Source organism: Ochotona curzoniae, unplaced genomic scaffold, assembly GCF_017591425.1.
Source record: "Ochotona curzoniae isolate NIBS_2020 unplaced genomic scaffold, NIBS_Ocur_1.0 contig_2699, whole genome shotgun sequence".
NCBI classification, from domain to species: Eukaryota; Metazoa; Chordata; class Mammalia; order Lagomorpha; family Ochotonidae; genus Ochotona; species Ochotona curzoniae.
In genome coordinates this window covers 537,628-661,113 of record NW_024465561.1, presented here as the reverse complement: position 1 = coordinate 661,113, position 123,486 = coordinate 537,628, and the positions used below count along the sequence as shown (strand labels likewise).

Below are 123,486 nucleotides of genomic sequence, written 5' to 3'. Positions count from 1 at the left end.
TGCTCTGGGCTCCCCACTTGTGCTGAACCCCAGCCCTGTGCCCTGATGCAGTTAGTGGTTGAGGCACCTGGACTGGCACACCGGTCCTCCCAGCCTGCCCTGGACTCCCGTGGGTGAAGCCTGACGGGATGCTGTGGCATGCTCCATTGTCTCCGTGGGGCTCAGCGCCTTCCCAGAGTGTGCTTCCACAGGAAGCTGCATGGGAAGTGGAGCAGCTGGGATTTGAACAGGTGCACTGCTCACAGGAAGTGTGTGGGCATCTCAGGCAACAGTGCCCGCTTCTGTCACACACACAGCAGATCTGCCCACTGGAGGTCATCTCCATTGTGAACCACCAGGGCTGCAGAGTGCCTGGGTGCAGCCAGCCATGGCAGCAGGCTTCGATGCGCACAGCCCAGGACGTCTGGCTTGTCCTGTCGGTCACTCAGTTGACAACTGTGAAGGAAGCCTGACATGGACAGAGGCCTGGAAGGAGCCGTGGGGAGCAGGAACCCCTGTGTGTGGCTCCCCGGTCACAAGCCCAGCTCTAGCTTAAGTGCTGGAATGGTCTGCTTTGGGACATTGACCTTCATGTGCCCGTCACCTTACAGGCCACCTCCCTTCTCTGACTGTCCCCTCCAAGTTCCCCTGTGCTAACCACGGCTCTCCCTGCCACCAGGCCCCTGCCAGTGCTGTTCCTCCATGCCTCGAACACTTGCCCAGATGGCTGTGGCTGCTCCGTTGCTGGCCTTCAGCTCCTGCATGATGAGGGCTTTTGTGGAACAGTGTCCAGCGCTGTGACCCTGTGTGGAATGTGCACAATAATCCCGTGAGGTGCGCTATTTACGCCCAGCCCGGAGATGAGAAATCCAAGACCTAAACAACTTAGATAACTTGTCAGAATCACAGAGCAACCGGGAAGTACATGGAAGTACTGGCCGGTGTGAGACGCATAAGGAACACAGTTACTGCTGTCTCTAACCTCTTCATAGCCCGTTTCACATAAGGCCTGTTGCCTGACGTCTCGCGGCTGGCACAGGGGGGACCTAGGCGTTGGACGTGGGTAGTGCGATTCCAGGCCCTCTTGGGGTGTTTTTGTAGTTGGAGTTCAAGGGCAGCCTGTCCCCTCTGTGATTTTTACCTTGTAAGTGGTTGTAAACAATCTAAAGAAGATACAACAAACATCTCAATATCCAGCAAGATTGTATTTTAAAGTTTGTATTGATTCAGGAGGCAGGGAGAAGAGAAACAGATGGTCTTGCTGCTGGTTTGCTGCTTAAGTGCCTGCCACAGCCAGGCCTGGGCCATGCTGCCACCAAGAGCCTGAAACCCAGCCTGGTCTCCCCCACATTGAGCCCGCCAGGCACTCCAGCATGCGGTCGGGGTGTCCTAGCCGCTGTGCCAAACGTCTGTCCTCTAAGAAGGGTTCCAGTGGCGTAAAGCCACACTACAGGGCATTCCTGCCTGGCTTTTTTCTTGTACCACAAGTCCTGGAAGCTGACCTTCGCCATTTGAGCCACAGCACATCAAGTCTGTTCCCCCTCCCCACCCCTGCTCCATGCCCACAGGCAGGGCTGGGACCCACAGGCACCAGGCGGGAGGCTGGGGACCGCTGAGCCACACGCAGGGGGTTCAGGAAGTGGACGTGGGGATCATTCAGCTTTTCTGTACATCTAAATGTCGCCCTAGGGGGCGGGGGAGGTGGTGCTGGACACTTACTCCGTGCTCAGCCCTCACTCACACCCACCCACCCACACACACACACCATGTCCCTTCCCAGAGGGGTCACTGGGCTGGGGTCTCAGAGCACCAGGCTCTTTACCAATACCCTGAAGGGGCTGGGAGGAGGACCAGCACACGTCATCCCTTCAGCTCAACCTGCACTGGTCATCCTCAGCCATCCAGGCACTGGGGCAACAGCTGGGGCGGTGGGGGGACAGGTGCACGGAGACCTGGGGGTTTTCCTAGAAACCACTGTCCAAGCTGGCTTGACGCCCTGGCCCCGCTCTGCAGCCCTCTGCCGCCCTAACGGCCTGAGAAGCAGCAGGCCCACCAAGTGGGGGTCGGCCTGTTTCTAGGGTGAGAGTGTCCCCCCTCCAGGAGAGACCAGGGGCAGCGAGGCCGCCTCGGCACCCCCACTCCAGCGCAGCGCCCAGCCTCCCCTTCCCGGCCGGCCCCGCCCCCGCGGTCACGTGACGTGTGGGGGTTTTCCCGTTCCCCTGCCGTGATGTCACGACGGGGCGCGAGCCAATGGGCGCGCGGGCCGGCGGCGCCGGGGAATTCCGCCGCCCCGCCCCCGCCCGCCGCCCGCCCGGCCCGGCGCCCCCCGCAGCCCCGGGCGCCGCGCGTCCTGCCCCGCCTGCGGCCTCGGCCCTGCGCCGCTCGTCCGCCTCGCGCTCTCCGCCGCGCGCGGGGAGCTCACGGCCCGGGCCATGCCGAGCCGCCGCGTCGCCAGAACGACCGCCGCGTCGGAGCTGGGGGGCCTGGGTAAGCGGAGCCGAGGGCCGGGGGCGAGCAGGCGGGGTGGGCGCTGGGGGAGACTGTGTGTGTGTGTGTGTGCAGGGGGCTGTGCGAGGGCTCCCGGGTGGTCTGCGGGATTCGGGGGGCTCTGCGGGACGTGGGGCGGCTCGGGCGGCCCGGGATGGTGAGGGGTCCGGCCGAAGGCTCAGGCGAGGCGTCCCACGGAGGAGTGAGAAGGGGGCGGGGCCTGAGCCTGAGGCGAAGAGGGGGGCGGGGCCTGGCCGCAGCGGGCGGAGTCTGAGCGAGGGAAGGGGGCGGGGCCCTGCGCCCAGAAGGAAGCCGTACCCGAGCCTGGGCCAGAGGGGGCGGGGCCAGGGACCCAAGGGGGCGGGGCCCGCCCCAGGAGGAAGCCGGGTCTGAGGGGTCGGGGAGCTGAGGGGCGGAGTCTTGACCCGAGGGGGCGGGGTGAGGCGTGGCCCAACTCTGAGGAGGAAGCCTGGCGTGAGGGGCTGAGGGGCGGGGCCTGGACCCGAGGGGCGGGGCGCGGCGTGGCCAGAAGCCCAAGGGGCGTGGCGTGGCAGGAGCCGGGTCTGAGGATGCTGAGGGGCGGAGCCTGTTGTAAAAGCAGAAGGTCGGGGTCTGACGTAGAGAACCCAGGGTGAGTGACCTTTGCCTCCAGAGGGAGAAGTTGGGGACAACTTGTCCCTGACAGTAATCCTGTGAGAAAGAAGGGCGCGGGGACTTGGGTCACTGAGCTTGGCAAGGGTCTTCAAGGCCCGATCTAAAGGGGAGATGGAGTAGGCTGGAGGCTGAGGCCAAGGATGCAAGCCCAGGAAGAAGAAGATGGCCCGGGCGTTTTGGTGGCGAGGGGGAGGGCTCTGGGTCCAGGGGGCGGGCGAGCAGAGGGATGCCCCGGTCCCCCGGCTGCCCTCCTTCCGGTGCTGACACAGGCCCCGCTCTCCGCAGGGTCCACTGACCTCTCCTCGCTGTCTCTCGCCGTTCACAGGAGCTCAGGTGAGCAGCGCTCCATGGCCCTGGTTCATCTTACCTCTGGCGCTTGCAGGTGGGGCTGCTCGGGGCCAGGCATGTGGCAGTTCCCGGGGCTCTCTGCTGATGGACACCCACTCTCCAGTGTCCCTTCCCTCTGCGACAGCAGGGGCGTTGATGGGAGTGCCAGTGGCCTATTGGTGCTGAAAAAGGAGCTCTGTCTGTGGTTGACACCCTGACTCTGAAGTTGGGGGTTACATGCTGGTGCCGCCTTCATCTCGACCAGGTGACTCTCCTCTCCCACCCAGGCCTCAGTTTGCCTCATCTGTAAGATGGGCACGCTGCTGGTGCCTCTTCTAGGGGGATGGAGAGGACTCAATGAGTCTTTCACAGCTGTGTCGAACACACAGGAAGGCTTAGTGAGCCTTCAGGATCATTGGCGTAGAAGTAACCATGTAACAATGAGCACCAGTCTATACCAGTTCCAAAGTTTAAAGAAACTGTTTTTGTGCCTGGTGCAATAGCCTAGTGACTAAAGTTCTTGCCTTGCATGCACCAGGATCCATACGGGCCTAGTTCATATTCTGGCAGCCCCACTTCCCATCCAGCTCCCTGCTTGTGCCCTGGGAAAGCAATAAGTGGTGGCCCAAAGCCTTAGGACCCTGCACCCATGTGGGAGACCCGGAAGAAGCTCCTGGCTTCAGATCAGCTCAGCTCTAGCCGTTATGACCGCTTGGGGCGTGAATCAATGCAAGAAAGATCTTCCTCTCTCTCTCCCTCTCTACATCTGACTTTCCAGTAAAGATAAATAAATCTTAAAAAATAAGTAAAAGATTTATTTATTCTTATTTGAAAGGAAGATTAGATTTACAGAGAAGGAGAGTCAGAGGGGAAGATCTTCTATCCAATGGTTCACTCCCCAAATGGCCACAGTGGTCGTAGCTGAGCCGATCCAAAGCCAGGAGCCAGGGGCTTCTTTTGAGTCTCCCACGCGGGTGCAGGTCCAAGGCTTTGGATTGTTGTTGACTGGTTTCTCAGGCCACATCAGGGAGCTGGGTGGGAAACAGTGCAGCTGGGACATGAGCTGGTGTCCATATGGGCTGCTGCTGCTTGCAGGCAGAGGATTGACCAGTTGAACATCTCCCCGGCCCCTTTTAGCATTTCTCTGAGACGCTGAGAACTGCTAGTGTGTCAGCTCCCTCAACTGCCGTCCAGTGGGGCCCAAGGAAATGGACGATCTTGGCCAAATGACCACATTGTCTCCCACGTCCCTTTGCTGGGACCTGGAAGGTGCAGGAATCCTGTCGCCCTAGGTACCGGTACCCAGAGACCACGCTTGGCTGGGTGGGGCCTCTCTTAGAGGCGGAGTCGGGCTGGACCCAAGAAGTGCTGCCTGGGTGTGACAAGGTCCCTGTGTGTGCCTGCTGACAGGCAGAGCCCCAGGGCTGACTCAGAGGGTCCTAGGCAGAGCTCTTGCTTTCAAATGATAGCATTGATAGCATCATGTATTGTTATCTTTTTTGAAGGTTTTTTTTTATTTATTCATTTTTATCAGAAAGGCAGATTTACAGAGGAAAGACAGATCTGTCCATGGTTCACTCCCCAAGTGGCACAATTGTCGGAGTTGAGCTAATCTGAAGTCAGGAGCTTCTTCTGGGTCTCTCACATGGGTGCAGGGTCCCAAGGCTCCGGGCTGTTCTCTATTGCTTTCCCAGGCTACAGTCAGGGAGCTTGAAGGGAAGTGGAGCAGCCGGGACATGAACCAGCGTCTGTATGGGATCCTGACTGATGCAGGGCAAGCATGTAACCACTGAGCCATTGTGCCGGGACCAAGATTGCTTAATCTATTTTTTTTTTTGAAAGGCAGAACCATGAAGAGAGAGGGAGAGAGTTCCTGTCTGTTGGGTCCAAATGACTCCAGCAGGCAGAGCTTAGCCAGGCCAAGGCCAGGAACCAGGAACTTCATCCGGGTCTCCCCTGTGGCTGGCAGGGGCCCAAGCTTGGGGCCATCTTCTGCTGCCTTCCCAGGTGCATGAGCAGGAGGCTGGTGCAGAAGCAGAGCAGCTGGGACGCCAACCAGTACTATTATGGGATGCAGTATTGCAGGTGGTAACCCGATGGGCCACAACAGCAGTACCCATCCAGTGAGAGTGATTTGTGATATTACCCATTCAATAAATATTTACTGAGTGCCTATTCTGGACCTGTTCCTGTGCTGGGCACTGCTAAGGGCCCGGCCATGAGCGAGGCAGTCCCATCCCTACCTGCTAGGGGAGGCAAACATATGGGATCTTAAAATGTGATAGGAACCACGTAGAAACTCTGGGGTTCCTGATATTTAATAGCAGTGTGGGGACAGGAGACCCAGGGAGGAAGCTGGAGGGATAATGACAGCTCCCTTCCTTCCTGTGGGCTGGGCCCTGCAGAGCCTGGGGACAGGACAAGGAGGAGGGGACAGATGTGTTCTCCAGCTCCTGCGTGTTAGTGATAAATGGGCAAAGATGCCACTGTGTGTGCCATGGAAAGCATGAACTGAAGGGGCCTCGTTTCCAAGCCCCTAGAGCGGGGTGCCTGGGGTCTGCCTTGGATGCAGTGGCCCCAGGGTGACCTGTCCGGGAGCAGAGCTCTGAAGGGAAAGACATAGGAGGTGGAGACGTAGGAGGCATAGGAGGTGTGTGCTAAGGTCCTGAGGTAGCCGCTGCATGGCTGCCTGCCTGCTCACACAGCTCTTCCCACGGATGCAGCTTGCTGGTGGCAAGGCTGCCTGGGAGATGGTGTGTGTGCATGTGTGTTGGGCATTGCTATTTGATCAGAGCTTTGAATAAGGAAAGGAAGTTCCCGGTATGCCCTATGTGGAAAAGGACATTTTTGAAGGGTCAAGAGTGGGGAGACCCGGTCTTTGTGTTAACTTGGAAACTCAGAACGCCTTGTTCTTAGATATATTGAGTTACTTGTCTGGAAGAGTGAAAGAGAGAGAGGGCCTGGCACAATAGCCTGGTGGCTAAATCCTCACCTTGTATGCACCAGGATCCCATAGGGGTGCCGTGGAGTTCCTGGCTCCTGGCTCCAGCCTGGCTCAGCCCTAACTGTTGTGGCCATTTGGGGCATGAAGCAGCAGATGGAAGCTCGCTTTCTCAATGCTGGCATCGTGGCACATCGCGTTAAACTGCTGCTTGCAATGCTGGCATCCCATAAATAAGTGTGCTGGCTCATGTCATGGCTGCTCCACTTCTGATCCAGCTAGGAGACTCACATGAATGAAGCTCTTGGCTTCCCTCTGGCCCCGCTCGGCCACTGCGGCCGTTGAGAAGTGAACCGGAGGACGGAAGGCTTCTCTATTTCTTTCTCTTGCTCTGTGATTCTGCTTTTCAAATACATAGATAAATTTAAAAAAAATACATTTTAAAGATTTATTTTTTATTGGAAAGGCGGATATACAGAGAGGAGAGACAGAGAGGAAGATCTTCCATCCGATGATTCACTCCCCAAGTGAGCGCAACGGGCCAATGCTATGCCGATGAAACCAGGAGCCTCTTCCGGGTCTCCCACGCGGGTGCAGGGTCCCAAAGCTTTGGGCCGTCCTCGACTGCCTTCCCAGGCCACAGGCAGGGAGCTGGAAGGGAAGTGGGGCCGCCGGAATAGAACCGGCGCCCATATGAGATCCCGGGCGTGCAAGGCGAGGACCTTAACCACTTGCGCCACCGCACTGGGCCCCAATGTTCCCATTTTACAGACAGGCAAACCAAGACCCAGGGAGGGGAAGGGATTTACCCAAAGCCCTAATCCTTGCCCAGGAGCAGCTGTCATTAAGCTGGCAGCTACTTTGTCTCAGGTCTGTTTGAGCTATTTCAGCCCAATGAGATGAGCAGTATTAGTGTGCCCATTTTAGAGATAAACCGAGGCACCAAAGAGGTTCAGAAGGGGGCCTCTGGCCACACAACAGGATTTGAATGGAGGCCGTCAGGCCAGAGTTTCAGGCATTGCACCCAGAACTCCGTCTCCCTCTGCCTGTGTAGCCTAGAACTTTCTCGAAGGCCCAGACTCAACTGAGCTGGTCTGGGGGCTTCTGTGTTCACGCAGGTTATTTGCAGGAAGGAGTTTGCAGGTTGAAGCAAGCCAAACTTGGCCGTGCTCGTGACCTTGAGCCGAGTCCCCATCCTGTCTCAGCCTCAGTCTCCCCGTTTGCCACATGGGGACTTGGCACCCTTCTAGCCACTCCGATCACCCGAGATAAGGATGTGGTGAAGCTGTTTTCCCAGAGCAAAGGTCTGGCTCACAAGCCACTCCCCGCGGGCGCAGGGAAGCGGGCAGGCCTGCTGCCCGGTGGCCAGCACAGGCTGCCCGGGGACGGACCTGTGGCCCGCTTGGCCGGCTGCCCCTGCTGTGTGTCTGTCGCCAGGCCGCCCGGCCTCTCTGGGCTTTCCCGTGCTGCCTGGGACATGACAGGAGGTTGGTTTTGGTTTCTCCGCTGCCCGGGCAGGGCTGAGTCTTCCCAGGAAGGTGACCGGGGGCTTTCCTGAAGACCCGGAGTTCCTGTCACTCCTCCCTCGAAAAGCAGAGCCCGAGCCAGGATTGTGGGCGGCCGCTTCCGGGGCCTGGCCCAGCATGTGCAGCAGCCTACCGCCGCAGTCTCATCGGCCTATGGGGATCCTCAGACACCAGCCAGTGACTTTGTGGGTCTAGGGTTGCACCTGGGAGAGGGGTCACCCTGAGAGGTTGCTGCTGGTCTTGGAGGGAAGCAGCTTGCTTTGTTTGCTTGGGAATAGGAGCTTGGATTTTTCCAAAGGTGTTTCCTAGACCCCTGGCCCGAGCATTTGTTAGAACACCAGGCACTGGCACCCTCACCCCAGTGGCTGATGGGAGGCCAGGGAGGGGGCCTAGCCTGACGCTGCTCTGGGTCCGAGGCAAGGGTTCCCTAAGTCGGAGCTTGGGGAAGGGCTTCCGGGGGACAGGGCTGGGGACCAAGCCTTGATCACTTCCTGGAGCTCACGTGTCTCTTTCTCTTCCCTCCACAGATGAACTGGGTGAGTACTACCAGGCAGGTGCGCCACTGGGAGGCCAAGGGGTTCCCGGATGGGGTCTTGTCTGATGACAAGGGGAGGGGTCCTCACGGTGTGTGGCTTCCAGGACTGTGGTGGGATGGGGGTGGCAGGTGGGCGCCAGCCCCTGTCAGTCCCGGGCACTGTGCTAGGCCACAGGGGCTCATCCATGCTTTGCTGGAGTCCATGCTGTCACCAGGGAAAGCAGCAGCTGGGGAAGCTAGGGCCGTGGTGGGCTGAGCACACGGGGTGGGGCGAGAAAGAAAGCTGAGGGCTGGTGTCTGAGCGAGGAAGCCGGTGCTGGCCAGGTGGGACAGCAGGGAACAGGCAGAGGGAGGGCCCGGGACAAGACAGGGACAAGGGCCCGGGGTCAGGCAGGGTGGGGGCAAGGAACAGGAGAGGCTAGGGCAGAAGGAGCGGTTGGGACAGCTGCTTAGCCTAGGGATCCATGGCCCAGGGAAGGGGTGAGGTTTTGTTCCCTTATTTATTTAAAAGTCAGGATTACAGCGAGAAGGAGCAACAGAGAGAGAGACCATCCATTCACTGGTTTGTTCCCCAAGTGGTTACAACAAGCAAGGACCAGGAAGTTCACTTGGTCTTCCAGGAGCCCAAGCCAGGGACTTGGGCCGTCCTCCGCTGCTTTCCTAGGCACATTAGCAGCGAGCTGGACTGTGTGCCGAGTGCCCATACAGGATGCAGCATTACAGACAGAGGCTTAACCCACTGCACCGCAACCCTGTCTCCCCTCATCGTTCTGGCCAGCAGAGCCAGTAAGGTGGACACCGCGAGGGTCTGGGGATGAAGCACCAAGGGGAGACCAGTCATGGTGGAAGGTCGAAGTCTCTCTCGGCCTCCCTTTATTAGGCCTTATATGCTCTTCCCCCAAGCCCTTTAACAGAACAATAGGATGCTAATGAGTCTGAATGGACCAGGAGCTACTAACCCCAAGCCCATTTCCTGTAGAGGCTCAGCTTAAGGAGTGCTAATCAACTCCTTAGCCCACAACACCTTGTCCTGTCTTTTCTGAGACCAGAGAAGTTCAGGGAAGGATTTATGTGGGGATGACATTGGTTTTGATGGCTGGGGGTGGGGTGGGGTGTTCACAGGAGGGTGTTAGGTGGAGAGTGGGGGCAGACTGCAGCGGGTTGGAGAGAGGCAGGAAGGTGGGACTGCATAGTGGAGGCTGAGCTGGACATGTCAGGCAGGTGGAGGTGGTCCTTTCTGTTTCTGCACCAGGGGGGTGGCATCCCAGGTGGGCACACGTGGGCCAGAGTGGCTGTGATTGCCAGTATACAGGGTGAGACAGGCAGGGCACCTGGGGGTCGTGTCCTGGCCTTTGTCCAGCTGGAGGTGGCCAACCGGGCGGATGCGGGAGTGTTAGCTGGGCTAGGGGCCGGGGAGGCTGGAGGAGGCAGGAATCCAGCCAGCCGCACACGGGTGGCTCTGCTGGGCCTGGCTCGGGTCAGACACCATGGCTCGGGCGTCACCAGGCTGCGTTTGCTTTTCCTGCAGAAATCATTGACGAGTACATCAAGGAGAACGGCTTCGGCCTGGAGGGGGCGTCGCACGGCCTGGTCGAGGGGTCGATCCGCATGGTGTCCCGGGGGTCCACCACGCTTAGCACCGTCACCCTGGGTGCCCCGGTCCCTCCAGCCACCCCGCCGCCCCCACCACCGCCCTGGGGCTGCCAGCTCGGCCGGCTGCTGCCCCCCACGCCGGGCCCGGGCCCGCGGCCACACCTGGTCATCACCGAGCAGCCGAAGCAGCGCGGCATGCGCTTCCGCTACGAGTGCGAGGGTCGCTCGGCCGGCAGTATCCTGGGGGAGAGCAGCACGGAGGCCAGCAAGACCCTGCCGGCCATCGAGGTGGGCCGGGGCGCCTGTGCACTGGGTTGAGTTGGGGATGGCGGTTAGCGTTTAGGGGTGGCCGGCTCACCTGGCCCCAGGGATGAAAAGACGGAGGGGCCTTGAAGGCGCTTGGCCAGGGCTGCGGAAGCTGGACACGCATTGTTGGAGCTCTCTGGGTTTTAATAGGATGCTGAGTGCAGGGGAGAGGGTGCTCCTCCCACTGAGGCCTGGCCTGGCTACTCCTAGACAATTTTTTAAAAAAACGTTTATTTATTTTTACTTTAAATACAGAGTTACAGAGACAGAGAGAGAGAAATAGAGACTTTTCATCTGCTGGTTCAACCCCTGAACACTTAAGTAGCTGCAATGGCCAGGCCACAGTCAGGTTCCTCATCTGGGCCTCCCACATGCGTACTGGGACCCAAGCACTTGGGCCATCCTCTACTGCTTTGCCATGCACATTAGCAGGCAACTGGATGGGAAGTGGAGCAGCCGGGACAGGAACTGGCACCCATAAGGGAATTGGGAATTGTAGACAGTAGCACCGTCCGCCACCACCCTGCCGCTTCTAGTTTGTCTTGGAGCAGTGCTGCGTTTGGGTGGGAGCAGGGAGGCATCGCCTTCCCCTCGCAGCCTTGGTGAGTTAATCTAGCACTGGCATGGTCAGTGTGGCTCGGTAGGGAGGGAACTGGCTGGGTAAGCAGGCAGATGTGACAGGTGCATCCGGGCGGGGAGGTGTGCGAGCACAGCCGCCCACGCATGCGTACAGAGCAGTTGCAAAGTGAAAGCGTTCTCAGGGCGTTGCTGAGGCGGTTTCCACAGAGTTATACCAGTAACCCCAAAAAACACCCGCGGAGGTACACCAGTAACCCCAAAAAAACACCCGCGGAGGTACACCAGTAACCGGGAAACACCCGCGGAGGTGCACCAGCGGCCCAGGAAACACCCACTGAGGCGTAGAACTGCGTACGCGCTGTACTAACGCTCCTGGGGAGGGGGGCGTGTGCCGTGTGCTGCTCGCTAACGCTGCCTGGGAAACCAGATCCCAAACGGGAGAGCTGCTGAAGCTCTGATTCTAATCCAGCTCCCTGCTAAGGCAGCTCAGAGAGAGCAGAGGATGGCCCAAGTGCTGGGCCCAAACACCCCCGGGAGACGCAGATGGATTCCTGGCTCTTGCCTGCACCGGCCTGACAGCTGCTCCTACTTGGGAAGTGAACCGGCAGATGATCCTGCTGGCTCTCTCTGCCTCTCCCCATTGCTCTGGCTTTCAGATAAATGAAAATAAACATAATTTTAGATATTTTTGAAGATGTATTTCTTTTTATTAGAAAGTCAGATTTACAAAGAGAATGAGAAGCAGGGAGAAAGATCTTTCCATGAGCTGATTCATTCCCCAAATGGCTGCAATGGCCGGAGCTGAGCCGATAAGAAGCCAGGAACCAGGAACTCTTCCAGGTCTCCCTCGCGGGTACAGGGTCCCAAGGCTTTGGGGCCGTCCTCGACTGCTTTCCCAGGCCACAGGCAGGGAGCTGGATGTTGAGTGGAGCTGCCGGGATTAGAACTGGCACCTTTATGGGTTCCTGGCATGTGCAAAGCGAGTGCATTAGCTGCTAGGCCACCACGCCAGGCCCTCCCTAAGCTATTTTTAATTACAGTTATTTCTAGGCAATTACGTGTGAAACATTATTTGTTTCAAAGGCAGAGTTACACAGAGAGAGACAATAAGATCTTCGTCAACTGGTTCATTCCACAAATGGGTGCAGTGACCGAGGCTGGGCCAGGCCAAAGCCAGGAGCCTCGGATGCCACCCTGGTGTCCCACATGGGTGCAAGAGCCTAAGCGCTGGGGTGTCTTCTGCTGCTCTGCCAGATTCCTTAGTGGATTGGAGGTGGATTAGCCGGGACTGGGAGCCAGTGCTCATAAGAGATGCCAGCGTCTCAGCTGGTGGATTAACCTGCTGCACCACAGCACCTGCCCAGCATCGCACTGCATCATGTGAGCGGGTGGCCCTCTCCTGGGCAACTCTTCAGTTGGTGGACGCAAGGACGCTGGCTTCCCGTCTCTCGCTCTCACAAGCAGGGCTGCGGAGAACAGCACGGTTTAACCACCGCTTCTTTCTCCTGTGTCCCCTGAGTAACTTCTAGAAGGGGAATCATTGGGGAAAGGGAACTTGATGGCTTTTCCTCACCCCACACCTTGGAGGGGGATTACCCAGCAGGTTTTTCTCCAGTCCTGAGGGGGTCTCCCATGTGGGCGGAACTCTGGGTGTTACTGAGCTGAAGCTGTGTGTCCGTTGCGCCCAGCCCAGGGAAACTCGAGTTGCAGCCCCTCAGCCCCCAGGCCTCTTCCCTGGGCTCCAGCTTCCTACGCCTGCTCATTGGGGGTGGCCAGTGGTATCTTGACCCATCACATGTCTGCTGCCCTCTCCTTGCCTCCCTTCTCCCCGGCCCCTTCGCCTGCCAGCGTTGGGTTCCTTCCCTGCAGCCACTTCCCACGCAGCTGCCTTCAGCCACTGAGCTTCTGCCTGTGCTGTCGCTTCCTTGGCAGGGCACCTGCTGCTTACCTGAGGCCTCAGCTTTCCCTGCTTGTGCCTGCACCCTGGTCCCTCTACTTGAGCTCTCTTCCCATCCCCACTTTTGCTCGCTTGCTCACTCATTGAACGCATACCCCCCTTTTTTTTGTTAGTTTTTTGAGAGTCAGCTGGTTTGCCCTCCAAATGTTCACAATGGCAGCTGAGCCAGCCCCAGCTGGTAACTCCATCCTTGTCTTCCATATGCGAGATGGGAACCCCAGGTCACTCCCTCCTCCATGATGTGCTCCTCCAGCCGGAAGCTAGGGCTGGGGGCGGGAGTGCTCACTGCTGGGCTGACTGACCGCTCCCCTGCTGGAGCTGGGTGTTGTTCATGGATGCTCACATCTAGGTGTGTGTCTGAGGCCAAGGGCAGTTCTCCAAGGTGTAACAGGATGGCAGAGACAAGGCTGCGACCTCACCCACATGTTATCTGATAGGAGGTGGTGTTTTAAATGACTGATTTGAAAGAGAGAAACAGAGAGGGAGAGAGAGGGACCATTTACTGGTTCACCTCCCAAATGCCTGCAGGCACCAGGGCTTGGCCAGGCTGAAGGGAGGAGCCTGGAACCGCACCCAGGGGCCCAAGCCCCAGGGCTGTCTTCCACTGCCTTCCCTTGCGTTGACAGGGAGGTGTAGCAGATGGGGAGCAGCCAAGACTTGAACTGGCACCCAGAGAGGATACCCGTGGTAGCTTTAGCTGCACCGTAGCACTGGCCCCAAGTTGTTTTCTGATTGGCACATTTGGCCCCAGAATGTTCCCCGGTAGCTGCTGATTCTGTTCTCAGCTTGTTTCCTGGCCACCCTAGGCTCCGGTGCTGTGTGCAATGTCAGGTGCCTTCCGTCGGCCTTGCCGTTCATGACCCAGACTTGGCTGAAAAGAAGACAGAATTCTGGGCCAATGGTGACCCCAGCAGGGACACTGTGGCCTTCTTGTTCTCTTGCCATCAAGGGACGAGGTGTGGGGTGGCACGTCTGTGAGGGATGGTCAGGCTGTGTGTACTGCTGATCATCAACAGGTGCCTGGAGGCTGCTCTGTGCTTGGGCCTGTCTCCTGAACATTGTGTTCCTGAGTCTTTGCAGGCGCTTGCTCTGGCTGTGACTGCAGGGTTGGGGTACGATGTGCCTGTCTCCAAGTCTGTCCCCAGGAGGACACTGAGGCTAGGAGAGGGCGAGGCACCTGCCCGGGGCACATAGCAAATGCTGCATGTCTCTGTGGGCCTGGCACTTGCCTGGTTACTTATTTTTTAAAGATGGACTTACTGACTTGTTTGAAAGGTGGCATGACAAAGAAAGAGGATGAGAAAGATCTTCCATCTGCTGGTCACTCCCCAAATGGCAGCTGCAGCAGTCATGCCTGGGCTGGGCTGAAGCCAAGAGCTTGGAACTGCCTCCAGATCTCCCACATGGCTGGCAGGGGCCCAGGCGCTTGGGCCCCGGATGCTTTCCCAGGCGCGTTAGCAGCAAGCTGGATCGGAAGCAGAGCAGCTGGCACTTGAACCCATCCAATGACATGAGATGGCAGCATCACAAGGGGTGGCTAAGCCCACTGCCGCCCCACACTGGTTCCTGTGTGTCTGCTGATAGCCAGTGACCAGCACAGGAAGATGACACAAACCACAGTGCCTGGGTTTGGTGCCAAGTCGGGCTGACTCCATGCAAAAGGCCCACGATTCCGTGTGACCTCTCAGAGATAAAAAGTTGTCGGCTCTGAGTCCTCATGAGCCCTGACAGGCAGGTTGTGTGGCCCTGTCCCTGGAACTCCCAGCTGGCTCACATCTCTGGTCGTGTCAAAGTCACTGTACTTCCTTATATGGTCGCTAGAGGGCAGTACTACCTAAATACCTTGCTTATGGTGTTCTGTATAAGCCCGAGTTTATTTTAAATTTATTTATTTATTTATTTTTTAATGGTTTGTTTATTTCTGACCAGTATTGTGGCCTATCTGGCTAAGATACCAGCCTCCCATACAGCCGCTGGCTGGAGTCCTGCCTGCTCCATTCCCATCCAGCTCCCTGCTGATGTGCCTGGGAAAGCAGTGGAGTATTTGGGACCTGCACCCTGTTGGGAGACCCAGATAAGGTTCCTGAGCTCAGCCTGGCCTGGTCCCAGCCATTGCAGCCACTTAGGGAGTGAACCGGCAGATGGACCTTCCTCCATCTCGCTCCGTAGGTTTGCCTTTCAAATAAATAAAAAATAGTGGCCTTTAGTTCTTTCTCATCTTTTTTTTTTTTAAATAAAGATTTATGTATTTTTTATTGAAAAGTCAAATTTACAGAGAGGAGAGATAGACAGAAAGATCTTCTGTTTGCTGATTCACCCCACAAATGGCTACACCAACCAGAGCTGAGCTGATCCAAAGCCAGGAGCCAGGAGCCTTTTCTTAGTCTCCCACCTGGGTGCAGGGGTTCAGGCTTGGGCCACCTTCGACTGCTTTCCCAAGCCACAAGCAGGGAGCTGGATGGGAAGTGGGGCAACTGGGACACAAATCAACACCCATTTGGGATCCTGGTGTTTGCAAGATGAGGATTAGTCACTGAGCCATTGCACCCCAGACAACAAGAACCTCAGGAACAAAAGCCTGAGCAGGGGAGGTTCGGCGGCAGCAGGAAGCCTGTCCTCAGGAGGAACTGGAAGGACCCCAGCCTGCCCCGCGGCCCGGCTGACCTGTCCGAGAGGAAGCACTGGGCTCCCGTGTCCAGGACTAAAGAGCAGGAGCGGGCCCTTGCTGCGGTCACAGACCGGTTGATGGTGACGAGCAGGGTGTCCTCAGGGTGGTTAAGCTCCGCAGGATGCCTGGATACTGTCTCCTTGAGAGCTGTGCAAGCCCTTGGGTCGGCCTGTGAGGAACCTGCGGGCCATCCTGGCAGTCCTCGCCGGGCTCCCAACGGTGAAGGGATGCAGCTCCTGTGGCAGCCGAGCCAGTCTGTTCCTGTGGCTGCACCTGTTAGCTCCGTCACACTCCTCTACACAAACCCCACCAAGAATCTGGCATCACCACCTCTGCTAAAATTGGCATCAGCGGTGAGAAAATTCCCGAGCACCCTCTGCTTATTTCTAGAAGCTGCAGCTGCAGCAGCTCCAGACTCACGCAGGGCAGATCTTTAACACAAAGCAGAGATCAGAGGTGACAGAGCAGCGCGAGGTTGACCAGAAGCCTATGGATTCACAGATGCTGTCAAAACTCGAGTTCTTCAGCCAGCTGTGATCTGCTGTTGCTCTAACATAGGGAACTCACTTTGCAAGTTCTGAATTTTGTAGGAAGAATTGCATTAAATGACTAATAGCAAAAAGAAAAAGAAAGAAATAAAAGTTAATCTTTTTTTAGGAGAGAAGACTTGAAAGGTAGGGTTACAGAGAGGAGCAGACCTTGCATCTGCTGGGTCATTCCCCAAGTGCCCATGGCAGCCAGAGCAGGAAGAGAGAAAGCAATCGAGGATGGCCCAAAGCCTTGGGACCCTGCACCTGAATGGGAAACCTGGAAGAAGCTCCTGGCTCCTGGCTTCGGACAGGTACAGCTCTGAGCATTGCAGCTACTTGGGGAGTGAATCAGTAGATGGAAGATCTTCCTCTTTGTCTCTCCTCCTCTCTGTATATCAAAACAAATGAAAAACTTGTGATGTCACCTGCCATAAAATGCAGTGGCTGTCTTGTATTGCTGTCACTGCCTGGTAGTTTGACCTCTGACCCTGTGCCAGGGCTTCTCTGCCACTGCCCCGTGGTCTGAGGCAGGCCCTGCCCAGGTGGGCCGTCCCAGAGGCTGTGATGCCTGCTTCCCAGCACACAGAGCATCCCCAAGCTGGGAGTCTGAAATGTTCCCAAACCGAGACATCTGAACACCCCCATGATGGCACAAGTGGAAAGTTCCACACTGCAGGCTGTCTCTAAAGTGTCTGAAACACACGAGAATCCCTTCCCCAAGAGAGCTCATTATGCATATGCAGATGTTCCCAAATTTGGAAAAATCTAAAACCTAAAATACTTACAGTGCCAAGCTGGCTTGAGTCCATTTGCCCCAGCATGGGAACAAATAGGTGCGGCGCCCACCCAGCACTGGGGACAGGTGTGACCCCAGCATGGGGACAGGTGTGACTCCCCCCAGCACTGGGGACAGGTGTGACCCCAAGCACTGGGGACAGGTGTGGCCCCAGCATGGGGACAGGTGTGACTCCCCCCAGCACTGGGGACAGGTGTGACCCCAGCATGGGGACAGGTGTGACTCCCCCAGCATGGGGACCGGGAGTTTGGTTGCCTGTCTGGTGGTGTCCACTAGGCCTGTCCCCAGAAAGATGTCTGTAGAGCTGGTCAGCTGTCCACAGCTGTGCATGAACACCCCACGTGCATTCTGCTGGAATGGTGGGACTTTAACCCTGAGGTTAAGACACCAGCTGAGGCAGCTGCCTTCGCGGTAATGCAGAGTGCCCGGCTCTGCTCCTCTCTGCAGCTCCCTGCCAGCGCTCACTCTCGAAGGAGCAGATGACGGCTCCTGTCACTGGCTTCCTGCTGCCCGCATGGGACACCTGGGTTGAGTTCCTGACTCCCGGCTCGGCAGGGCCTGGGTGCACTCTGTGGGAATTTGGGGAGTGAACCAGGGAATGGGATTGCTCTGTACTTCTCTATGCCTCTGAAATTAGAAAATTAAAAAATGAGTAACTGCAGGTAGGAGGCATCCCGAGGCCAACGATTGTAAGTGATCGTAAGTGAGAAGCGTCTGAAGGGTCCCTGTCTGTACTGCTGGTGCAGCCACAGGGAGCGACTGAGGGGTACCCGGGTGGGGGTGTCGGCGAGGGAGCCCCCCTGAGCCCCTGTGTTCCCACAGCTCCGTGACTGTGCAGGGCTGCGCGAGGTGGAGGTGACGGCGTGCCTGGTGTGGAAGGACTGGCCGCACCGGGTGCACCCCCACAGCCTGGTGGGCAAGGACTGCACAGATGGTGTCTGCAGGGTGCGCCTCCGGCCTCACGTCAGCCCCCGGCACAGGTACCTGGTCCGGGGGACCCCGGGTGCGGCCTGGCCGCAGCCCCTCAGCGGGGAAGTGCGGGCCTTGACTGCGCATGCCTCCCAGTTACCCTCACTTCCAGAGGGTTTGGGCGCACATGACTGACGTCAGCTGCCTCGCCCAGTCTCCCCGTCACTGTGCAGTTGGTGCGCTTTAGTTCATGGAGCTCTTAGGTGGGGGAGGGTTGTCCTCCCTCCTGTCCTTGCCTCCTCCCACGTGGACTCCTTCCTGGGATGCATTGTGGGTGTGCAGGCACGTGCTCCGTGTGTCTGCGCTCCCTGGGCAGGCCCTTGTGTAACTGTGAGGCCGCGTGTCATCCTTCCTCAAGATATTTGAAGCTGCCGGTGCTTTTTCTTGGCTGCATTGTGTTCCGTGCGCCAAGCCCCAGTCTGGCACTGCAGAGTTCCCAGCTAGCTCCCGCTGCTCTGTGGCTAACTGCCACTGGGCATTGCCTCCCGCCTGGCATGCCTCGCCCAGGATGCCCTCCTAGACAGCAAGTTGCAGGCCAGGCACTTGGACATTTCAGTGTTTATAATGTAGCAGAAATGATAAACTATAAGAGCAGGAGTTTCTCCCCCGCCCCTTTGGTTTTCTGCTGTGTACCCCAGAACCTAGCACAGCTGTAGCTGCTTGAGAATAGTGGAGGAAAGAATGAATGTGACTGGCACACAGTTTGTGAGTTCCAAGCTCTCTGCCAGTTTGTCAGCGCTGGGTATTTGGAGCTCTGCTATTTTGATGAGTTCAGACTGGGGGTGGCACTAACCTCATTAGTGCTTAATCTACCATTTTCTTCCTTGTAAGCGCAGTTGGGGCAGGGGTTGGGTGGCTGGTGCCTTCAAGGCCTGTTCCTGGGGACCCCCCATGGGAGGCTAGAGCCCCAGACCCTGGAGGCAGCTCCTCCGCTGAAACTGCAGGAGCCCCTCAGGAGCCTTGCTGCCCCTCCTCCTGCAGCTTTAACAACCTGGGCATCCAGTGTGTGAGGAAGAAGGAGATCGAGGCCGCCATCGAACGCAAGATTCAGCTGGGCATCGATCCCTACAATGGTGAGACCTGCTCCACGCCTGGCTCCGCCTCGTCCTGGCCCCCCATCACGCCCGCCCCTTTCCTACAGGCTCCGCCCTAGCTCCTGGCCTGGTCCTGTCCCCAGTCCCGCCCAGGTCCGACCCCGTCCCTGCTCCTGCTCCAGGCTGTATCCTTCCCTTCTTGCAGCTGGGTCCCTGAAGAACCACCAGGAGGTGGACATGAACGTGGTGAGGATCTGCTTCCAGGCCTCGTATCGGGACCAGCAGGGGCAGTTACGCCACATGGAACCAGTGCTGTCAGAGCCCGTGTATGACAAGAGTGAGTGCAGCTGCTGACCCCGTAGTCGGCAGCAAGTCTGTGGGACTGGAGCCCCGTGGGGAGTGGCGAGGCGCGCAGGCGGTGGCTTCGTGTTTAACCATCTTTATGCCTTTAAAAAGCAGAATGACAGAGAGAGAGAAACAGTGTACTCTTTGCCTAAATGGCTTCAAGGGCCAAAGGGCTCCATCTGGTCTCCCACGCGGGTGCAGGGCCCAAGAGCTTACATCATCCTTTACCGCCTCCCCAGGTGCTTTAGCAGGGAACTGGATCTGAAGTAGAGCAGCTGGGAGTCAAACCTGCCCTCCGACCCGGGGGTGGACATCCCAAGCAGTAGGTGGCTTAGTCCTCGGTGCTACCACACCTGCACCCAGCCTTTTCCTTTATGGAGCAGGAAGCTGCCAGGATGTCCCTAGTGGACATCTGTTTTGTCCCATGGTCGCTCCTAGCTGCAAGGGAATCTGGGAAGAAGATGACTTGGGTCTTCCTCCTCCAGGGAGGGGTCGGGCTTGGGAGAGGGTTAGGGTGGAGCTTTGTGTTTTAGCCAACCTGCAGTGACTGGCACCTGCTCCAAGGTGGGGTCAAGGGGATGGTGCACAGTTGGTGCCTGGGACAGAGCCCAGCTCACATGGGCTTAAGGGAAAGGAAGAATTTGTCCCACCAACTAGAAACACTGAGAGGTGGCACCCTGACTCAGGGCTAGGTGCTGTCAGCTGGCCCTCTCTGTCCCTCAGTCGTGCTCCTCACGGCGGTCCTGGTAGGCAGGGCCCTCCACAGTTGTGCCAGCTGTGGGCTCACATCCTGCCCCATGGGCAGCTGTTCTGCTCTCTCCTGTCCAGTGTTTGGGCTCAGAATCTCAGGGCTGTCTCTCATTGGTCTGCTTTTTTTTTTTTTTTTTTTTTTTAAAGATTTATTTTTATTATTTTTTCATTGGAAAGGCGGATATACAGAGAGGAGAGACAGAGAGGAAGATCTTCCGTCCGATGATTCACTCCCCAAGTGAGCGCAACGGGCCGATACTATGCCGATCCGAAGCCAGGAGCCTCTTCCGGGTCTCCCGCGCGGGTGCAGGGTCCCAAAGCTTTGGGCCGTCCTCGACTGCTTTCCCAGGCCACAGGCAGGGAGCTGGAAGGGAAGCGGGGCTGCCGGGATTAGAACCGGCGCCCATATGGGATCCCGGGCGTGCTAGGCGAGGACTTAGCCACTTGCGCCACCGCGCCGGGCCCCATTGGTCTGCTTTTTAAAAAGATTTCTTTTGATTGGAAAGGCAGAATTACAGAGAGAAGGGGAGACAGAAAGATCTTCTGTCCACTGGTTCACTCCCCCAGATGGAGCCGAGCCAACCTGAAGCCAGGTGGTTTTTCTGGGTCTCCCACACAGACACAGGGCCCCAAGGCCTTGACTGCTTTCTCAGGCCACAAGCAGGGAGCTGGATGGGAAGTGGAGCAGCTGGGACACAAACCAGTACCCATTTGGGATGCTGGTGCTTCTAGGTAAAGGATTAGCCAATTGAGCCATCACACCGGCCCCTCATTGGCCTACTTTTGGTGGTTTGTTCCACTCTGACCAATCCATGATAAGTAAAGACACGTGGTGCTTTTACTGGCGCACGTGGGGCACATGAGCACCGCTGAGCTAGGGTGTGACCCAGCCCTACCCCATCCCTGTGGTTGAGGCGAGAAGGATCCCTGGAAGGAGACCCCAGACTTCTGAATGGGACAAGACTCAGACATCCCTGAGAAGGTTCCACCCCTGGGCTGGTGTTGTGGTATAACGCGCTAAGCCTCTGCTCGCAATGCTGATGTCTCGTGTGAGTGCTGATTCACTCCCTACATGGCCAGAGCAGCCAAAGCCAGGAGCCCAGAAATCCATCCATGTCTCCCATGAGAGTGCAGGAACCTAGGTACTTGGACCAACACCCGCTGCCTTCCCAGATGTGTTAGCAGAAATCTGGATGCAAAGCAGAGCAGCCAGGACTTGAGCTGGTTCATGTGGGGCACCGACACTGTAGGCAGTGGATCAGGGTGCTATGCCACCGTGTTGATCCTGCAGGTCTCTCTTTGAGACCGTCCTCAAGAAGGGGTGTGATGGTTCAGGTTTGTCTTTGAGACCCTCCCTGGGCACTTCCCCGGATGCTTGACAAGGGTGTGATGGCACAGGTGTCCATCTGTCACTTTTTGCTAGAGTCCACCAACACATCAGAGCTGCGCATCTGCCGGATCAACAAGGAGAGCGGGCCTTGCACGGGCGGCGAGGAGCTGTACCTGCTGTGCGACAAGGTGCAGAAAGGTGAGGGTGTGCATGCGCAGATGGGAGGTGAGGTGGCCAGGAGGGGTGAGGGTAGGGCAGGACGGAGGAGCCCCCAGTGACTTGCAGTGTGGTCTTGCCGGATCCTGTGTGTGTGTGTGTGTGTGTCCTGTGGGCAGAGCTGGGGCTAGGGTGGCTGAGTTAGCGCTGGAGGGTTGCAGGCACACTTCAGGATGAGGCTTCACCCTGGAGAGTCCAGAGGGCACAGGGGTGGCCGCGCTCCCCTTACACCTGCTCCAGTCCCTTCCTTCCTCCCTGGGTTGAAGTCTCCTCCACCCGGGACTTTGCAGCTCGCTGGGTAGGCAGAGGGCGTTGGGAGCCCGCCGTTCCGCTATCCTGTCTGCTTGTTGTCTTGAGTCTGCAGATTCGACCCACTGAGCATTGAAATGTTGGAAAAGCGAAGGCCTCTGGACTGAGCATGCGCACACCTTGTCCCGTGGTTCACTGCAGCCTCACGTGTCAGGCGGCATCCCCCAGTGTGTGTGAATGAGGGTTGCTGTGTGAACCATGTGCCATTTTATGTGAAGAACTTGAACATGAGGATTCTGTTCTGGGAAGATTCACCTGTTGGTTTGAAAGGCAGAATGGCAGATCAGGGCAAAGGGAGCAGAAAGAAAATTTTTATTTTTAAAAAAGATTTATTTTTATTACAAAATCAGATATATAGAGGGGAGGAGAGATAGAGAGGAATATCTTCTGCCCAATAGTTCACTCCCCAAACAGCCGGTGCTATGCCGATCTGGAGCCAGGAGCCAGGAACTTCCTTCAGGTCTCTGACGCAGGTGCAGGGTCCCAAGGCTTTGGGCCGTCCTTGACTGCTTTCCCAGGCCACAAGCAGGGAGCTGGGTGGGAAGTGGAGCTGCTGGGATTAGAACCGGCACCCTGGGATCCTGGCGCATTCAAGGTGAGGATTTTAGCTGCTAGACCACGCTGCCGGGCCCAAAAGATAATTTTTAAAAGATTTCTTTTTATTGGAAAGACAGATTTACAGAGAAAGGGAGAAAGATCTTCCATTTGATGGTTCACTCCCCAAGTGGCCGCAATGGCTGGAGCTGAGCTGATCCAAAGCCAGGAGCCAGGAGCTTCTTCTGAGGCTCCTACATGTGTGCAGGGTTCCAAGGCTTTGGGCCGTCCTCGACTGCTTTCCCAGGCCACAAGCAGGGAGCTAGAAGGGAAGTGGAGCAGCTGGGACACAAATTGGTGCCCATATGGGATCCTGTTCATGCAAGGTGAGGATTTTAGCCACTAGGCTACTGTGCCAGACTGGAAAAGCGATATTTTTCATCTGTTGGTTCACTCCCCAAATAATTACTATAGCCACAACTGGACCATGCTAAAAGCCAGGAGCCATGGGGCTGGCATGATGGCTCTACTGAAAAATTTTCTAAGCGTGGGGATCCTGTAGGTGCAGTGGTTCGTGTCCTGGCAGCCCTGCTTCCCATCCAGCTCCCTGCCTGTGGCCTGGGGGAGCAGTGAGGGATGGCCCAAAGCCTTGGGGCCCCGCACTGTCATTGGGGAGTGACCAGCAGATGGAAGATCTCTCAGTGCTCTTCATAAGTCTGCCTTTCTAACAAAAATAAATCTTTAAAAAAAAATTTTGGAACTCAAGTTTCAAAGAGGGTTGCAGGGACCCAAGTACTTGATCTGCCTCCCAGGATACTTGTAAACAGGAAGCTGGATTTGGAAGGGGAGCCAGGGCTTGAACCCAGCACTCTGAGAAGGGATGACACAGGATACAGGCGCTTGGGTTGGCATCTTGGCCACTCTGTCAAGGCTGGGTCCTGGTGAGGTGCTAGCCAGGAGCTGGAGCGTGGGCTGGGTCCTAGGAGTTCCCTTTGTGCAGCCCTGCATCCCAGGGTGGTGTTGGGGACCCCTGATGTAGTGAGGTTACCAATTCTACCTACCTCTTAGTTATAGAGTTTAAATGAGATGCTACAGAAAGCTTTCATAAAACATTCAGTGGGGGTGGTGTTGTAATGTTGCAGGCTAAGCTACTGCTTGCAATGCATGCATCTCACATGTGGGTACCACTTTAAGTCCTGACTCCTGCACTGCTGCCACATGGGAAGCCCAAATAGAGTCACAGGGTCCTGGCTCTGGACTGGTCCAGCTGGCTATCATGGCCCTTTGGGGAATAAACAGCCAGGTAGATCTCTCCTGCCTTTGATTTGCAAATAAATAAGCCTTTTCTTAGTCCTGTAATGAGCAGCACATAATAGGTGCCCACCAAGAGCTAGCATATGGTAGGTACTCAGTGCCAGCAGTCATTGTGCAGTGTTGTGTTCTTGTGTGCTGATCCTGGGGCTGGCGGGCCTGGCTCAGCTGCCACCCCCATGTCCCTGCCAGAGGACATCTCGGTGGTGTTCAGCACAGCCTCCTGGGAAGGCCGCGCCGACTTCTCTCAGGCCGACGTGCACCGCCAGATCGCCATCGTGTTCAAAACCCCACCCTACGAGGACCTGGAGATCGCCGAGCCTGTGACCGTGAATGTCTTCCTGCAGCGGCTCACTGACGGCGTGTGCAGTGAGCCGCTGCCCTTCACCTACCTGCCCCGTGACCATGGTAACCACGGCCCCCCATGGCACCCCTCCCCAGGAACCAGGCATCTGGGCGACCTTAGCCATAGCACCTGTCTCCTGGCATTGGGTGGGGGAGTTGGAGGCAGTATGTAGTCCTCTTGGTGCACCTGCTTGCGCCTTGTCCCATGCTGGTAGTGCTGGGGACATAGCAGTGACCAAGACAGCCCCTGGCTCTGCCTTTAGGAGGTGCATGGGCCTGTGCAAGAGGTTGGGCAATCCAGCCTGTGTCCTCACAAGGTGACCAGTGTGGGTGGGACTGGAGCTGGGGCACCCAGGTATGAGGGTAGCTGACAGAAGGGTGGCTTCATGTAGTCTGAGGGCCGGGAAAGACTTCCTCGAGGAGGGATGGCTGGGCTGGTGTCAAAATGGCGGAGCAGTTGTCCACAGAAGTGGAGGAAATCTGTCCTCCACAGCTGGATTGGCCAGCGCCAAGGCCTGGAGGCAGGATGGCGCCTGGGGCTGTCCCAGGAGCACAGAGAGGGCAGGGTCCAACAGGTAACAGCTCCCCGTGCGGTAATTCTTCTTACTGACTTCCCCACCTTCTGAACAGACAGCTACGGCGTGGACAAGAAGCGGAAGCGGGGCATGCCGGATGTCCTCGGCGAGCTCAGCAGCTCTGGTGTGTCCCCTCTGCCGTGAGCGCACCCGGGCCCTGGTCTCCTGCCCCCGCCCTAGGCTAGGGAGTGGGGGAGATACAGCCAGATCAAAGTCCCTCATCTCTGCCCTCCCCTAGACCCCCATGGCATTGAGAGCAAACGGAGGAAGAAGAAGCCAGCCTTCCTGGACCAGTTCCTGACTGGCCATGGCTCAGGTGGGTCTGACTGCTGCAAACCCCCCATCTTACAGGTGGAGAGAGCAAGGGCCCCAAAAGCCACCTCTCGGCCAGGGTCACACTGTCTCGGGGAGTTGAGCAGGTGGGGTGCTCATCTCCGTAGTGATGACATGTGTACATGTGTGCACTCGCAGGGCAGTGGGGGCCGGTCGTTTACCCGTGGGGTGCGGCTGGGAGCTAGCCAACCCAGAACTCTGAGCTGCTCTAAGTCTCCATGCCAACCACCCATTCTGAGAACACTGTCCCCTCCTCCCACTGCATACCAGCTAGCCCAGGGCAGCCAGCTCCCCACTGGCTGCCAGCCACCCATACTGCTGAGTCTGCCCCACTTCCTCAGGCCCTCCATGGAGGCTGGAAGTCCCACTGGGGTCCCTACTTCCCAGTAACTGGAAACCAGCGGCCCAGCTGCTCCGCTTGCGCCAACCGCCAGTCTTAGGTGTGACCATTGTGTGACATCCAGGCCCCTGCCATTCATGTGCCATTGTATGCCCCCAGCTCTCCAACGTGTAACCCCCCTGCCCTTTCTCAGGGCTCCAGAGTACCGATCACAGGCAGGGGTTTTAAGATCAGATTTGACCTCTGAGCTCACAGCTTCGCAGCTTTGCAACACTCAGGAGCCTCAGTTTAACATTCAGCGGTTGGATGAGCAGCCCACCTCCCAGGGATGAGGGAGACCCCACCAAGGCAGGTGGAGCAGGGCCCAGGACGCCATGGGTAGACACCTGCTGGGAAGCAGTGGTGCCACTTGTCAACTGCCTGGATATCATTTGCGCTGGACTGACTGGGCTGCCAGACCCCGATCACAGGGGTTTCATCCGAGCTCCAAGCACTTTCGGTCCAGTTTCCATCTCGTGGTCCAAGGTGACCGTTGCAGCTCCAGTCATCATGCCAATATTCCAGTTCACACTTAGTCGACTGACACCAGCAGTAGCTCAGGGCCCCCGAGTTTCGTCAAGGGCTTGAGGAAGTGGGAGAGGCTTGCTCATAGTGAGATTTCTGGCTTGGAGACTTCCCAGCCTGGGTGTTCTCCACTCAGGAAGGGGACTGCCAAGCTGCCTCACCTTCCTCATTCGTGGGGAAGGCCCCACTGCCTGGTGCAGGAAGGGTCTGCCTGGCCAGGGCAAGTGGGCCGATGCACTGAGCTCCAACCACCAGCCAGCGTCTCCCTCCTTCTCTCCACAGGCACATTCCTTTCGCCCTCGGCCCTGTGTCTACCGGACACAGACTTCTTCCCTGGCACTGTGTCCCTACCCGGCATGGAGCCCCCCGGGGGGCCTGACCTCCTGGATGACGGCTTTGCCTACGACCCCGGGGCCCCCTCGCTTTTTACCATGTTGGACCTGCTGCCCCCACAGCCGCCCCTGGCCAGTGTGGTGGCTGGTGGCGGCAGCAGTGGTGGTGGGGGTCCAGGGGCTGCGATGGGGGAGACCCCAGGCCCTGAGCCGCTCACACTGGACTCGTACTCTGCCCCAGGCCCAGGAGATGGAGGCACAGCCAGCCTGGTGGGCAGCAACATGTTCCCCAACCAGTACCGTGAGGCGGCCTTTGGGGGTGGCCTTCTGTCCCCAGGGCCTGAAGCCACGTAGCCCCTTGCGGTGCCAGAATTGAGGTGCTGGGTGGGGAGGGAGGTGGTGGGGGTGGGGGTAGGGGAGCGTGCAGACCCCAACCAGGGTCCCAGCACCCTCATCCCCTGGGGCCACCCGTGGTCAAGTCTTCCGACCTCCTGCCCCTTCTGAATCGGAGGTCTTCCAAGCTAGTGAGGGGCTTCCAAGCCCGGGTTTCCCTCGGAACCCGTTTTATAAAGAAGGAAACGGGTTCGCAGGGAAAGGGGGCCTGCCACCTGCCCCTCCACGCTGTATTCTGACAAGATTGTACATATGGTGGGGGCAGCTCTCCCCCACCCCGCCGCGAAGGTGAGGGGGGAGGAGGGGTGCCGGTTGTTTCTTCAGTCTTCCCAATAAAGATAGTTTTGGAACCCTGGGGGTCTCATTTCTCAGCTTGGGGAGTCCCCAAGGGTTTCCTCTCGGCTCCGCCCACCAAAGGCCCCGCCCCGTCCTACAGCAAGCACCGCCCCCTCCGGGTTCCACCCCGCGCATGCGGAAACGCGCCCCACCCCCTCCCACTTCGCGCGGCCATTTCCGCTTCCGGTGCGGCCGCGCGCGGGCGCAGCGGTGGGAGGCGGCGAGCAGCCGGTGAGTGCAAACGCGGCGGGCTGAGCTGGAGCCTGCTGGATTTTGTGGTGTTTTTCGGGTGCGGGTGGGAGCAGGCGGGCAGCAGTTGAGCTTCGCCACCCACTTGGGGCCATTCCCGGGCTGTTGTGGGGGGCCTCCATCGGGCCTCGGCCCGACGATCGCCCAGAGGCCAGACAGGCCTCGGGCCGCGCCCCTGGCCCTGCCGCGGGCTGCACCCCCTCTGTCCCCGCGGCTCCTGCTGTCCCTTTGGCCCCCTCGGTCCCCGCGGTCCTCTCGGCCCCTGCTGTCCCCTCAGCCCCAGCTGCCCACACTGTCCCCGCTGTCCCCTCGGTCCCCCTGGCCCCTGCTGTCCTCCCGGCCCCTGTGGTCCCCTCAGCCCCCGTGGTCCTCTCGGGCCCCTGCTGCCCCCGCGGCCCCTGCAGAAGCACAGCCGCCCCCGGGCTGGCACTCACTTTCTTTGCCTGGCGACCCCCAACCCGGGCTCTGATCCCTCCTCAGCACCTCATCCCGCCTCTGCGATACAAAGTGTCTCCTTGCCCTGCTGCCTCTGAGGAGCAGGCATCCCTTATTCCTCCTGCACCGTGATGGCCCTGCTGGCACCTGCAGCTCTGGCCCCTGAGGTCCACCAGCCAGCTTTAACTTTACACACCAGTGTGTCCCTTTCCAACCCGTTTACCCCTGATGCTGCCCCCGCCGCCCCAGGACCCAAACGGTGGGGGTGCTCACCCCAGAATTATCTGAGTGTTTTTCAGCGTGCTCCACGCAGTTCCTGACTCACAGCTGTGCAGGGGTACGCTTGAGCCTGTGGCACACGAGTCCCTGGCTTCATCCACCCTCCCTCTCTCTGTACTCCGAATCTGGGAGATGATGGCACTGAACATTGGCAGCTGACTTGAATTCTGCCCCACCCTCTCCTTTTTGCAGACCGTCTGGTCCCCTGGTCTGCCCACCCAGGTTGGGGGCCCCAGGCCTGCCTCACCACCATGTGGCACGAGGCGCGCAAACATGAGCGGAAGCTGCGAGGCATGATGGTCGACTACAAGAAGAGGGCCGAGCGGCGGCGGGAGTACTACGAGAAGATCGTGAGTAGCCTGCCGTGGGGTCAGGGGCTCCTTGGAGCAAGAAGAGTGCCAGTTCATGAACCTCCCCCCTTTTTTTTTTTCCTTGGGTGTTGAGCGTAGTTGTCTACCAGAACCCCAAGGGACTCTCTGCCCCTGCAGTGGGACTTGGCAAGGCCTCAGAGTGCTGCAGGTGCCAGCAGGGAGGAGGGAGTGGGCTGGGGTCTGCCGCCATGCAGGCCTGGCCGTGGCGTGGACGTGTCTGCCGGGCTTCCTGCTGTACGTCCAGTGCCCGAGAGCTACTCCTGGGGCTTGGCACGGCTCCCCGGAGTGGGGGCATCGACATCAGTTCAGGGACCCCTTTCCCTCTTGGATCCTTTGATTAATTTGGGTGGGACAGAAGGCAGACAAGAAGTCCTGAGCTGCAAGGCCCCGGGGACCTTTTCCTGCTTCGGCCCCCGTGCATTTTTGATCTCCAATGGATACATCCCCATTGTCCATCTTTTTAAAGCTTTTTAAAATTCTCTTCTTTGGAAAGGTAGATTTTCACAGCAAGGAGTGACAGAAAAACCTTACTTCAGCTGGTTCACTCTCCAAGTGGCCACAACAGCCAGTGCTGAGGCCAGCTGGAGCCAGGAGCTTCTTCCAGGTCTCCTGCACGTGTGCAGGGTCCCAAGGCTTTGGGCCGTCTTGCACTGCTTTCCCAGGCCACAAGCAGGGAGCTGGATGGGAAGTGGAGCAGCTAGAACGTAAACCGGTACCCATATGGGATCCCGGCGCATGAAAGGCGAGGACGTTGGCCACTAGGCTACCACGCCAGGCGTGAAGGGAACAATTCTTATCACTTGCTGGGCCTCAGCAGAATGAGCTTCAGCAAGTCCGGCTCCTGCTGCAGCCCCAGGGCAGAGCTAGCAAAATGCCATGATGGTGGGTGCCTAGAAGCTTGGAGCTAGGGTGCTCTGGGGTCTGCTGCTAGCTGCTGCCCAACAGGCTGCACGCTGTGTTACCCAGTCTGCTTCCTGCAGTAGAGTGTAAAGCAGCAGACCAGGACCTGTCAGCTTTGTCTGTGTGGAGGCCTCAAAGGTCAGTGCCTGGATCAGGGTAGGAGTTTACGCTGCGTTTACAGGAAGCAGAGGGACCCAGTTCTGCTCCGGGACCTGCTGCTGGCTTCCCTGCCCCAGTCGCCTCAGTGTGCAAGAGGGCCCCTTGTGACTGTTCCATTCTGCAGGGAGGGGTAGGATATTCTTGCCAGTGACACTTCAGTCACATCCTATTGGCCAAACAGCAGTTCTGTGGCCACACTCAGGGATAAGGTTGCGACAAAGGCTGAGAGGTGCGGGCTGCGTGCTGGGTATCCCTGAGCACGTTACGTCAGGAGGTTCCCTTCCGAGTCGGCTGCCCCGGGGTGTGCAGGGCCGCCAGACCAGGTCTGGGCGGGTGGTGGCGCCCACGCCCCTCCGAGCATACACCTGCCCTGGACAACTATTGCTCTGTAAATATTGGCGCTTGGGGTTGTTGACGTTGCTGTTTAATTGGGTAGAGCTGGAGTTTGGATCCAGGTGGGTGGCTGGCATTGAGGACGAAAGGCTGGGGTGCCAGGGAGGTCCCTGAGTCCTGGCTTCCCTCAGGACCATGGTGCTGGCCAGCCAGCCCCTCTGCCTGGCTGCTGGGAAGAGCTTAAAGTATGAGTGCCTGCGGTGCTGGCCCGTACAAGTGGCCATTGTCGCCGTGTAGGAACATGACCAGCATTCTGATCACAGCTGCCAGGCCAGGCGGTGGCCAGTGCTGCTGGGAGGTGGGGAGGGGCTGCTGCACTCCCACACAGACTGTCACCTAGCTGCGGGTCCCAGAAGGGAGGCAGAGCCGAGGAGACAGCGGAAGCTGGCGGGGCTTCTGGGCGCCTGTTGCATGGTGCCTCCTTTCTCTCCGTCTTGGGTCCTTGTCTGACAGTCCTGCCAGTTTTCTTTATTGAGCAGCCTGGGAAAAGCAGCAGAATTCCCTGTTGATCTGAAATTGGGAACCGGGTGAGTGTCTCCTGCCCTGGGAAGCCCCGGGCTGAACCCAAGCCTGCTCAGACGTACCACTGGGCTCCCCCATTGGGAGCACTGCCTCCTCTGGGAGTGGTTCCTGCGGGGGGTACATCTGTCTGCACAGCTGCCACTGCACTGTGAGGACATGAATTCCTGAGCTCTCTGTCCTAGAACCAAGCCAGGCTAGTGGTCAGGAGGGCACTTGTATACCCTGGCTTGTTGTAGCATCGTTCATAGTTAAGGGGTAGGAGCCATTGACAGAGGGTAAGTGGATAAAAGAACTGGAGTAAATGCATATGGTGCAGTATTACTTCATCCTAAAAAAGAGAGAGAATAATTCAGAATATTCCCATCACACTCTGGTGTTGGTGGGCCTTGAAGAAAGAAGTGAAATCAGCTGTCAGGCAAAGCAAGAAGGCTGTTCTGGAAGGTTCTGTTTATGTGAGGTCTGGGGTGGGGAAGGGCAGTCAGACCTTTAGTAGCCAGGGACTTGGAGGCAGAGGGGAGAGGCTGTGCTGCTCAGCCGGGCCGAGCTTCCACCTTGCCAGAGGAACAGATCGGAGAGATTGGTCACGCTCCAGGGCTCCAGGTGCGTGGGGTAACCCTGCTCCTGAGCCCTCAGATACACTGAAAATGCCAAATTTTGTTTTTTGTTTTTACCACAGTAAGATAATCACTCTTGCATTTCAAAAATAAATCATAATGAACCAGAAATTGGAGTTTTGCAGTCAGGCCCGTCTGGATTCAAGTCTTAGTTTTGCTGGGGCCAGCGTGTGGCACAGCTGGTTCAGCTGCTGCATGTGAGCCCACGCCCCTGTGTGCCCTGGGGAGTGCTGACCGTTCCCCTGGTGGCTTCCTGCTGACATGGCTCAGCCTGCTCCTTCCTCTCATGTGTGTAGGGAGTGAGCCAATGGATGGGAGGTCTCTGTTGCTCTGCCTTTCAAATAAGTAAGTAAATTGTTTTGAAGAAGAATCCCAGTTTGGTTCATGAGGTGATGTGGGTGAGTGGACATTGGCCCTTTGAGAGTCTGGACCAGGCGGAGAAGAGTGGTGCCTGGAGGTTCGGAAGTCGGAGGAAAGGTGCCCATCATGCCTAGCCCCATGCACCTAGCTTCCGGCGTGGTTCACGGACTTTTCCAGAGTTTTGGGACACTGCTAGGCTGTGGACTGCAGGCTTCACTCATAGCCCAGTTCTTCTGCCCGCTTGTCCATGGCCTGGCCAAATCGCGCACGGCAGACTCCCAGGAGTTCTGACTGCAGGCACTGGGCGTGTGGCCTTGAGGTCACCTTGGCAATGTGATGGCCTCCTGAGACCTTCATGATGCTGAGGGAGTGGGGTAAGTTATATGGCTGGAGACAGGGAATTGGGGGGGAGGGTAAAGGTCAGGGTGGGGAGGTGGGTCCCCACAGCACTGCCTGCCCCTCCTGGTGCCACGGTCCCTTGCCAGGCCCCATGCACTTAGTTGGGCCATAGGTCAGTTCCGGCCATTAGGGGAGGATGGTACCAGCTGGGCCCCTGCGAGGGCAGGTGCAGAGTTGTGAAGAGCCAGATAATAACCATACTTACTGGCAAGCGTCCTCACCTCTTTACCCACTGGTGAGCCACTGGTGGGCGCACCTGTGCGTCAGCTGACTAAGGCTCGGGAGGGCTGCTGGGGACGCAGAGGAGTGCAAAATCTTGGAAACTTGGAAGTTTTTTTTTTTTTTTTCCCCACCCCTGAAAGGGCCCAGGCTGTTGTGTTGGTGGGGAGTTGTACTCTGTTCTTCAGTGTTCTGAGCACCTGCTCTGTTCTGGACCCTGGGGATCCCTGCACTTCCGGAAGGAGGCAGGTGTGGGAGACACGTGGTGAGGGAGTGCTCACAGGGTGTGCTAATCCAATGCTGGCGGTGCTCTGAGGAGAGCAGTCAGGCTTAGGGCCATGGAGTAAGAGGATCCAGCAGGAGGGCTGCTATGGGGTCTGGACTATGTGAGGGAGGAGGGCTGCCCTGGAATGTACTAGACTGCGCTCCCGAGTTGGCGTCTGGGGCTGACCTGTCTGTTCTGGGAGTGGTTATGGAGGTCAGTGTGCCTGGAGCACAGTGGAAAAGAGAGAGGTAAGAGGGCTGCCCAGACCCAGGATGGACTTGGCCCCTGGCTGCTGTGGGGAGTGGCTGAACGGGTCCTGGTGGCATGGCAGCACAGCCCAGGAAGGAGCCCGCCATGTATGCCAGGCTGGAAGAGAAGCTGCTGGGTTAGGAGCCACCACATGGTGCACTGAGACCCCACAGGGGGTTTCTGTGCTGTGCTTCGCAGCTGGAGTTTAGTTGGTTACTTTTATTTATTTATTTGTCTGGAAGGCAGAGTACAGACAGAGAGAAGGACAAAGTTCGATCTTTGATTTCCTCTTAGTTCACGCCCCAAATGGCTGTATTAGCTGGAACTGGTCCAGTCCAAAGCCCGGAGCCTCCTGGGCCTCGCATGTGGGTGCTGAGGCCGAGGAACTTAGACCATCTTCCATTGCTTTCTCAGGCACATTAGCAGGGAGCCAGCTCGGAGTGGAGCAGGTGGGACTTGAACCGGCCCCCATGTGGTGTGCTGCATCACAGTGCCTGCCCCTTCCAGGTGTTCTTGTGATTCCCCAGCTGTGAGTCCTGCAGGAGGGCTCCAGTGTGAGCGCTGTGGGCCTGGGACATTTCTCTGGCGTCTTGGTGCCTTGGTTTTGTTTTATCGTATTGGAGTGTGTGTACATGGTAGTGAGAGATGTCCTACCTATTGGTTCACTCCCCAGATGCCCACACCAGTTGGTGCTGGACCAAGCCCAGAGCTGGGAGGCAAGTACTCAGGCCACATCTCCCCTGCGGGTGGCAGGGACCCAACACGTGAGCTGCCACCTGCTGCTCCATGGAGTGTACTTTAGTGGGAAGCTGGAATGGGAAACAGAGGTAGGACCCAAGCTGTCTCTTAAATGGCAGCTGCTGTCCTTCCTAGCTTTTACTTTTTTATTTGTTTACTTGAGATTTATAGAGTGATAGAGAGTGAGACGGAGGAAGAGATCTTGATCTGCCCTCTGCTGCTATACCCTCCAGATGGCTGCAGTAGTCAGGGCTAGGCCAGGCCGTGGGCAGGAGCCAGGAGCTCAGCCTGCTCTCCCTCGTGGGCGACCCAGCTATTGGCATTGTCATCTGCTGGCTTTCCAGACACGCTGGCAGGGTGCTGGGTCAGAAGGGTGACCTGGACATGAACTGGCACTCCAATATGAGATGCCAGTGTCGGCAGCTGGCAGCTTAACTGACTGTACCATAATGCCAGCACGTGGTAATATTTTTTAAGGTTTATTTATTTTGCTTGGAAAGTCAGAGTTGCAGAGATGGAAAGATAGAGAGATTGATCTTCCATCTACTGGTTCACTCTTTAAATGGTTGCAACTTCCAGAGCTGGGCCAACCCAAAACTGGGAGGCAGAGCCTCTTCCTGTTCTCCCACGTGGGTGCAAGGGCCCAAGGTCTTGGGTGTCCTGGGTTGCTTTACCAGGCCATAAAAAGGGAGCTGGATGGGAAGTAGAGTTTGAAGGACACGAACTGGCACCCGAATGGGATGCTGGCGTTTGCAGGGGTGGACTGGCTTGTTTCATCACCTTGCTGGCCCCCAGTGGTCTTTTTTTTCTTTTTTTAAGATTTATTTTTATTGGAAAGTCAGATATACAGAGAGAAGGAGGAGAGACAGAGAGGAAGTATCTTCCGTTTGATGATTCACTCCCCAAGTGACTGCAATGGCCGGTGCTGTACCAATCTGAAGAAAGGAGCCAGAAATTTCTTCCGGGTCTCCCATGTGGGTTCAGGATCCCAAGGCTTTGGGCTGTCCTCAACTGCTTTCCTTGGCCACAAGCAGGGAGCTGGATGGGAAGCTGGGCCGCTGGGATTAGAACCGGCACCCATATGGGATCCCGGTGCATTCAAGACAAGGACTTTAGTCTGCTTTCCCAGGCCACAAGCAGGGAGCTGGATGGGAAGTGGAGCAGCGGAGTCTGTGCCGTATCGGATCCCGGCGCATGTAAGGCGAGGATTTATTCACTGAGTTGTTATGCTGGGCCCGGGTGTTTGTACTTTGTGCCTGTTGTGGGTGGTGCTGTTGTCAGCAAGTGTCTCCTTAAGTGCTTGTTTCTTGTTCAGTTTTGGGGGCCTAGAGGCCAGCATTGTTATATCGGGGAGAGCCTGTGACACTGGCATCTCACATGGTGTCTCTTTGAGTCCTAGCTGCTCCACTTCCAGTCCAGCTTCCTGCTAATGTGCATAGGAAAACAGTGAAAGATGACCTGAGTCCTTGGGCCCTTGCTTCTTCTGAGACCTAGGTGAAGCTCCTGGCTTTGGCCTCACCTTGGCCTGGTCATTGCAGCCATTTGGGGAGTGACCCAGCAGGTGGACGGATCTCGCTCCTTTTCTCCTTTGTAATTCTATGTTTCAAAGAAAAAATAGAGAACTTTAAAAAGTAATGCAGATTAGCAAAGAAAGAGAATGAAAGATCTTCCATCTGCTGATAACTCTCCAGATGGCTGTGATGGCTCGAGCTGATCCCATCTGAAGCCAGGAGTTTCTTCCAGGTCTCCCATGTGGGTCCAGGGGCCCAAAGACTTGGAACCATCCTCTGTTGCATTCCCAGGCCTTAAATAGGGAGCTGGATTGGAAGTGAAGCAGCTGGAACTAGAGCTGGCGCCCATATGGGATGCCAGCTCTACTGGTAGAGAATTAGCCTATTGAGCAGCCATGCTGGGACTCGGGGGCTGTTTCCTTATAGTGGAATTCGTTCATCATGTGATAGCTCTTTAACTAACTTCCTTCCTTCTTTCCTTTTCTTTTTTTTTTTTTTCTTTGAGGCAAAGAAATGGACAGAGGGACAGAGACAGGTGTCTAGTGGTCTCCCATCTGGTGGTTCACTGTTTCGGTGCCACAACAGCTGGGGCTGAACCAGGGCATGTTGGGGAGACAGGCACTGAGGGCTGGCCTCTCCCATTGGTGGTGGGAAGTTGGCTGTTGGAGCCCTCTGCTGCAGGCCTGGGCAGCAGCAGGCTGAACATGTGGCCGTTTGATTAACCTCTCACATTCTTTTCCGTATGGGTGATTATCTGGCCTTTCAATGTTTGCCATTTCAATTCGTGTGCCATGGGATTGCTGGTGTTTGCGTGTACTCATGCCATCTTGACGTCCGAGAGGCTGGTCCAGCCCGACCACTTGCCTGGCCCCAAATGAGTGACTTGGGGCTGGGAGCAAAGCATGGGGGATGGTGGGCTGGAGGCAGAGCCTCCAGAGAATTTGCAGAGAAAGCCATTGTTGTGTCCCCTCTGGCCTGTGGGTTAGCACCTGCTGGACCCCAGTGAGCTCCTGCAAAGCTGGGCTGCTGGGGGAGCAGTTTAGAACCCAGTGGGGCATGACCCCCAGCCTGTCCACTTTTCCCCTCCACAGAAGAAGGACCCGGCCCAGTTCCTGCAAGTACACGGCCGAGCCTGCAAGGTACACCTGGATTCTGCAGTTGCCCTGGCTGCCGAGAGCCCTGTTAACATGTAAGACTCATGATGGGCAGGCAGCATAAGGTGCTGGGGGCAACGCAGTGTCCAGAACAGGAGCCCTGGGGTTGAGACGGACCTCTGGGGACTCAGGTGAGGGAGGTTTGGCTTGCACGTGAGGGTGACTGTCATGGAGGTTCTGTGGAATTCACGGGCAGGAGCTGGTTTAGGGGACTTAACGGGACTGGGTGGGGCTGAGGCCGGGCCCTGGAAGAGGCCGAGGGGGTATCTCAGGAGGAATGGGACTCCTGGCCCACCTCCTGGGGTGGGAACCTGGTCTCCCTAGGGGCCGTCAGATGGGTGACTGGGTTACCTGCCACAGGTCCCAGAGGCTGCCTAGGGCTGGATGGGAGATGTGCAACACAGGGGCTGAGAGCTGGGGGGGCCCTGGTGAGGGAGCAAGGGGGCCCCTCGGCTCAGGCTTCCCTGCACGGCTGCAGGATGCCCTGGCAGGGGGATACCAACAACATGATTGACCGCTTCGATGTCCGTGCCCACCTGGACTACATCCCTGACTACACGCCCCCGCTGCTCACCACCATGTAAGCCGAGCCGCCCTGCCGCCCCGCTGCCCTGGGAAGGAGGTTGGGGGGAGCCCTCTCCCATTTGGGAAGTGACAGCTTGAGCCACACCCTGCCCTGTCCCCCACCCTGAGCCTTTACCAAACGCCTCTCCCCTTTTCCTGCTGGTGTGGGTGGGACCCCATCCCCTCTCCCCATCTCAAGAGCTTGGCGTCCCCTAAAGCTCCCCAGAGCAGGAATCAGACGAGCGGAAATGCAACTACGAGCGCTACCGAGGCCTGGTGCAGAATGACTTTGCCGGCAGTGAGTGCCTGGGCACTGTGGGTGGCGGGTGGCTGCGGGTCCGGCTGCAGACTAGAAGGCCCAGAGCAGTCTGGAAAGATGCTCTGAGTGCTTTCTGCTGAGGGGTCCTGAGTCTGGCCCCCATTCTGTCCTGGGCCCACTGCATCCTGTGCCAGCTCCCAGTTCCCTTCAGGGCCTCTGTCTCTGTAGTGGCCACAGGGGTGTCTGCCTGTTAGGTCATCTCCACACCCTGTGCCCCCAACTTCTGTGCTGTTTTTCCCTTTTTAACAGTCGGTGTTTCTTTCTGTATGTTTTCCCTTGCTCACATGTGCCACCTTGTCAGCCTTCAAGGCTGACATTTCCCACTATTTTAAGCAGTGATCTAGACAGTGTTGGCTCACTCACTAGGCGCTCGTGAGCGTCTCAGTGCTGGCCTCATTACCACTGCCAGCTCACCAGTGAGAGAAGTAGGGGGCCCAAGGAGGCCTCCGCCTGCCCAGCCTTGCCCTGGCACGTTCAGGCCGTGGTGGAGCTGGGCCGGCCCGTCCGTGTTATCTCATGCTTCTGCACAATCACCCAGCAGGGTGGGGCCAAGGCTCGCCTGACAGGCCAGGCCTGGGAGACAAAACAGGGGTCCTCCTGTGGGTCCTCACCTGCTGTTGGCCTCCCACAGGGCTCCTGGCTCAGAAGCAGGGCTGGAGAGTGGCTCTTGGGGTACCCAGGGGGAGGTTGGCTATGACTGGCCAGGTCGTTTTTGTCATCACTCAAGGCCATGCCACATCTCGGTGGTGGAGCTAGATTTCTGTGTGTTCCTTCATTCCTTCCCACAAATCCCTGCTGTGCTCCCGTGACAGCGTGGCAGGCCTAGCTCTGGGGCCAGAGTCCTGTGGGAAGAAGGCGGTTTTGGCACATTGGTGGTGTTGTTCCCAGTCCAAGGTGATGTTGGAGTGGGGACACGTTGTTCCGTGAGAACAGTAGGTCCAGGGCTGCCCAAGGCTGGGGTCAGTGAAGGCTGGTTAGGCACCGGCTGCTCTGAGAGGGTGGGACAGAATTCCAGGCATGCTGGGAGGGCAGAGGGCAGGAGGAGCCAGGAGCTGTGTGAGGCAGGTCAGCGGGGCCCTCTCCTGGGCCCGGTGGGCTCCGGACAGGAAGGGAGGGAGGCCTGTAACATTGGGTGAGCCAGCGCCCCCACCTCCTGTCATACACGTGCTGAGATGCTCACAGGAGCTACAGGCACTCCCCAGGGACCCACAGACAGGCGGCAGGCACACAGGCTCAGAGAGGAGGCCCTCTTATGGCACTGAGCTCACCAAGCTGAGCTCCCTGTGGCATACAGGTGGCCCTTGGGACGCGGTTCAGGATTCTGTGAAAGGTCCGGCCCAGGGTCTCAACAGTGATGGTGATGGGATAGCCGTGTCCAAGTCCTCAGTACTTGCTTTGCCCCAGATCCTGCTTTGTGGAAATGCCAAGTGAGGCATGGGGTTGAGGTCCCTTGACCAAGGCTGTGCACTTGCGGTCTGTGCTGGCCAGGACAGCCCTGCCACCAGCCACGTCCCGCCCCAGTGCCCCCTGATCCCCATCCTCTCACTTACCGCAGTCTCCGAGGAGCAGTGCTTGTACCAGATCTACATTGACGAGTTATACGGAGGCCTCCAGAGACCCAGCGAGGATGAGAAGAAGAAGTGAGTCGGGACTGGGACGCCACAGGGTTGCCTGCCGTGATTCCAGTGCCAGGATGAGGCAGATACAAGACGAGTCACTGCAATTAATTCTACTGCAAGCACCTGGCCCTACTCGGCTCCGGGCACACCTGGGGCACATTGTGGCAGACAGGCTTGTCCCCCAGTAGTGACAGCAGAGTCAGGCCTGGGGGTGCTCAGGATAGTGTATAACCCAGCCTCGTGGGAGGAGACTCGGAGTACTTCCTGGGAAACTGGGTATGGGATGGAAAAAGAGACAAGAGCAGCTTTGGGGGCTGGTGGGAGGTTCTAGGCAGAGGGAGGACGAGGGTGCCAGGGGGCTGGTGAGGCCAGCATGCAAGGCCCTGCCCTTGGCTCATGGGCGCCCCTGTCCCAGGCTGGCCGAGAAGAAGGCCTCCATTGGCTACACCTACGAGGACAGCACGGTGGCTGAGGTAGAGAAGGTGGCGGAGAAGCCTGAGGAAGAGGAGTCACCGGCTGAGGAGGAAAGCAACTCGGATGAAGATGAGGTCATCCCCGACATCGGTGGGGTCCCCTCTCTGTCCTCCCCACCTCCAGTCCCTGGGCAACAGCTTTGTGTCTGACCCCCCTCACCCGTGGGGCAGCCCACGCTTAGGAGCCCCACCGTGTCACCTCCTGTCCCTCCCTTTTGCTCTCAGCCCGCCTCAGCTCCCTGCCTGGTTGTGGGCTCTGTTCTCTTGCCCTCAGGTTTCTCTTTCTGTCCTTCGGCGTTCATCCTCGTTCTGAGCATTCCCATCCCCCAAGCAGCTGCTGCTGCAACCCCCTGCCTCCTCCACTTGCCTCCCACCTGGGTACCATCTCTACGCGCCGGCCTGGGGCCGTCCACTTCTGTGTCCATTCCGCCCCTGTACGTCACATGTCCGGCTCTGAAACACCTGCACCCACATGCAGCCTGTTCCTTCCCATCTGTCCAGCTCCCATCATGCTCTCCACGTGTCTCGCTCATCATTGGTCCTCCCACCCTCACCCCGTTCATTCCTGTAGCCCCCACCGTGCACTGTGCTGTGCCGGCTCTTCGGGGGCAGGGTGAATCTGGCCAGCCTGTAGGATGTTGAGCTGAGCCAGCTCTGATTTGGTCCCTCTCTGAAGGCTCCTCCAGTCGGGAGGCCCCGCCTGGTCTCTGCGTCTCCGGGGCACTGCCCCGCTGTTTCCTTGCCTGCCTGGGGCTCCTGACAGCCTTTCTCTTGGTGCAGATGTGGAAGTGGATGTGGACGAACTGAACCAAGAGCAGGTGGCAGATCTCAACAAACAGGCCACAACCTATGGCATGGCCGATGGTGACTTTGTCAGGTGAGGCCTGCGCCGTGGAGCCCGTCCTAGCTTGGCACTGCTGTGCTGTTACCCTCCCTAGCCCCGACCCGACTTCACAGAAACTGCCCTCAGTGTGGCATGGGACAGCCCCATGGCAGTTGATGGACCTGGGGTCAGGCTTTGCTTGCTGGTAGCCTCTTCCTGAGCCGTATCCCATGGCGAGTGTTTTGTTGCCATGATTGGGTAGGGTGGTTGCAGCGACAGTGAATTAGCAGCTGAGTGACTTATGCTCTGGTCTGGGCCCCTGCCTCCGTCGGGTACAGCCAGGCCGCTGCTCGCCACTTGGACTTGACCCTTCCCCGACTGGGTGTCCTCCCACATCCTTGCCCCTCCGAGGCCTAGGACATGCTCATACTCGGCCCTCTCAGGGTGGCTTCCTCAGCCTCCGTTTTGAAGACGCAGCTGTCTCTGCATCCTCAACATCTCCTTTCCCTTGTCCCTTGAGGGTCTTGGGGACTGTCCCTTGTCCATGACTGTGTTCCCCTGGAAGTGAGCTCGGAGCTGTGAGGTCTTTTCCGGTGCCGAGTTCTTAACATGTGCAGGAGTGGAGCCGTCACCCTGGTACCCTGGCTTCCCGGGTGATGATTCCGTACCCTGCCTCTGCAGGATGCTTCGGAAGGACAAGGAGGAGGCGGAAGCCATCAAACACGCCAAAGCCCTAGAGGAGGAGAAGGCCATGTACTCGGTGAGGCCCCCCCCTCACCAGCCTGGTGGTCCCTTGAGGCCAGCCCCTCACCAGCCGGGTGGCCCCCTGAGGCCCGCCCCTCACCAGCCCGGTATCCCCCTGAGGCCCGCCCCTCACCAGCCCGGTGGCCCCCTGAGGCCCGCCCCTCACCACCCTGGCCCCCACCCCAGGGTCGTCGCTCCCGGCGTCAGCGGAGAGAGTTTCGAGAGAAGCGATTGAGGGGACGCAAGATCAGCCCTCCCAGGTGAGGCTTCTCCTTGAGCACCCGGCTGCTGTGGGGCAGCAAGCAGCCAGAGCGAAGGTTGCGGGCAGGGCTGGCACCCAGGGGCGAGTGGCCACTCTCTGGCTCTCTTGCATTTGGAGACTTTGCCTGTTTTTCCTCCGGGGGAAGGGAGCCCAGTGGAGGGCAACCTGCGGATGCTGCCAGGCACAGTCAGGAGAATCGAGGGCAGAGCGAGCAAGGCCCCCTGCCAGGCCTGGCCCTGGACCCTGCGGCCCGCTCGCTGAGTCCTCTCAGACCTGGGCTCAGTGTCTTCTCTTCTCCAGGCACCAGTTTCCTGCTTGGAAAGTGAGATGGTATTACTTAGCAGTCGCTCATGGAGGGCATGGGATGAGCGTAGCAGGGGAATCGGGTATGGCACGAAGGGTTCTGCTCGGGCCAGGAGGCAGGCAGCTGTGGGCTCCAGGGGCAGGTGTGGCAGGGATGCACCACCAGGCAGCACGGGCCTCCCCGCCATCAGCAGCGTCAGGAATTGTGGGAGACCCTGGGCTGGGTTCCTGGCTCAATGGTCATAAGCTGTGTGACCCTGGACTCCCACTTCCTCAGCTGCAAAGTGTGTATAATCCGGGGTGCCCTGTTGAGGGGCTGGGGAGAGCTGCTGCGCTCAAGGGCGGGAAGCCTTTGAAGGGCTGGCACCTAAGGTAGTTGGGCGTGTTAGACATACAGTTTTTTTTTCTTTCTTTTATTTATTGTTGGGGGGGCGCTTAGGGTTTTTATTTTTTCAGATTTATTTGTTTTTATTGGAAAGTCAGATATATAGAGAGGAGAAGAGACAGAGAGGAAGATCTTCTTCTTCTGTCCATTGATTTACTCCTCAAATGGCTGCAATGGTTGGAGCTATGCCGATCTGAAGCCAGGAGCCAGGAGCCTCCTCCAGGTCTCCCACACGGGTGCAGGGTCCCAAAGCTTTGGGCCATCCTCGACTGCTTTCTCGGGCTACAAGCAGGGAGCTGGATGGGAAGCAGGGCTGTCGGGATGAGAACCGGTGCCCATATGGGATCCCTGTGTGTGCAAGGTGAGGGCTTAACTACTACTAGGTTACCACACCAGGCCCTTTCTTTTATTTAAATTTTGTTTTGCTTAAAAGATATGCAGAGAGAAATCAGTATATTGGTTCACTCCCAAATGGCCACAGTGGCTAAGCTTCGTTAATCTGAAGCTGGGAGCCAGGAGCTTCTTCTAGGTCTCCCATGTGGGTGCAAGGGTCCAAGGACTTGAACAACTACCCTTTACTGGTTTCCTGGGTACATTAGCAGGGGTGAAGAGGAGCAGCCAGGACTGGAACTGGTGCTCATATGCGATGCCAGCCCCAGGCTCTCAGTGTCACTGTCATTATTACCCGGGCATCCTCAGTGAGGATGTGGCAGACTTTTTTGTAGCATACTGTGTGCAGGCCAGGTGGGGCCAGGGCTGTGGGCCTTGAATCCCTCGGTCAGGACAGGCCAGCACTTTATGGGTGGGACTTTGCAGGTCACGTTTTGGATGGTTCTGAGGTGGGAGTAGGTGAAGGAATTCAGCAAGGCCTGCCACCTTCTGGCAGCCTCCCTACACCCCCAAATGTAGTTATTACTGTCTTCAGGTCCCCCCTGCCCCCAGTCCCAAAGACAGGACCCATGCAATGCCAAGTCCACCCAGATTCCAAGGCCCCACTTCCTCCCCCCTTCTTGTCTTTGTAGCTACGCCCGCCGAGACAGCCCCACGTATGACCCTTACAAGCGGTAAGTGCAGGGTTTGGTGAGGGGGGCAGCCCTGCTTACATAATGCCTGGTGAAACCGATTGAGGCAGAAAGATGTGATTTTGAAATTGAAAGTCTCTAGCAATAAGCCAAGCAGCCGCTGGCTGAATGCGGGGTTCATCTCCAGGATGAGGAGGGGCCTCATGGAGACAGGCCTGCGAGTGACCTTAACTCAGAAGCCCCTGAAGGCCCATTCCCTTCAGAATGGGGTGGAGGGTGGGTTCTGCCCTCTGGGGTCCTGGCAGGCCAGGGAGGTGAGGCCCATCCAACTGTTAGCGGAATGAGAGATGGAGCCAATCTCTCCCAGCCTCAATGATTCGCAAAGGCTTTGTGGGTCAAGTACTGGCGAGCTGGGTCTCCCGCTGCCCTGCTGCCCCAGCTGTGGCACGCCACCTGGTAGCGCTCGCCAGCCCAGGTTTTGCTGTCTGGTTCTGCAGGTGCTTTGTTCAGAGGAGAAGGGAAAAGGCCTGAAGCGGCCCAGTCTTGAGCTGCCTGCTTTCTGCCCCATCGCAGGTCGCCCTCGGAATCCAGCTCCGAGTCTCGCTCCCGCTCCCGCTCCCCGACTCCTGGCCGGGAGGAGAAGATCACATTCATCACCAGTTTTGGGGGCAGCGACGAGGAGGCAGCTGCAGCTGCAGCTGCTGCAGCCGCGTCAGGGGCCGCCACAGGGAAGCCCCCCGCAGCCCCCCAGCCTGGCGGCCCCGCACCGGGACGCAATACCAGCGCCCGGTCGGTAACGCTCAGGCTGCCCGTCCTACACCCCGGCCACCACGGGAGGGAGCTGGGGCCGAGGGGGGTTGCCGCACTGGCCTGCACTGACTTGGCCCCCGTGCCCCACCTGCAGCCGCCGCTCCTCCTCCTCCTCTTCTTCTGCTTCGAGGACCTCCAGCTCCCGCTCCAGCTCCAGCTCCCGCTCTCGCCGTGGCGGCGGGGGCCACTACCGCTCTGGTCGCCATGCCCGCTCCCGTTCCCGCTCCTGGTCCCGCTCTCGCTCCCGTTCCCGGCGCTACTCCCGGTCCCGCAGCCGGGGCCGGCGGCACTCAGGTGGTGGCTCTCGTGATGGACACCGCTACTCCCGTTCGCCCACCCGGCGTCCTGGCTACGGGCCACGACGCAGAAGCAGGTGCGTGGAGGGGACATGTGTGGCCAGGGGATCAGTGAGGGTTCCACCAGCCAAGACCTGGTCTGAGAGGAGAGGCCCTCAGGAACGCTTCTTGCTTCAGAGGGGGAGACAGCGATGTCTAGGAGGAGAGAAGGGCGGAGTACCTCTTCTCAGTGCCACTGGCCTTGCCAGGACAGAAGGGTAGAAGTGGCTACATCAGGGCTTGCAGCGGGGGCCCTGGGCCCGTGTGGCTGGGAAAACCCGCCGGAGGCTCCCTGGGTGTCTCTGGGAATTGCTGGGCAGGGTGAAGTAGTTACGCTGGGTGGTGGAGGAAGTGGCCACCTGGGGCTAGGGTGCACTTCCCCTTGCAGTGCCTTGCCCAGTGGGGGCTGTCCTGCCCTGGGGGACACGGGGTGGGATGGTGAGAATGCGGACTGTGGGGCAGCTGCCTGGGTTCCTCCTGTGAACCTGCACCTGCAGAGTAAGGGAACCCGCTAACGTCCATGTCACTGGGTCTTTGTCTCCATGTCACAGGCAAATTGACATACAGCTTTTAAAGGCAGGCCCAGCCCTGGGTCAGAGGCTGCATGACTGCGGTGTGGGTCCCAGTGCCAGCTCTCTTGTGGGTATAGTGGGTCAAGTGGAGTGACCGAGTGGGCTCTAGAAAGCTGGCAGGCCCATGACCCTGTTCCGTGGAAAGCTTGGCACTGTCCAGTCCTGTGGTTTCTCAAGAGAAGTCACCAGTCCTAGCTTTGGAAGGACAGCTCTTGTTTTCTTAATGTCAACAACACACTTTGATATTGTAAAAACCCAGGAGTGCCTGAGCAGTCGGCGTGTGGCCTGTGGAACCAGCTGCTGGCTCACTCCTCACAGCCCAGCCCTGGGCGATGACAGGGGAGAGGAAGGTGGGGCTGGTCACCTCCCTGGTGGCAGCCCAAGCGTGAGCCCTCACTGGGGGACCACCAGGGTCCTGAGAAGGGGAGGAAGGGACTGCGCTGGAGGTTGGTGGGGGCCCTGAGGAGGGGTGGACGGAGGTGGATGAGGGGGAAGGAGAGCTCACCTTCAAGAGCACAGAGCTCATAGCCAAGCCCTGCCTTCCCTGTGGCCACTGCCCGGAAACTGGCAGGTGCTTGAACCTGGAAGGAGAGAAGTGGGTAGGCGTAGCTAGCCGTCAGTGCTGGGAGCTGTCTTAAGCAGGCCTGTCTGGAGGACCTAGGACTGATTGTATGAGAAGGTGACATGCGACCTTGCAGGAAGCCATGGATTGGGAGCTTAGGGTAGCAGTATGGAGGGGGTCCCTGCAAGCCTGTGACCTGGCCCTGCCCCGCACACCCCCAGGAGCCGTTCCCGCTCAGGAGACCGCTACCGGCGGGGCGGCCGGGGCCCCAGGCACCACAGCAGCAGTCGCAGCAGCTGGTCCCTCAGCCCGTCGCGCAGCCGCAGCCTGACACGCAGCCGCAGCCCCAGCCCAAGCCCCAGCCCCAGCCGCAGCCGCAGCCGCAGCCGCACGCAGAGCCATTCGCCATCACCTCCGAGGGAGAAGCTGACAAGGCCGGCGGCATCTCCCGCTGTGGGCGAGAAGCTGAAAAAGTGAGTAGAGCCGGACCTGGGGGGCCGTGAGCCATCAGACTCAGGTGGGGTTCTCCCCTGGAGGGCCTACCTGTAAGGCTGTGCCTGGGGTGCGGGGTCCAAGGGAGATGGGGCTGTGCGGGGGTGGGAGCTGAGACTGCTGCAGGGTGAGGCGACAGGCTCCCTTCCACCCTGCCAACTGCCCTCTTGCCTCGCTCTCACCCAGGACTGAACCTGCTGCTGGTAAAGAGACAGGAGCTGCCAAAGTCAGTAAGAATTTGGAACTCGCCTGCCTAATTCCCGCCAGCAGCAGTGCCCGAGAGCTGGGCCCGGTGGGCCTGCAGGGGGCCCGGGTGGGCTGGGAGGTCCAGACCCGGGCGGGACAGGAGAGGGGCAGGAGAGGAGCTTGCCCCCAGGACAACCACGTTCCTTCCCCTGCCTCTCTGCGCCCTTGGGGGATTCCCGCAGCCTGCCCTTCCTCCCCACAAGTCTCCCGCAAGTTGCAGGTTCTTGGCTGAGGTGGGTTGTGGGAGCTCCGGGATACCCACCCCCTCCCGTCTCTTCTCCCCCTCCCCCAGCCCAAGCTGACACCGCAGGAGAAGCTAAAGCTGAGGATGCAAAAGGCGCTGAACAGGCAATGTATGTGAGCTGTTCCCTGAGTGCTCCCCTTGACAGCCACATGAGGGCACGGGCTGGGGCGGCCAGGGGCTGGGGGTGTTCCTCTGCTTAACCTCCCCGCTCCCCCACAGTCAAGGCGGATAAGAAGGCAGCTCAGGAGAAGATGATCCAGCAGGAGCACGAGCGGCAGGTGAGGGGCCTGAGGGGGCCAGGTTGCCGAGCTGGGACGGGAAGCCTGGCTTCATCCTCATGGCTGCCTTTTCACAGGAGCGGGAGGACGAGCTCCGAGCCATGGCACGCAAGATCCGAATGAAGTAAGACCGCCCCCCTCCCAGTGCTGCCTCCTGCCTGCCCGCCGCTGGGCTGCTGCTGGGGCCCCACCCAAGCTGGCCGTGGGTGGATGAAAGAGCCAGCCTTGGGCCCTCGGGCCATGCCCGGCCACCTCTGGCTCTTCTCCCGCCATCTCCTCCCTCGCTGCCTGGCTTAGCATGCTTGCCGGTGCTGTTCTCATGGGCCAACAGGTCCCCCCTCCTTCTCCCACCAGGTCCCCGCCCTCACTTCCCTCAGGAAGCTCTCACCCACTGTGTTGCCCGGATAGTGCCCCCAAGCCCTCTGCCTCCCCAGCCTGCTATGGGTGGCATGGCCCTCATCTGTCCCTGCAATGAGCTGTGTGTTTTGTTTACTCCCTGCCCTGTCCTCCATGCCTAGACTTCTAACAGTGCTCAGCTGGCTCAGTCCCCTTGCCTGGCCTGCTTGCTTTTCATTTGCTCTTTTGGTACTGAGAAATGGCCAGGCTCAGAGCCTGGTCAGCCAAGCCTGGGTTCAGCTTCACTGACTTGCCACATCATGTGGCCTGGGTCCGGCACATGTCCCCTTGGGGCCTCCCATGACACTGTGAGCCAGGGGCAGTCTGGAACCATGGGCTGAGGTGGAACTGGAGGCCCCGGTGCCTGGTGTCCTCGGGCAGGGCTGTGTTCTAGCTCATGGTGGCACTAAGTGCTTGGACTAGCACCTTAACCTGTCTGGGCATGGGCAGCCATCCATGAGGACCCTGCTGTGAGGCTGTGTGGGAAAGGCCTGAGCTGCTGGCAAGGTTGTTGGGGATTTGGTTATGGTGGGCCACACTGGGCTCCTGCTCCTGGCTCTGCACCGTAACCCTGCAAGGCTGTACCAGCCTACAGACAGGGTCACTGCCCGCCTTGACTCCCTTGCTAGGATTTGGCCAGATGCAGGTCAGGCTCAGGGAAGGCACCTGCTGATCCTGGACCCCAAAGCAACAGCAAGTGAGGGCAATGCTGGACTGTCCAGCTGTGAACCCCACTGTCAAGTGTCTGCTCCCTGGCTGCTGCCACCCCCTGCCCCACCATCTCCAGGTTCACTCTTGGACCCGAACACCTGGATAGCTTTGGGGTCAGGTAGGTGCTCATCAGCCCTCCTTCCCCAGGGAGCGGGAGCGCAGAGAGAAGGAGCGAGAAGAGTGGGAGCGCCAGTACAGCCGGCAGAGCCGCTCGCCCTCGCCCCGTTACAGTGAGTGTTCCTGTGGCGCATGCCCAGCTCCCCTTTTGTAGGCTTCAGTCCCAAGGGGCCCAACCTCGAGGATTCCACCCCTGCCCCCGTGCCCACACTGGCTGTCCTCACTCACCCATCTCTTCTCCACAGGCCGGGAATACAGTTCTTCTAGAAGGTAAGGAAACCAGCCCAGCCCCCATTCCCCCTCTCCCCCCGGCTGTGCCACCCTCACAGCTCCTCTCCCTTCTCTCAGCAGGCGCTCGAGGTCCCGCTCCCGGAGCCCCCACTACCGACACTAGGTGGAAGAGGCTGGAATTGGGACACTGCTGTTTCTCTCCAATGAAATAAAGTCAGACACTATTTAATTCCCTTCCCTGGGCCTGTGTGTCATTTGTGCAGAGCTCTTAGTGCCTAGCAGCCCGTTGGGAGGAGCTGGCCGGTGGACAGGCCAGGTGCCAAGGGCACCCTAGTGGTTAGTCCTGCCCACGGCAGGGCGTCTGCACGGCAGCTCTTTGTTGGGCAGAGCTGCCGTGGCGTGGTGAGGCCTGCTGAGAAGGCAGGGGGCCCAGACCTGCCCACAGGTGCAGACAAGGTTCCGGCCTAGGGAGGATGGGCTGGGGCTGCTGGCGACAGGTCCAGGCCTTTCCCCACCCTCACCTCGGCCCTGGCCCTGGCCTCACCCACACTAGGAACCGGGAGCACGGCTTTCTGTGCCAGTCCTGCCCTGCCCCAGGCACTGGGGGCCGGCCGTTCCCTTCACCCCCTCACTGCAAACCGGTCTGTCCAGCCGTCCACCAAGGAGGGGGAGCTCCCACCCCACCTCAGACACCCCAAGAAAGCCAGGATCCAGGTCCAAGGGGAGACGGGACCATTTATTCACGGGAAGGGGAGGGAAAAAGACAAAGTCAACACAGCATGGGCAGGGGTACAGGGCTGGCCGGAGGACACTCCATGCTCAGGCCTTGCTGGCTGCCTCGGGGTGCTTCTGCCGCAGGTGTTTGTCCAGGGTGGCACGCAGGCCGAAGGGCACACAGCAGAAGGGGCACTCAAAGCGGGTGCTGCCAGGCCCTAGCCCGTGCATGCGGCGGTGGCGATTAAGCTTGCTGCTCTGGGCGCAGGCATAGGGACACTGGTCGCAGGCGTACGGCCGCTCTCCGGTGTGCGAGCGCCGGTGCACGGTCAGGTTGCTACTGTTGGCGAAGTGCTTTCCGCAGAACTCGCAGCTGCCCCCAGGCCCACGGCTCTTTCCCACCAACGACTTGGACATCTTGCCGGGGGATGTCTTGGGACTCTTGACATGCTCAGTTCTCTCTTCCTCGGGGACAGGTGCCCAGATTTCTCCCCCAGGGCCTGCCTGAGCCCCGTTGCCTGGAGCCCCTGGTTCCTGGATGCCTGCAGTGGCAGCAGCCCCGGCCCCCTCACCCCTGCTGCACGGGAGGGTGCTGGTGGCTGGGGCAGCGGCGTGGGCAGCTGGCTCCGGTGGGGCAGCGGAGGCCTGGGCCTCGCAGGGGCTTGAGGACAGCGGCTGCCGGTGGGTTTTCTTATGGCGGTTGAGCTTGCTGCTCTGAGCGCAGGCGTAGGGACACTGGTCGCAGGCGTACGGCCGCTCACCGGTGTGTGAGCGCATGTGCACCTTGAGGTTGCTGAAAGAGCTGAGGGTCTTCTTGCACACGGAGCAGGTGGGGCTCCCCCGGGAGCCCTTGACCTCCGCTGATGGCCCTGCTACAGCTGACACAGCCACGGCCACCTCAGCCAGGCCCAGCAGCGGGGCTTCAGGCGCCTCTGACTCCGTCTGGTAGATGGACAGTCCGTGGTCCCACTGGGCATGGCGTAGCAGCTTCCAGGCACCTGTGAACTGCCGGCCGCAGCGCAGGCAGTTCAGGATCTTGAAGTCCTTGGTTTCTGCAGAGAGAAGGGAAAGGACAGGGGTCAAGACCATGCACTGGACAGGAAGCCAGGTGAGAAGCTGGAAAGACGCTGGTGTCAGGGGGAGTGACTCAGTTAAATAAAGTGTCAGATGAGGGCTAGGCAGATGGGAGGGCCTTTCTGTCTCCAGCCTCAGTCCCCTTACATTTTCTAGAAGGGAAGGGGTGGGCCGGGATTTCAATCTAGAGACTGGGAGGTGGCTGAGTGGAGGTCCCCCCCACCTCAACATGGGTTTAAAAAGATTGCTCAGGCCTGTTAACTGGGTGCCAGGCCCCCATGCAAGGTGCGTGACCTTGGTAGCCCCGCCTGGAAGAGGACCAAGGTCGAACTGGGCCAAAAGGCTTGGCTGCTGCTCAGCACATGTCTGCCCGCCCATGGGTGCCATCCGTTGGCCACCTCCTAAGGCAGCCTCAGGTGGGATGGCCACCCACCCTGGCTCCTCGGGGTAGGGGGGTTGCTATGACAGCAAATAGGGCGCGGCAGAGTTTGGGTGGAATAACGTCACTACAGAAGCCACCCAAGTGTCCACAGTAGTCCCAGGCCAGGCCTGGGGGAATATTCTGCGTTGCTTAAGTCCATCCCAGCCCCTCCCCCGCCAGGCCACCTTCCCTGCTGAGGCTCCCAAGTTCAGCCAATCAGCCCCTCCCTTCACCCACCACGCCCTGGCCCCTCCCTGATTGAATCCCCTCCCTAATTGAATCAAGTCCCAGAAATGGGGGGCTGGAAGCAATGCATTAACCTCCTGGCCAGCGCTGATCAGCCCCTGGGGCTGAGGGTCAGGCACCTGGGGTTCTGGGCCTTAATTCCCTCCAGGTGTCCTGCACCCAGGACCCTGGCTCTGAGCAGGGGCTTTCCAGCACCCAAGGGCTGGGAGATTCCGCAAGGCCAGAGCCAGAATCCTCTTTGCCCCGACTCCCCATCACCTGTCCCCAGCAGTCGTCGCAGCCACGCGGGAAGGAGATGGCGGTCCCCCTCTCAGCTGGCCTCCCCCTCTTCCCCAGGGCCACTGCTGTCCCTAGAGGTCTCCCCTACAGCCACTCTGGTCCAGCCACCTGGCCAGTTATTTCTGGCCAAGGGGAAGGAGAAGTGAAACCAGATTGGGGGTGTGTATGTGTGGCAAATCCCCAGGCCAATTTTCTGGGGTTGGCCACACCCTGTGGGCGGCCCTCTGGGCCTGCCCAGCCCTCGTCTGCCCCCCACCCCACTGCAACTCCCCAGCTCTAGGACTTCGGGCAGGCCCTGGCCACGCCTAGGCTGAACCCGGTGGGGAGCCCGAAAGGGGAAGTGAGGCTCCTTGCCCTGCCTGTCCAGCTCAGCCCCCGCCTCACGGGGAGCCCAGCCCTTGAACTTGAGGTGTGTGTGTGTGGGGGGGGAAAGACTACAGCCAACATTTTCTTACCTGAACTCAGGTAGGGGTCGGGGCTGCTAAGGGGCGAACAACCCAGTTTCTTGTGGTCCACGAAGGTAGTGATGGCTTCCAGCGGAAATTTCTGCAGGCAGCGGCCGCAGGTCAATAGATCTGGGTGTTTCTGGGGCCAGGGCTGGCGGTCTGCAAGGGAGGAAGCGGGTGGTGGTGAGCGCAGGGTGGGGCCAGGATGGGGGCTGGGGGTTCCGAGGGAGGGGAAACCCGAAGGTCAGAAGGGTGGGGGGAGCTCAGGAGGGACAGTATGGAGAGGAGGGGGTCCCGTTTGGGCAGTGGGAGGGAGGCGCCCCGAGGTGGGGGGCGGTGGAGTACTCACCCGGAAGGCTTACGGTCAGCGGCGACCACATTGCCCAAGGGTCCTGGGCTCTGAGGTCTTGCAGGGCCGCCGTGGCGTCCACGGGGCCCCGGGGCGAGTGGCGAGGTTCGGCTCCCAAGTGCTCCGGCGTGGACATTTCCTTCAGGAGGAAGCGCTCCAGCGCTTCGGGCTGGAGCGGCCGCGTTTCGGGTTCGGTCTTCACATCGATGACCAGCTCCGACATCTCCAGCTCCGACGTCTCCATCTCGTCGTCTGAGCTGGCGGCGGGCGCGGGGTCCACCCGGCGGGGCGTGCTGCCCGCCTTGCGGCGGGACATGAGGCACGGGGCCGGACGGGCAGGCGTGCCTGGCGGGCGGAGGACGTGCGCGAGCGGAGGCGGCAGAGGCGCTGGGCAGGCAGCGAGCGTCCTGACCGTGGCGCTCAGGTGAGTGACTGCGGCGACCCGCCGCGGACTCCTCTTACACGTGCTGGCCAGGCCCGAGGCTCCGCCTCCGAGGGCGGGACCTGGGCGAGGGACGGGGCGGCCCCGCTGGGCCCCCGGACCGCCCTGTGCAATCTCGGCGCTGCTGGCAAGCGACCGACCTAATCGTCTAATCACTCTCAGTTCACGGCGCAGGGGGCGGTGCCTGATCCCATCGGAAGGCTGAGGCTAGTGAGCTTAACGTGGTCCCGCGGCGTCCCTTCCCCTGGAGGGGACAGAAGCTGCAGAGACAGGATCAAGGGGAACACCAGCATCGCTCTCCAAGTGTCTTGGGTTGATTCATTGATTGATATTCACTTTTCCTGAGAGAGACACAGCCCTCCCATCCACTGCTCCAGTCCACAAATGCCCCTACCCCCCCGACCCCTGCAGGTCCAGGCTGAAGCCAGGGGCCAGGGCAGGAGCTCCATTCCGACCTCTGCACCGCGAGAAATTGAGTCCTCTCACCTGCTGCCTCCCAAGGCTGACAGCAGCAGGAAGCTGGCATTACAAGCAGAGCTGGGGCCAGAACTCAGACAGGTCTTTGGTTTAGCTGACACTGGGGCCTGGTGGGGAGGGGGCATTGAGCAGGGGGGTTGTTGTGAGCCACACATCTCATAGGAAATGGGATTTAAAAGTAAGCTTGTTTTGGTGCAAAATAAAAAATCCATCATGTTTACAATCTTTGCAATCCATGCATAATCACAGACACCCTCCTCTGTTTCTGCACCTGGAATTGCTTTAAAATCCCAAAGATATTGGGGGGCCGGGTGGGGCAGGGAGCGCCATCAGGTAAAGCATTGGGAACCTGGCTGCTCCACGTCCCTTAATCGGCCTGGGAGGGCAGCCGAAGATGGGCCCAGTTCTTGGGCCCAGCACCTGGCTCCCGCCCGGCCCAGCCGCCGCCCTTTGGGCCATTTGGGGAGTGACCCAGAAGATGCGAGATCTTTATCTCCTATCCCTGATTAGGAAATACACTGACCTGTGCAGGCTTCCTTGAGCTTGCCTCTGAGCAGTCCTCAGATCCCCATCGACCCCCACCCTGTGCTTTTCTTATTTCCCAGTTGGTTGACTGTCCCCTTCCTGTCTGCCAGGCAACCCCCCTGTGGTCAGGGCCAGTGTCCCACCGCAGTCCTCAGCCCAGCTCAGAGCGGAATTCCAAATTCCCCGAGTCCTTCACATTGTTATTCAGCCCTGGCTCAATTGTCCTCCTCAGGGGCCAGAGCCCAGGGCCTCCCTGGCCTCCTATCTCAAGTGGCCCCACCCTGACCAAAGCCTTGCAAATTACACTCACTGACCTCCAAGTGTCCCCCCACGGCTGCCACCTGCCTCAGGGGTTCTGAAATTACAACTTTGAGGAGTCAGTCCCCTGCTTCCTCTCAGCTCCCCAAGGAGAGACAAAGAGCTTCCATCCTCCGGTTCATTCCCCCAATGGTCACAACAGCCAGAGCTGAGCTGATCTCTAACCAGGAGCCAGAAGTTTCCCCCTGATCTTCCACTTGAGTATGGGTGCAGGATCCCAAAGCCTTGGGATGTCCTCTACTGCTTTCCTGGGCCACAGGCGGGGAACTGGATGGGAAGTGGAGCAGACAGGATATGCACCTGCACCCATATGCAAGCCAGCACGTGCTTGCAAGGGGAAGGTTTAGGCATTGAGCCATCCCTCCCGGCCCTAAGCTTTTTTTTAAAAAAAAGATTTATTTATTTTTTTATTGCAAAGTCAGATATACAGAGAGGAGCAGAGACAGAGAGGAAGATCCTCCGTCCGATGATTCACTCCCCAAGTGAGTGCAACGGCCGGTACTGCGCCGATCCAAAGCCGGGAACCAGGAACCTCTTCCAGGTCTCCCATGCGGTTGCAGGGTCCCAAAGCATTGGACTGTCCTTGACTGTTTTCCCAGGCCACAAGCAGGGAGCTGGATGGAAAGTGGAGCTGCCGGGATTAGAACCGGCGACCATATGGGATTCTGGGCGCATTCAAGGAGAGGACTTTAGCCACTATGCCACGCCGCCGGTTTTTTTTTTTTTTTCTTCTTCTTCTTAATATCACTTCTGTGAAACTCCACGAATCCTCATCATTTTTCCTTCAGGGTCTTGGAGTCTGTCCACTGGGGCAGGCAGGGTTAAACGATCAAGTAGTTTATTGAATTCCTATTATGTGTCTCACTGGCCCTGGGCGCCTGGCGCTTGGGGAGCTGTTGGGGAACACTGCCCGAGCACAGGTGCCCAGTCCCATGCGGGGTGTGACCCTCTTGTCAGGGGCCCAGAGGACCCACCATGGCCAACCCCTCATGCATCCCAGCGCCCAGCTTTCCTCCTGCCCTGTGGCCACGGCGAGTTTCCCTCACCGGCTCGTGCGTGGGGAGCCAGAGCGCCGAGCCGGGACCAGGTGCCCCCTCGCTGCGCCACGCTTTTCCTCCGGCGTAGAATACGGGCACCTCAGAGGCCTCCAGCTTGCAGGGGGCTGGCTGGCGAGGGAGGGCAAAGCCGCAGGCGGAGCAAGGACCTGGGTACACCGGGCTCCCAGGAAGCCGGCCCGCGACCACGTGGGGACGGCGGCGCGGGCGGAACTCAGGCTCCGCAGCTCGCCGCTCGCCCGGACCTTTGCCATGGGGGCGCCGGAAGTGGGGGCGCCGGCAGCTGCGGACGGCGGTGAGTAGCGCGGGAGGTACTGGGGCGTCCGGAGGAGCAGGTGCCCCGAGCCGCGGTGTCCCCAGCCGGGGTGTCCGGGGCCGCGGTGTCCCCAGCCGTGATGTCCGGAGCCCCGATAGGCCGGAGGCGGCAGGAAGGGGCCGGCGGATGCTGCGCTGCAGGGAGCAGACGCGAACCACGGCGGCGGTTCCCGCCTTTCCTCCGAGCTGAGGGGAGCCCCGGGAGGCGGAGGAAAGAGGACACCCTGGGGGGTGGTGGTGGCCTGGAGGACACTCTCAGAAAAGTCGGGAATTGCCTCAGGGCCGAGGGCTTCCCTCCACAGCCCTGCCCTAGCCGTTGACCCAGGTGATGGTCTTGGGACTCCGGGGCGATTTGAGGTTTCCAGGTAAGGGTGTGGATGTGTTTTTGTTTTTTTCCTTTCTTTCTCCTGAAATCTTCAAGGCAGACCACCGCCTACTTGGAAGCTGAGAAGAGAAAGGGTGTGGGGGTGGAGAACATATGATCTTTCCCCTGACACACCCTAGTGACCGTTCTCAGGCCTGACCTGATGAGATCGCTCCAGGGCAGGCACCTCCAGATGCTTCCCAGGATGGGCTTGGGCACCGGGCAGTGGGGTCTGCTTCCCCCTGGCCAGATCTCCCTGCCAGCGCGGGACCTCCCTTTTGATTTTTCCCAGCTCTCCCCACCTCCATCCCCCTAAGACCCTGGGTACTAGGGTGTAGCCAAGGCCAGAGGACGAAGGCCCTGGGGACTGGTGACCCTTGAGTAGCCTGGAATGATATGGTCAGATAAACTTTGAAATGTAGATGTGCTGTATTCCCTGAAAGCCTCATCTCCTCTATCAGAGGATGAAACCTTGCAGTCCCCTTGGCTCATTTTTCCTCTCCAAGCTAGCTAGCCCTTGTGGTAAAGGCTGACTTTTTTTTTTTTAAAGATTTTATTTTTTTATTGGAAAGGCGGATATACAGAGAGGAGAGACACAGAGGAAGATCTTCCGTCCGATGATTCACTCCCCAAGTGAGCGCAACGGGCCGATACCATGCCAATCCGAAGCCAGGAGCCTCTTCCGGGTCTCCCACGCGGGTGCAGGGTCCCAAAGCTTTGGGCCGTCCTCGACTGCTTTCCCAGGCCACAGGCAGGGAGCTGGAAGGGAAGCGGGGCTGCCGGGATTAGAACCGGCGCCCATATGGGATCCCGGGCGTGCAAGGCGAGGACCTTTAACCACTTGCGCCACCGCGCCGGGCCCAGTGGTCGGAACCTTGAGTCCAGTGGTCCTGATGGGGAGTTCATGAAGAAACCTCATCTGGGATGACCCCAGACTTGAGTTGCTTGTGCCAACAATACAGAGTTCGGTTGAGTCTGTCACCCACATCAATCTACACACATACTGGTGAATGTAATTGCCTGGTCAGGTCCTTCCTCAGCTCATGTGCTATACAGACCTGCAGGTACTATGGCCCAGCCCAACCCAGCCTGTCACAGTCCTGGCCTTTGTACATACCAGTGGGAACTACACCCTAGTTGGGGGCAACCTCCAGTAACTCCACCAGGCCTACCCCCAGCCCTGGTTCCTACACATGTCAGTTTGCACAGCAGAATAGTCTGGTCCTTGCCACCTCCCAGTTGGACTTCCGTATACATCTGTGGGTGTTGCAGCTTAGCTCAGCTCATCCACCACATGAATGTCCACATGTATTGTACCATGTCTGCCAAGCCTGGCCAGTCAGCACTTACCCTGGTTCATGCATGCACCAGTGAATGCAGTGGCCTGGGTTAGCCTGGCCCTCCTCCAAACCCAGCTCGCTGCAGGCCAACAGTTGTCACAGCCCTGCCCATCCTGATGATGTGCCCTGAGTCTCAGCTCTTACCAGTGGGAGCAGTGACCCACTGCCGCCTCCCAACCAGGTTCACTCCTGGGAGGCCTTGTTGTGCTAGGGGCAGCCTGGGCAGCCCCTAGTCCCCGCCCTAATGTGAAATGTTGGATGTTGCGTCCCAATCTGGCCTGCCTGCACCTGGTCCTGACTCTCACACCTGTCAGTGGATGTTGCAGACCGGTTCAGTCCAACTGACCCACATGCCAATAGGCATGTAACCCAGCCTGGTCCTGACTTCTCCCAGCCTGGGCTGTATCTTAAGGCGAGTTATGGTGTGGGTTTAACCCACTATGGCACAGTGCCTGTTGCCCGGTTGGTGTCTTAGCCTCTGCCAAGTGTACAAACTTTTTTTTTTAAGATTCATTTTTAGATTTTATTTTTTTTAAGATTTATTTTTTTAAGATTTATTTTAAGATGTATTTTTATTGGAAAATCAGATTTACAGAGAGGAGGAGAGACAAAGATCTTCCTTATGTTCGTTCACTTTTCCAAAAGCCACAATGACCAGAGCTGAGCCAGTCTGAAGCCAGGAGCCAGGAGCTTCTCCCAGGTCTCTCATGCAAGTGCAGGGTCGTTAGCAGGAATTGGATGCGTTAGCAGGAATTGGAAGGAGAGCAGCCAGGACTGGAACTGGGGTCTTATGGAATGGTAGCAGTGCACACAGAGGCTTGGCTTACTGCACCACCGGGCTAGGCCTGAAACAGTCTTTCTGACTGAAGTCCCATGGCCAGGCCAGCCTCGGGGCTTCGCCCGGTCCTTACAGCCGGAACAGCATGCTCTGTTCCACGGGGTGTTCCAGGCGCTGGAGAGAGAGCAGCGGGAAAGCAAGGTGGCCATCTTGGGCCTCGGAAAGGCAGGGCTGGGGAGCGGCCCACGAAGGGACCACCAGGGAGAAAGCTGCCCTGGGCCTGGCACTGTGAGGGCTCCATCGGCATTGCAGGTCTGTGGTGTGTGAGGACTTGGGCCTCGGCCCTGTGTGGAGGGGGGCTAAGCTGGACGTTTGGTGTGCCCCTGTTCCAGCCTTCCTCTCAGGCTGTGGCGTCTGTGCCCTTGCCGGCTCAGCTTTGTTCCTGCAGAAAGCCCCTCAGGCTGTGCTTTCCATGGCCATCCCTTTTCCCCTCGGGACACACATGCCTGGACAGTGCTCAGTCATGGGATTAGGGACTGTCCAGCAGGTGTCTGCCTGGAGAGTGGGCACCAGCGCCCCCTTTGGGAGGGTCAGGGCTTTAACCAGCCCCATCACACTTCTACCCACAGATTCCTGCCTGCCTGGGGCCTGGGCTAGCTCTGGCATTCCGGTCACTCGAGTTCCTTGGCATTCAATGGTAAGGAGGCCTCTTTTCTCCTCCATTCATGTATTCCTTCGTGTATAATTGGTGGGCTCTGGGCTTCTATTTTTCCTTTCTTTCTTTTTTTTTTTTGGAAAGACGAAAGAGTTAGAGACAGAAGGAGAGCGATCTTCCACTTGCTGGTTCACTCTCCAATGGCTGCAACAGACCAAAGCTAGGAGCCAGGAACTCCTTCCAAGGTCTCCCACATGGAGGCAGGGCCCTAAGCAGTTGGACCATCCTTCACTGCTTTCCCAGCTGCATTAGCTGGGGACTGGATTGGAAGCTAAGCAGCCAAGATTCTGACATGGGATGTTGGCATGCCAGGCCACAGCACTGCCCCTGAGCCCTGTCTAATCCAGGGAGTTGAATATCAGCTCGTCATTATGTCCAGGTTGACATTCCACACGGGCACGGTGGCTCCCCTGCAAGCAGGTGGCTCAGACTGGGTAGAAGGCAAGGTCTCCTGGTGGCTCACCCAGGCTGCGTGTGAGAGGAGGCTGGGGCCGTTCGTCCCAGAACTGTTGCCCAGAGCTGGGGGATAAAGCCCTCGTGGGGGCAGGCATTCGTCACCGTGATCAGGGGCTAGGGCCGGCACTGTAGGGCTGCGGGTTCCCATTTGAGCAGCAGCCCAACCGTGGCCGTCTGGGGAGTGAACCAGCAGGTGAGAGCTCTGTCTGTCTTTTAGATGAGTCAAACACACACGCACACAAAGATGCTGTGTTGGACACTGCCACCCACATGGGAAGGAATTCCACTTTCCAGTCCCAGCCCTCACAGGCTTCTGGGGGAGTGACCCAGCAAATGGTGCTCCCTCGCTTGCTCCATCTCAGGCGCTCTCTGTCTCTGCCTTTCAAATAAATTAATTGGAAAAAAAAATGAGCAGACAAAAGCCTGGCGCTCACACTCTTGTGGGTGACACTTGTTTTCCAGCCAAAGTCACTGGGGAGAATGGGAGGATGACAAGAAGCGGGTTGTGGGAAGTCCAGACGGTGCCTGGCAGCCCCCTCCCCAGCCCCCGCAGCCCCCTCCTCAGCCCCCCGCAGCCTCCCTCTCCCTCCCCAAGTAATGGTTTCCCTGCTCTTCCCCCAACAGCCAGGAGCATGCACAGCTCAGCCCCCTTGCCAGTGCCGGTGCCCGTCCTGCGCCTGCCCCGAGGGCCTGACGGCTTCAGCCGTGGCTTCGCCCCCGGTGGCCGGGGGGCTCCCCTGAAGCCAGGCGGGACCACCTCCTCCTCCTCCTCCCTGGCCCAGGAGTCTCTGGAATCCCAGGAACAGCGGGCCCGAGCCGCCTTGCGGGAGCGCTACCTCCGCAGCCTGCTGGCCATGGCGGGTCGCCGGGTGAGCTTCACGCTGCACGAGGGCGTGCGCGTGGCCGCCCACTTCGGAGCCAGCGACCTGGACGTGGCCAACTTCTACGTGTCGCAGCTGCAGACGCCCATCGGGGTGCAGGCGGACGCGCTGCTGCGCTGCAGCGACATCATCGCCTACTCCTTCAAGTGCTGAGGACTTCGCGTGGAGCGGTGTGGGGCGCCTGGAGATTCTGGATTCTGAATCCAGGGTTGGGGCAGTGACACCCTGTAGACCCCGCTGAAAGCAGCGACCTCCGTCACAGAACTCCGGACTGGACAGCGGCAGGCAGCTGGACACCGCCGCCTGGACGGGCACGGGCTGGGCGCACTGCGGGGGCCCGGCCCTCCCCACCTGGGCAAGGGAGTGGGATTCCGTGGGTGGTTGTGATGGGGTTCCTGTCCAGGGGAGCTGAATAAAGGCGTGGAATTGCCCACAGGGTCTGCGTGATCCAGAAGATGAGAATTTGATTTATTTTGGGGGTGGGTGGGTAGCAGGTGGGGCCGGCGGTTGGGAGGGCAGTGGCCACTACCTCTGGGCGCAGGGCACCCCAGCACCAGAACAGGCCGAGAACTCCTGGGTAGGGTGAAGCCTCACCCCGCTTTTTCCACTTTCACCCCAGTAGGTGGCCTTACCACCCGAGTCCCCGTAGCCTCCTTTCACGGACCTTTTTAAATAAATATCTGTGTATCTGACAGGCAGGTTGGCAGGCAGATCCCCCATCCACTGGGTCCCTCAAAATGCCACAGCAGCCAGGACTGGCCCAGGAGCCTGGACCACCACCGTCCGCCTCTCCCACGGGGGGTGGGGGTGGCAAATAGCTTCGGCCCCCTTTGCAGCTTGTTCCTTGAGTGCGTCTGCACAGAAGGTGGCGCCGCGGAAGCCGGGCGGCAGGTGGTAGATGAATGGAGCCAGTCCTTCCATTCACAAGCCCATCGCTGGCCAGTCCCGGGGCCTCCTTCTCCAATTGCCTTGGCAACGACGTGACTCGTCCCTCCCTCCCCCGAGGTCCCTGTCCCCCCCGTTGGCGGACGGCGGCCCGGTGCGCTGAGCGAGGATCGAGCCAGGTGACGGTGCGTGTGTGCATGGCTTGGGGCACGAGCCACCGGGGACGTCGGCCATCGGGAGACCGGCCAGGGACGACGACGACCCCGCTGCGCGCCTGCGCGCTGCTCCGGGAGACGGCGTCCACTGCCCGCCCCGCCCGCGCTGCAGTTCCGGCTCTGCAGATTCGCCGCTCCCACGTCTCCCTTCCCCCGTGCCTCCTTCTGGCCCTTTGTCCTCCGTCTCTACCCGGGCTTTTCACGTCGTCCACGAGTCCATCTTCCTCTTGCAGTCGCGCTTCGAGTCCGCGTTTCCGGACTTTTCTGACGCGGCGGCGGGCTGTGAGCGAAAGTGCGAGTGCGAACGCGCCGACGCGCCTGGGGGTTGGGGAGGGAGGTGGAGGCGGCCTCCCGACGACAACGACGACAACGACGACGACGACGACCACGAGAGCGGACGGAGGCGGCGCCTGAGGCGGCGCTGGAGCCCATGCCCCGGGACGGCGCGATGTCCCCGGGGCCCCCGTGAGGCGGCGGCCATGGAGCTCCCGCCGCAGGAGGCGCCGCCAGGCCCGGGCGGGGACGGCGACGCCGGGGAGGCCGCTGCCCACCAGCCTGGGGGCTCTGGCAGTCCCGCATCGCCCCCCGCCGACGGGCGCCTCAAGGCTGCGGCCAAGCGCGTCACCTTCCCGTCCGACGAGGATATCGTGTCCGGCGCGGTGGAGCCCAAGGACCCCTGGAGACACGGTAGTGGTGGGGGGCGCGGGGAGAGAGGGGGGTGCTGGGAGAGGGGATCCCCGACATTGTACTCAAGGGTGCCGGTTTGCACGGAAGCCAGAGATGGGGGAGCTCTGTGTCCCCCCTCTTCCCGTGACACACACGCCACTTCTCCCTGCGCAGGGACTGTGGGCTGAGGGCGCGGGCAGGGGGTCGGTCTGTAGGGCTGGTATGGAATTGGGAGGGCGGCTGCCTTGGAGTTCCTTGTATTCCCCCTTCAGGAGAAGGCTCAGTGGGATAGAGTGAGGTGCAGCTGCGGCCTGGGCTGGTGGGTGCCTTGGCTGCAAGGAGGAGGCTGTAAGGGGCGAGATGCCAAGTCCCTGGTTCAGGCCAAGGTGGTCCGAGACCACGGAAAGACGGTCCCTGGAACCCCCAGGCCTGGCTCCGCCACGGGAGTCGGGGCACGCAATGGAGGCAGGCGTTGGAGTTGCTGGTCAACACGAGAGGAAGGCAGCAGGTGCAGGTGTGGGGCAGGGGGCAGGTCCCCTGGCGACCGCCCCTGTTGGAACAGCAATGAAAGGGCAGCTGAAGTGGGTGTGTTGGAGCTGAGTCCTGCCAGGGTGGAACCGGCAGAGACGGGGGGTGGGGGGGGTCTACCCGCAGTGGTTCTGCAGAAGTTGGTTTGCTGCTCCACTCTCCCGAAAGGGACAGGCACCTCTTGGGTCACTGTGGGCATGGAGGCCCCGGTGTGGTGTTGTTGGACAGGTTGATCACTGGGTGCTGGACACGCAGGGAGCCCCTCCATAAGCCCCTGAGTCACAGAGACGGTGACTAATGTCGGACTTGGGCTTGAGTTCTGGCTCCAGGAGCTGGAGGCCAGTTCTGGGGGCGCTGGGGCTGAGGCAGATCAGGGAGCTGGGGGTAAGACAGGGGTACAGCCTGGGGAGGCAGGGAAGGGCCATGGTCTGGGAGTGGCTACTCCAGGTCAAACCCTGGGCCGCTTAGTGAATGCAAGCTGCCTGCCTGACCCCACTGGGCCTTGCGGTCCCATCTACAAAGTGAGGGTCCAGTCCCCACGGCATCTGCTGGGCCAGAGGGGTCAGGGAACGTGTTGGGGAGGAGCCAGGTGGGCCCCCACCGAGGCAAGGCTTTGGTGTAAGGACGCTGTTTGTCTTTTTAGGGGCTGATCCCGAGAAGTGTGCTCCTGGGGTGTGGTAGGGTCTGGCTGTGGCTGCTGGGGCTGAGTTGGTGGTCCGTGCGTGGGCTGGGCGGAAGGCGTCTGCTCTGCCTGTCAGAAGGTCTGAGGAGGAGGTGCAGTTTCCCCTTGGAGCCTCCTGCTTGTTCCCCCTGCAAACAGGGGCGTTGATGCCATCCGGGGGGCTGGTTGTGAGGGCCGGGCGAGTTTGTCCTTGTGGGTTCCTGACGCATCAACAGCAGCTGTTCCCCGAGCAGATCTGTGCTTGTGTTTTGCTTCTTCGTGGGCCGCTTTGGAGAGGCAGTGAGGCTGAGCGGTGGGAGGGAGCGCCACAGAAGGAGGGGGCCGCCGACTGGCCTGCGCTTGGGTGAGGGGTACGGGTGGTGCTGCCAAAGGTGTGGAGGGGTTTCGTAGGCCTAGGCAGAGGTGCTGGTGGACTGGCCCATGAGCTCGGGCCCTGGCCGAGGAGAGGCTGCAGGAGTTGGGCCTGAAGCCAGTCTCTTTGAACGCTGGGATTTGGGGGAGCAGAAACAATAAAGGGCCTGGGACCGTCCAGAAGCATGTGCTGGCCTCTATGCCCAGGGAAGCCTGGGGCTGCGCGAGGCGAAGGGCTGGCCAGCGTGTAGAAGAGTGGGGGGTCATGACAGACACAGCTGCCAAAGGCCCTAGCCACCAGGAGGCCTGAGTCTTGGGAGGGCACTGCCTGGAGGAGGGGTTGGTGGGCTTGGAACAGGGGTGGGAAGTGTGTTGGAGCTGGCCTCTCAGCCGGGGGAGGGCAGTGGAGGGGTCCAGCAGAGGCCAGTAGGTGACAGGAGCCCGTGAGCCCAAAGTAGAAGGGATTCCACTGTGTGGAGGTTGCCTGGTCCATGGGGACCCCATCGCGAGGTGCAGGACGAATGTGGGGTCTGGAGCCCTCAGCTGTGAGGGGGAGGGGGCCTGGCAGGGGTACCCTAGGGGTGGAGTGATGGCCCCTCCCTACGCCCTGTGTGTTCCCACCCAGCAAGGATCCCTGCCTCGTGCTCTCCACCCCACCCCCCACCTGAGGGTTTGGGGAGCCAGGTGTGGGAAGTGAAGCATGGGGAGGAGGCAGAGTGGAAACCCCGTGTGGAAGCAGGGGCCGTGGCAGACCCCAGGGTCCCAGCCAGCTCTGCTCGGGGCCTAGGCTGCACTTGCCCAGGGTGCCCTTTCAGACCAAGCTGTGTGAGCCAGCGAGAGCTGGGCTAGACCCCGAAGGCACGGTGGGCACTGAACTCTGTGTGAGAGGAACTTGTGACCCAGGCACATGACAGCCGGCCCAGTCTGTGGAGAGGCCTGCTCTGCCCTCCTAGCCTGCCACCGGCCCAGTCCCTGCTCCCAGACTGCGGGAGGTCGTGGGGTGTCTACAGGGAAAGGGGCCCCAACAGGCCACCCTCTGAGGGCCCCTTGGGTTTCTGGGCTGGGGGATGGTGAGAGCTGTGACCCAGTGCTCCGAGCCAGGGATGCCCCGGGCTGGAAATGCACACTGTTCTTGGTGACACTGGTGGCACTGAGCTCACACTTTGTCCTTGGAACTGGTCTGACAGGTAGAGCTCTCGGGAGAGCAGGAGGAGGTTGGCTCTTCTCTGTGACAGTGAGGGTGTGGGAGGAGGGGAGAGGGCCGGGGGAACCGCCAGGACACAGCTGTCCAAGTGTCCGTCCAGACCCAGTTCACCTGCTGCCGCTGGGGTTGGCAGCTGGACTTGGCCCCTGAGTGGCCATGTGACTTCATGCTCCGGGTCTGACTGTCGGTCACAAGCTGGGTGACAGGGACAACTTGCCTAACTTTGGGCAACCTCTCTTAGCTGGGGCCACTAGCAGGAGAGGCAAGGTGCAGCTGCCCCCTCTCGTGCCTCCGTCTCCCATGGCATGTATTCCGCACCTCTGTGTCGCTGCGCGTGAGCGTCAGGTCCCTGGTGCGGGGTGGGGGGGAAGGGGGCAAGTGCCTGCTCTCTGCCAGCTCTCCACCAGGCCGTGCCCTGCACTCTAGCCACACTCCTGGTCCCTGCATACCCTGCTTGTTCAGCTCTTAACTTGTGGTTGCCACTGCACAGGCAGAGTGTGAGCCCCCTCTGTGGCCCCAGTCTGGCAGGTAGGAGGGCTTGGAGCTTCGGGTGATGCAAGGAGACATCAGGGCTTCCTCTGATGCCCCAGAGTGGCATTCATGGGAGAACGTGTGGGGCGGTGGACTGGTCTGCGCTCCTCCATGGTCAACAATGATGGACTTTAGCACCCATCCAGGCCCCCAGGAAGGGCAGGTGCAGCTGGCAGGCGGGCGGCAGTCATAGAGCCGGACAGGGGTGTGTGTGTCTGTCCGGGGAGCTGGCCTGGCTCTCGCGAGCCTCACAGGCTCTGACTCTGAGAGGTTTCAGGTCCATGGCGCCCCGAGCCCCAGCTGGGTGCTGGGAGCAAAACCAGGAGTCGTATTTTCCCCTAAGTCCTCCAGACCTGGCTGTCCCGTGCCAGGGCCCAGTTCTCAGCACCGCTGGTTGACCGTTGCCTAGTCTCAGCGTCTGCCTTTGAGGCCTCTGACCTTGCGGATGAGCTGTGCTGCGGCTGTGGAGCGTGGCCGTGCCTGGGGACACAGGCTGGGTGAGCTCCCTGCCCTCTGGGCCTCACCTCCCACATGCCTGTGCTCTGGGTGCCCTGCAGGCAGGTGGGTGCTGGTCACCTCAATTTATACATCATGAGAAAGTGGAGGTACAGGGAGGGAAAATAGCTGGCTTGAGGCCGCATGGCTGCTAAGTGGCCAACCTGGGATTCAAAGCCAGGCCTTCTGGCTGGGGCAGGTTGCCTCATTGGGCCAGTGAGTGCACGCCCCATGATGGTGCCAGCTAGCCTTACGGGTTTGGGGGAGTGAGAAGCGGGCACCATGAAGGGCCAGCCCTGGAGGGGCTGCTGGTGTCGAGCAGCTCCCAGGGGCTGTGGGACCACTGTGCCTGCAGCTGAAGCCTCGGGCACGTGTTCCTTCTCCTGGGCCGTAGTGACCCCATAACTGGGTGTTAGGCCAGTTCCTGCCTGGCGAAGGTCCGGGGGCAGTGAGGGAGCTGCAGTCGGCTGATCTCAGACCAAGTGGCCACAGGTTCTGATTGGGAGGGCTCACGGTGTGTCTGGACAGGGCAGAGGGGGCGTCTCCGATAAATCCCGGGGGCTGGCCAAGTGAAGGCAGAGGGAGGGGGCACTGGAGGTTGCTGCCCTGGAGAGCACGCCTGGCACGGCCAAGGAATGGGGGCATAGCGGGCGTGCAGGAGGTGCAGGAGGTGGTGCTGGGGGCGTGTCAGTAGGCACCTTCAGAAGGTTTGGCGGGGTGGGGGGTTGTAACAGCTCTGGGGGTGAAGCTGTAGCTGATGGCTGATGGCTGATGGCTGATGGCTGATGCTGGCTTCTGTCGTTTGCTCGGCACATTTCTTTGATACATACACCACCCCATTCCTCCCCCGCCCCCCGACTCAGGATCTGGTAGCACCTGTTTCTGTAAGGCCACTGAGGCGGCAGCTTTCCTCTGTCCACTTTTTCCCTGGGCCTGTGAGCCCCGCCCCCTTCCGCTCCCAGGGCCTTAGCCTCCCGAGGTCCCCCGTGTCTTGGGGTGGGGTGTCAGAGGAAGCTGTGGGCTGTCCCAGCTCTTGGGATCCCCCCAAATGTGACCACTTGAAATGACCTCACCTCCACAGACACCAGAAAGCCTAGAGGCAGTCTCACCTTCAACAGGGCACCTCATGCAAATATCGAGAGATGCTAGAAGAACCCAGAAAGTCCCAGATTCTAGACCCCATTAGGCCCAAGGGTTCCCTCTTGGACTCCCTCCCCTGTCTGTGCTGATGGTGTGAGGCCAGCTCAGGGGGCGCTGGGCCAGCCACTTGGTGTCCCCGTTTGCTTGGGTTGGTCACGTTGACCCATGCTTGTGAGCCGCTGGAACCGAGCAGCTTGCATTGGTGGTGACACTGATCGTGGCGGCAAGCCTGGCTTCACCCTCAGAAGGTGGTGTGACACTCCCGCCTTCTAGGGTGGCATGGGAACAGGCAAGCTGGCTGCAGCCCCTGGTGGTCAGGAACATCTGCCCAGCTGTGATTTCTCTGCCTCCACACTTCTGCCCCCATGCCAGGCTCTGCTGATCCCAGAGCTGGTGAGGATACCCTTTGGAAGTTTTTGGCTTCTCAAGGAGGAGCAGGGAACCAGGTCTCGGCCCCGGCAGCCAGGAGCAGAGCCCGAATCCAGCACTAGGCTCGGGGCTGCTCCCAGGAGCCACTGTGGCACCCTCAGAGGTGGGGGTGGGAGGCAGCCATGGTCCGTGCTGGGGTGGGCTTGGGAGAGCCCCTCTATGGCTGGGGCTGGTGTTCAGCTCAGTGTAGGGGGAACATAGGGCGTTCCCTGATCCTAGTATGGGGCTTGGAGGCCCCCGCTGGGGCAGTTAGACCCCTGGTGTGTAGCTCTTGCTCCCAGGCCAGGGCCTGTGCAGCTGGCGGCCCCCCGCAGTCTCTCCCCGTTGCTGAGTTGGTGGTGGATGGATGTATGCAGCAGGCACTCAGAGGCTTACTCCGTTCCCCTTCCTCCAAGAGCTGGCCTGGAGCCATTGACTGAGGGTGGAGGTGGGGCCTGGCAGTGTCCACCGCGCTCAGGTGACCTGCCTGTGCCCGCCCTTCTCCCAGCTCTGGCCAGCTGGCATTGAGCTGGGAATGTCCCCCCTGCTGGGTGGGCGGCCGCTCCTGCCAGCAGCGCTTGCTGCCTGCTGGGGTGTGGCTCGTGCAGCACCCTCACGCCACTCCTCCTCGCCACCGCCTCAGAGGCTCCGCGGCAGCTGCTTCCGTATCGGTGTCGCTGTTTTGCATTTGCAAGGGTCACGCCCCCTGGTAGCAGGTAGCCCTGTCCCTGGACACAGCAGTTCCCCGGCTACAGCCGCTCAGCAAGTCCCTGGAGCTCCTCCCTTCCCCCAGCCTTGCTCCCTCCTGGGCTGCACCTACTGTGTGAGGGTCCTGTTATTGCCTGTGGTGTGTCCTCCCCGCCCCCCCGCCCCTGGCTCTGCTGGATGCCCTGTGTGCCCCGTGCCAGGCCTTTGTGCTCCTCTGACCTGCCATGCGCCCACTGCGGGTCTTGTATGCGCCCAGCTGCCTGCAGCCTCGCCTGCCACAGAGGCGCAGGGGAACGTGGGACCCAAGGAGTGCTTTCCAACACCAACCCTAACTCCTCTACGCCTCAGCTTGAATGTTCCTTTCTTAGGGGTCTTTTTTTTTTCTCTCCTTCAATATATATTTATTTCCTGGAAAGGCAGATTTGCAGGAGAGACAGAAAGATCTTCCATCCATTGGTTCACAGTGGCTGGAGCTAGCTGGTCTGCAACCAGGAGCCAGGAGCTTCTGGGTCTCCGTGTGGGTGCAGGTCTCGTAGGAGTCTCTTTAAGTTAACCCCCAAAATCCCAAATCTCAATTTCTCACTTTGTTTCCCCCTTGAGACATGTCTTTTCCTTATGGTTTGTGATCTTGTATGATTTGTCTTCCTGGCAGTTGGTCCTTAAAGGGCAGGAATCAACTGGCTGGGTTTATTCATTGTTGAATAAGGCTAGGATATTTGACAAAGTAAGCATGAGCAGGGGTAGGTATGTAGCCCAGTGGGTTAAGCTGCTGCCTGCGACACTGCATCCCATCTAGGCACTGAGTCCTGTCCCAGCTCCACTTGGACTTCTGATCTGGCTCCCTGGGCTGCTGTTGGCACAGTGGGTAAAGCTGTCTCCTGCAGTGCCAGCATCCGATATGAGAGCTGGTTCAGGTCCCAGCGGCTCCACTTCCAATCCAGCTCCCTACTGATGGCCTGGGAAAGCAGCAGGAGACGCCTCAGGTGCTCGGGGCCCTGCCGCCTGCATGGGAGACCCAGAGGAAGCTCTGGGGTGTGGCTTGACCCAGGTCTCTTTTTCTCCTTTCTCGCTGTAACTGCCTTTCAAATAAAGAAATCTTTTTTTTTGTTTTCAGTGTTAATATTTTGTAAGAGCTACAGAAACAATGGGAGAAACAGCTCGTTCTCTGGGGTGCTGGTGTCACGGGCGGCAGCTTTCCGTGCAGTGTCGCTGGCCCCAGTAAATCAATCTTAAACAGAGGAGTAGCAGGGGCCCGCGCTGTGGTGTGGTGGGCTAAGCTGCTGCTACAATGCCAGCATTCCGAGTCTGTGCTGATTGAATCCTGGCTGCTCCGCTTTTTATCTCGTTTCCTGCTAACATGTCTAGAAAAGCAGACAATTACGGCCCAAGTCCTTGGGTGTCTGACACCCACGTGGGAGACCTGGGTGGAGCTCTGGCTCCCGACTCCAGCCTGGCCCGGCCGTTTGAGGAGTACCTGGAGGATGAAAAGTCTCTAGCTCTCTCACTGTCTTTCAGGTAAATCAATCCATGTTTAGAAAACAGCAAGTATGTGCTTTGCTTCCGGGACGGACCTCGGGAGGGTTGGCGAAGTTGCCCGAGTGAGCGTCCACCCTGCGGGGCCCTGTTTCCACTGTGGGGCCTTCGCTGGACTGGTAGACGGCTCCTAGCCACTTGGTGCTGCCGTGTCTCCAGAAGCCTTGGGAGTCCAGCTGGCAGCCATCTGGTGTCCCTGACCGGAAGCCTGAGGCGAGTGGCCCAGCCTGGCCCGCTTGGTTCTAGCATGACTGGGTGCTGGCTCTCCCAGTGACATCTCCCCGCTTGCTGAGGCCTGGTCCTGTGACTGCCCGCTCTGCCCGCTCTGCCCGCGGCCTCGGGGAGCCGCAGTGTGTCGGGCATCTGGCCATAGCTCTGCTCTGCGCCCCTTCCCCCTTCCCCTACCTCTCTGGCCTTTTTGTTTAACCTTGATAGTGACCTTCCGTTTCCGATGACAGCCTCCACCAGCTTTCCTCTAATCCTTTGGTCCTGATGGTCCCCCTCTGCTGTAGTAACTCTTCTCTCTTCTGCTTTTTATAAAGAACTTTATAAAAATTATCTTATTATTTGTTTCAAAGACAGAACCAGTTTCTGTCCGCTGTTTGGGCAGCAGCGCCCCAGCCGCTTGGGTCACCCCTGCTGTCTCCAGGATGTGTGTTAGCAGGAAGCTGGAAGCGGGCGCTGCACCAGGGGTGTCGGCCTCGCAGGCAGGGTCCCCCTGCACTTTGGGGTACTAACACTGCTTTTCTAATACATGAACTGTAGATGTAGCGGACAGCTCCGCTGAAGGTGGTCACGTAAGGATGACCCGTGGCCTCCCTGCCCCTCCTCCCTGAAGGTTCTCGCTTGCGCCTGGGGTGGGTGGCGGTGGGCTAGAACCCTGGTGTTGACAGTCATGACTGACCCCAGTTTGGGGTCCAGCACTCAGTATTGCGGACGGGCGTAGCTGGGCACCTGGGAGACGCCTCACTTCCATGCGAGCCGCAGTGTCCTGGGCTCTCCATCTGGATGCAGACTTGCTGTGGTGGTTGGGGCGTGTTCAGCTTTACGAGGACTGCCAGGCCTGCCGCCGTATTCCCTCCCTCCTCCCTCTAACTGCTTGCTAACCCCTAGGGTCTCGCTCCCGCTCGTCTTTCCTTCAGGAGCTGTTCACGGAGCACCTAGGTTCCAGGGCAGGGGGTGGTGGAGGTCACTGCCTTCTAGAAGCAACTGGTGAGAGAAGATGCCTCCTCCAGGAAGCCCTCCCTGGCTTCCTTGCCCCAGCCCTACCTGCTGCACTGGAGCCCCTGGAGAGAGAAGATTCCATGTAGCCAGTGTTTGCTGTCATTTGCTCTGGGCTCCTGGGCCACGGAAACCCAAAGCCAGCGCTGTCCAGTTGCTTTAGACATGCAGGGTGTCTTGCCCCATGCAGGGCTCTGTGCTGGGCATGGTGACAGGGTCCCTGCCGTGCACCCTTCTCACATGGTACGCAGGACATTGGGCACTTCACAGGAAGGAGAGGCAGGCCAGCCCCTGGGGGCCCCACTGTTGACCTGAGCATCCTTTCGGGGTATGGGCTGGAGTTGCTGAGACACAGGTGGGGCTGTGCCGGCTCCTTGGCAGCTCCTAGCAACAGGAGCCCTGGTGGTGCCCTCCACTGCACTGACTGCTTGCTCCCGGTCATGTCTTCTGGAGTGGCAGGAATTGGTGCCAGCTGACAGGCGAAGGAGGGCCGGGAGACACCGAGGACTCAGGCCTGGTCCTTGGCTCATCTCGAATTCAAACCTGGGGAGTTGGACTCTGCAGCCTGGCCCTGTCCCACACAGTGGCTGGCGGGCACCAGCACAGTGTGTGTCACCTGTTGGCCACTTGCTCCCTCGCTGCACAGCCACCTGGCCCCCAGTGCCATGTCCCCTGGGGCTGTGGAGGGTGGCTTGTGTCCCCACACCCCGACTGCAAGCTCCTTCTCTAGGTCTGTGTGCCTGCTGCATTCCGCTTGGCGCTGGTCTGCGCCGCTGCACCCCACGTGTTCAGGCCAGCAAGAGCGAGTGTGACCAGGGCTGCCCAGTGGGCGAGGCGGGCTGGTAGAGGCAGCTGGTTTGGGACAGGTGCTTGGTGGGCCTGGCTGGAGCTGGTTGTGTTTGCTCTCACTCGCCTTGGCCTGAAGTGAAGGCGGCTCCTGTTGACCAAGTCCCAGTTTTGTATTTGTGCCTGCCAGGAGGGGTCTCTGGCGGCTTCTAGAAGCCTGTCGTTCTCAGTCCCACTGTTTAAAAAAGTGCCCTGGCCTTGTCAGACCTGTGCAGAGGCACTGTGGCAGGCCAGAGAAAAACCCCACACGTCCTGCCCCCTCCCTTCCTTGAAGAGTCTGGGAGGCTCTGGGCTGTCCTGACGGAACGTGTGTGTAACTAGATCTTCAGCCAGTGGAACATTCTGGAAGGTCGGGGTGAGGGGTGGGGTGGGCCCCCACAGGCTCCAGGCTGGTCACGTGAGGCCACTCTGCCTGAGTGAGGTGTCCTGCCGCCTCCTGCAGCACGTGGCAGCAGCGCCTGCACTGAGTCACTATGCCTGGCTCTCAGGAGGGGGCAGGGAATGGCTTCCCAGGCAGGTAACGGTGTCTGAGGGCCCGGGAGAGGCCATGCAACCTCCGTGGGTGCACCTGATGTGACACCCCAAGACCCAGGAACCTGGCGCAGGCAGCAGTACGCTGGGTGTTAGTACGTGGGTGTTGGGGAAAGGCAGGCCGTGCCTGGCTCGGCCCAGCGTCCTCAGCCTCCCCAGTGAGGGAGCCAGGATGCAGAGGTTGAAAGATTAGGGGGCTGAAAAGTCAGCGGGAGAGGCTGGCGCTTGCAAGGGCACCAGGCCGTGTAGACGGAGCCAGGCAGGTGTGGGAAGCGGCTGTCACTTTAGGAAGGAAGTGACACTGGAGCCGAGACCTGAATGACAAGCCAGCCGTGGTGAAGAGCTGGGGGAGACAGAAGGTGGGAGTGAGAGGCAGGGGTGGCTGGAAGGTATGTGACAGAGGTGAGGTGGCAGGACAGTCCTGCGGTGCGGAAGGGGGCACACGGTGGCCACGCCTGCTGGCTGTGACGTGCTGGCTCTCTGAGCTGACCGTGCCTCAGCCACAGTCTGAATGGAACTGGAATCCCGAGGGAGCTGGGCTTTCCTGGGGTGGGAAGGGCAACTGGGAGCCCCCCATCTCCTACCATGGTTCTTTTTGTTTGCCTGCCTTGGGGTGCATTTCTTTCATGCACAGTCAGACACGCGTGCACAGTATTTGTTTATTTGAAAAGGAGGGTTATACAGAGGAGGAGTCTTCCATCTGTCGCTTTCTGCTCCCCGAGTGGCGGCAGCGGCTGCGGCTGGGCCGGACCCCGGCTGGAAGCCAGGTGACGGGAACTCCATCCGGGCCTTGTGTGTTTGGCAGGGGCCCAAGCGCTTGGACCGTCCTCCACTGCTTCCCCAGGTAGATGAACAGGGAGCTGGGAGCAGAGCAGTGCAACTCCACCAGTGCCCACAGGGGATGTTGGTGTGACAGGCGGTAGTTTAACCCACCCATTCCTGGACTGTGGTTCTGAAACACTGACCGTAGGTGGAAAATCCAGGCTGGTGACTGCTGCCGCCCTCCCGGTCCCAGGCAGGGACAGCCCTGGAGCACCACTGACAGCCTGGGTTGCTAGGGTGAGGCCATGGGGTTAGTCCTGGAACAGCTTGGAGCAGGCTTGTCACTGTCATCGGGGACCTTACGTCTGATCAGCTATTGGTTGATAGCCAGACCTTACTGAGGATGCGGGGTCTCGCAGCTCCGGTTGGCCCTCCGAGATCAGGGCTGGTGGGCATGGTGGATCCTGGGCCATTGCTTGTTGGGAGAGGACCATGAAGGCAGAGGTTTTTCAGAATTGGTTGAATGGCTACAAATCCATCTAGGGGAAGCTGGCATGGTGGCTCCACACGCGAATCCTCCCCCTGCAAGCTCCGGGATCCCAAATGGACAGCGGTTTGTGTCCCAGCTGATTCATTTCCCATCCAGCTCCTTGCTTGCGGCCTGGGAAAGCAGTCGAGGACGGCCCAAAGCCTTGGGACCCTGCACCCGCGTGGGAGACCCAGAAGAAGCTCCTGGCTCCTGAGTTTAGATCAGCTCAGCTCTGGCTGTTACAACCATTTGGGGAGTGAACCAGCAGATGGAAGATGTTTTTCCCTGTCTGTCCTTCTCTTTAGATCTGTCTTCAAAAAATAAATAAATAAATAAATAAATAGGGCCCAGCGCGGTGGCGCAGTGGTTAAGGTCCTCGCCTTGCATGCCCGGGATCCCATATGGGCGCCGGTTCTAATCCCGGCAGCCCCACTTCCCTTCCAGCTCCCTGCCTGTGGCCTGGGAGAGCAGTCGAGGACGGCCCAAAGCTTTGGGACCCTGCACCCGCGTGGGAGACCCGGAAGAGGCTCCTGACTTCAGATCGGCATAGTATCGGCCGTTGCGCTCACTTGGGGAGTGAATCATCGGATGGAAGATCTTCCTCTCTGTCTTCTCCTCTCTGTATATCCGTCTTTCCAATGAAAAAAAAAAACAAATAAATAAATACATTTTGTTTTTGTTTTTGTTTTTGTTTAAATAGTCCCTGTAGGGAGAGACCACTGTTCTCTTGATCCAGGCTGTGTCACTGTCCCCATCCTGGGCCCAAGACTCCCAGCACCCAGGCTCCTGGGAGAACTCCCAGGACAGAGTGGGTGGGGGACAGGGGTGAGCCACAGTGACCAAGGCTGCCTTCTCCTGGCCATGGTGCAGCCACGGTGGCCAAGGCTACTTTCTCCTGACCGGGGCGCAGCCATGAAGTCAACGTTGGTTTCTCAGCTGGGAGTTGAAGCCTGAAGGTCCAACCAGCCTGTAGTGACAGGAAGGTCTCCACCATGTGTGCCGCGCGCAGCTCAAGGATGTCCCCTCTCTGTCTTGAATTGGAAATCTGGGGCGCATTCCTTTCCTGGGTGTGCTGTGGTGTTTGGTGAGCCTGTAGGGCTGCCCGAGCCCTCAGTTCTCCTTGGACAAGCCTCCGTCCTGACCCTTGGCGTGGCCCCAGGGGTTCCTAGGGAGCCCACGCTGCCCTGGCACCTTATAGCCCCGCTCTGCTTTTTTCTCCCTGCTTAACTTTGCTGTGGCCATTTTCAGTCCTGGGTGAAAGCAAGAGCGCAAAGGATTTGATGCACCTGCATGCCAGCTCCATCATGCCCTGTGCCAGGTCCTGTCCCCTGTGCCGCAATCATGGTATATATTCCCTCTATATTTTTCCAAGTTGCTCCTGAAACAGTGAGAACAGTCAGCTGCCGGCTGTCTTCTCCTGTTGCCTGCTGCAGTCCGGGGCATGCCACGGGGCAGGCGGCCAGGCCAGCGCTGCCGTCTGAGGCAGTGCCTCTCCATCGTCTACCCACTCGTGCAGGGGCTGTGCCTTTGCACCCTGGTGCCCGAGTGGCCCCACCTGCTCCAGTGCTGTGTGCATCTGCTTCTCACAGTGAACCCCCATTTTCATTCCCACTTTGCCTTCACACCAGGCAGCATTCCCAAGCACCCTGCCCCTGCTGGGTTCAGGTGAGGAGCCTCGGGTGGCACCCCCATGGCTGTGTGGGCGAACCGTGGTGGCTGCTCTGGTCTCCTAGTGGTGGCTGTTGGGGTTGGTTCCAGTTCTGCATTTGTGAGCAGGTGATGTGGCACGTGACCTTGTGGGCACGGACGGCACCATCAGGGAGTCACCTCGATGGGTCAAAGGGCATGTGCCTTTCTACTTTCTTTTTTCTCTCTTTCAGTATTTATTTACTTGGAAAAGGCAGGGAGAGACAGAGATCCTGCATCCAGTGGTCCACTCCCCAGATGGCCACAGTGAGGCGCTTTCTTTTTTTTTTTTTTAAAGATTTATTTTATTTGTATTGGAAAGGCAGATATACAGAGAGGAGAGACAGAGAGGAAGATCTTCCGTCCTATGATTCACTCCCTAAGTGAGCGCAACGGCCAATACTATGCTGGTCCGAAGCCAGGAGCCTCTTCCAGGTCTCCCACACGGGTGCAGGGTCCCAAAGCTTTGGGCCATCCTCGACTGCTTTCCCAGGCCACAAGCAGGGAGCTGGAAGGGAAGTGGGGCTGCGGGGATTAGAACCAGCGCCCATATGGGATCCCGGGTATGCAAGGCGAGGACCTTAGCCACTGTGCCACCGCGCCACCGCACCGGGCCCAGTGAGGCGCTTTCTGCGGGCATCGCTCCGTGGCTGTCCCCGAGGACTGGACACAGAGACTAGGATGGAGTGCACCTGGCTACCCAGCATCCTTGGGGAACTCCGTTCAGTTCCCCAGCACCAGCCCCAGTCTCCACTGCTTGCCCAGTTGCGTTAGCAAGGAACTGGATCTGAAGTGGAGTGGCCACAGCTCAAATCAGTGCCTGTGTGAAGGCCAGTGTTGGGCAAGTGACAGCTTTCCCCTCTGTGCCACACGCCTGGCCTACTGTTGCACTTTCGGACTAGTGTTAGCCTGTGCTGTTGAGTGTGGTTTTATATGCATGTGTATTTGTGTGTTTCCTAAGATTTATTTATTTTACTTCAAAGTCACCATTACAGGGAGAGAGAAGAAGAGAGAGATCTTAAATCCACTGACTCAATTTTTCCCAGGCCATTAATAGGGAGCTAGATCAGAAGTAGAAGCAACAGGCCTGGTGCGGTGGCCTAGTGGCTAAAGTCCTCGCCTTGAACTCACCTGGGATCCCATGTGGGCACCAGTTCTAATCCTGGCAGCCCCACTTCCCATCCAGCTCCCTGCTTGTGGCCTGGGAAAGCAGTCGAGGACGGCCCAAAGCCTTGGGACCCTGCACCCGCGTGACAGTCCTGGAAGAAGATCCGGACTCCTGGCTTCAGATCAGCGCAGTGCCGGTTTTTGTGGCCACTGGGGGCATGGATTACAGGATTTATTTATTTATTTATTGGAAAGTCAGACATACAGAGAAGGAGGAGTGACAGAGAGGAAGATCCTCTGTCCGATGATTCCCTCCCCAAGTGAGCGCAATGGCTGGTGCTATGCTGATCTGAAGCCAGGATCCAGGAACCTCTTCCGGGTATCCCACATGGGTGCAGGGTCCCAAAGCCTTGGGCCGTCCTCAACTGCTTTCCCAGGTCACAAGCACTTAAGTGGAGCCGCCGGGATTAGAACTGGTGCCCATATGGGATCCCAGCACGTCCAAGGCGAGGACTTTTTCCGCTAGGCCATGCCGCTGGGCCCAAAAATAAATAAATCTTAAAAAGAGGAAAAGAAAGTGGAAGCAGCCAGAACTCAAACTGGTGCCCATATGAGTGCCTGCTCCACAGGCAGAGGATTAGCTTACTGTGCCATTGTGCCAGCCCCAGATGGGGGTTGTTTTGTGCCTACCTGCTACAGGTGAGTGGACCAGCTTCCCAATCTGGTCAGCCACCTCAGTGCTGGCCTTTGTGGCAGGTGAAAACTGGTGCCTGGGTGTGGTTCTTGTGGTTCTCTGACATGAGTGTCGCTAAGCGTACTGGGATGTGAGGTTCAGGTGCTTACAGTGGAGAATGGACTTAGAGCGACCCTCATAGAGAGCCAGGTGAGCATGCCTGAGGTACTGAGCCAGGCTGGCTGGCGGAGTCCAGTGCTGCTGCTGTCTGCACCTGGCAGCACCTGGCAACGTGCCTCTGGCAGCTCCAGGGCCGCCCAAGCCTCACCCGGAAGGCAGGCTGTTGATGGCTGGGTTTGTGAAGTGCTCTCTGCCCTCAGGGCACACCCCCACAGCTTTTGGGCGGGCTGCCCTCTTCCTGCCCTCTGCTAGGGGCCATCACGGAGGCCTCCAGCCAGGATGGGCGGAGTGATGGACTCCAGAGCCTAGACCTGCTCTGGCTTTGGCTAAGGAACTTCTCCAGCCCCCGTTTGCCCTCCCATGTAGGCATGTGTTACCTACAGGACCCATAGCATGGGAAGGGTCTGGCAGGCCATCCAGTGTGAGGCCGGGCCAGGAAGGCCAGGGCCACTGGAGCTGAGGTGGGAAGCCCCCTGAGTACAGGCCGGGGACACCTCCTCGAGCCTGGGTGTTCAGCGCTGGCTGGGCTCCTTGGGAGCAGCCTCACGGGCTCACCGTCAGAGGGCAGCTCCGTGGACATCTCGCTCCGTGGCTGCCCCGAGGACTGGACACAGAGACTAGGTGAGGGTGTACCTGGCTGCCCCACTTCCCTGGGGCACTTCCTGGGTAATGGCATGGGTGGGGTAGCCAGCTGGATTGAGCCTGAGACCATGGGGGGTGAGAGGGAGGGTGCTGTGGAGGGGCCCCCACACAAACACTTTTGGGGTGCTGCTTCCTCCCTGTCATGTCCAGCTCCTGCTCCCCCACTCAGGCTGAGGGATAGCCCAGTGTGGCATCCATGGAGGAGGACCTGGCTTCAGGACCCATAGCAGGTTCTGAGCCGAGCACTTGTGAGCACTCACTTCCAGGCCGTGTCACGCACACCCTCCTGCCCAAGTGCAAGGTATCGAGAGTCTTGTCCTGGTCGCTTCCATGTTCACCCAGCTGGCCCAGGCCATTCTGGGCACCCTTCCCTGACCCAAGGAACACACTTGATTCTGCCTCGGGCACAGCCATTCTCGTCTCCCAGCACCAGCAAGTTCAAGGGCACCTGGTTTCCTGTGTTCACTGAACAAGTCCCAAGATGGCACGGAGTTGGGGGTTGGTGTTGACTTCTCGAGGGCCTGATACCTGGGAGGAGATTGCAGGCCCACCTGCCCCCAGCATCGTGTCCTTGGATCTCCAGCCGCACCCTGAGGCTCCTGCCCCAACAGTTCCTGCAGAGATCTGGCTGTGGCTGGTTCTCACAGGGTCACCTTACTCTCCCCAACCAGTCAGACAGCAGAGTGAGGAGGCAGTGCACGGTGTTGCCCAGGCTCCTGGGGTGGGGAGCTGGCTGACAAGGCGTATGTGTGTGGGTAGACAGCAGGAAGAGTGGGTCATCAACACTGGCCTTGGGCCACTGCAAGGTGCTGTCTAAGGGACACGGTGTGCCTGGCTGAACCCCCTACCCGTGGAGGTGCTGCAGGCGCACAGGCTTCGGGTTGGCACCTTGTATCTCCGGCCACGGGACAGAGCTGCTGGGGCTCCTGAGTGCTGGGGTCCCATGAGGTCGGGGAGAGAAGGGGCCGTGAGCTCGGGCTGTGGAGTGGAGAGCACACACCGAACTCTCTGTGACAGGAAGTCTCATCCCTGTGCCCTTGTTCATCTCCTTGCCCCCCAGCTCTGTCTTGCCCAGTGCCCCTGACCACCTGCCCTCATGGGTCTTGAGCCCTGGAGATTTAAACTGCTCACTCGTGCACAGGGAGGGCCGTCTGTCTGGGAGCTGGCCAAGGTTGGGCAGGTGGGAGAGGCTGCCCAGGTTTTGGGGTCCCGGCTGACCTTAGTAGAGTTTTCTGAGTAGTGGTCCCCATGTGTACCTCTGTGGTCACGATCTCCACTCTCATTGCTCCCCTGGGCCCCTTCAGCTTCCCAGGCTCCCAACACAGTCACCCAGTTTCTTGGCCGTGCTTTCCCAAGACCATCTGTGGCAGCTGGCAGCACAGCCCAAATGGGCCTCAGCCACAACCTGTGCCCGCCAGCAGGGGTCGCTGCAGCAGCCAGTGGGGGAGGAGGGGATGGCGAGTTCCCTACTTCCTGGCCTGCTGGCTTTACCTTGCCCAGTTGGTCACTTTCAGAGCTGAGTGCCTTGTCGCTTCACTCAGGTGTGCAAGTCCTGGCCGCCCTCCCGTCAGCACCGTGAGCTCCCTCCCCCGAGTTCTGCGGGCGACCTCTGTTCCCACACAGGGACTGTCTGCCTTGGGTAAGGGAGAGGCGTCCTCACGAGTGTGGTCTGCCTGCTCTTCTCTTGGCGTCCCTGGCATCCGAGTCGCCTGTTGACCAGGACTTGGCACCCACAGCGAGTCCTTATCTGTCTGCTACATAAAGCCACAGACCCGAGCCCAAATGCTTGGGCCTCGGGTAACAGGCCCTGCTGCTCCCCCACCGCCCCGGGCCGGCCCAGCCCGGCTCCTTCCTGCACACTTGCGTGCTGGCTGGCTTGCCCTGGACGTCCCTCCCAGGGTGGACTTAGGTTGGTTGCCAGGAGGGAGCGGGCCTAAGCTTGCTGCCCAGGTTTTGTCTGGACTCTATCCCCATTTGGCCTCTGAGAGTCCTTGCCGTCTCCCCAGCACCACTTTCGTTGTCTCTGTGCGCCTCACCATTCCAGGCTGACCAGGGTGGTCTGAGTCACTGCCCAGCCTCTTGGTGTCTTGTGGACACCCCTGGGCCTGGGAGCAAAGTTGGTCAGATCTGCCTGTCACCTGATGCCTGGCACTGCTTTCTCTGCCCCTCTGGGAGGGCACGTTGGGTGGGAGAGGGCGGCTCTCAGCCCTTGAGCCCACCTCCCCGAGGCTGTGTGAGCCCTCCAGGGCCTCTCCCTAGCACGGGCCTTCCCTGTGCAAGCGTGTGCCCTTAGGGGCTGGTCCTGGGACTTGGTGAGTACTGGGGGCAGCACGCTGGATCTAGGCCCTTTTGTAAGAAGTATTTATTTTATTTTATGTGTTTGAAAGGCATAGTTGCAGAGGGGGTAGGGTGGAGAGACAGAGATCTTCACTGTTCTGGTTCACTCCCCTGATGACCACAACGGCCAGGCCTCAGTGAGACTGGAGCCAGGAGCCAGGAGCCAGGAGCCAGGAGCTGCTTCTGGGTGTCCTGTGTGGGTGCAAGGGCTCAAGCACTTGGGTTGCTTCTGCTGTTTTCCCAGGTGCATCAGCAGGAGCTGGATGGGAAGCAGAGCTTCAGGGACTTGAACTTGCATCCTCTGGGATGCCAGCGTCACAGGTGGTGGCTTTACCCACTGTACCAGAAGCCTAGCCTGTCATCATGTGTCACCACGGTGCCCCTGGCCTTCAGTAGCACATGTCCCCCTCTTGGGGCTGGGACACACAGATACACAGAGATCAAAGAGTGTGAATGGGAGCCAAGACTGCTCTAGGCCGTGTGGCCCAGACGCCAGTCCCTAACTGCTTTGCAAGGCCCTGGCTGTCACTGTCCCCAGCACACAGAGCGGGTCCCAGTCCTTGTAACTTGGGCCACAGCTGTTCCTTGCGCTGCAGTGTTGCCCTTGGGTCCCTGGCTCCAAGATGCCAGCCAGACCTCCGAAGTTTGCGCTTCTTCTCACCCCTCCATGGCACTCCCGCCACACTGCCTCAGAGAGACTTCTGGAACCAGCTGTGCCAGGTCCCGATCTCCCCTGGCCCACTGTGGGAATCAGGAGTGCTTGTGGGCACAGTCCTGCCTGGGAGGTGGTGGGCAAGGGGATCCTTAGGAGACTCCTCACTGCCTGGAGATCAGGCTAGCGGAGAGGCCCTTCCCCTGCCCCTAGAACAGCTGCCAGGTGTCACGTGACCTGCCGCATGGCACCATCTGGGAACAGCCTTGCAGTCCCATGGCCCGCCACTCCAGCGTGCCTCCGCACCGTTGCTGCTCCCTGCCTCGTGGTTCCCTTTAGTCTAGGCTCAGTCCTGCAGGCCGTCTTTCCCTGCCCACTTGCCCTAACTCACTCAGGCAGGTGAGTGGGCAGCCCAGTGTGTCCCAGTGGAGTCAAGGCTGGCAGCTGGGCCCTGGGCTGTCGGGGGCTGAGGTGTCCATGACTCGCTTTCTGTGCCAGGAAGGTTTGTAGCCTGTGGGCCTCGTGGTGGGGCGCTCTACATACGTCGAGCCCCCTGCTCTGCTGGCTGCTCACCAGAGGACCTTGTGATGTCACTCCCCCCCACCCCTGAAGGTGCAAGTGCTGCCTAGAGGCCTGAGCATCCTGTCCGAGTGAACGCCGCCCCCCCGCCCCCCCGAGCAGCCTGAAGGCTGGGCAGTGCCACCTGCTATGCTGCTGACTCCTTGCTGTCTCCTGACACCTATTTTTTTTTTCTTGAATGTATTGTCATTTCTAAGCAATGGTATTTGTAAAATAGTTTTACTGTGCTAATTCTTTAATGCATGAGTAAGATAATTGCATAACCTCAGGCTCTTAAAGGCGTGGTCAGAGGGCAGTTCTGGGGAGAACGGGATTCCCAAGATTTCTAAGAAACCCTGGGCTGTGCTGGGGATCGCGCAGTGCATGCCCTGCATGCCCACACTGGGTCCCTGGTCCTTCTGGCCACAGCTGAGCCCACTCTGGGTAGATCTGACCTCAGGAGTACACTGACGTGCGCTGCAGTGAACATGAGCCAGGCCCACGGCCACGGGAGGGCTCCGGGTGAGGTGTTTTCATGAGCGGTTCCATGTGGTCTCTGCACCGCTCTATCAAGCAGGTGGTGCTTCTGTAGCGTGGGCAGCCAGGGGCCAGTATTGGCTGCAGCTGGTGGGTTGCGGCTTGGGGCAGCTGAGTGGTTGCCCAGCAGGGTCAGTTGACACCTGTGACACGTGCATTCCGTAAAGCAATGAGTATTTCAGCCCCGCTACTCCACCTCCGGGGCAGCTTCTTGCTCACACAGACCTGGGAAGGCAGTGGAAGGTAGACCACACATGTGGGACCCTGTCACCCTTAAGGGAGACCACGCCCGTGGGACCCTGCCCATGTGGAGGCCACGCCCATGGGACCCTGCGGCCCGAGGAAGAGACCCAAGTGGGGTTCTTGGTTTCTGTCCTCTGGTCAGCCCAGGTCTCGTTGGGAGTAAACCAGTGGATGGAAGATCAATTGATCTCTTTGCCTTTCTAATTAATTGATTGTGTGTGTTTTTTTAAGATTTATTTTTATTATTTTTTTATTGGAAAGGCGGATATACAGAAAGGAGAGACAGAGAGGAAGATCTTCCGTCTGATGATTCACTCCCCAAGTGAGCACAACGGCCGATGCTATGCCGATCCGAAGCCAGGAGCCTCTTCCGGGTCTCCCACGCGGGTGCAGGGTCCCAAAGCTTTGGGCCGTCCTCGACTGCCTTCCCGGGCCACAGGCAGGGAGCTGGAATGGAAGAGGGGCTGCCGGGATAGAACCGGCGCCCATATGGGATCCCGGGCGTGCAAGGCAAGGACCTTAACCACTTGCGCCACCACGCCGGGCCCGATTGTGTTTTTTTAAAAAGCTGCTTGGGATGCCTGCTTTCCGGATTGTGGTGTCTGGTTGCATCCTGACTCTGTGGCTGATGCGAGCTTCAAGACAGTGCCCACGCGTGGAGGCAGCACCTGCCCCCGCCACGGGAGAGCCACGCTGAGCTCTGTGAGCAGGATTCACACATGACGGTAAAGCCTGGTCTGGTCAGACTGTCTGGCTGCTCTCTCCTGCTTGTGTCCCTCTGTGGTGCCCTCCACACTCAGATGCTCCCTTGTGGGTCACGGTCATTTGGTTATTCAGCGTTGTGCTCTTACATGACTGTATGTTTTTAAATAGTGTGTTACGATCTGTTTATTTGGACCTGAACTCTCAGCACGGCTTGTCTCTGCTGTTGGACTTGCTTGGCTCTGCTCTGTGCCCACACCACTTCCACTATATAGGGAGGGATTTTGCTTGATTGCACTTTCTAAATACCCGATGAGGTAAGAGCTTGCTCCCCGCTGCAGTCGCCTCTTGTTTAAAACCAACCTTAACTGCTCTAACAGCTTCCGGAGGAACTCGAACCAACCGTGAGGTGAGGTTGGGCCTATTGACCTGGTCTTTCACCACCACCCACACCCTGGGACACAGGGATTTGGATTGGGAAAGCAGAACTTGCCAGATCCAGCTTTTGGGTGTCCTTGGCTGCCCCAGGCCGTAACGCACCTGTGCCCGTGACGTTCATTAATCAGAAACTGCAGCCCATCACTGTTTCCATTCGCAGGTGGTGACGGAAGGTCCAGGGAGAAGACAGGGTGAGGGGGTGGGTGCGTCCAGGGGTCACACTTCCCCTCTTTTTTTTTTTTTAAGATTTATTTTTCTTTGAAAAGCAGAGCTAGGGTCTGGCAGTGTGGCCTAGCGGCTAAAGTTCTCGCCTTGAATGTGCCGGATCCCATATGGTCACTGGTTGTAATCCTGGTGGCTTCGCTTCCCATCCAGCTCCCTGCTTGTGGCCTGGGAAAGCAGTCAAGGACGGCCCAAAGCTTTGGGACCCTGCAACCGCGTGGAATACCCAGAAGAAGTTCCTGGATCCTGGCTTCGGATCAGCACAGCATCGGCCGTTGTGCTCACTTGGGGAGTGAATCATCGGACGGAGGATCTTTTCTCTGTCTCTCCTCCTCTCTGTATATCTGACTTTGCAATAAAAATAAATAAATAAATCTTTAAAAAAAAAAAAAAAACCAGTTGAAAAGCAGAGCTATACAGGAGTAGAGATAGACAGAGTCTTCCATCCACTAGTTCACACCCAAATGGATGCAACAGCCAAGACAGGGCCAGGCTAAAGTCCAGGTCTTTCTTGTGGGTGCAGGAGCTGGGACTCCTCCTCTTTAGAGGAGAGCCCCCTCCTCTTTATTATCTTTCATTTTGCCCAGTTGTGGAATGAACAGTCTTGGCACCTCCTGGGTGTGTCCCTGGGCTGGGCCCTGCCACCCATGTGACAGTGACCTAGGCAGCCTGAGCCTCCTTTCCTGAGCTCGGTCCGGTGGGGACTGCCCAGCGTCCCCCGCCACTGATGGGCCGGGAGGCCTGGCTGTGTGTGCCAGCCTGGGGGCTCAGGGAAGGATCCTAGCCATTGGTGAGATCACCTGAGTCTTCTGGCTGTTGTCCACTACAACATGGGGTCACTGCTGGGCTGCTGCCCACGTGTGCCCAGGCCCTCTTCCTGCCGACTCACCGCTTAGGCCTGTCTGTCCTGCCTGCCTGGATCCATGCACTATGGACCCCTTCTCAGAAGAACCTTTTCTTATTGTTATTTTCTAATTTTTAAAAAAGATTTATTTATCTTTATTAGAAAGGCAGATTTACAGAGAGAAGGAGAGACAGAAAGATCTTCTGTTCGCTGGTTCACTCCCCAAGTAGCAGCAATGGCTGGAGCTGAGCCGATCTGAAGCCAGGAGCCTGGAGCTTCCTCAGGTCTCCCACGCGGGTGCAGGGTCCCAAGGCTTTGGGCCGTCCTCGACTACCTTCCCAGGCCACAAGCAGGGAGCTGGGTGGGAAGTGGAGCTGCTGGGATTAGAACCGGCGACCACATGGGATCCCGGCGCGTTCAAGATGAGGACCTCAAGCACTACACTACCGCGCCAGAAGAATGATTTTTAAAAACTAAACACGATTACAAAGGATGCTGGTTACAGTCCATTTAGCTGAATCCCTTTTTAAAAAGCATACTCTGGTGGAGCAGATGCCATGGCTCAACAGGCTAATCCATCACCTGCAAGTGCCAACAGACTGTATAGATCCTGGTTGAGAATAACCCAAGTTCTCAGGACCCTGCACCCACATGGGAGACCCAGAAGAAGCTCCAGGCTCCTGCCTTCAGATCGGCTCAGCTCCAGCCATTGCTGCTGTTTGGGGAATGAAGCAGCCAACAGAAGATCTGTCTCTCCTCTTTGTAAATTTGCGTTTCTAAATAAAACTGTTTCAAGAAGAATCAACACCCTGGTAGCTGGAGCCTTTCTCTGTGACCCGGAGGATGTTGAGACCCCGTCCCTGCCGTCATGAGCTCCCTGCTTAGGAGGGTGGCCTGGGATGACGGGACGCCGTACTTGTCATTGTTTATGACAGTTGCACGAGTTGCTTAACCGCTTGCTGTCTCTGGCCTCTAACAGAAAAGAAATGCTAAATTTCAGTTGAGTTCACAAGAATAGAGAGGTGACTTCCCTCAGATGCGTGGGTCTGGGTAGCTCAGGACCAGGGCCGGCGAGGGCTTGGCTGTGTTTCTCAGCTGGAAGCTGCCCCCATTGTGGGACCAGTGCCTGTCCCCACCCACTGGAGTTCTCGGTGCCACCAAGCGCCTAGGGCTCTGTCAGAGAGCTGCTTCTCCCAGGCTGCAGGAAGGGTCGCTGAGCCTGGCCAGGTCCAGCCGCTGGGGAGGCTGGCCGGGGAAGCAGTCGAGGACAGCCCAAAGCCTTGGGACCCTGAACCTGCGTGGGAAACCCGGAAGAGGCTTCTGGCTTCGGATCAGCTCAGCTCTGACCATTGCGATCACTTGGGGAGTGAACCAACAGAAGGAAGATCTTTCTGTCTCTCCTTCTCTCTGTAAATCTGACTTTCCAGTTAAAAAAAAAATGTTAAAAAAAAAAGATTTTAAAAAATATTATTATTTGAAGGAGCCGAAGAGAGATCTTCTATCTTCCAGGTTATTCCCCAGATGGCTGTAGTGAGCAGGTCTGGTGCAAGCCAAAGCCACGAGCCCAGACCTCCATCCAGGTCTCCCTGGTGGGAGGCAAGAGTCTGAGCATCCAGACCCTCCTAAGCAGGGAGCTGGATCAGAAAGCCGACGGCCAGGACTCTGACACACCAGCGTGGAGTGCAGCCTTGTGCCCCGGCAGTAACCCTGGCCCGAGAGCCAGCAGCTGAGGCGTTGAGCTCTCTGCCCTGTTTGCGACCTCTCTTTGTCACCCCAGATAAAACCCAGGCTGCCAACACTGAAAATGGCACGAGCCATTTGCTTATCCATTCAACTGGTGCATGGATAAACAAAATGTGGTAGGCTCTGTGACTGCCACTCAGCAGTGTACAGCGTGAAAAGTCAGCTGCAGGAGGCCACACGGGGTCTGATTCTGGTTTTTGAGTTGGTCAGAAAAGGCAAGTATATGCAGACAGAAACCTCGTGGTGGGCCAAGGGCTTCCCAAGGACAGGCTACGTGCAGCTGTGGGGCACAGCTGTACCTGTCAGCCCGCCTGGTCCTGCGCTGCTGGAGCAGCTGTGGGTGTTGGGTGTGGGCATGGAGACAGGCACAGGTCACTGCTGTCCAGAGCCGAGGGCCGGTCCTGGCTCTGTCCTGTGCCCTTGAACCAAATTCTGCCTCAGAGTGAGGGTTCGGTCTCAGCACCAGGGCAGCGGCCACCTTCACTGGCCCTGGTGACAGGGTGGGCGGAAACAGGCCAGGAGTGGCGCTTGCTGCCAGTCCCTGGGGACCCATGTCTGGGTGGACCTCGGTGCTGCCCATGGTGCTGTTGGGGACATGGTCGTGACCCAGACAGCCCCAGACCAGCAGGAATGCAGCTGCTGAGGCGGGGACTGTTGTGACATTTGCATACCCACGTCCAGGGAACCAGGGTGTGCTGCCTGGAAAGCCGGCTCTGGGATTGGTGCCTGGGACAGCAGTAGGCAGGGAGAAGGCAGAGTGTGGTCAGTGTTGGGGCGAGTGCCCCGAGTGGGCCTGGCTGTGGGGTCCCACACTGTTCCTTGTGTCTGCAGCCCAGAACGTGACCGTGGAGGAGGTGATCGGTGCCTACAAGCAAGCCTGTCAGAAGCTGAGCTGCAGACAGATCCCCAAGCTCCTGCGGCAGCTGCAGGTACAGGTGGGCGGGCTGGCAGGCGGCCCGGGCAGCCCCCGGAGGGGTCCCCGCCCGAGGCTCCCGCGGTAGCTGCAGGTACGGGTGGGCGGGCTGGCAGGCGGCCCGGGCAGCCCCCAGAGGGGTCCCTGCCTGAGGCTCCCGTGTGGGGCGAGCGCTTCTTGCTAGGCTAGATGAGAGACATCGCCTGTGTTTTCCAACCGAGTTCACAGATAGGGAGTCTCCTGAAGCCCTGCCCTAGCACACACGGGGACGATGACAGTGGACGGTGACACGCGGGACGCAGGGCTCGCTAGCTGCAGTTGTGCCCTTCCTGCCATCTGTTGCAGGCACCTTCCCCACAGCAGGTGGTGCACACTGCCTGGTGCCTTCCCACCTGGAGCCAAGCTTTCTGTAGCTGCTCTGTGCACCTGGGTCAGAGGGGCTCCAGTGGGGCCTTGCCAGGTGCTGGCAGCTCAGGCTGGCAGCTGTGGGGACGTGTCCAGGGCCCCTGCCTGGCTTCACATGGACCAGTCCCCTCATCTCCAGAGGCCGGAGAACAGACCTGGGGCTCTGGGTGCTGTGTGAGTGCTTGGCTAGGCAGAGGGGCTGGGAGAGCTCTGAGCTCGTTGTCCCCCTTGCTCCTTTAGGAGCTCCTGCTAGGCCCAGCCTGGGGACCCCCTTCCTCGCAGGCCTTGGCCAGCTCGGTCCCAGCTGCAGCTCCACCTAGGTGGGGGCTCTCTTGCCTCTGCACAACTGCTACGGGCGCCCGCAGCCCCTCCTCTCCAGGTGGCTGGACCTGTCAGGCCTCAGGGTGGTCCGTGTTCAGACCTGTGAGCATAGAGCTCTCTGGCGGCCTCTCGGTCCTGAGCCCCAGCCTGCCCCCTGCACTGCCTTAGTGGAGGAGTGTGCAGCAACAGGGCCCCCGCCTTGGGAGCCGTCCGGCTTGGGCAGGTGCCGGCCGGACACCCTCCTGTCTGTTCCCCAGGAGTTCACGGACCTCGGGCATCGCATCGACTGCCTGGACCTGAAAGGTGTGTGCCCTGGGGCTGAGGTGGCATGCGGGGCTGGGCCTGCTGGGTCAGTGGCCCCTAGTGCCTGCTGCCCTGAGGGAGCAGTGGAGCCAGAGCTTCTGGGCCAGCCACACAGTGCTCACAGACGCCGTGTTCCCCAGGCGAGAAGCTGGACTACAAGGCCTGTGAAGCCCTGGAGGAGGTCTTCAAGAGGCTGCAGTTCAAGGTTGTGGACCTGGAACAGACGAACCTGGATGAAGATGTGAGCAGCCCTTCCCCGGCCCGCTGCGGTGTGGGTGGAGAGGCCCTGGGCAGAGTGAGGACAGGAGGGACACAGAAGGGGGTGTGCTTGGGCCTGGGGCCTGCCCTGGAGGTGTCACCTCCACAGGGCGACCAGGAGACATCTGAAAGCAGCCTGTCCACCCTTGGGGGTTTGGAGGGAGGTCCAGGGTGAGGTCCTGGAGACCCCGGGACTGAGTCTGTCCAGTCTTTGCTGCACAGCTGGCACCAGGACCTGGGGTGCTACCATTCAGCTGCTCCCTCCAGGCTGGACGCCCTGATTGTACTGGGCCTCTCCCCTGAGGCTGTCCCTACCCAGAACCTCTTCACGTCTCTGGGAGGCTGGGCCTCCTCAGCCTGAGGTGGAGCCTTGTCTCTGCCCGCAGGGCGCCTCTGCCCTCTTCGACATGATTGAGTACTACGAGTCGGCCACGCACCTCAACATCTCCTTCAACAAGCACATCGGCACCCGCGGCTGGCAGGCTGCTGCCCACATGATGCGCAAGGTGGGCACCTCCGCTCCCTGGCACATCGCACTGGCCAGGGTGCCTGGTGCCAGACCCTGAGATCTGGATCCCAGTGGGGGAGCAGTGCCAGGAGATGCCCTCTCCCGAGTCTTCCCCGGGTCCCTCTCCCTTGGCTCCTTGTTGAAATCCCTGGAGGTGGTTGTAGCAGCTACCCTGGTTTCATCCACATGTGGGAAGGCTGGGCCCAAAGAGAGGAGGGGCTGGCCTGAAGTCCCCACGCCCCACGTTGGGGAGCTCACACAGCAGCCCCACGCCAGAGCTCTCCTCACCAACCCTGGCTTCAAAACCAGCTGTGGCTTTGCCATCCCCATGAAATGTGGGGAGGCAGGTCCTTCGGCCTGGGGGAGGCCAGGGAGGAGCCTGACTGGGTGCCCTGTCCTGGCCCCCAGACCAGCTGCCTGCAGTACCTGGATGCCCGCAACACACCCCTGCTGGACCACTCGGCACCCTTCGTGGCACGGGCCCTGCGCATCCGCAGCAGCCTGGCTGTGCTGCACTTGGAGAACGCCAGCCTGTCAGGGCGACCCCTCATGCTGCTTGGTGAGCTGTGGGCACCCAAGGCTGTGGGCCTGCCGCTTTCTGCGGCTGGGGAGGGACGTGGGGCTGGCCAGTGACTGCCCGCCTCATCCCCAGCCACTGCCCTCAAGATGAACGTGAGCCTCCGGGAGCTACACCTGGCCGACAACAAGCTCAACGGGCTGCAGGACTCGGCGCAGCTGGGCACCCTGCTCAAGTTCAACTGCTCCCTGCAGATCCTTGACCTCCGTAACAACCACGTGCTGGACTCAGGTGTGTGTGCTGCTGGGCCTGGGGGCATACCCCATGATGCCCTCCCGGGGGCTCACAGCTCCCCTAGAGAGCCATGACCCAGCTTGGGCAGGGGTGGTCGGATACACATCGGAAGTCAGGGGACCAAGGAGGCGGTGAGGCAGGACAGGAAGTTAAAATGACCACAGCCTGCAAAGATGGTGGAGTAAGATGATGCTGGGTGGAGGAGCGCTATGTGCTGTGGTGCCGGGCAGTAGGCTGGGCATCCGACAGAGCCAGTCTTTGGGAAAGCGCTGAGACAGAATCCAGGGGAGGGACTAGTAAGTGTGAAGGCCCTGCTGTGGGAAAGACTGGCACAGCTGTTTGCCATTCTACAGGGGGCAGGGTACGCAGTGGGAGAACTCAGGCCTATGCCCATTCCCATCCCTGCTACCCTGTGAGGTCAGAGTGGGACCCGAAGTCCAGCGCCCCCTGCAGGGCAATACTCCTCCACCTGCCATGCTCCCGTCTCGTGCCACTGCCCTGCTGGAGACGGCTTGGCCCTGGGCACATGTGCACTAGGTGATGGAGACAGGCAAGTCTGGGCTTGCTGCTGAGAGGGTGTCCTGCAGCAGAGACCATCGGGTGGGTATCCCCGGGATGACCAGGGGCCTGGGAGCAGAGCCAACCGGGCTGCCTGCCACGCCCTGACCGCAACCTCCTCCAGGGCTTGCCTACATCTGCGAGGGCCTCAAGGAGCAGAGGAAGGGGCTGGTGACCCTAGTGCTGTGGAACAACCAGCTCACACACACGGGCATGGCCTTCCTGGGCATGACGCTGGTGAGTCGGGCTCCGCCACCCTTGCCTTGCAGGCAGGCACGCTACCCTGCGGGGTCTCCTCCAACTTCTCCAAGAATAGGAGCCCCTTCTTCGCTGCCTCTTTTTTTGCCTCCTGGTGCAGTTAGCACAGAGAGGCCGCGCCTGGGTTGGGGCCGTTGCAGGCAGCCCCACTCCTGCCTCAACTGACGCATATAGGGGTAGGGGTAGGGTTCCGGTTTTCCTCACCCGGGGTGCTCAGGGGAGATCCGTCCCTATTTGGCCTTCTCTGGTTTTCCCCTGACCCTTCCGCACTTCTCCTCCGCCCCCGGGTTTCTGCTTACCCCCACCCTGGCCCAGCCCCACACACAGAGCCTGGAGACCCTGAACCTGGGCCATAACCCCATTGGCAACGAGGGCGTGCGCAACCTCAAGAATGGGCTCATCAGCAACCGCAGCGTGCTGCGCCTCGGTCTGGCCTCCACCAAGCTCACATGCGAGGGTAGGCGCCGCTCCGGGGTGAGGGGGCGCAGGGCCAGCTGGCCATCTAGGCATGGGGCCTGTGGCCAGCCCCTCCGTCCCCCTCCCAGGCGCGGTGGCAGTGGCGGAGTTCATCGCTGAGAGCCCCCGTCTCCTGAGACTGGACCTCCGGGAGAACGAGATCAAGACCGGCGGGCTCATGGCGCTGTCCTTGGCCCTCAAGGTGAACCACTCCCTGCTGCGCCTGGACCTGGACCCCGAGCCCAAGAAAGAGGCGGTGAGCAGGGAGGCCGGGGGACAGGTGGGTGGGCATGCCCGGCCAGGGGCCCAGGGGTCCAGGAGCCCTAGCAGGCCGCTCTGCCCTCAGGTCAAGAGCTTCATCGAGACGCAGAAGGCGCTGCTGGCCGAGATCCAGAACGGCTGCAAGCGCAACTTTGTGCTGGCGCGGGAGCGTGAGGACAAGGAGCAGCAACTGCAGCTGTCGGCCTCCATGCCCGAGATCAGCGTCACTGAAGCCCAGCCTGAGCAGCTGGAGGGGCCGCAGGCCACCCCCGCTGCCGCCCAGAATGGGGGCCCAGAGCCCGGGCCAGGCCCAGATTCGGAAGATTCAGACTCAAACTCTGATGGGGAGGATGAGGACGAAGATGGGGAGCGGGACGAGGCTGGCGAGCACACCAGTCCACCGGCACCTTGTCCTGCCCTGGTGCCCCCGACAGACTCCCTGGGCCCTGGGGACAGCAACACCCCTGGAGCCCCCTCCTCCCCCTCCGAGCAGCGTATCTCCGTGTCCAGCCCGGGCCGGGGCCACAAGGTGTTTGTGGTGACCCGAGTGGAGAGTCCACCGGAGAGGGCAGAGCCCCCTGTACCCCCTTCCCCACCCCCTGCATCCCCACCGCCCTCACCTGTCCTGCCGCCGCCAGCTGAGACCACCAACCCCCAGGCCCTAGAGCCGACTGAGCCGCAGCCACAACCACCACCGCCTCTGGCAGGACCACCACTGCCCAATGGCCTGAAGCCCGAGTTCGCCCTGGCATTGCCCCCAGAGCCGCCCCCAGGGCCTGAGGCCAAGGCAGGCCGCTGCAGCCTGGATCACGGTGAGGAGAACGGGGGACAGGAGGGGGCCCGGGGTTCTCTCTCCCCTTTGGAACGACCCTAGAGGGACAAATACAAGTGAGGCTTGGTCCTCAGGATCTCCCCGTCCTCTGTCCCCACGGCGGGGACTTGTGGAGCCTCAGCCTGGCGTCTTGAGACTCTAGGGGAAGGTGACATGTGCCTGCCCAGCGTCCCCTGACCACAGACCTGCCCTGACTCGCACACAGAGCTGAGCTGCCCCCAGGATGACAGGGAGCTGGAGGAGCTGCTTCTGGAAGCCAGCCAGGAACCTGGGCAGGAGACACTGTGACTGTAGGTGAGGTGGCTGGGGTGTGGGCTGGGAGGGACCCGGAGGGGCCAGAGCGTCCCCGCCCTGACTGCTGGGCCATCTCTGTCTCTCCACTGCAAGTTCCTTTCTTCTGGTTGGGCTCTGCGACATGGTGGCCAGAGCCACGAGAAGCTGCTCGCCCTCGTCGCCAGCCTCCCGAGGCCCAGGGCGCCAGGCGCGGGGACCGCTCCCTCCAACACTACAGGGCAGGAGCCGCCGGCGTGGCCCTCCCGCCCGGACTTCAGCACTTCTATTTATGTGTCCCTGCCTGTCCGCTCACTCCAAGACTGGAAGACGTGGCCGGCTCGGAACGGATGAGACGACGAGGAGGAGATGACAACAACAGTGGCCTCCAAGGATATCAGGCCACCGGGCAGGCCCATTGTAGAGGGGCCTGTCGGCCAAGCCTGCTGTTGAGGCGGGATGGTCCCCGGTGTCCAGGCCCAGGACTGGGCAGGAGGCGCGGCGTGATGATGGTGGTGGTGGTGGTGGTAATTGCTAGATGAGCCCCAGGCAGGGGGTGGGGGGCTGGGCGTGCAGGATCGGAGCTTTCTTTTCTTAAGTGCAATAAATCTATCAGGGAGCGGGGGCAGGCATCGGCGCAGTTCTGGGGACCCTGCTGCCTGGGCCGCGTGAGGTGCCCCCAAGAGCACTACAGGCTGTGGGAGGCTGGGAGGGCAGGGGCTGGGGAGGGGCTGCTCCTGGCCGTGCGGCTCTGTCCACATCTTTTCTAATAAACTGGGGCTGGGCTCACCTGTGCTGGCTAGGCTGTGGCGTTGGTGGGGTGGTGGTGGCAGGAAGCAGGGGTCTCAGACAAATGGGCGGAGTTGCATCTCCCACCCTGTTCTAGGTGACCCATGCCCTGGAATGTGCAGGTCACTCGATGCTCTGTGATGGCAGGGGGTCCCTGCCCTGTGTTTCCAGAGCAGGTGTAGGTCTCTAGGGCGCTGGATATAGCTCTCGGCCTCAGAGGGTGACAGCAGATTGCGGTCTGACCCCATCAGCCCCAAGTGCTTGGGTGGGCAAGTTCCCAGGGCTTACACAAATCCAGCCCCAGAAACCACTCTGGCTCCCTCCTGCCGGTGTGTGACGGGCGTGCAGTGGGAGGGCTGCTGGTGGCATTTCTGAGAACTACCCAGCAGGCTGTGGATGCAGGGGCTGAGGCAAAGCCAGCCCTGTACTGGTCACCTCCTGTTCAGCCCTTGCTGCTCCCCAGGACAACCATGGAGGGAACCCCTGTTGGGATGCAGGACTTGAGGGAGCCTCACACTACTGCCACACTCCACCCCGGGTCCCTGGCTGGCTTTCAGCGGCTGGTGGGCACTTGGGGAGGCCAGCTGTCGGCCCCAGCCCTGAGCCCTGTCCTGCCCGCGGGAGCTGAGTAGGAGGCAGGTAAGGGGGAGCGCCTTCTGGCTGAGGCCGCTGAGAGAGTGACCACCCCGTGTGCAGAGGAGTTCAGTTCTTGGCCTTGCTGGGGGTCTGAGTGCAGCGCCCAGGGGTCTCAGCAGGCCTTGGGTTAGCTGTGCTCACCGCCCATGCATATCTGCCTCAGGAGGTGTCTGTCCCCAAGTCACGCTTGTCTCCCATCCCCTAGGCCTCCACCTGTGTGTCAGGTGGGCTGGGCCCGAGGGGCGTGGCCGGTGGCCCTTTGTGTGGGACCGCTGAGGCACCAGGGGCCTCCTCCCAGCCTGTCCCTGCCTTTCCTGCACCCAGTGGATTTGGGAGTAAAGAATTGGGCTTGGCAGTAGCTGTTGGCCATGCGCATACATGTACATGTTTGGAAACACAGTGTTTGGGGAGGTTGTGAGACCTGGACCAGGATGGGGCCCTTATAGAGGGCCTTTGGATGATGCCAGCTCTGCCCGCAGTGGGCATGCAGGTCCTAGATGCTGCCCATGCACCAGGCTGCCCACCCCAAGGCTGTGGACTTGGAGTCTCCAGAATGACTCCTCCAAGCCTGGGTGGGCCCGCTTTGTGGTTCTGGCTTCCTTCTCTTAGGGTCCAGGCCGCGAGAGGGTCCCCTTGACCCAGGGTTTTGTTCCCTTTGGCTTCATTGTCCTGAGTGGTACCAGGGCTTGCGTCCTCATAGCCTCAGCTGAACACAGCTCTGCCAGGTGAGTGTTCAGCAGGGAGGTCATGGGGAGCATCACCCTGGGAACCCACATCCCCAGGCTGCTTCTGTGCTCTGGGTGGGGTGCCTCTCACTCCTAGGCCCGGCAGGATAGCTGGCTGGGATGCGGAGAAAGGCAACAGCCTATTTCTGTGGTGGGCAGAGGACCCTGTCCCCTGCAGTCCCCTCATCCTCCTTTAGAGTTCCCAGAAGAGCCGCTTGCTGTGGGTGGGGGGCAAGGGAGGGCAGTGTGGATCCCACTGGGCAGAGGGTCTGGCCTCACCCTCAAATCTCATCCAGGTAATGGAATCTCAAGATAGAAAAGAGAAGTCTGCCCCCTGCTGGTAATTGCAGGTCGTAGCGGTGGCTTCCTGCTGGGCCTGGGCAGCCCCAGTCCTCCCTGCCAGCTCCAGCCTGTCCACAGGGCGGTTGTTCCAGCCTGCTGGGCAGAAACTTAAGACTGGCATGTGGCAGGCAAAGGGGGAGGGGGCCGTTGGTCCCAGTGACACAGCAAGGCCCCAGGGCCTCGTCTTGGCAGGCTGTCCCCTACTGGTGAAAACTCTCTCGCAGGTCCCTGCTGGCACAGAAAACTACTCCCCGCACAGGCCCGTGTGCACCTGTGAAACAGCCAGTGTGGTCGGATGTTGGGGTTGGGGCTGCCCAACATCAACCCTGAGGTCCCTGGGCATGTCCAGTGTGGGTCCCCACTGCTTGTGCCCACACCCACTGGGCTGGGCAGGCACTCCACAGGCCTGAGTGGCTGTTCAGTAGCCGGGGCTTGCCCAGAGGCCTGTTGCCCTAGCCTCACCTCCCTAGCAGGTGCTGACCCCAGCCCTGCTCCCTGAGTATCTCCATCACAGCCCCTCCACCTCCCAGGGCTGCTCTGTGACCTGTCCCTTGGGTGGCCCTGCCGTGACCAGCAAATCAGCCCCCCTTGACCAGTTACCTGTCCAGGGGAGGCAGTGCCACCCACTCTGGCTGGCTGAGATGCCTAATTAACCCATTATGCTGAGGGTGGGGCAGCCTGCTGAGGTCATCAGGGACACCACCCTTGGAGATGCCAGCTCCGGTCTGCCCTCACAGGGGCGGGCTCGGGCGTGGGGACAAGGACCTGGCAGGCCCTGGGGCCTGGGTGCTTCTGGCAGCCTGAGTCAGGCTGGCCCGCCTGCCCTTCATTTCCGTTTCCTCCACAGCCCGCCCTGCTGCCAGGGATGCCAGCTGTGGCTGCCAGGGCACAGCTCAGAGGCCTGGCCTCCCTGAGGAGGAAGTGGCCTTGACAGAACTGGACAGGCTTGGTTCCCAGCTTTGAGCCAGGAATCCCGGATGTGGAGACCAACAAGGGGCTTTCCACACTTTTTATTTATTGCACTTGAACCCTGCCTTCCTCACTGGCTCCTCCAGTCCTGCCCCCAGGGCGCTGGCACCTGCCCTGCACCTGCAGGCAACTGCTTGGGGCTTATGTGGCTTAGAGATTGGGAAGATGTTGCCTCGGGTACCCTCCAGCAGGTGCCATGGGTCGACCTTGCCACCTGCCCATGAGTGTCACACTCACGTCCCCTCCTGCTCCTTGCACTGAGGGGAGCACTCAGGCCACTGGCCTCGGCTTGCCCCTGTGAGCCCCATCCTGAGAGCGGTGGGCTTCGCTGGCACTCCGCACTGCGGCCCGTCCTATCGGCGATGCCCCAACTGCACTGTCTGCTCGTGCAGGGGACTTGGGCGGGCTGGCGGGCTTGAGCGCGCTGACCGCCCTGATCTGGCCCATGCGCCGGCGGATGGAGTGGTCCAGGTTGACCGTGCAGCGGAGCAAGCACTGCGCCTCGGCCACGGTGAACGGGAAGTCAGCGCCCAGAAAGCGTTCGAAGAGCTCCGGGTCGCCATCCAGGTCGAGCACGTTTTGTAGCGCCTTGGTCATGGTGTGCAACTCACGGCTGTTGTCACGGAACACGTCCCAAAGGCGTGCCCGGCCCTCCGGCGCGCCCCCAGCCTGCTGCCGGTCCTCCAGGCACTGCAGCACCCAGCTAAGGCGGCAGGGCCACTGGTTGGCGAGCACGACCCAGGCCACAGCCTGGCGCGGCGTGGGGCCGCCGAGGTGCACTTGTTGCTGCTGCAGCAGGCGCACGGTGATGGGCACGGTGTTGACAATACGCCGCATGTACACTACGTTGTCCGGTACGTACTCGTACAGGCAGTCGCGCTCATCGTGCAAGCAGGAGAGTGCCTCCTGGATGCGACGCGCCGCCTCCGCGTCGATGCGGCCTTGTGCGCGCTCAGCACCCGCCTGCGTCTCCACGGCCAGCAGCTGTGCGTCCTCGTCGCCCGCGTCACTGCTGCCTGGGCACCGCAACTTGCGCGTGATCTCTCGGTAGAGCAGGTCGTCGCGGCTCTGCACAGCGTCCTGCAGGAACTGCAGCTTGGTGCGGCGGCCCATGATGGGCACCGAGAAGGGCAGCGTGACGGTGCGGTTGAGGAAGAGGTAGCCGTTGTCGGCCGTGCCCTTCATGTTGCCAGCGCTCTCGAGGCACGCCGCCAGGATGCTGGGGTCCACGACCAGGATGAAGATGAAGGGCGCGTGGCTGTCAGACAGCAGCGTGTTGATGGCGTTGAGCACGCCCACCACGCGCTCTGGATAGCACGTGTCCAACCCGGTGACCTCCAGCACCACGCGCAGGCGGCGCCGTTGGTAGATCTCCAGGAAGCACAGGAAGTCGGTGAGCAGCTCCACCTCCTTCTTCACCTCGCACATGAAACCCAGCTGGCTGCCGAACTTCTCCCGCGACACCAGCCGCTCGATCTTCTTGCGCTGGCTCACGAACAGGTGCTTGCCCACCGAGTACACGGCCATGAGCAGCCCTGAGCCCGAAAGCGTGGTGGCCGCGCCACCGAACACCTTGAGCACACTGCTGCCACCGCCGTGGCCCAGCGCATGACCACTGCTCAGGGACAGGTAAAGCAGCCCTATACCTAGACTCAGTGCCGCCAGCAGCGCCAGCAGCGCCAGGCACACGCGGCGCCGGCAGTGCCATTCGCACTGGCCCAAGCCCGATGTGGTGGCGGGCTTGTTGCCCAGCACTGAGTACACGCTGAAGGGCAGCGCGCCATAGTGGTGCCGGATCCCCTCGCACAGTGTGGTCACCAGGCCGGCCCACAGCTTGTCGGTGCCCGCGTACTGCCAGGCGCTGAAGCGGATGAAGAGGAACTGCACGTTCTTGCGTCTCAGGTGCAGCTCGGTGATGATGGGCTGCAGGAAGACCAGGTAGCACAGCAGCCGCGGGAAGCCCCAGCCGCGCACGGGCCGCGGCCGCCACTGCACGCGCTGCAGCTCTTCGGCCTCGCGCTGCGCCGCCTCTTGCTGCATCAATGCTGTGGGGGAGCGAGAGCGTGGGGGAGACCGTGTGAGGGGGCAGAGCGGGAGGAGCGGGGCTTGCAGCAAGCCACAGGGTGCGGGTGCAGGGGAGTGTGGTGCGGAGGAGCTGGAGGCCGGCCTTGAAGAAGTGGTCGCCCACCAGATACAAAACCTGGCTTCCTGCTCCTTATCCAGGGAGCCCTCTGTGATCCCAGGCTGAGCCCATGGCTCTGGCAGAACCTGGCCAGGTGTGGGAGATGGGGGGCGGCACAGGGGCTGGGACAGTGTCAGCCCCCTCCCCCACCTTGGGCTATCTCCCCAAGGTGTGAGGAGAACAGTGCTTGGGAAAGACTCTTTGGAGTGGATTTAAAGGGAGGCTGAGAGCAGTGGTTGCCTGCTGGGTGAGGAGTGTGGGCTGGGCGGGGGATGCCTAATCCCCCCCTCTGTCGCCATCCCCCCCCCCCAGATCCTCACTGGTAATCTTGTCCAGCATCATGTGCAGGCGGCAGCCGAAGGGCGCGTAGAAGCCCACGGTCACGGGGACCGGCACGTGGCACAGGGTCTTGGCCAGGCAGCTGCAATAGACGTCATCCTCGGTCAGGATGTCTGGGTGGGGGGAGGAGAGGAAACCGGAAGTCAGTGAGGCTGGTGGGGGGCCACCCGTCACCCCTCCACCCTGACCACCCTCAGCCCCTCTGCACCAGAAGGAGGCGGATCCAGGCAAACCCAGCGACAGCAGCTCCTGTGGTCACTGGCAGCCTGAGGCCAAGGCAGGCTGAGTCGGGGAGCCAGCTCTGGCCCTACACCCTGCCCTCACCAGGAAACCCTGCTGGGCTCTCTCCTGCATCCCCGTGGGCCCTCTACAGGGACCCACACACAGCATCTGACGGGAGCCGCAGACAGCTGGATGCCATGCGTGCTCAGCCAGGCAGTGCCATGGTCCTGGGTGGCTGACAAGGACCCAGATTCCTGTATGAGGGTGCCAGGGTGCCCTTGACATGGGAGCCCTGTCCCCACCACCAGGAAGCTACAAACAGGACTGGGGGTGGGATCTAGCTAGCGGGTACAGCACGTCGGGTGTGACTGGAAGCGGGGCCGGGTCAGCCAAGGTGGCGGCCAGGGCAGATCTCGTGCGTCTCTGCCTGGTGACCTCACCGCACCCAGCCCCTGCTTCCCTGGGTGTGCAGCGGGCATTCTGGACCAGCGATCCAGTGGCCTGAGTCCTCACCGAGGGCTGCTCTACATTCCAAGCTGACCTAGCCCCTGCTGCGTGTCCTCGCCTCGGCTGTACTTCAGTGGTAGAACCAGCCTTCCTTATTATCTTCTTCTCTGCACCTGTGCCACCCCAAAGGCAGTGAGCCCTGTGATGCCATCTGCCTGCCCTGCTCCCCTGGGAACACAGCCCAGTGCGCTGCTCCCTGTCTGATGCTCGCCCTGTCCCCTCAATACCAGAGCTGCTCAACAAGCCACCCACCATGTCCTCCATGGCCTGCTGGACCAAGGGATGGACAGGCTGGGTTGAGAGAAAGCAGAGCCCAGATGTCAGCGGTGCGGGAGGCAGGGAGCGAGGCCTCAGCCATCCAGTCCAGGACTGCCACACCATGGGCAGCCTGGCCTGGAAGCCCTAGCGCCCACCGGGGAAGGCAGAGGCAGCCCCCGGAGCCCCAGCGGCTGGGATGAGCATCCCGCCTGGACGGGGTCAGACAGCATCTGCCAGGGAACAGGTGAGTGAGCAAAGCAGGGGCAGCTAGGACCAGAGCCCCCTTGGGTGAGCACCAGGGCTGTAGGAGGTGAAGGAACCGCAGGATGCTGGGGCTGGCAGTGGCCGCGCATCAGTGGGCTCGCTGGGCTCCAGCAGGATCCCGGCTGCCAAGGGCAGGGCTGGGTCGCTGCTGGCCGTGGTGGGGGGCAGCTGGGGCCTGGTGGCAGGGCCCGTGGGGGCAGCGGCCGTGGCTGGCAGCCCCTTCTGGGCCTTGCGTGCCAGGTGGAGTTGTGGCCGTGAAGGGCTAAGAGGTGCAGGTGGGGGCTGCTGTGGCCGCCACTGCTGCTGCTGCTGCCGCTGCAGGACTAGGGACTGGGAGCCCCTGCGTCGGCCACCACTCCGGTGGTTTGGGCAAGCTAGCTGGCACTGTGACTGGGGGGGTGGCCGACAGGGCCCACGGGCTCGAGGGGCCGCTGGGTCCTGGCGCCGCTGGTGACAGCATCCTGGAAGGAAGGAAGTGGGGGTGACTGGGCCTGGGTCTGCTCCCCCTCGGAGGCAGAGACCTGGGACCCCCTAGCTCCTGGGCCCCTGGGGAAGGGGAGCGACAGGTTGTGACACAGAGAGGGGACAGCAGGGACTGGGTGAGTGGCAGGGGTCTCTATACTAGGGTCAGGTCAGGCTGGCAGGAAGGTGGGGACCCCTGCCAGCCCTGGGGGCCTGGATTGGGGCTAAAGGAAGGTCAGAGCCCCTCTCTTGGCAATGCACCTCCTGACTGCCCCAGGCACAAAGTGGGGGTGCCCTTTCCCACCCTGTTGCTCCCCCAGTGGGGGGACAGGTACTAACTTTGCTGTAGGTGGGACTCCACTGTGCAGGCACCCCCCCTCGGGGTACCCCAGCCTCTCTCCAGGGGTCTGCAGGTCTGGGCCCTGCCAGCTAGCTACTCAGCACCGCCCATCTCTCCCTGCCATGGCAACCCCCCCCCCCCACACCACCCTTACCTTTTTGACGCCCCAACTCCGGGTCTAGAAAATAGCGTTCCGAGGTGGTCTCAGCGCCCTTGACGTACTGGACACTGTAGTTGTTGTGCATGGCAGGGGGGGACAGGGGCCTGCTCCTGAGCGGGAGGGGGTGAGGAGGGCTCAGAGCCAGCCTCAGCCGGAACCAACAACCAGGAGCTGAGGTAGGGGTGAACCTGGGCCTCGGGTCACTTGGGAGGGGGGTGGAACTGCATCCTGGAGAGGCAGCGTAGGGGTGGGGTGGCCAGCAGCCTCCTGGAGGGGGTCCCGACTGTGGGTGTGCAGGAACTTCTGGCTCTGGGACCCCAGGGAGTGCTGGTGGACGTGAGGGGAAACTGAGGCTGGGTCCCCGGGGGTGGGAAGCCGGCAAGGTGAGGAGGCAGCGACTGAAGAAGGCCTGGAGCCAGGCGCCTTCAAGAGACTGGGAGTGGGATCAAGGGACAGTGACAAGATGGGGGGCAGTGGGACCACAGCGATCAGAGTCCACTGGGCGCCAGAGCGCGGGGGCGAGGCTGGCTGGGAAGTGGGGAGAAGGCCGCCCGGAGGGAGAGTTGGGGGCCCGTCCTGTTCCCTCTCGCCAACCTGGGGTACCCAGACACGTACCTGGTGGCGGCCTCGCGGCCCCAGCGCCCTGTCCCACAGGAGGCCCGCGCCTTGCCGCCCGCCCGACCGGTTCTCCCGCCCTGGCCCCGCCCGCCTGGCGGCCGCCTGGGCACACACTCCGCTCCGCCGGCGCTGCCACGGGGGTGGACTGGAGGTGGGGAGCTGCCCACGGGTCTCCTGGGCGCCCCGCCTGGCGAGTGTGGAGGAGGAGGACGCCCGTTTGATCCCCAGCCCAGCTGTGTGACCTTGAGCAGGTGAGGTGACTTCACCCCTCTCTGTGCTCGGCTTCCTCATTGCTGAGTGGGCTGGCAGGAGGAATTGGGTAGGCGGCCACGTCCTGGGCACAGACTGACCCAGTTCCCTGGGACAAGTGCAGCCTGCTGCATGTGGTGGAGGGGTTCACTGACCCCCTACCCCCACCACACACACACACACACACAGAGTGGCTTGTCGCTTTCTCATCACACAGTCCCAGGCAGGCTAGAGAAATGCCCCATTTACAGATCAGTAGACCCTGGCCCAGAGCGTGGGTCAGCGCTTTAGGCATCTCCTTGGGCAGGTGAGGATCGGCACAAGCTGGACAAGAGGGAAATTTAACACACAATGGGGGCCGTCTGCTTTCCAGGGCTCCGGTGCCTTGCTGGGGTAGATGAGCTCCCTGAGAGAGAGGGGTCTACTCTCCCTGGGGGTGCCCCCTGCCTCCCACCAGGGATGGTTCTCTCCAGCCAGGGATACTAGCTCCCAGCATCCTGGGTGCTGTGGGAGTCTGGAGCTGGTGTGAAATGTGTCTTTGGGGAGAGAGGGGGTCCCCTTGCTTCCTGCTCAGCTGAGACTCACAAGACAGTTTGGGTCCAGGACACTCCCATCCCCCATAACTAGCGACTGGAGGAGGTGTGGGGTGGACTGTGTCTGCTGATGCGCAGGTTGCTGGGTGCTGGGGAGCAGGCTGGGAAGGGAATGACAGAAGCTGGGGTCCAGCACGGAGCCTGCCTGCTGGAAGGGTCCCAAGCAGGCAGTAGCTCTGCTCGTCCATCTGTTGATCTCTTGGTCCAGGCCTCGGTTCACAGCTCCGAGGCCGGGCCACTCACCTGCATTAGGCAGAGGCCGGCAGAGCCCAATGTCAGTCCAGGAGGGATCCCCAGAGTCACTGATGAGGACCAGGGACGTCAGAGGGGTGGCACCCAGAGACATGCACAGCCGGGCCCTTGTCCTGGTGCCACTCAGCTTTGCTGGGCCCGAGAGATGCAAACCTGTGTTTTTTGGGGAGTGGTACATGGGGTGACTGGCTCCTCCCTCGACCATGCAGCCTCAGGTCCTGACTGGCCCTGGGTCCGGTCATGGCCTGCTGTTGAGGAGCCTAGGCCCTGCTCCCCACATGAGAGGGAGCTCCAATCTGGGCTTCACCCACTCCCCGCCCTCTTCACCTCACCCCCAGCCCGGGCGGGCAGAGGGCAGCTCCGGACTTGTTGACAAAGCGCAGCCTGGGGCTGGATGTGTAGGGAGAGAGGTGTCTGTTTAGGGGCCATGCCATGGACAAGGGTTGCTGATGGTCTGGGATGGGGGGTCCTGCTCCCTGCATCCTGCCATGATGTCACTGCTCCACGTTTGTGTCCCTTTCCTCGCCGTGACCCGCATGCCACATGTAAAACCTTTATTGTATCCATCACCGCAGCCCCACCTGCCTGCCCAGAGTCCCCAGGCCCCTCCTCTGGCACACGCTTCTGCTGCCTCGGGGATCCTGGCCTCAGCATCCCCGGAGTCCTCAGGGCTTCTGGATCACCACCTGGAACTTACCTGCAAGAGAAGGGCTGGCTTCAGCGCCAGGCCGGGGCCTGCAGGAGTGGCAGCTCCGGAATGCTCATCCCTGCCCTGGGCCACGGCCTGGGGGGCCTGGATGAACCAGGCCCCGGTCGGATCAGTGGGTTCAAGCGGGTGATGCTGGCGTCCGGCTGGCCTGCGTCCTGGGGCTGTGTGGGCTGAGGACAGGGCTGGAGGCCAGACATGTAGGCCACGGGGAGGGGCCCAGGCCAGGCCTCTCTGGCATGTGCGGCCCTGGTCCTCCCTCCCGGCCCCTGGGGGGCCCCGTGAGTGGCCAGCAGAACCGGAAGAGGGAAGGGCAGGGGTGAAGGGTTGGCACAGAGGTGCCAGGGGACTTGTGCTTGTTTGATGGAGATGGAGGGGTGCTTGCCGACACCCTGTCAGGTGCCTGGCTGCCTTGGGAAACCCTCCTCTCCCCCTGCAGAGGTGGTACCAGGAGGACCTGCATCATGTCCAGCCAGCAGGGGTGGGGGGTTGGTGACCTGGGATGACTGGGCCATTCTCTCCCAGTGAACCAAGTTGCCAGGACGGCCCTGGGGCCAGCACCTGCTGGGGTGATGCCAGCTCCTTAGAGCCTGTGTGACATGGGGCCGGGCAGCCAGGGCTGGCCTCCTCCCAGCACCCACACAGAAGCCCCCAGCAGGCTGGAGGGGTGAGGAGAAGCCCCCTTCAGTGACTCACAGGCGGGCAGGGCTGCCACAGAGGCGGTGACCGAGCTCCTGAAGCCCAGGGTGTGGAGGCTGCCACGCAGGATGCCGCAAGGGAAGGCCAGGAACTGGGGTAGGGGAGACACAGACCATTGTGGGAAGCAAGGGAGGCCTGGGGCCTTAGCAGGGCGCGGGGAGGAAGTCCCAGGGCTCCTCTGCTCCCATACCTTGGCTGCTTCCTCCCGGTACTGCAGGCCAGAGGCCATGGGGAGCAGGAGCGGGAAGCTGTTGTCCTGTAGAACGTAGGTCCCCTGGAGGGGGCAGGGGGCAGGAGAGAGCCAGGTGGCCAGGCCTGAGGTTGGATGGACCCTTCACGGGAGCCCAGGGGGTGGTCACAGGCCTGGCCTCACAGCTCCCCTGGGCCACGCCCACCAGGGAAGTCCCCTTACCCCCATCCCCACCTGGTGGTTGGTGCGCAGCCCGTCCATTTGCTTACGGAATGCGGCCACCCACAGGTCTTTGCACAGGAACTTGAGGACATCTAACTCCTCCCTGAAGACCAGCGTGTCCTGGGGCAGTCTGGGCCGGGGCAGGGGTTGGGGTTCAGATGTGTGTCGTGTGTAGGGGGAGAACAGGACACACCAGGCCATATATCCTGCCCCACCCAGACAGGCCCAGCACCTGCGAGACCCGGCCCTGGGGTCTGCCCATCCCTGCTGGTCCCCAGCTCTCACCTCTCACCCAGGGCCTGGCCAACACGGAAGCCCAAGCTCTCCAGGATTGACAGGTTCACCCTCTGTCCCTATGCAGGCAGGGGAGAGAGGCTCAGGGGAGAACCTCAAGGGGTGGTCGGCCTCCTACCTGCACCCTGGGTCAGCTCCACGCTCTGACTTGCCCCTGTGGGCCCTGTGAGGACTCTGGTGGGGGGGGCAGGGAGGGTCTTCCTTGGAAGTTCCCCAAACGCCTGTAACTGGATTCACGCACTTTTCCAAGGTGGGCATGGGGCTGGGAAGGATGCATGGATCCCAGGGGAAGGTCTGATGAGGCAGGACCCAGGCCCACAGAGGGGTAACAGCAGGAGGCTTTGAGGTGACCTAGAGTAGGAGCTGGGTTGGCCTGGGGCGTGGGAGCTGCCAGGTGACAGAAGGTAGGGACAGAGAGAAGGGCACAGAGTCCTGGAGCCCTTTGCCATCACCAGGCCCAGCTGATTTTGGCCTCGCCTCTGGGGAAGCCATGCATGTTGCTTCTTTCCAAGGCCATCTGGGTGGCCAGTGGAAGGGCTCAACAGAGACTCGGGCCCTGTCGACATGTCCTGGCCCTGTCCTGCTCAGGACAGGGTCCTCAGCCCAACCCTGCCTGGTGTGGGTCCTTGGAGCCACATCATGCATACATGCATGGAGCCCGGTGCCGTGGTGGTGGCAGGGCTGGGGGTGCCTGGGACCCTCCTGTTTGAACCCAGGGGCTGGAAGGTGTCCCAGGAGCACCCACAGCTCTCATAGCAGGGTGCCCCTTGGCTCTGCCTTGGATGGCCAGGCCTTGCCTTGAGACACTGAACTGTGTGCTGGAAGGGGTAAGATGTGACCTTGCAGTCAGCTTGGGGACAGTGGGAGGACCCTTCCCCCACGCGGGCCCCAGCTTATGCTGACACTCAGCATCTCCCTGAGGTGCTGGGGGCTGGCACTGAGCTGGTCCTCGGCAGTTCCAGGCTCACGAGGGAGGCGACCCTTGCTGGCAGGGGGATCCCACGTGCCCTGTTGGGACCGACGAAATGGGGGAGCATAGTAAGCAAACCCAACGAGAAAGGCTGAGGCGCGGGGCGATGGCGTAGCGGTTAAAGTCCTCGCCTTGAACGCGCAGGGATCCCATATGGTTGCCAGTTCTAAATCCTGGCAGCCATGCTTCCCATCCAGTTCCCTGCTTGTGGCCTGGGAAAGCAGTCGAGGATGGCTAAAAGTCTTGGGACCCTGCACCTGTGTGGGAGACCCAGAAGAGCTCCTGGCTCCTGGCTTCTTATTGGTTCAGCTCCAGCCATTGTGGTCACTTGGGGAGTGAACCATCAGACGGAGGATCTTCCTCTCTGTCTGTTCTCTCTGTATATCTGCCTTTCCAATAAAAGTAAATAAATCTTGAAAGAAGGAAAGAAAGGCTGCTGGGAGCTGGCTGGTGAGGTCCCTCCAGGCCTAGGTGGTGGGCAGGACAGTGGTGCCCCAGGTGGCATGGGGCTGAGCAGCATCTGGTAGGGTCAGGGTCAGCAGGCATGCCGAGGCCTGGGAGAGGAGAGCTCGGTGGACTTCACGGTGCTGGGGTTGAGAGCTGGCTGTCCTGTGCCTCAGTGGCCTCACATGTCCCTGCTCGTCGTGACGGCGTGACTGGGTCACGGTCGTTGCTCGACACCTGGCTGTCATCACTGCAGGCCTCATGGTGCCCATCCCACTACCATGTTGCTCAGATGGCAGCCGCAGGCGCACGCCCATATGGCCAGCCGCAGGGTGGCTGCACCTGCCGGCAGGAGAGGCGTTGGATGTGGGGCATTGGGCATGGGGCCTGGACGGAATGCAGATGAAGGCCAGGGTTGTCTGGGGGGCTTAGCTGTGGGGAGGGTCAAGTTGGTTTTTCTGATCTCACACGGGTCAGGAGGGGCTTGTCTCTGGTTAAAGGAGAGCAGTGGCTGTGCTAACCCTGGTCACTTGCTGAATCTCCTGCTGGTCAGCCTCGGTCAGCCAGGTGTCTACTTCCAAGGCGCCAGAGGTGATGGCCGCCCCCTCGGCTCGCCAAGTTCCCGGCTCCCGGCTCCCGGCTTTGGCGATGGACTGCCTGGCTGCATCCTGACCGCCTCCCCGTGTCTCCCCTTCTTCATCCCCAGCTGTGAGGAGGCGTTAAGGAATGGAGGAAGGGGAGGATCAAAGCCGAGCAGGCCGGACCTGGTGGAGCAGGAGTTGAATGAAAGGCCCCGGCTTTCCTGGGGCTCCACGCCAGGTAACCAAAGCCCACCTCGCACGGCAGGAAGCCCGCGCGTCCCCGAGGCCGGCACTCGGCCTGCCCCACCCCACGGCTCCCGGCGCTCACCCCCGGGGTGCTGGGGTCGGGGTCGTGATCCCCAAACTCCGCCACCATCTCCTGGTGCAGAAACTCGAAGAGTACGGAATCCGCCATGCGCCCACGGACCGCCCGGCGCTGCTTGCTCCCATTGGCCGGCTCGCGTAAGCCCCGCCCGCTCCCGCTTCCATTGGTGTTTTTGGACGTAGCCCCGCCTTCCCGCCCTGGGCTCACGCGCACGCCGCGTGAACCCGAGGCGCCTAAAGGGACCCGCCTACTCTTTTGATTGGCCATCAGTGACAGTAGCATCTTCCGCCCGTCCCTCCGTCCCTTCGCTACTTCCGGGTTCTCGAGCATTGCCATTGGCAGAATGAGTATTCACACGTGACACCATCATTTGTGTTTTTCAACTCCTATTTGCCCACTACTGACTTGGCTGGCCGCCCAACCCGGAAGCGCCGACCGGACCGCTTGTCTATTGGCCGAGCCCCCGTTCACGTGACTCCCCGGCACGCTAAGCTCGTGCGGACAACTTGCAACCCGGTTAGTGCTTTGGCCGCCAAGGCCCGCCCACCGCCGCGTCCTATTGGCTGAAGCCGCTGCCGCTCGAGCTCCGGCGGGTGGGGACGCTGCGCTTGGGGCGGCTAGCGGATCGCGAGGAGCTCCGGGGTCCCGGTAGGTGCTGGGCGGCGTGGCGCGCTCGGGGCGACCCTGCCGTGCGGCCGGAGCGGCCTAGGAGCCGCCCTCACGCCGCCCCTTGTCGTTCTTCCCTCCTGGCCGGTAGGCATGGCGTCCCAGGGGCGTCGGCGGAGACCCGAGACCATGGTGCCGGGGGAGGCGGCCGAGACGGACTCGGAGCTGACGGGGTCGTCGTCCGAGGAGGAGGAGCTGTACCTGGGTCCCGCGGGCCCGACGCGCGGCCGCCCCACGGGGCTGCGGGTGGCGGGCGAGGCCGCCGAGACCGACTCGGAGTCGGAGCCCGAGCCCACGGCGGCGCCCCGGGACCTGCCTGCGCTCGTGGTGCAGCGGGAGGCGGCGGCGGAGGAGGAGGAGGCGGCCTCGGCGGCCCCGGCGCGCTCCCTGCTGCAGCTCCGGCTGGCCGAGAGCCAGGCCCGGCTGGACCACGACGTGGCCGCGGCCGTGAGCGGCGTGTACCGCCGTGCTGGCCGCGATGTGGCCGCCCTGGCCGGCAGGCTGGCGGCGGCGCAGGCGGCGGGGCTGGCGGCCGCCCACAGCGTGCGCCTGGCCCGGGGGGACCTGTGCGCGCTGGCCGAGCGCCTGGACATCGTGGCCAGCTGCTGCTTGCTGCCGGACATCCGTGGCGTTCCGGGGACCGAGCCGGAGCAGGAGCCGGGGCCGCGGGCCTAGCCGGGACTCGTCCTGTGTGCTGTCACCTGCTTGCATCTGCCAGGACACCTCCTGACGCCCCCCACCCTGTCCCCTTGTATCTTATGGTGGAATGGGCTTCCTTGGGTGGTTCCCAGCCTGCTGACACTACCTATGGGAACCTGGGCTGCAGGTACTCCCTAAGCTTCCTTCCTTGGGACCCCAAAGGATGCCGCCTGGCTCCAGACCTCAGGTGACTTCTGGGGGGCCGTCCAGTGCCACGTGACACTCGCTCCTGGTGACACCATCACTTCCTGGGTGCTTCAGGGGTCCGAGGTTTCTGATTTCGCCAGGGGCTGGGGCGCAATGCCTGTATTTTCCCCTTCTCCCCAGCTCCCTGCCCTGTAGCTTGGGGTCAGAGCCCCTAGGGAGGGAGGGAGCGCTGTCTGCCACAGGGGTATGAGAACCCCAGCTGGCAGTGGGGGGGCTTCCTGGACCCCCTAGGCCACCTCACCAAAGGTGAAGCAGTGCCTGGGGTGGCAGTGCCCCTGCTGTTCTGCCAACATTTGTTTCCCTGTCAGTGGAGCTGTGGGGGTCCCCGCCTGCCTCCCCAGAGTGCGCAGCCCCCTGGGAAGGTAGCTGTGAATAAATCCTGGGCGTGTCTCAGGCTCCTAACAGTTTAGGTGTGATTCTTTGGGCGCTAGGCTTTGAGAAGCGCAGACGTCTGGGGAGGGCAGGGTGGCTTCTCTGAGCCGCGCAGGGAGGAGTCAGGACTCGGAGGGGAAAGCTGCGGACATGGGGAGGAGTGGCCAGCCTCTGATGGCATCTTCCTCGCCCACCCGGCTCTGCGTTTACTGCTTCCCATTTTGTCTCTTAAACGATTCCTCCGTGTGGCCCGGTTTTTATGACCTTGATGCTTTTTGAAGATGGTGGGTTGGTTATTTTATAGTACAGCCTTGCTTTTGGCCCGTCTGATGTTTCCTCCCGAGGAGCCGGGGGTGGGGGGGTGGGGGGGTGGTTGTGGCGGGGATGGTGCGTTCTCGTTGCGTCGTGCCAGGGGCCATGCAACACCGGCTTGCCTCAGGACTGGTGACGTTAACTTTGATGGCTCTGGAGAGCTGCGTCTGCCAGGTCCCTCCGCTGCTGCACCTGCTGCCTTCCCTCGCGGTTAGCAAGGACTTGACGGGAGGGATTTTTTACATGGCTTATTTTATGGAGAAGCAAGGTGGCCAGGAGGGAGACACGGAGCTCTCCGTCTACTGATTCACTCCCAAAGTGGCCACAACAGTTGAAGTTGAGCCGGTCAGAAGCCAGGAAATTCTTCCTATAAAATTTTTTTTTTTTAAGATTTATTTATTTTTATTGCAAAGTCAGATATACTGAGAGGAGGAGACACAGAGAGGAAGATCTTCCGTCCGATGATTCACTCCCCAACCTGCTGCAACAGCTGGTGCTGAGCCGATAAGAAGCTTGGAGCCAGGAGCTTCCTCCGGGTTTCCCACGCGGGTGCAGGGTCCCAAGGCTTTGGGCCGTCCTCGACTGCTTTCCCAGGCCACAAGCAGGGAGCTGGATGGGAAGCAGGTCAGCCGGGATTAGAACCGGCGACCATATGGGATCAGGGCTTGTGCAAGGCGAGAACTTTAACCACTGTGGCATGGCGCTGGGCCCAAAATAAATAAATTAAAAAGAAAAATCTAAAAATGAAAATAAAAAAACAGCACCCTGACACAGAGATTTCCCTTGCAGCTGCCATCCCCCCTACTCTTGCAGTCTGCCTTGCTAAGGACACGCCAGCAGGCGTCATGTGTGTCAGTCTGTAAACCTGCGTGGACCCAATAGGTAGCAGCCCAAGCCCTTGGTTCCCATTAGGGCCCCTTTGGTGCTGCATTGTCTGGGTGTGGCAGGTCTGTTCCCAGGAGCGGTTTCCTGGCCCGTGTGTGTCCCCAACCTTCCCACTGTCCACACACGCCCTTCCCTGTGCTGGCCCCTTCTGTGTCTTCTTGTGGCTTGATGGCTCAGTGCTTCCCTTTTCTGTGTAATGGTTGTGTATAGCGCTGGCGTGGTGACACAGTGGGTTAAGCAGGAGCCCTGCGAAGCACAGGTTCGAGTCCCAGCTGTTCCACTTATGATCCAGCTTTCTGCTCACACATTGGGAAGCTAGGATTGAAGAGGGCCTCAGTCCTTGAGCCCTTGCCCTGCGCACGGGAGCCCGGATGAGGTTCCAGGCTCCTGGCTTTGGCCTGGCACAGTCCCAGGGAATGAGCCCAATGGATGGAAGATCTCTGTGTCTGTCTGTCTTTTCCCCTTTTTCAAATAAAATAAATTTAAAAACAAACACATAAACAACAACAACAACAAACACACAGCTTACGCTGCTGTGCTACAGGGACAGCCCCAACAACTCATTTCATTTTCTACTGACTGATACCCAAGGTCTGGGTGAGCCACAGCGTTGGTCCCGGGGCACCTGCTGACTGATGGCTTGGCTGCTCACAGCTGCCCGCAGCTGCACGTGGTCCTCAGCCTGGGGTGACCGGTGCCTGTGCAGTATGTGTCAGGCAATATTTCAGGCACGGGCAGACAACTTCATAATTCATGAGAGGACCCGGTGCAGTAGCCTAGTGGCTAAGGTCCTTGTCTTGCACGTGCCAGGATCCCATATGGGTGCCAGTTAGTATCCCAGCGGCACTGCTTCCCACCCAGCTCCCTGCCTGTGGCCTGGGAAAGCAGTTGAGGACGGCCCAAAGCCTTGGGATCCTGCACCCGTGTGGGAGACCTGGAGGAGGCTCCTGCCTCCCAGCTTCGGATCAGCTCAGCTCTGGCTGTTGTGAGAGTGAACCAGCCGATGGAAACTCTCTCTGTCTCTCCTTCTCTTTGTAAATCTGAGTTTCCAATAAAAATAAATCAATCTTGTTTAAACATTCATGGTAGATGGAATGAAAAGTTCAGAATATTTGTTACAGAAAGCTGAAATTGGTGCAGAGGAGGGGTTTTCCAGCGGTTCCGTGGGGACTTTGCAGGGATCTCAGAACTGAGACGGGCGTAGGTCTTTCTCATTCCACTTTATTAACTTGAGAGGCGGAGAAAAAGAGCAAGTGAGAGAGCTCACAGGCCCTGGTTCACTCCCAAATGCCCCCAGTGGCTGAAGCCAGGAGGCGGGAACTCAGTCCAGGCCGCCCGCAGGTGAGCCAAGCCTGATGCCTCCCGGGGTGTGCAGACGCCGGAAGCTGCAGCCAGGACCCCCGCACTCACACTGGAGGGGCGGGGTGTGAACACCTTAACTAGAGCCCTAACCACCAGGCTAAACACTGAGGCCTGGCTTTCTCTGATATTCCCAGAAGCCGTTCAAGCACCCTTCTGCAGAGACGGATAAGCATTCCCCTGGCTTCCAGACCTTTGCTGGCGCCCTCCGCTGGACAAGGGTGCATGCCCTTGAGCGGGCTCAGTTCTCCCCACTTCCCGGCAGGGGTGGGGCAGGGTTCAGGAGTGACTGCCGGAGGTCCTGGGGTCACACCTTCCGGGGGCAGTGCGGGCTGACACACAGCAGTCACCCAGCCTGAGACCCAGGCTCGGCTGCCTTGCACGGTGCCTGCATGGCAGGGCAGGTTCAGGCGTACACCCATGTGCCTCCGTAGCTTGCCTGAGCCCCGGGGACCGCTCCCCTCAGAATCTGCAGCTCTCTTGTAGCTGGCGCCTGCTCATAGCCACCCAGACCACGTCGTGTGAGTCCCCGAGGACGTGGGGGTCCTGTCTCCCCGGGCTCACAGGAGCTGGCTGGGGTTGCAGCACGCACTCAGCATGGACAGGCAGCGTGGCTGCAGCCGTGTGCCTGAGGACGGAGGTTCTTCAGACAGAGCTGCAGCAAGGGGAATTGGAAAAGGTGTGAAAAACTGTGTGAAGTGCATGCACTGTTTCTCCCTGGCATTGCCTGTGCGTGGATTTCAGTTTTCTTGCCCCGGAATAGACCTATCTTATTTCCTTTGCCACCAGCTCTGTACCGGTTGGGAGGGACACAGTAGCAAGTCAATGAGGTTAGCTATAATATTCAAATATGTTTGTTGTTGGGGCTGTGGGAATAAAGAGAAGCCCTATTATTTTTCTTTATAAAATGTTTACTGGGGCCCGGCGGCGTGGCCTAGCAGCTGAGGTCCTCGCCTTGAATGCGCCGGGATCCCTTATGGGCACCGGCTCTAATCCCGGCAGCTCCACTTCCCATCCAGCTCCCTGCTTGTGACCTAGGAAGGCAGTCGAGGACGGCCCAAAACCTTGGGACCTTGCACCTGTGTGGGAGACCCAGAAGGAAGTTCCTGGCTCCTGGCTTCAGATCGGCGCAGCACAGGCTGTTGCACTCAGTTGGGGAGTGAATCATTGGACAGAAGATCTTCCTCTCTATCTCTCCTCCTCTCTGTAAATATGACTTTGTAATAAAAATAAATAAATCTTAAAAAAATGTTTACTGATTTATCTAAGAGGTAAGAAGGGAGGTAGACAGCTGCCCACTGAATCACTCAAGAAATGCCCACAGCAGCTGGGGCTGGCCAGGCTGAAGCCACAAACTCCATCCAGGTCTCCCACGTGGAGGCAGGACCCATGCATACGAGCAGTCACCTAACGCCTCCCAGGAAGTGCACTAGCCGGAAGCTGGAGCTAGGAGCTGGTGCCTGAAAATTAAAAAGTGTTTTTTTCTTTTTTTAAAGATTAATTTGCTTTAAAGTTAGAGAGGGAGAGAGAGAGATTGCGATTCCATGATGTTCCAGATGGCTGCAATGACCAGGGCTGTGCGAGTCCCAAGCCAGGCGCCAGCAGTTCCATCCAGTTCTCCAACTCGAGCCGCTTTCCCACTGCTTCTCCCAGCTGCACAGGCAGGGAGCTGGATGGGAAGTGGAGCAGCTGGGACGTGAGCCAGTGCTTGTGTGGGATGCTGGTGTCACAGCAGGCAGCTTTGCCCACTGCTGCACACGCAGGTGCCATGACGTGGGATGCGGTTGGCCCAAGCTGCCAGGTGCCAGAGAAGGCTCTTAGGCCTGGCACAGGGCCTGGCAGGGATTTTCCGTGCGACCAGTCAGGGTGGTTTCGTGTGTCTCCCTGCGGGACTGTGGGCGTGATCGAGTCAACACTAGGATTTATACTAGGATTGGGTTTTGCCAATTAAGTATGACAAAGCAAGAGGCAGGCACGGGAGTCCTTTGTAAAGATGAAAAGACCCAACTCCTACGCTTGTGAGGTAACTTGGCCTCAATTGTAAAACAAGGAAGTGGCCAGGACTCAGATCCAAGCTGCATGACTTGAAAAATACATATATCTATATATCTATATATCTGTATCTGTAGATATAGATATAAAGGCAGAGTCAGAGGAGGGGAGAGAGAGAGAGAGAGGTCTTCCATATGCTGATTCACTCCCCAAATGGTCCCAGCAACTGGGACTGGACCTGACCGAATCAGGGAGCCAGGAGCTCCAGCCGGTCTCCCACTCAGGGGCAAGGTCCCAAGCAATTGGGCCATCTTCCGCTGCTTTCCCAGGTACACTAACAGGGAGCTAGATCAGAAGTAGAGCAGTTGGGACTCAAACCAACACTGCTATGGGATGCAGGTGTCACAGGCAGCAGCGGAACCCACTGTGCCGCCGCGTCACCCCTCAGCCCTTTCTCACTAATAGCGTACTGCACGTTACACACACTAGGGGGATTATCTTTGAATTCAGTTTGTGAGCTTTTAGCACCCCACCTGTGTGTAAACTGGAGACGCTTTGTAATAACACACACAGATGGATCCCCCTCCCTGCTGAGCAGAAGGGCCAGGCGTGAGCCTGGTGCTGGAGACACCCGGACCCCCATGGGAGCGCTCAGGTTTGATTCCCGACGCTAGCTTCCTGCCGCGGCTGACCCAGCCTGATCATTGCCATGGTCAAATGACCCCACATCCTCGTTGTGGTAGGAGGCATGGGATAGGAAGTCAGCCCTGGGGCCCAGTTACCACGCAGGGGCTCCGGAGCTGCCCTCCCTGGGCATGGCCAGTATAATGGCATAGGATAGGTAGGTTTTTTTTTTGTTTTTAAGATTTGTTTATTTTTATTAGAAAGTCAGATATACAGAGAGGAGGAGACACAGAGAGGAAGATCTTCCATCCATTGATTCACTCCCTAAGTGGCTGCAACAGTCAGAGCTGAGCCGATCCAAAGCCAGGAGCTTCTTTGGGTCTCCCACGCGAGTGCAGGGTCCCAAGGCCTTGGGCCGTCCTGGACTGCTTTCCCAGGCCACAAGCAGGGAGCTGGATGGGAAGTGGGGCCACCGGGATACAAACAGGCGTCCATATGGGATCCCTGCACGTGCAAGGCGAGGACTTTCGCTGCTAGGCTACCGTGCTGGGGCCATAGGACAGGTTTTCTAAGAACAGAGCTACACAAGCAGATCTCCGTGCTGGGTCACCCGCCTGAGGCCCACAGCAGCCGGGTCTGCCAGGCTGACGCGGGAGCCAGGAGCTCCAGCCAGGGCTCCCATGTGGGTGGCAGGAACGCAGGCATTCAGACAGGAAGGCTTTCAGCCTCCTGTTCCCAGCTCGTGGGCCGCAGTGAATGGCATGAGCGAAGTGGCAGTGGAGTGGGTCGTTCACCTCCGTCCATAGTCAGCAGTCCCCCGGAGCCTTGTGCTGGGCCTCAGGGACGGGTCAGAGCAAGCGTGGCCCGTGTCCCCAGTGGGGCCTGCAGGAGGGGACAGAGATGATCCGGACACCAGCTTCTGTCAGGCTCACCCTGCTGGACCGGAGAAGGCCACAGGCCCGGCACAGTGGCCTAGCGGCTAAAGTCCTCACCATCCCGTATGGGCGCCAGTTCTAATCCCGGCTGCTTCACTTCCCATCCAACTCCCTGCTTGTGGCCTGGGAAAGCAGTTGAGGGACGGCCCAAGGCCTTGGGACCCTGCTCCCGCGCGGGAGACCTGGAGGAAGCTCCTGGCTTCAGATCGGCTCAGTTCTAGTGGCTGTGGCCGCTTGGGGGGTGGATCAGTGGACAGAAGATCTCTGTCTCTCCTTCTCTTCGTAAATCTGACTTTCCAATAAAAACAAACAGCTAAGTCTTTAAAAAAAGAGAAAGAAATAAGCCAACAACAGGAAGGGCAGTCGGGAGAGGCAGGGAGGCGGCTGACTCCCCAGGTCTGAGGATCTGGGACAAGGGAGGTTTGGGAGCGTCTGGCAGAGGAGGGGCGCTCGTGTTTGTCCTTGAAGGGTGAGTAAGAGCCACCCGGGGATTTAGGGAGCATCCGGCTCTGCGCAGAGGCTGTGACAGCTCCCCTCCCCTCCCTTCCTTCCATACGGCTCTTGCTCACTGCTTTTTATGTAAAGAATTTCTCTTCTTATTTAAGCAACTTTTAAAAAGTGCACAAACTATTTTATTTGAAAGGCCGAGTCAGGTGGTGGGGGAGCTGCCACTGCCACTGGCTGGTTCATTTCCCAAACGCTTGCAGTTGCTGGCTGAGCCAGGCCGAGCCAAGGGCTGGGAGCCCCACCTGGGTCTCCTCCCTGGGACGCAGCAGGGACACACCCGTCATACAAGTGGCACAAAACAAGCAGAAATCCCATCAGCCAACCGGAATGCCCAAAGCAGCTCTTCTAGGACAGTGAGTGGCCCCAACAGGAAATGATAACCTAGCCAACGGGGAGGCAGGGAGACCCCTCCGAGGAGACCCTCAAACGTCGCCCAAACGCCTGTGAGGGCTTCGGACGTCTGAATCCACAGACACAGATTTTTTTTTTCAAGATTTATTTTATTTTTATTGGAAAGGCAGATATACCCAGAGGAAGAGAGACAGAGAGGAAGATCTTCCATCCGATGGTTCACTCCCCAAGTGACCCCAATGGCTGCAGCTGAGCCAGCCTGAAGCCAGGAGCCCAGTGCCTCTTCTGAGTCTCCCACACAGGTGCAGGACCCCAAGGCTTTGGGCCGTCCTTGACTGCTTTCCCAGGCCACAAGCAGGGAGCTGGATGGGAAGCATGGCTGCCGGGATTAGAACCAGCGACCATATGGGATCCCTGCATGTTCAAGGCAAGGACTTTAAGCACTATGCTATTGCACCAGACCCCACAGACACAGATTTTAAAGTGACCGTGCTTGTTGTGTTCAGAGTTTGAACTCTGTCCACCAGGAATAGGACCCGGCAGGGTGACCCAAGAGGTGCTGGCGCAGCACGCTAAGACGCCATGTGTGACAACAGCATCCCACTTGCTCATCTTCTGGTCCAGCTCCCTGCTCACTCTCCTGGGAAGACAGCAAACGGCGGCCAAGTGCTTCGGCCCCTGTGCCTGTGTGAGGAATGAAGCAGCCGGCAGTAACTCTCCCTCTGTCTCCGTCATGCCGACTTTCAATAAATAAATAAAGAAGTAAATAATAATGACCTGAAGGGGCCGGCGTTGTGGTGTGGCAAGCTAAGCCCCCACCTACAGCAACAGCATCCCCTGTGGCATAAAGGCGCTGGTTCGTGTCCCAGCTCCTGCTCGTAAATCCAGCTGCGTGCTGCTCGGGCTGCTCGGGCGCTGCGCCCACACGGGAAGCTCCTCTTGGTTCCCAGTTTCAGCTTGGCCCAGCTCCTGCCATTTTGCCATTTGGGGAAAAAAAATAGCAGCGGGACTATCTCCCTGTCTCTCGTCTCTGTGACTCTGCCCTTAAAAGAAATAAAAAATGATTTATTTATTTTTGTTGGAAAGATGTACAGAGAAGGAGCGACAGGGAGAAAGATCTTTTTTCCCACTGATTCACTGTCCAAGTGGCCGCAATGGCTGGAGCTGAGCTGATCCAAAGCCAGGGGTTTCTTCTGGGTCTCCCAGGGAGGTGCAGGGTCCCAAGGCTTTGGACTATCCTCTGCTGCTCTCGCATGTCCTAAGGAGGGAACTGGAAGGGAAGTGGAGCAGCCATGATACGAACCAGTGCCCATATGGGATCCTTGTGCATGTAAAGTGAGGATTTAGCCACTAGGCTACTGTGCTGGGCTCTCTCTCTTTCTCTCTCTCTCTTTTTAAAAATATTTATTTATTTTTCTTTATCGGAAAGGCAGACAGACATACAGAGAGGAGTGACAGAGAGAAAGATCTTCCACCAGCTGGTTTACTCCCCAAGTGGCCACAACGGCCGGAGCTGAAGGAATCCAAAGCTAGGTGCCAGGAGCTTCTTCTCCCACACAGGTACGGGGTCCCAAGGCTTTGGGTCATTTTTGACTACTTTCCCAGGGCTCAAGCAGGGAGCTGGATGGGAAGTAGAGCAGCCAGGACACTAACCAGTGCCCATATGGGATCCTGGTGGATGCAAGGTAAGAAGTTAGCCACGAGGTTTCTACACTGAACCCGAAAACAAATCCTAAAAAAAAAATTTTGAAAAAAGCAGGTCCAGTTTGCTGGCCACGTGGCTGAAGTCAGGGCTGTTGTGTTTTTGTATCTGGAGAGTGTGCAGGGTCTCTGGGCTGTGCCTGCCTGCCTGCCTGCCTTTCATGTAAAAGTGGGTTCATTAAGTAATTAGCATTGACCTTAAGAAGTGAATGAATGGGGAACACCAACTTGAAGGTTTACCTGCCGGGGCGTGCAGCCCCCAGTGTGTGTTTCAAAGCCAGTGGCCAGCCAGGCTCACCATCCCCTCACCCCACCCCCGGGGCTGGGGTGCCCACGTCCCTTCCAACATTCATGTTGAAACGCAGCCTGCTTTGGGGTAGCATCCAGAGGTGGGGCCTCGGGGGCAGTGTCGGGGTGTAATTCCCGTGGGAAACAGGCTCCCTTGGAGGGGGTGGGTGGGGTGGAGAACGACTTTCATGGGCAGTGCCCGTGGCGTCTCCTCTGGCAGGGGCAAACTGCCCTGGCCCCAGCCCCTCGCCCCCCTGCCCACTTTCTCAGCTGTTTTCCTGCTTTGTCCCCTTGCGGATCTGCGAGCCCCACTCCATATTTTGGCCCTCCTGGGAAACTTGCAGTAAACGGGCTTTTATCTCCTCCGAGCCATCCGAGGGTTGGGGGGATTGAGGCAGAACACGCTTCCCTGACCGCAACCTCACCGTGCCCCTCCCAGGCTCCTCCACCACGTTGCATTTGGGGGAAGTGGAGTCCAGAGCTGCAGCTGAGGGGGAGGCCAGCGAGGAGCGTGGGGCTGGATGCCCCTCTGTGTGCCCTCCAGCCAGCCTGTGTCCCGGGAGGGCAGCAGTCCCACGGGAGAGCTCAGGCTGTGGCTGTGATGAGGGGGGCGGAGGTGGGGAGCAGGTTATCTGATCCCTCCAAAGGCGTGAATTACACCTGCTGGCTGCGGATCCGGTCTGGTTCACAGCATTTTCCCCGGTGGTTGTTGCAGCCCCTGGCCGGGTGTCAGCGCATCCTCCCACCCCACCCTCGCATGAAAAAGGGATTGGAAACCCAGCAGTGGCCAGGGCTTGCTTGTCCACAGCCTGGAGCTCTGAAACCTGGGTGAAGGGTCTACAGCACAGGACAGTACTCCAGGGGCCACAGAAAGACTGCACTTTCCTTCCTTTCTGCGTTTTATATTCTGTTTAATTGAAAAGCCAGAGTTACAGAGAGGAAGAGGGGGAGACTGAGTGAGTGAAGAAGAAATCTTCCATTGGCTAATTCAGAATCCCAAGTGGCCAAAACAGCTCATCCCCTACCCGCTTGTGCTGCCAGGGGCTGAGCCCGGCTGACTGACAGCCAGAAGCTCCCATTCAGGGTCTCCCATGTGGATGCGGGGGGGAGGGCCCAATCACCTGACCCGCCCTCTGCTGCTTTCCCAGTCGCATTAGCAAGTAGCTGGATCAGAAGCAGAGCAGCTGGGACCCCAGCTGGAGTTCCTACATGAGAGGATGCCAGTACTGCAAGTGGCAGCTTAACCCACTGCGCCACAACACCAGCACTGAGGCAGGTTTTCTCTGTCGCCGTGTTAGGTGACCGTGTGACGCAGTACTGGAAGAGAGTAACCCAGCAGGCAGGCCCGCCCTGGTGCACGGCCCGCCCGGGGAAGGGAGCGTTCAAGGGGGATGTACTGGAACCGTCCCATCAGGAAATGTGAAAGGCCAGTGTGTGTGTGCGTGTGTGTGTGCGCGTGGGGGGGTGGGGGTGGGAGGAAATAGCCTACTGGTTAACCCACACCCCACTCAGTACCTGGGGTCTCCGCGGTCCTGGCCCCCAGCCCTGGCCCGGACTGATGCGTTTATTTCTCTGAAAGAGTTACAGAGAAAGAGGGAGAATCAGGGAGCGAGGATCTTCCATCTGCTAATTCACTCCGGGGACAGGTGCAAGGGCCAGGGCTGGGCCCTGCTGCAGCCAGGAGCCAGCAGCTCCTTCCAGGTCTCCCACATGCCTGCAGGGGTTCAACAATACTTGGGCCATCCTCCTCTGCTTTCCCAGGTCATCAGCAGGGAACTGCATCAGAAGCGGAGTATATGGGACACAAACTGACTCCCATGTGGGATGCCAGTTTACCCACAAAGCCGGCCCCTAACTTCTCTTTTTCCTTTCTTTCTTTTAAGATTTGTTATATTTTTATTGCAAAGACAGATTTATAGACAGAAGGAGGGACAGAGAGAAAGAAGCTGCAAAGGTTAGAGCTGAGTTGATCCAAAGCCAGGAGACAGGAACTTCTTCTGGGTCTCCCACACGAGTACAGGATCCCAAGGCTTTGGGCCATCCTGGACTGCTTTCCCAGGCCACAAACAGGGGGCTGGATGGGCCTAAGAGCTTGGGCCTGTGAGACCCGGATGGAGCTCCTGGCTCCCCACTTTGGCTGCAGCCCAGCTCTCCAACCGGTGGAGACATTTGGGAATCAAACAAGAAGCTGGAAGATCCCTTTCTCTCAGTCAGTGTCTCTGTGTAACTGCCATTCCAATGAATAAATCATTCTAGATAAAATGACCGACAGGAGCCTTTCTGGCTGAAGGGATGAGGCCGATTTGGGGACGGGCTGTTGGTGGCAGGAGCCCAGACGGCCTGGAGAGCACAGAGCAAGGACTTGCAGTGACCAGCACCCTGAGAGGGGGCAAAAATGGAACTCGACATGGGTGTCATTTGGCATCTTAAACTGATTTCTAAGTTTTTAAAACTTATTAATTTGAAAGGCAGAGTTAGAGAGGAGACACACAGAGAGATTTTTCCATCTGCTGATTCATTCACCAAGTGGGCACAAGGGCTGGAGCAGGGCCAGTCCCACAGCAAGAGCCTGGAATTCTGCCTGGGTCTCCCACGCAGGTGCAGGGTCCCCAGGCTTTGGGCCGTCCTCGACTGCTCTCCCAGGCCACAGCAGGGAGCTGGATGGGAAGTGGAGCAGCCGGGACAGGAAGGTAAGGATTCCCTCCTCTGCAGGTAGGCCAGGAGATGGGGGCAGGGACGCTGCTTTCCAGGCAGGGACGGAAGATGCCGTGAAATCTGTGGAGGAGGTGTGTGCCTCTGGTTACCCCGCACAGCGGGGTACCCCCAGGCAGACCTGCCGACCTGTGGCCCAGGCAGACTACCCTTAGAGGGGACATTACCGCACGGAGAGCCAGTGAGGGCTGGTCCCTCATGGCAAAGAAGTTTGACTGGGATGCGGGACCTTTACCCCCAGGAGGGGTGTGTGGCATGATAGGCAAACCAGGCCTGAAGCCAGTAAGTGCCTTGTGAACACTGCGGGCCACCTGTGTCCCAGAGAGGGCAGCGCTCCCGGCGTCCCCTACAGAGGCCTGCCCCACAGCTGGCTGTGGGAGCCACGGAGTCCCGCAGAAGACCCCACGTCAGTCAGGGCTGACCTGAAGGCCTGGGGCCACCCGCCATGGGAGCAGGTTGTGGTAAGAGCAGCTGGGTGCAGGCGTGGCCCGTGCGACCCACTCGCTGGTTCACGCCATCAGGACTCCTTGGACGCTGCAGGCCTGGGGCCACCACTTGCGACCTCGGGTTCCCACTGCAGAGCAGCTGCCTGCGAGGGGAGAGGGCCCAGGCCAGGTGGCAGGGGTGTGGGCCAGTGGGAGCAGGCCCTGGGTTCACCTGGGGAAACAAGCAGAGAACAAGCAGAGAGGTGACCCCAGGAGGGAGGGAAACGGAGGGAAGGAGAAAGAGAGAGTCAGAGAGAGATATTTTGGTCACAGCCTGCTGTATGTCCACAGCAGGAAGAGATGCCCTCCCAGGGCTGGGCTGCTTCTGAGCTGGGAAAGAGTGTGGGTACCTGGCCAGTCCCCCAGGTCCAGGGGAGTGGCGGGACATCTGAGAAAGGGGTCTTTTGACTGACAGGCGGGCAGATCTGGGTGACCTGGGCAGGGGCAAGTGGCTTCCAGCTTGGGCCCTCCTCTAGCTCCCGGCAGAAGCTGGCAGGAGGCTCAGGCCTTAGCCGAGTTCCCTCTCAGGGCTCCCCATTGGTTGAGATAGTTGGAAGCAACACTCTAACCCTGCATGGCCCCTGAGGTAGGAGGGATGATAGGAGAGGGGCACCCAGGGCTTAGCTGGACAGGCAAGGGGAGGGAGGGAGTTAGGGGATGAGGGAGTTTGGGAACCTAGGTTGGTGACAGTTTAAGAAAAGTTGCGCTCACTTGGGGAGTGAATCATCGGATGGAAGATCTTCCTCTCTGTCTCTTCTCTATATATATCTGACTTTGCAATAAAAATAAATAAATCTAAAAAAAAAAAGTAAAAATAATTGATGTATTTGCAGCAAGACTGCTCAGCGGTTCACTCCACTTGCCCCTGCACTGTGCTTTGGTCTCAGTAACACACTGGAATCACCGGGCACAGCCTTGGCCAGCGTTTTCCAACCAGTATCCAGCAGAATCCGTTGGAATTTTCTTTCTTTCTTTTTTTTTTAAAGTTACTTAAAAGCAGAGGAAGTCACATCCTTGTGGGGGTATGTTTAGGGGTGAAGTAGATCCAGTGGGGGAAGGCGGGAGAGGGGGCAATTTTATGGCAGCCATTCTGTATCGTTGCGATTTTAGTACTCGTGCTGCCGAAGCAAGCACTGCCCTCCAGTCTGTGTCCATGGGAGGAGGGAGTCGGCCCCGCCGCGTCACCAGTCTTGCTATGGTCTGGGAAAGGGGAGGGGATTCATGGTCTCGTCCCAGGCCCCAGTGAGAGGAAGTGCATCCTGGGGGTCCCAAGTGGGTGGGATTCACGAAGAGCACCAGGAGGGCGGCTTCCCGAGTTAGCCGGTTACCTACCTTCCTATCCCATTTCATTTCCCCCTCCGAGGTTTCTGACTCCAGTCTAAGGACTGCTGAAGGCAGCGCATCGTCACGTCTTGATGAGGGCGTAGGGTTTGCCTATCCTGGCTTCAGAGCTCTCCGTCTCACCTTGGGGACCCCTGCCCTGGGCCTGAGAACTTGCGCTCAGTGCCGGGGGGTGACGTCCCACACACCATCAGCATCCTCATCTGTGCTCTGAAGAAGTAAGTGAGGTAGCCAGCCTAACGATGCGTGTCCTCCGTGGCTGGACCACACACACCCACGGGGTCTGTCCCTGATATCACCACGTGTCTGAGATGAACAGCCAGGCTGCTTGCCTGGCCCATGGTGGCCTGCCCCTCTGACCCGCTAGGTACCACCTGCCTGGGCTGCCCTGAATCCCAGCTCTCGTGTGTGCTGGCAGGTGCAACAGCCTCCAACGTGTGAATTTGAGAAAATGGGAACTGGATATTTTTTTTCTGGTTGCCTTGGTTCACAATTTTGTCAGTCAAAGATACCGGTTCTCAAGTCCAAGTTAATATTTGACGGCTGGTCAGAGGTATTGCGGTAAGAATTCCCTTCGTCTTGGCACAGCCTCATCTTGGTCGTCGCCGGGCACAGCGGTACCTTCGTCCGCTGCTCATGGTCACTAGAATTCCTGTGATCCACAAACCAGGGGTGCCGCCAGTCCTGCAAGACCAAAAGGATTAAGTAGTAAATGTTAGGTTCAGTTTTTAATCACATGTTTTTATCTCTTTTGTAAGGAAGAGAACCGTTAACAACAGCGGAAAGAACCCACAGAAAATAGTCTATGGGAGGGAGGAGGAGGAGTGGGGGAGGGACAGGTCAGGTGTGCTGTGCTCATCCCGCTGAGGCCTCCTACCGGTCTAGAGGGGGCCTACGGGGAGGGACCCCCATCCTCTCTAGGGGAGACAGCAGGCAGGTGGCAAAGGTGGGGAAGGTGGGTGTGGCTGGCTAGAGGGAATAGAGGGGGCTGGGGCTGTGAACATTGGACTTGTGGCCAGGGAGGGCCTGAGACAGAGAGGGAGAGCTCAGATAAACCCTGCTGCCCGCGGTGTTTCCTGCTCCAGTTGCAGGTCTGGTGCTGGCCGCCATGGAGTCCAGGTGGGATGTGCTGAGCGCGCTGGGGGCCGTCACCTGCGTGTGGCTGCTGCTGCAGGTCGTGTGGGCGGTGGCCCGTGGAGTGTACGTCTACCTGCTGCCCCAGGTTCGCCGTGGTGCCCCGTGGCTTCGCGCACAGGGAGCCTGGGCAGGTGAGAGTGAGGGCATTGTCCCAAGCCCGGGGGTGTGAGGACACAGGAGTGAGGACGGGAGGAAGGTGAGGGACCCTGAATGGGGCATGGACGGGGAGACTCCTGGAAGAAGAGGTGAAGGCTGGGAGATGGCCCCTGTGCAGGAGAGGGAGCAGGGGTGAGGGAGCAGTCAGATGGAGGCTGCTGAGGGCAGGAGGAGGGAAGGTGGGTGTCAGGAAAGCTGGAGCGGCAGGAGGGAGGCTGGAGGGACAGGATGGAGGCTGGAGGGGCAGGATGGAGGCTGGAGGGGCAGGATGGAGGCTGGAGGGGCAGGAGGGAGGCTGGAGGGGCAGGAGGGAGGGTGGGGGGCAGGAGGGAGGGTGGGGGGCAGGAGGGAGGGTGGAGGGGCAGGAGGGAGGGTGGAGGGGCAGGAGGGAGGCTGGAGGGAAGGAGGGAGGCTGGAGGGAAGGAAGGAGGGTGGAGGGCAGGAGGGAGGGTGGAGGGCCAGGCTGAGTGTGGGAGGCTCCCTGGGTTGTGCCCACCTGCTTATCTTCTCTCCCCTCTAGTGGTGACTGGAGCCACTGGGGGCATTGGCAAGGCTTATGCACACGAGGTGAGCAGGCTGGGTGTCCTGGGTGTGTGTGGCGGGTGCTGCTGCAGGCTGTCTGGATGTCAGGAGCTGCCCTGCTGGAAGTGACTTTGGCTTCTGCTCTGTGTGAGGACAGACCTGGGCCAGGCTCTGCTGCCCTCCCACGGTGCTCCCCTGGCCTCCCACGGCCTCTCGTTCTTGAGCCCATTGTCGTCCTGACTCCTCTTTTCAGCATGGACAAGGAGGCCTCCAGATCTGCCCCGGAAAAAGTGAAAGTAAGAGGAAGAAGTGAAAGTAAAAGAGTGCGCACTGTTGGGAGACCCGGGGAAGCTCTGGCTTCCCAGCAGCCCGGCTGTGGCCACAGCAGCCAGCCGGGCGTGAGGCGAAACTTCTCCAACTCTCGCTTTCTCAGGGCAAACTCTGCCTTTCAAATAAACCAGTCCATGTGGAAAACATAAAGACCCTGCCGGGCTGTGGCTGACGGGCAGAGGTGGAGCCCCCATCGTGGGTATCGGTTCCAGTCCCAGCACTGATGCAGCCGACGGGGCAGCAAACCATCGACCCAGCACTTGGCCTCTGCCTGCTCCTGTGGGAGACCCAGAGCCGTGTCTGTCGCTCGCATCTTCTATTAACTTTATTTTTGAAAGATTTATTATTTATGTTTTCATTTGAAAGGCAGAGTTACACACAGAGAGAGAGAGAGAGAGAGAGAGAGAGAGAGAGAGAGATGAGCCCGTGGCCGGCGGCAGGCGAACCCCCGCCTCCCCTCGTCCCTCCGACTCTGTGGATATAAGGGCATAAGGCTTTGGGCCGTCCTCTGCAGAGAGCTGGAAGGGAAGTGGAGCAGCTGGGAATTGAACCTGTCCCGTATGGGAGACTGCAGCTGAGGACAGGCAGAGACCTAACGTGCCAACTCAGGCTTACTTGAAAGAGAGAGAGAGAGACAGGTGGGGAACTCATTCATTATTTATTTTTATTTGTTTTTGACAATCTTTACATAGTATATTAGGGGAAAAGGTTCAAGGGCTACAGGAAAGTGGGTATGACTATATTTTCCACATTGTTTTTTTCATGTATCTGGGGTACAGGGAGAAGCCCCACAGCCTCCCACCCACCCCAGGTCCCTGATGTGGGGCATGCTTCGAATTCATTCATTACAATTTTTTTTTTTAAGATTTATTTATTCTTGGAAAGTCAGATATACAGAGTGGAGGAGAGACAGAGAGGTATATCTTCCGTCCGATGGTTCACTCCCCAAGTGACCGCCATGGCTGGTGCTGCGACGATCTGAACCCAGGAGCCTCTTCCGGGTCTCCCACACAGGTGCAGGGTCCCAAGGCTTTGGGCCATCCTGGAGTGCATTCCCAGGCCACAGGCAGGGAGCTGGATGGGAAGTGGAGCCGCTGAGATAATAACTGGCACCCATATGGGATCCCAGCACATGAAAGGCAAGGACCTTAGCCACTATGCTTTCATGCCAGGCCGAAATTAATTATTAACTCAGCAAAT

General features: G+C 59.6%; 9 protein-coding genes and 1 long non-coding RNA gene across 15 annotated transcripts in view; 7 read left to right on the top strand and 3 right to left on the bottom strand.

Moving 5' to 3' along the window:
- Positions 1-2,329: 2,329 nt before the first annotated feature.
- RELB (RELB proto-oncogene, NF-kB subunit) lies at positions 2,330-26,910 on the top strand. Of its 2 annotated transcripts, XM_040976194.1 has the most exons (12): positions 2,330-2,466; positions 3,406-3,453; positions 8,442-8,450; positions 9,978-10,330; positions 17,701-17,858; positions 18,829-18,920; positions 19,087-19,218; positions 21,400-21,504; positions 23,869-24,084; positions 24,652-24,720; positions 24,835-24,912; positions 26,116-26,910. In XM_040976194.1, exons 1-12 carry the CDS (start codon positions 2,412-2,414, stop codon positions 26,517-26,519), a joined length of 1,719 nt encoding a protein of 572 aa, XP_040832128.1. In that variant the 5' UTR covers positions 2,330-2,411; the 3' UTR covers positions 26,520-26,910. The 2 variants fall into 2 exon arrangements, with proteins under 2 accessions (XP_040832128.1, XP_040832129.1); XM_040976195.1 differs by lacking the exon at positions 8,442-8,450.
- Positions 26,911-27,066: 156 nt separating this feature from the next.
- LOC121153574 (CLK4 associating serine/arginine rich protein) lies at positions 27,067-47,453 on the top strand. 4 transcript variants are annotated; one of them, XM_040976175.1, is made up of 21 exons: positions 27,067-27,125; positions 28,080-28,207; positions 35,649-35,746; positions 36,190-36,291; positions 36,494-36,573; positions 38,150-38,234; positions 38,629-38,777; positions 39,467-39,563; positions 40,191-40,269; positions 40,440-40,513; positions 42,226-42,267; positions 42,799-43,014; positions 43,130-43,408; positions 44,726-44,977; positions 45,183-45,222; positions 45,535-45,595; positions 45,706-45,764; positions 45,842-45,888; positions 47,019-47,101; positions 47,234-47,258; positions 47,340-47,453. In XM_040976175.1, the coding sequence occupies exons 2-21, from the start codon at positions 28,109-28,111 to the stop codon at positions 47,380-47,382; spliced, it is 2,010 nt and encodes a 669-aa protein (XP_040832109.1). In that variant the 5' UTR covers positions 27,067-27,125; positions 28,080-28,108; the 3' UTR covers positions 47,383-47,453. The 4 variants fall into 4 exon arrangements, with proteins under 4 accessions (XP_040832109.1, XP_040832110.1, XP_040832108.1 ...); XM_040976174.1 differs by having other exon boundaries at positions 27,084-27,125; positions 28,050-28,207; positions 47,337-47,453; XM_040976176.1 differs by lacking the exon at positions 36,190-36,291 and having other exon boundaries at positions 35,649-35,675; positions 36,507-36,573.
- Positions 47,454-47,934: 481 nt separating this feature from the next.
- ZNF296 (zinc finger protein 296) lies at positions 47,935-51,151 on the bottom strand. The gene is made up of 3 exons (XM_040976161.1): positions 50,749-51,151; positions 50,409-50,558; positions 47,935-48,985 (listed from the first exon to the last, which is right to left on the bottom strand). The coding sequence occupies exons 1-3, from the start codon at positions 51,062-51,064 to the stop codon at positions 48,039-48,041; spliced, it is 1,413 nt and encodes a 470-aa protein (XP_040832095.1). The 5' UTR covers positions 51,065-51,151; the 3' UTR covers positions 47,935-48,038.
- Positions 50,447-51,977, top strand: LOC121153568. The gene is made up of 3 exons (XR_005883426.1): positions 50,447-50,518; positions 50,897-51,172; positions 51,353-51,977. It is a non-coding gene; the product is annotated as an uncharacterized LOC121153568 (long non-coding RNA).
- A 1,220-nt stretch (positions 51,978-53,197) lies between these two features.
- GEMIN7 (gem nuclear organelle associated protein 7) lies at positions 53,198-58,843 on the top strand. The gene is made up of 3 exons (XM_040976160.1): positions 53,198-53,860; positions 56,992-57,059; positions 58,158-58,843. Exon 3 carries the CDS (start codon positions 58,166-58,168, stop codon positions 58,565-58,567), a length of 402 nt encoding a protein of 133 aa, XP_040832094.1. The 5' UTR covers positions 53,198-53,860; positions 56,992-57,059; positions 58,158-58,165; the 3' UTR covers positions 58,568-58,843.
- An 890-nt stretch (positions 58,844-59,733) lies between these two features.
- PPP1R37 (protein phosphatase 1 regulatory subunit 37) lies at positions 59,734-91,107 on the top strand. Of its 2 annotated transcripts, none has more exons than XM_040976158.1 (13): positions 59,734-60,201; positions 85,045-85,142; positions 86,110-86,155; positions 86,296-86,396; positions 86,800-86,919; positions 87,330-87,480; positions 87,574-87,729; positions 88,415-88,527; positions 88,864-89,005; positions 89,094-89,260; positions 89,351-90,077; positions 90,303-90,387; positions 90,485-91,107. In XM_040976158.1, the coding sequence occupies exons 1-12, from the start codon at positions 59,994-59,996 to the stop codon at positions 90,383-90,385; spliced, it is 2,112 nt and encodes a 703-aa protein (XP_040832092.1). In that variant the 5' UTR covers positions 59,734-59,993; the 3' UTR covers positions 90,386-90,387; positions 90,485-91,107. The 2 variants fall into 2 exon arrangements, with proteins under 2 accessions (XP_040832092.1, XP_040832093.1); XM_040976159.1 differs by having other exon boundaries at positions 90,303-90,391.
- A 2,991-nt stretch (positions 91,108-94,098) lies between these two features.
- On the bottom strand, positions 94,099-98,647 carry NKPD1 (NTPase KAP family P-loop domain containing 1). The gene is made up of 4 exons (XM_040976587.1): positions 98,557-98,647; positions 97,633-98,061; positions 96,331-96,462; positions 94,099-95,873 (listed from the first exon to the last, which is right to left on the bottom strand). The coding sequence occupies exons 1-4, from the start codon at positions 98,645-98,647 to the stop codon at positions 94,099-94,101; spliced, it is 2,427 nt and encodes an 808-aa protein (XP_040832521.1).
- Positions 98,648-100,818: 2,171 nt separating this feature from the next.
- On the bottom strand, positions 100,819-104,802 carry TRAPPC6A (trafficking protein particle complex subunit 6A). The gene is made up of 6 exons (XM_040976586.1): positions 104,709-104,802; positions 102,377-102,444; positions 102,104-102,221; positions 101,870-101,953; positions 101,677-101,770; positions 100,819-100,971 (listed from the first exon to the last, which is right to left on the bottom strand). The coding sequence occupies exons 1-6, from the start codon at positions 104,793-104,795 to the stop codon at positions 100,940-100,942; spliced, it is 483 nt and encodes a 160-aa protein (XP_040832520.1). The 5' UTR covers positions 104,796-104,802; the 3' UTR covers positions 100,819-100,939.
- A 494-nt stretch (positions 104,803-105,296) lies between these two features.
- BLOC1S3 (biogenesis of lysosomal organelles complex 1 subunit 3) lies at positions 105,297-106,675 on the top strand. Its single transcript, XM_040976585.1, has 2 exons — positions 105,297-105,353; positions 105,463-106,675. The coding sequence occupies exon 2, from the start codon at positions 105,465-105,467 to the stop codon at positions 106,044-106,046; it is 582 nt and encodes a 193-aa protein (XP_040832519.1). The 5' UTR covers positions 105,297-105,353; positions 105,463-105,464; the 3' UTR covers positions 106,047-106,675.
- A 14,425-nt stretch (positions 106,676-121,100) lies between these two features.
- The window catches only part of LOC121153834 (very-long-chain 3-oxoacyl-CoA reductase-B-like), a 7,248-nt gene continuing 4,862 nt past the window's right edge, over positions 121,101-123,486 (top strand). The window contains exons 1-2 of the mRNA XM_040976584.1: positions 121,101-121,409; positions 121,955-122,001. Of these exons, the coding sequence (XP_040832518.1) occupies positions 121,250-121,409; positions 121,955-122,001 (207 nt within the window). The 5' untranslated portion in view covers positions 121,101-121,249. The remainder of the gene's footprint in view (positions 121,410-121,954; positions 122,002-123,486) is intronic.

What these genes read in the sequence shown, in the direction of transcription:
- LOC121153574 (XM_040976174.1), top strand. Translation starts at nt 28,109, where the DNA reads ATGTGGCACGAGGCGCGCAAACATGAGCGGAAGCTGCGAGGCATGATG. An exon ending in GCCGATGGTGACTTTGTCAG is followed by an intron (nt 39,564 to 40,190) that starts GTGAGGCCTGCG and finishes CTGCCTCTGCAG; the next exon opens with GATGCTTCGGAAGGACAAGG. An exon ending in AAAGGCGCTGAACAGGCAAT is followed by an intron (nt 45,596 to 45,705) that starts GTATGTGAGCTG and finishes GCTCCCCCACAG; the next exon opens with TCAAGGCGGATAAGAAGGCA.
- NKPD1 (XM_040976587.1), bottom strand. Translation starts at nt 98,647, where the DNA reads ATGCACAACAACTACAGTGTCCAGTACGTCAAGGGCGCTGAGACCACC. An exon ending in CTTCACCTCCTACAGCCCTG is followed by an intron (nt 96,463 to 97,632) that starts GTGCTCACCCAA and finishes CCCCCCACCCAG; the next exon opens with ACATCCTGACCGAGGATGAC. An exon ending in GATGCTGGACAAGATTACCA is followed by an intron (nt 95,874 to 96,330) that starts GTGAGGATCTGG and finishes GCTCCCCCACAG; the next exon opens with CATTGATGCAGCAAGAGGCG.
- ZNF296 (XM_040976161.1), bottom strand. Translation starts at nt 51,064, where the DNA reads ATGTCCCGCCGCAAGGCGGGCAGCACGCCCCGCCGGGTGGACCCCGCG. An exon ending in GCTGACCGTAAGCCTTCCGG is followed by an intron (nt 50,559 to 50,748) that starts GTGAGTACTCCA and finishes CCTCCCTTGCAG; the next exon opens with ACCGCCAGCCCTGGCCCCAG. An exon ending in CGACCCCTACCTGAGTTCAG is followed by an intron (nt 48,986 to 50,408) that starts GTAAGAAAATGT and finishes TTCTCTCTGCAG; the next exon opens with AAACCAAGGACTTCAAGATC.
- GEMIN7 (XM_040976160.1), top strand. Translation starts at nt 58,166, where the DNA reads ATGCACAGCTCAGCCCCCTTGCCAGTGCCGGTGCCCGTCCTGCGCCTG.
- BLOC1S3 (XM_040976585.1), top strand. Translation starts at nt 105,465, where the DNA reads ATGGCGTCCCAGGGGCGTCGGCGGAGACCCGAGACCATGGTGCCGGGG.
- PPP1R37 (XM_040976158.1), top strand. Translation starts at nt 59,994, where the DNA reads ATGGAGCTCCCGCCGCAGGAGGCGCCGCCAGGCCCGGGCGGGGACGGC. An exon ending in AGCTCCTGCGGCAGCTGCAG is followed by an intron (nt 85,143 to 86,109) that starts GTACAGGTGGGC and finishes TCTGTTCCCCAG; the next exon opens with GAGTTCACGGACCTCGGGCA. An exon ending in CTGCCCACATGATGCGCAAG is followed by an intron (nt 86,920 to 87,329) that starts GTGGGCACCTCC and finishes CCTGGCCCCCAG; the next exon opens with ACCAGCTGCCTGCAGTACCT.
- TRAPPC6A (XM_040976586.1), bottom strand. Translation starts at nt 104,795, where the DNA reads ATGGCGGATTCCGTACTCTTCGAGTTTCTGCACCAGGAGATGGTGGCG. An exon ending in CCGACCCCAGCACCCCGGGG is followed by an intron (nt 102,445 to 104,708) that starts GTGAGCGCCGGG and finishes CTGCCTGCATAG; the next exon opens with GGACAGAGGGTGAACCTGTC. An exon ending in GGCTGCGCACCAACCACCAG is followed by an intron (nt 101,954 to 102,103) that starts GTGGGGATGGGG and finishes TGCCCCCTCCAG; the next exon opens with GGGACCTACGTTCTACAGGA.
- RELB (XM_040976194.1), top strand. Translation starts at nt 2,412, where the DNA reads ATGCCGAGCCGCCGCGTCGCCAGAACGACCGCCGCGTCGGAGCTGGGG. An exon ending in CGGCGAGCTCAGCAGCTCTG is followed by an intron (nt 24,721 to 24,834) that starts GTGTGTCCCCTC and finishes GCCCTCCCCTAG; the next exon opens with ACCCCCATGGCATTGAGAGC. An exon ending in CCTGACTGGCCATGGCTCAG is followed by an intron (nt 24,913 to 26,115) that starts GTGGGTCTGACT and finishes TTCTCTCCACAG; the next exon opens with GCACATTCCTTTCGCCCTCG.